Raw genomic sequence first — 144,179 nt, 5'->3', positions numbered from 1 at the left:
TGTAAAACGTTAAATAACTAATATGAAAACTACATAGTGGTTGCCAAAGGTGGGGATGGGGGTTGGGAGAAATGGGCGATGGCAGTCAAAAGATACAAACTTCCAGTCATAAGATAAATAAGTCCTGGGGATGTAATGTACAGCATGGTAACTATATTTAACAGTACTGTATTTATGCTTAAACGTTGCTGAGACTAGATCTTAAAAGTTTTCATCAGAAGAAAAAAATTTATAACTATGTGAGGTGATGGATGTTAACTAAACTTACTGTGGTAATCATTTCACAATATATACATATCAAATCATTATGTTGTACACCTTAAACTAATACAATGTTATATGTAAATTAAATTTAAATAAAACTGGAGGGGGCAGGGAATGAACAGGTAAAGTTAAAAAAAGAGCAAGCAGAACTTCTGGAATTGAAAAAATGTAATTGTTAAAAAATACTCAATGAAGTGTTATAAAACAAATAAAAATAAATAAATAAATAAAATGGTTTTAATGAAAAAAAAGAAAACTTTGTAAATATCTGATTGAAGGCCATAAAGCAAAATCGCTCTCCCATGAAGGCTGTCTTTCCTACAATGCCTCGTACCTAAAAACCACAAATAGTAAAGTAATACCTGAGATTTTTACTGAGGCAAGCCCCGTAGGTTGCATAAGATATATTACTTGTGGCTAGTTTAATAAGATGCAATGTATTTACGCCATCCATTGTCCTTTCAATAAAGCTCGGTGTATGCACGTAACTGTAAAGTTCCAATTTACAGTTACAGAAACGAAAATTACAGAGTGTATTTTCGTTTCTCAACGCTTTGCCTCCAGTACAGTACATTTCCTCATGAGAGAGCGTAAGACTGTTCTCTGCTCCTTAATGAGAAAAATTAAAGATTTGTTAAATGTGACAGCCTTGAGCCTTCAACTGGGAGCTCTTGCTTATTTCCTGAACCTGAAATAAATCTTCCTGGAGTTTAAGAACTTATCATATTCCTTATACACACCTGGTTTTAAAACATGCCTCAAACTCACAGTTCAAATTTCCTAAGTTGAGGTTTTGTTTGTGTAGGCAATAAGGAGCAAGGACTTTTGTTCTAATATTGTTTCTTGTGCATGTGTGTGTTTTTTTTAGTTATATGCAAAACGCCAGAACATGAACACACAACTCCAATGAGCGTGCTTCTGAAGCGAGTCTAACTGCTCTTCCTTAATGCACCATATGAGGCAAAGAGCTAGGTCTGGCTGGTCTATCTCACTGAAGACGGAGGTGGGCATAGAGGGAAAGTGTCTCCTATTTGGGATCTCAGTGTACTGGGTCAGGACAACTGAGGATCTTGTCTTGTGGGGGTCAGCTTTTCAAGGTCAAAGTTTGGGAAGTGAGTCCAAATTAAATTGTTGCTAAAATGGTCTAAGTGAAGACTAGTAATTGAAAAATGGTGCCAAAATGGAGTTTATAACCAGAAAAGCTTAGAATAATGGACAACAGCCTGGGTAGATTCTGATGATATAGTGCAAATGCTTGTTATGTTTCTCACCTTGTGTCCCCTCCGATGAACAAGTCGAGTTTATTTATAATATTGTTAATAATAATTGCAGTTAATGGTGGTATAGCACCTACTTTATGCCAGGCACTGTTCTCAGTGCTTTAAGTTTAACTCAAATATAATGATCACAACACTCGCTAGGTCCTGTTGGCATCATCCCCATCTCACAACTGAGGAAACTGAGGCACAGAGAGATTCAGTAATTTACTCCAGGTGACTCAGAATTGCGAGTCAAACCAGGCAGTCTGACTTCAGAGTCTATGCTCTTAACCTTCATACTCCACTGCCTATCGGCATACGGAACAGCACAATATTTCAACATTTTCCCCCACGTTGCTCTTCTTGGACTTCCTCCTTTCCATCCCTAACCTTTCCCTCACCTTCACCACCGCAGTTCAAGCTGGAAATGACTTTTGCTTTTCAAAAGCCCAAGCCTTTATGGCTACTTATAAACTTTTCCAAAGAATGTTGAAATAAATAAAAAGGATTGCAAAATGGGGGTTGGGGGCAGAATCTCTTGTCCAAAGAAATGAGGATAGCACTACTACTGCCCAATTCAAAGGTGATTCATCTCCTTGGGGTCATGGGAGAAGCAAGAAGGTTGAGGTGAGGGGCTGCATGGGCTTCCCCTTCGCCCCACTGGAAACAGAGAAGACCCCTACCATGAAACGGTTGTCCAATGTGGCCAGGTTGATAGGAGTGTAGGAATGATGTTGAGAAAATCCATGAAAAGAATTTTTAGTCAAAAATCCTGCCAGTCCCATAAGACTATGGCTAAAAATAGAAATTGAATTGAGTTGTTGAAAATAAAGGAAGTTATAGTTCTTATAAATATGAGTTTGAGGCCCAAGAGTCATGCATGTGAATCTACAACATAGATTAGATGTTTATCCTAAACTCAGAAAATTATAATCTCTATTACAATTTATGGTAATTAAGAAACCTAACATAATCCTTTCCCATAGCCTATACAGCATTTCATTGCCCTTCTTAGAAAATTTTAATCTACCACCAGCATAACACAAAAGATGACAAGTCAGATCATACCAGTCCTTACTCTGGTATTGTATGGCTAACACATACTTCATTTTGTGTACAAATAGACCTGACTCGGAGGCGCTTTGTTAAGTAAATCTTATAGTTGAAATAGACTACAAATAGAAATAACCAAATAACGTGGAAGAAGCTTTCTTCTTTGTTGTTCAACATTGGTTTTATTCCCATATCATAAAAACTGGCTGGATAAGCGCTGTTTTGGACATATAGTCTGTTCTGAAGTTGGCAGAGAAGAAAATAATGTGCAAACATGGCAGACAAAAATCCCTAAGTACTTCAAAATCATAAAATTGACATGTTACAGGTCTCAGTCAGCCAAGTTGCTAGAAGTTAAAAAAATAAAAAGTCTTTTTAATAGGATAGAAATGAGTAGAGGGCCGGCCCCGTGGCTTCGAGGTTAAGTGCACGCGCTCTGCTGCTGGCGGCCAGGGTTTGGATCCCGGGCTCGCACCGACGCACCGCTTCTCCGGCCATGCTGAGACCGCGTCCCACATACAGCAACTAGAAGGATGTGCAGCTGTGACATACAACTATCTGCTGGGGCTTTGGGGGAAAAAAATAAATAAATAAAATTACTAAAAAAAAAGAAATGAGTAGAAAGGGTATTTTTGCTTTTACGAGAAGACTCCAGAAATATGGCAATGATTAAACAGTTTTGAAAATAAACATACAGTGTGGTTGGGGCTGGAAAGATGACCCATCAACAGAATTATCAACTCTGATGTGCTTCTGTGAGGTTAAAAGAAATCATCTGAAAGCTAGCTTCCTGACTATCATACATTCAGATCGTATCAGCATGAGCTGGCGTGCTGAAAGAGGTAGACAGGCCCAGTTCATAAAATATTTTAATAAGTTAATTCTATTGTGCTCTCTGTTGACTATCTTCTCAAATGTGAATATCACAGTACATATTATGCAGTCTGTTATTGATTCGAATGGAATGCAAGGTTTTGCTCTGGTTCGCCACAATGAGCACATATCATAATGGTATCAAAGCATGAATAAATAAGAAGTGTTTAACAGAGTGCTGGAGAACAGAGAATTTATGGGGCATTGATTGCTTTATTCCAGTACCTGAATACATTTGACTTCTTAACTGGTAGGACAGCATAGGGCCCAAGTGCTCAAACTCTGGACCCAGACACTCTGAGTTTGTATCTCAGCTGTGCTAATTACTAGCTATGTGAACCCAGGTACGTTACTCCACACTCTGTGCCTCAGTGTCTCCATTAGACCAAATGGGTGTACTTATAGTACCTATCTCATAGAGTTGCCTGAGAATTAAATGAATTATATGGTATGTGTTTAGAATAGGGACTAGCAGATAACAAATTGTACGCAAGCATTAACTATGACTATTGGCAATGAGAAAAATGAACACTGTGATCCAGACTCTCCTTTTTTAAATACCATATTATAAATAATCATCCTTGTAAATATTTTAAAAATATATATATCGCTAACTGAGTTCTAACTGTTACTATGTAACAGGCCCTATTATAAGTGGTGCACATATTTTAAGTCATTTAATATACGAAGAAGATTTCTAATGAAATATTTTCTTGTTAGAACTTAGATGGAAATAGATATTTCTCTGTTCAAATTTTTTATTTTAAAAATTACTTATTTTAGCACTTATAGAGATAACCAGCTCCTGGGAGATGTGTACAAATTCCCACTAATCAATGCTGGGATAAAAAGGAACCTTTATGAAGCACAGAGATGATATTCTGAGTAACTATGCAGTATACAATTTGAAATTCCTAGTGCTCAAGACTAGAGCTAGGAAGGCTATTTTATATGCAGGCCAGACTGGATACAAGCTAATTTAGGGTCAAATTGAGCTAATTTAAACACATATACTCCAAATCTAAAAGGCATGCCTATTACCCTTTTTTCCCTTCCATACAAGAATATCTCAATCTGTTCTTATATCAGCATAATTAGCAACTTATGTCACTCTGGCTCTGAGATAAATACTAATTAAAGAACATTTTTATGCCAGTAAACACTTGTCTCTCAAACCAGCACTTTGAAATTTGTTATCACCTGGTTCCATAAAAAACTAGCTGGGTGGGGTGGCTCCCAAGACCTGCTGGGGTAAATATCTGCCATTACCGTAGTGGGTGCTTCTTTTGCATACAAACCCCTCTGTAAATATAGCTCACAATTGTCAAAGTGAAGCACAGGGAAATGAACCTCTGCAGAGAAAACAGAACTGTTTGCTTATTCCCACAGATCCGGCCATTCTGTGCCCCCCACTCATTGGCACACAGTGACAGCTGGCCATTCCAGGGTGGACAAAAACATTTCCCGCTGGCGTGTTCTCTTCACTGGCCTATGTTGAACCGAGGCCAAGTTCATTTATAGCTATTTCAAAGACAGACTTGAGATTATTTCAAGGACTCTCACAATATTTGCTTTTTTAAGGAGGCACGGCATGATACCCAATCTTGGTTGGCTCAGAAACTTAAACCTACAACATCTCTACAAGCTGGGCAAACTTTCATAATTAAAAAACACATACTCTCGCCACCCAGAAGCTTTAACAAAACAACTCAAAAACAATGTACATTTTCTCCATTTCCTTTAGTATAAACTTCCTCAGAACGCTCTCAGGTTTCTTGATAGCAGAAGGAGGTTAAGTAAATGTTGAAAACAAACTATTAGACTCGCTGGGCTGGATTTTTGAACGGCCTCCAAATTCCAGCTCGGCCACTTCTTTCTGATGTGTCCTTTATGATCTGGGATATTAAAGCAGTTGGTAAAAATTAACTCACAGATCCTCTTAAAAATCTGTCTGGGTGGTAGATGTCTGAACTCAGAAGTGGGAAAGTGTGTCGACCGGCCTTCCCTCTAGAAACCATGGCTGATACCTGGCCATATCCCATTCAGATGGGGCAGGTGCATTTCTACTTCTCACAGGGAGTTCCTGTAATTCTCTGCTGTAATGTTATAACTCAAGTGCTCGGGTCAGAGCCTGCTTCTTTGTCGATGTTCAACGTACCTTTGTTGAATGAATGAAACTCTATACATTATTAAAATGATCCTTTCTCTTGTTACTTCAGTGGTGTCACGTAAAGTCTAAATCAGGAACAAAAGTGTCCAAATTAATTAGGAAAAAAAATCTATTCTTTGAAGTCTTCTGAAGATGATGTACCTGCATTCATGGAATAAGAATTCAAATCTTAGGTCTGTAAAATCAGTTGAACAACTCCCCCCCCTCCAGCTTTAATGAGATATACAAATAAAATTGTAAGATATTTAAAGTGTACAGTGTGATGATTTGATATATGTATACATTGTGAAAGGATTCCTTCCATCAAGTTAATTAACACATCCATCATCCACTACCTCACATATTTACTTTTTTTTTTTTTGGTGAGACCATATAAGTTCTACTCTCTTAGCAAATTTCAATTATACAATACTATTTTATCAACTGTAGTCTCCACGTTATACATTAGATCCTCAGACTTTACTCATCTCATAACTGAAAGTTTGCACCCTTTTACAAACCGCTCCCTATTTCTCCCAAACCCCAGCCCCTGGCAACCAGTGCCATTTTTATACTCTGTTTCGATGAGCTGACTTTTTTTTTTTTTTTTAGATTCCACATATAAGTGATACCATGCAGTATTTGTCTTTCTCTATCCGGCTTATTTCACTTAGCGTAATGCCCTCGAGGTTCATCCACGTTGTGGCAAATGACAGGATTTCCTTCTTTTTTTAAGGCTGAAAAACAGTCCATTGTATGTGTATATATACACACACCACATCTTCTTTATCCATTTCTCCAATGACGACACTTAGGCTGTTCCCATACCTTGGCTATTGTGAATTATGTTGCTATGAACATGGGGATACAGATATCTCAGTTGAACAATTTCTAACCAGTTTCTTCTTTGTCCTCTGAATGTTCTCTTGTTACTATTTCCTCAATACTCTCTTAGAAATAAGAGACACCGGATGTAAAACTAAGAGTTCAAAATGTGTCCTGTAAAACTAGTGTGAAGCATTTTTCAATCCTTCAACCTTATAAGTTACCATGAAATAAATAAATTAAAAGAACCAAACTGTCATTACGATCTTAAAATTGTTCCTTGCATTAATGTGCAACACTGTTTTTGGAACATTGCCTTATATAACGAGTTGACAAGTGTTTTCTGTAAAGGACCAAATAGTAAACATTTTAGACTTTGTGGGTCACACAGTCTCTGTTGCAACTGTATAACTCTGCAATTGTAGCACAAAAGCAGCCATAGACAATGCTGAAGAAATGGGCATGGCTGTGTTCCAATAAAACTTTATTTACCAAAGTAGGGCACAGGTCAGATTTGGAACCCTTGGCAGTAGTTTGTCAACCCTTTTTTATTTTTACTTATTTATTTATTTATTTTTGTGAGGAAGATCGGCCCTGAGCTAACATCTGCCAAACCTTTTTTTTTTTTTTTTTTGCTGAGGGAGACTGGCCCTGGGCTAACATCCATGCCCATCTTCCTCTACTTTATATGGGACGCTGCCACAGCATGGCTTGACAAGTGGTGCATCGGTGCATGCCCAGGATCCGAACTGGCGAACCCCAGGCTGCTGCAGCGGAGCCTGCACACTCAACCGCTTGCGTCACCAGGCCGGCCCCTGCCAACCCTTTTTTATATCATGCTTCTTGGACTTTGTGATACTAAAAGAATATAATTCGTCAGGAAAACTAACTGTTAAGAGCTTTAGTCTAATAATATGTGAAACTTCCAGTACTGAGAGAAACGATCAGCCATACAATGTGAGTCTAGAATTGGTATCCTGTTACTCTGTAAGTAATCTGCATCATAGCTTCTCCTTTCTGGAACTATATTTTAAAAAGTATATAAACTACATGTATTTACCTTTTAAAAAAAATTAGGCAGAAGGGCTGGGCCGGTGGCATAGTGGTTAAGATCATGTGCTCCACTTGGGCAGCCTGGGGTTCGCGGATTTGGATCCCAGGTGCAGACCTACACACCACTCATCAAGCCATGGTGTGGTGGCATCCCACGTGCTAAATAGAGGAAGATAGGCGCAGATGTTAGCTCAGTGACAATCTTCCTCAAGCAAAAAGAGGAAGATTGGCAACAGATATTAGCTCAGGGCCAATCTTCCTCACCGAAAAAAAAAAAATAGGCAGAAGGTAGGCACACAGTAAAAATACTTCCAATCCCCGCAAATCTTCATTAAAATGGGAAAATCTCAGGTGATTTGGTAATTGGCATTCACTCTAGCTCCTGAAGAAAAATGTCAAAGCTGGGCTTCCCACTCCCTTCTAGCCCTGCTCCTTCATCCTCATCAGCTCCACAGTCAAGGTCTTTGGCTCCTAAGAGCTTCCTAAAAGGGAAGAATGCAAGGAAGGATCATGAGCCAAAGCCTGGCCTTCCCCTGATGTGAGGCCTGCAGAGGAAACTTCCAAGCAGGTGTACCAGGAAGGCAAATAGCTCCCTGTGCATCTCCTGCTCACTCCAACTCTCTGCAGTTGAAGCTGCCTCTTGAAAATATTATGTAATTGGTTTCTTCTTTGCTCTTCAAACATTTGTCTTGCTTGAAGGATCTGATGGTTTTCCACACTTAGGAATACTTAACATGGTTCCAGAAATTTTTTGTTGTTGTTACTGCCGACACCAAAGCAAACCTATGTGATTTCACCAAAGACAACCAATAATAATGTTTACATCATCACCCTAATAAATAATGCTCATAATTACAGTTGCTAATGATTACCATTCCAGCCTATCTTTCAACTAAAATTTAGTATTGTCAAAATTTTCACAAAACTTAACTCTGGTAGGACTTCACCTGTTAGTGTTAGGGCAAATATTCTCAAATCATTAATATAAATCTTTTTCTTTAACATATGAGGCATTGGTAAGATACCTCATGCCCAATAACGTTAAGATAGAGAACATATTGTCATTTAGATTTAAACTTACATAACACACATATCTGTGTGATTGACCATCTATGACAATTAACTAAGAACTTGTCTGTAAGCCTGTGTCTCTCCATCCAGGGCTCTTGTCAGAATGCTCTGGGGATATCTCAGAGCCAGGCTAAGACAAGATTGCATTTTAGGAAGCAGCAACTTAATCAATTGCACTCTACCATATTTTGGGGAAGGCTGTGTGAACTGCTACCCAGTTTACTGAGTGTTTACCAATTTGTAACTATTTATTTATTTTCATTTGTTAGCAATAGGGTGGATGACCTTTCCCCCCACAAAACCCTAACACCAACAGTTGCAGGGATAAGTGGAAAGCCTGCCTGTGTCTTCCGAGAGCAGGGGTGTGCATCACCAGGAGAAGGCTGCTCCTAGACAGACATTCAAGGTGGCATTTGGTTTTTTGGATGCACTGAGGTCCAGGGTCTGGCCCTCAAACTTGAAGGCTGATCTTTTGGCATACAGGTTGTGTGGACATTGGGGATTCATAATCACCACACTCATAGAGATTGCTGTATTAAAACTCAATGAAAGGGCTGAAATGTCTAGATCGCCAGGTCCATATATTCTTTCTTTCCTGGAAGATAAGCTACGTGGAAAGCCACATTTTCATAAGGTTTGGTGAACCGGAACCAGAATAAGAGGAATTCGTTATAAAGCAAGAAAGTTTAGCAGTGTCAGGGTATCAGAATTTTACATCTCTGTAAAAGGTCACATCTCTTGGAAGGGTAGACCTCTTCCAGGCTGGACAGGGCACTATGCACCTAAATAGTGCATTTAGTGGTTATGGGGTATTTTTTCTACCTATGGGTTAGTGGTTCCCAAGCCTGCATGTGCAGCAGAATGTCTTACTGAGCTTTGAAAATGCAAACATTCCTTTCTCTCATGCCTTCTCTACCCTAAGATCAATTGAATTATAATGGGGGTGATCCAGAAATCGTCTTGTTTAGGGGATTCTGATACAAACAGTCTTAGTATTTTGTATCTCTTGTTCTTTGAAATCAGAGAGACTTGAATCAAAATTCTGGATCTGTCACATAGAACAGTTACCTTGGAGGAGTTAAATAATCTTCCAGAGCCTCAGTTTCTTCATCTGTAAAATTGGTTTGATAATGCCTACTTTTCCAGAATGTTGGGAGAATTAAATGAGAAATTTGTAAATCCAGTGTTGGCTAAACATTCAGTAAACTAGATAGCTGTTCACTATCTTTCCTCAAATAGGTTTGATACAACTGGTTAGGTTATTACTTATTACACTACATTCCTATTGTAGTCCTGGATCCCGAAGAAATTTCCTTGTTATTGTGACTAGAGTCTAAGGTGTAGAGATACATGATTACAAACAAATTCTTGGTTGATTCTCATAAATGGTTGACCACACAGACTGGGTGAGCTTTACTAGTTTAATGTCTCAAAGGAAGTCTTATTTCCCCTATTCCCAAATTCTTGGGGGTAGATGTCTCCTCAATACCTCAAAATATAGATTAAAAATGACTTTTTGTCTAAGTTTTTATCGCAAAAGACTCAAAGCTCACGTCAGTGGGTTGACAATATTTCAACAGAAAACAAGTCTCATCAGAGTTATGTTTTGAGAAAATGCTAATATGAAACTTGTGGTTGAAAGATAGGGTGGTGATTGTTAGAAACTTTAGTTTTAAATAACGGATAAAGGGTTTATAAGATCATTTTGTATTGCTCTTTCAACACACTCACAGAACGACACAAGTTGGTGAGAGAAAACAGGATAATTGGTCTGGGAAAGAAACACACAGGGCAATGCCCTTTCTCATGCCAAAGAACTCCCACTAATAGCCTGAAGGTGTAAAAGCCACTCCCATTAGTGCCTCATTTACCAAAGGAGAGTCACTTTGATTCTGAAGAGAATCTAGTTTACCACATGACAAGATGAGTATAATCCACGCTTCCTCAGGTTCCTTAAGCCTGGAGGTTGTAAATGCTATGACACTAATAGAAATAAACCATGCCTCTATGGATGTTCCCATCCCCTCCCCTGTGACCTCCAGTCATCTCAGAGCATTATCTGGGTGTTTCTGGGAGAGCCCATGAAGCCTCTCACATGGCCAATGACAAGGCCTGCCAGTGGCCATGTGGCCCATGCCACCTCGTCAGTCTTCTCTTGCTTTAGGCCCCTTCGGTGCTATCTGTGGCATGCTGGATACATGGTTCACACACACAGAACAACACACACACACACACACACTACACACATGCACACACTCACACTCCACGCTGGTCTTTGTTATCAGGCTGGGATTATTCTCCTGATTCCCTTTACCTTAAGATCACCTCTCTAGAGGACACTTTGTCCGTAGGTAAGTAGTTTCTGCTGGCCAGCCTCATAAGTTCATTAGTTAAAGATCAAAATCCCAACAACCAACAGCTTAAACTCAAAAGCGGGACCTATTACATGAGAAAGATGGGAATAAGCGAATCAGAAAACACTAAGCTGATGAAGAGTCATTCTTTTCCATTTTAAAAACTATCCAGGAGGTGATTTTTCCAGCCAGGACTAGTCTATTCAGGTCGTTCCTTCTACATTACTGCCTGTGTGCCTGCGCACGCTAACCGTTGATTTCAGGTTGACGCTGCTGACGGCTTGTGCTGACCCTCCCCAAGTGTGCCTGAAAAGAACACCTAAGACCTGTTATCTTTTCTCAGCAGATATGTCACCCTCTGGCCTACCAGTCTCGGGAGGGTAAAAGGAGAATCCATGAGATAGGATATTGAAAATAAACCCTCCCTGCCTCAAGCCAAGCCACTGAACATGACAGGTGGATGATGACAGATATCTTACGTTCAAAACAGTCCTGATCTGCTTCCAGAGATCCAGAAAATTCCAGGCATGAACCGTGTTTTTCTTTACATCTCATGTCATCACAAGCCTGTTTTCAATTGCTCACCAATTTTCAAAGAGTAATTTTTTTATGTCACTTGGCATTTTACTCTTCTTTGAATACATCATGTATGTGTCTTTTCTCAGTCTTTTGTGATGTTTTTTGCAAGGATGCTTGTGAGCTTGTTCCAGGGAATGAAAATCTTAAACAGCATTGCATGTCTAAATGTGACGGATTGAATTAGAGGAACTGTAAAGGGTCGCATGACTCAGTGTTAACAATGAAGAATGTTTAAACTCTATTGTAAAGAAACATACTGTGAGAACTGTCAAAAAGCATTCGGGTGCAAATATTTCAATACTATTACTTCAAATAATTGCCATTTTTGAAAATTTCAAAGGAAGTTTAATTTAACTGAAGCTGAATTAGGGAGCCTTCCTTTGTTTCTGAGTAGTATGTGTTCTGCAGATGTGAATGATAAATCGAAATCCAGGGAGCTAAACCAAAGTTATATTTGCAGAAAATTTAAAACGTCTCTGTGAACCTGCTTCTAAGTCAATGTCCAGATCATGTTTAAGTTCTGTTTTGTTTGTCTAACTTTAGATTTATGGATTAATGATTATTTTTACAATGCCTTTGCTATTTATGCAACACATATGTTGTTTTAAAGTTGAAGAAAAATTCCCTTAAAAATGGAGATTTTTAAAAAAGGATAAAACATCATGTTTTGCAGTGAATTTGGGGGATGGGAGTAGTTTAGTCAGGACTGTGAACCTTACACGGTACAATTCTATTTCACATTCTGAAGATAACAGGAATGGCAGTTATGAATGTGTGAATAATGATGTATATAGCATTTTCAGCTTTTAGGGCAGCCTGGTAGACAGAAAGGTACTGGTGGTCTTGGGCCAAAGTTGGCAGAGAATCAGAAACTATTTTAATACTTACTTTCCCATTAGGATATGTACTGTATGTTGTTATCAATATTATATTTAGATATATGCATCAAAATAACATTGTCTTGTATTTATGACATAGTTGATGGTTTGTCACTTTCATATACATTCTGTCATTTGATCCATGTAAGAAAAGTATTATTATCATTTGTTGAGGAAGTTAAATTGAGTCCAGAATACTCTGAGCTAGAAGATTATGCTACAGCAGGGAATGGACAGAGAAGTCACCAATTCCTGCTCCTCAAGGTATGTCTGTCACCTGGGAACCACCCAGGGCTTGAGGGAGAGAGTAGAGGGACCCATACATCCCCTTTTTATAAGGAGGAGTCTCTTCTCTGCTTCCCTCCCCAAGACACAAACTTTGTAGTAATGCAATCCCAGAGAGTAAGCATTTGAAAGAAATTCTCATTCATGTCACCTGAAATATAAAAAAATCAGATGAGCCTTCTTTTCTGAAACCATAAGTGCTAGTACTCTTAAAACATGCAATACAAATATCTCATATTGAATGATTTTATTAAAATTCGATTACTTTATACACATCAATCTTTTTTTTCCCCATACCTCTCAGGTGGGAACTGAGGAAGAATTGTAAGCCTGTCCCTCCATCTACCTCTCCAGGGACATCCCGTGTCTGCTAAATGGGTTCAATCTCCCAGGGAAGTGATATACCACGGAAAGGGCAGAGTTTTCTCCAAAGCCCTTGGAACTGCTGCCAGTAAGAGCAGCAGCTTAGGGGAGACCCCAAGGCAAATAGGTATAGCAACTGACTGGCTGACTGTGACCCAAGAGATTTGCTCCCAGTTTAACAAGTTCTCAGGAATTCTAGAGGTCAAATCTCTGTGCCTCAATTTGACCCAACACCATGTCGTTAACAAAAGAAGAAGTATTTTATGTTGTTATGGGTATTAACCAGACTTATTGTGGTGATCATTTTGCAGTATATCAAATAATTATGTGGTACACCTGAAACTAGTATAATCTTATATGTCAATTATATCTCAATTTAAAAAAGTATAAATTTAAACAAAAATCCATCCAAGCCATTTGACTTTCTATTTCCAACACAGTAAAAAGTACCATTTATCATGAAAGGCAGAATTATTATTCATGAAACATTGTTTTTGTCCAAATTCTTTAAGGTGACTAAAGCAAAGGTGAGTCATGTACATCAAACTCTTTCTGTGAAGTGAAGTGCTATGCAAAGTTTATTATTCTTATTGACTCAACTCCATTAAAAATAAAACAGAAAATGTAACCAATGCTTTCATAAGTACAACAACACATGAGATCATGCTTCCACTCCTTATTCTGGTTAGATATGTGGAAGAGAAAGGAGGACAGAAGAGAGAGGAAGAAAGAGAGAGAAATAAGGCAACAATAAAGGAAAGTAAAGTTTCTAACAAGAGCATGAATGGGAGGTCTCATCCTACCCTCCATTTAGGCCTCAAAACTTTCATTAAGTCATCTAGTGATGAGTTAGTCGAATGCTAAATTTGAAGATATTCTTCTGTATTGTGTACTAAGAAAACTCGATTGTAGTGAAAATTATTCTCTGGGGTGGGAGAAATGAGAGAGTAGCCATGCACCTGTCAGGGGCCACGTGACATCAACAGTGTCAACTTCTTGGGCACATGACTCATGCAGTCACAAAGGGCCCACACTGGGTTTAATGCTCCATTGTCTTGGTCTTACCATTCTTTTAAGTTTTTTTTTTTTGTGAGGCAGATCAGACTTGAGCTAACATCCAATGCCGATCCTCCTCTTTTTTTTTGCTGAGGAAGGTTGGCCCTGAGCTAACAACCATGCCCATCTTCCTCCACTTTATATGGGACACCGCCACAGCACGGCTTTGACAAGCGGTGCGTCGGTGCGCGCCTGGGATCCGAACCTGCGAACCCCGGGCCACCAAAGCGGAGCGCGTACACTTAATTGCTTGCGCCACCGGGCTGGCCCCTCCGTTCTTAATAATTTGTGAACAAGGGGCCTGTATTTTCATTCTACACTGGGCCCCACAAATTATATAGTGGGTCTTGGAAACCATGTCAAGATGTGTGTGTGTGTGTATGTGCAATCCTTAAAAAGAAATAGTGTTAGGATATTTTTCAAAGGAAGTATTCTTATATTTAGAAACTATTACCTTCTTGATTTACCTGCTTTGATCTTTGAGATATTTTACACCATTTTTAATCAAAATATTTTCTCTTCATCCAGTTTTAGAGGTGAAGTGAGCATGGCATCAGAAAATAATTTAAAGAAATTTCCTGTATTTATCAAATCAATTCAGGTTTTAACTCAATATCTTTCCCCAAACCAACTTTCTCACTCCCAATTTCCATATTTACTTCTAGGTATTCCATGATTTGAGATTGTGTGTGTAATGTCAGCCACTTGCCCTGAAAATTTTTCATCATGGAAGCTTCTTCATTCCCTTACACAGCTAGTGCTAGCTGGTAGTCTGGACCCAACACCCATGTACTCAAGGTGTTGCCATCTTCTCAGAGATTAATTTTATTATTCCAAGCATTTTTTGGCTCCAAATCAAGCGTTATGTGTTGCATTGTGTCCCCTCCCCTCCAAAAAATGGTATGTTGGAGTCCTAACTCCCAGTACCTTGGACTGCGGTACTTATTTGGAGATAAGGTCTTTACAGAGGTGATCAAGTTAAAATGAGGTCATTAGGATGGGCCCTAATCCAATATGACTAGTGTCTTTATTAAAAGGGGAGATTTGTACACAAAGACAGACATGTATAGAGGGACAATGATGTGAAGAGACACGGGGAGAAGATGACCATCTATAAGCCAAGGTGAGAGGCCTGGAATAGACCCTTCCCTTGTAGCCCTCAGAGGGAACCAACCTGCCAACACGTTGATTTTGGACTTTTAGGCTCTAGAACTGTGAGACAATCAATTTCTGTTGTTTAAGCCACACAGTTTGTGGTACTTTGAACAGCAACCCTAATAAACCAAACACCAAGTATTTCAAAAATCTTCAAGGGCATACTTTCGTGGTATCCTCAGGTGGTAGTTCTCAATTACGTCATCTCAACATACTGGTGTGTGACAGCGTTTGTGGGGTTTATCATAAATCATTTTTCTAAATAATAATAGTTGAAGTAATATAATATTTTGAAATATTTTCTTGTTTTACATATAAGAATTGGTTAAAATTCTCCCTATAATAAAATCCATGACGCTTACCCATTTAAATTCTGATATGCTTCCTTGAATGTCCTAGAAATAGATGGAAATATAGCTAATGTGCTTGGAATTGCAAACCGCCCTGAGAATGCTTAGTGAAGTGTTTAGCACACGTGACAGTTGTCTGCTCTGTGAGTACAGGAAAAAAAATTTGTAACTGCTCTCCATAAGACTAATTTTTAAACTCTAACTTACAGATGCAATATACCCATTTTGAAAGAAGTTGCCTCACCTGGGATTCTGTTTTCTGAATGACTGGTATGTTGTTTTAAGACATCATTTCTCTCATCTGTATTATCTTTACAAAATTTGCACCAACATGAGCTTTATCTACATGATGTTACTAGGCTGCAGTACTCAAAAAGGGAGAAATTCACCCGCCAATACCACATAACTATATTGGATGCATTTTTACTAAATTAACAAACTTGTTCAGAAACATTAAACTGGTAATCAGATACCAGCCATCATTGCTACATCTGTAAATTCAATAAATATATTTTCCATCAAAATAATTAAAAAACATAATTTTATATATTCTCTAGGTCAATATTGAATCACTGATCATAAAATTGTTATTTTAGGGGCTACCCAGTGCCATAGTGGTTCCCATGCTTGGCAGCCCTGGAGCCACGAGTTCAGATCCCAGGTGCGGACCTACACATCGCTCATCAAGTCATGCTGTGGCAGCATCTCATATACAAATTAGAGGAAGACTGGCACAGATGTTAGCCCAGGGGCAATCTTCCTCAAGCAAAAAGAGGAACATTGGCAACAGATGTTGGGACTTATGTGATTTTGAAAAGTGCTTACCAGTGGCATTAATTAAGTAAAAACATTGCAATAGGATGACTTCTCCAAGTGACAATCTCTAATGGAACTTCATTATTTTCCTCCAATGCTAAGGGTACTCGTTAGAGTTGTTTTAAATAGTCATTTCCCAAACTTTTTTGACTTAAGAATCACATTCACAGTATCATATAATGTTCTGAACCCTTTTAGCATTTTTCAAGTCTTTTCATCATTTTTGCAGGATATTGAATAAAAAATGGTTTTAATAAAAATCTTTTACTTTAGACATAAGATTATAGATTGTGTTATTGAAAGATTGAGTTGCGCTTCAATGTAATTTTTAGTAATATTTGTATTATGTAAAAGGAATTTGCAACTTTGCACATTGACCATGTAAAGGTACACAATTTACTTTACTTGATATTAATTATTTCATAAAAGAATACATTTCAGACAAGCTTTTAAATGTTTAAATTAAACTTTTTTTAATGTTGGTTTAATGACAATGTATATACAAATGTAGGCTGAAATTTAACAGATTTTAGTAATTAAAACTAAACTAAATCTGTTTTCATAACTGCTAAGACAACAATTGAGGTTTTTTTTTTTTTATTTTGGAGGTTTATATTTGGAGGTTTTATATCTAAAATACCAGAGAGAAGGTTTTAAACTGCTATTGCAAGCATCTCTTTACAGATAGCCCATTTGGGTGTGGCTGGTCTTTATTCCCAGTAAATGAAAATTTAAATTGGATATAATAGGAACATATTTTGCTTTAAAATGTTTCTTTGGAAGTTATAAAGCCATCTTCATAGTCTACAAAAGGTTTTTAATTCTATGGCTATAACCTACAGATAAGGTAAATACCATGGAGGCAAATTTACTAATTTTTACTATTTTTATGTTTGTCCTTAACTTTTATATTCCAAGATCATAGTTCCTTGTGCTTTCTGTCTTTCCACAATGGTCAGTTATAAGCCTAAACGAAACAATTGATGTCTATCAATAAAGGGCGCTTAAAGTGTACTGCTGTAATTAGACATAGAGGTGGTTGGCTGAGTCACAGTTATACTCATCAGAGCTCTCCTGACATCTTACCCTGACTGTTCAGTGGGCTCCTGGAGGCTCTCATGCTGTTATGTCTTAAAGGGAAGTAATACTAAAATAGTAATTATTTTAAGATGGCTGTCTGGGTGTACATGCATCTATTCTCCCTCCCTCCTTGAATATCTTGAAATGAGAAAAGATATATATACTTTTTTAAAAGGAAAACTCATTAACTGAATGGTTAGAAAAGAATCCGCCTAGCAAACTAGAAGTCTTAAGAAATTGCTGAAATATAGAAACCAAATTGGATGGGAATGACAGAGACACAGGACTAGAGGGTATTATAGCTCAAATCACATACAGGGGATGATTGGCAAATTGTTTTGGGGGGATGCTCAAAATTGAAAATCAGCCAGTAAAAAAGAGCAGGAGGTTCCCAGGGGCAATGGAAAAAATCACCATTTGTGTTAGTCCTTGTAGGAGCAGTAGAATTTTTCCCTGGACTAAAATGGTGAGAATGAACAGAGAACACAGACAGGAGAGCTGTGCTCTAGGTAGTCAGTGATCCCAGGAAGAAAGGAAGCCACCACAGCCAGAGGACAGGTCCTCAGAATGTCCCAGAAGACATGCTGTGCCACCCACAGTCACCAGAGGCAAGTCCTATACTCAGCTGACATTCACAATGGATGAACACAGCTTTCGATACCCACGTGAAAGAGGTGACAGAATTATATCATCCTTAAAGCAGGAGATAATGTATAGCATCTGAAGTTGAAAACCCAAGAAACAAAGGCACAAAACTATTATTTAAAGTTATAGTAATAAGTACCAGTAAAACTAAGAACCCAGACATTTAAAAGGGAAAGGACATGACAATGGGTCTGGGCTGGAAGCAGGTAAAGCAAAAGGCTGTTGCTTTTCATGCTGTGAAGTTTGATCTTTGTTTTCGTTCTGGTTTTACAACATACATTACAATAAACTAATGAATTATTAACAATGTAATTCTAATAATATCCTTTTTCTTTGATTTGTGTGATTTTTTTTTTTTTTTGTGAGGAAGATCAGCCCTGAGCTAACATTCATGCTAATCCTCCTCTTTTTGCTGAGGAAGACCGGCTCTGAGCTAACATCTATTGCCAATTCTCCTCCCTTTTTTTTTCCCCCACATCCTTCTAGTTGCTGTATGTGGGATGCGGCCTCAGCATGGCTGGAGAAACGGTGGGTCGGTGCGCTCCTGGGATCCGAACCCGGGCCGCCAGCAGCGGAGTGCGCACACTTAACCGCTAAGCCACGGGGCCGGCCCTGTGTGATTTTTTAAACCAACATGGTGCATGAATAAAAAGAAAGAAATTCAATAAAGATATTTCCATTAAAATAGCAGCAAAACTTCAAAATACTTTGGAGAGGATTGTATAAGAAATGAGCAGACTTACCTGATGAAAACTATAATACTTAAGAGCGTAAAAGTAGAGTTGAATATATTAGGAAAAATCCACATTACTTGATGAGAATAAGCAATCATAAAGATATGTCAGTTTTGCTAAGATTAATCTAAAAAGTTAATAAAAACTCCATAAGGGTTTTTAAAAAATAAAACTCAAAAAGGTGCTTCTTGATTTCACCTGATAGAGATGTGCAAGAATATCTAGTTATCCACACAAAGGAGCACTGAAGGGAACATGCCCTACAGAGAGAAAAACATATGATAAAATTATAACAATTATAAGAGTCATAACAGCACAGAAATAGATAAATAGGTCAATGAAACAAAATAAAGTCCAGTATCAGGACTGAATATAGTTATTACTTGAATGATCAAAGTTGCATTTCCCATCAGCAGAGAAATTGGAGTAACTGGCTACCTATTATTCAAGGAAAAAAAATGTCTACCTCATGCTATATATAACAATACATTGTATATGGATTAAAGCCTACCTTTACAAATAAAACTATAAAAACATTAGAAGACAATATAAGAGAATTTTTGTTTATTATTTTTCTTTGGGTGGGAAAGGCCTTACATAATTTCAGAAATCAAAAAGGAAAACATGAAGCTATGAAACTTATGCATATATTTAAGAAAGGGAATAAGATTGGGGTAAGAAGTGAGAAATATATACTTCATGTACATTTTTACATTTTTTGAATCTTTTACAATCATCTTGAGTTCATGTATTACCTATATTCTTTACTTTTAAAAATATAGAATCAGCAACATCTCACAACTAGCAACTTCTCACAATTGCCTGTATATGAATCTCTAGATTACCTTTAGGAACGCTGACTGGGAATCACTGAGTTAAGGCAGCTAAATTCCCTCCATCAATGGCATAGCCCTGCTCCCTGGAGCAAGGTGAGTGTGGGTGAAGAAATGATCAGAAGCTGCCTAGGTTTAGTCTCATCTTGAATCTATTTATTGTGCATATGATATAGCAGTTATCAGGGATTTGCATATCCCAGAAGAAAGATAGATTTGCAAGGAAATTACCTGGTTACTAACATTATTGTTACATGGAATTTGAAAGTTAAAAAATTTATCTTTGGCTCCTTTAAACTCCTTTTTTTGGGGGTGAATCTTTTCTCATCTCCTCTAAAGCTATCTTTTTACAATTTCTGGATCCTCAATGGCCCTATATAACATTTTCACTCCGTACAGACTCCACAGGTGAGCTCAACCCAACCTTGCCTTCCTGGAAGGTTTCAACTTTCCCATTTTATTAGTTCTGTCTGTTCTTACTATTGTATTAAAATCTTTTCTAACAGAAGTAATTACCAATAAAGTGTGAAAACTGACACATCTCCCAGTGATGTTTGCATTATAAAAAAGTTGAGTCTGTTACTCATAATACAACCTATAATTAATGGGCTATATGGCCAAATCTTGTCAAACAATATTTTTCCTCATTTCTTTCCTCTTTTATCTCACAGCAACAATATTAAACCACAATGAGATATCACCTCATGCCTGGCAGAATGGCTATCATTAAAAAGACAAAAAAGAACAAGTGTTGGAGAGGATGCAGAGAAAAGGGAACACTTGTACACTGCTGTTGGGAATGTAAGTTGGTGCAGCCACTATGGAAAACAATATGGAGATTCCTCAAAAAATTAAAAATAGAAGTACCATATAATCCAGCTATTCCACTTCTCAGTATTTATCCAAAGTACATGAAAACACTAATTCAAAAAGATATACGCACCCGTATGTTCATTGCAGCATTATTCACAATAGCCAAGACTTGGAAACAACCTAAGGCCCCATCGGTGGATGAATGGATAAAGATGTGGTATAGATGTGCAATGGAATACTACTCAGCCACAAAAAAGATGAAATCTTGCCTTTTGTGATGATATGGATGGACCTTGAGGATATTACACTAAGTGAAATAAATCAGATGGAGAAAGCCAAATACTGTACGATATCATACATTCATTTATTTTCATATGTGGAAGATAAAACAACTACAACCACAAACAAACACATCGATACAGAGAACAGATTGGTGGTTATCAGAGGAGAAGGGGGAGGGGGGAGGGCAAAAGGAGTAAAGGGACATATTTGTACCATAATGGATGGCAACTAGACTTTTGGTGGTGAACATGATGTAATCTATATAGAAGTTGAAATACAATGATGTACACCTGAAGTTTATATAATGCTATAAACCAATGTTGCCTCAATAATAAAAAAAAAATTTGGTCAGTACCTTTCCTTCTGAAAGGCTCTTAACTCTTACTTAGACTCTCAACAGAGCCTGCAATCTGCATAGAAACCCTTGACTGTGTGTTTAAATATTGCTACGATGAGCTGAGCTGCATGTCGTTAGTTTTTGGTGCTTTATGAACACCTAGGTATTTGAGAAATTGATTTTTAGTGACAGTTTCATCATTCGGTCTAGCAATTTTTCAGAAACCCAAGGTATGCTGACAAATCCAGTTTCTAGAGTTGGCTTTTCTCTGATCTAAAATACCTTAATCTGATCTTTTACATGTAAAAAATGCTGTTGTTTTTTGGACCTCCAAGATAAAACTGTTTTTCTTTGAGTATTCCTATTCCATTTTCATCCATGGCAGGAAGACTTGCATCTCTAATAGTTTTCCTTTCACAGGATAGTAAGTCCTTCTAAAATGGGCATGTTTTCCTCATTCCATTAGATATTCATTGCGTCCATCTTAGCTAATCAATTGCTGAAGATTCACTTTCCCAGAACTCGGACCCTCAACCCAGATTTTACTGTATTCTGCCTTGAGTTCTGAGATGGCTAATAACAATACATGTAAAATGCTTAGCTCACTGTCTGAAACATAATAGATGCTAAAAGATTGCTGGCTATTATTGATTCTTGCTGTTCATTTGCACAGCATAATCGTCAGCAAAGCAGCTCTTATAATAATAATGTTAAACATATATCAAGTGTTTACAAAATAACACAACACTGTCCTAAACACTTTCAAGGGGATTAGCTCATGAAATAATATCATCTTATTATCCTCCTCCTACCAACAAGGAAACTGAGGCTTTGAGAAGTTATATAACACATTCACGTTTACTCAGTGGAAGAATTGGCGTGGACACTGTGCTGTCTGCCTCCATAGCATGAGCTCCTCAACATGGAATGAGACCAAGAATCCCTTTATTAGCATGAAGTTACTATGATGCAGAAGGCTCATAGAAAACATTAAAAAGGAGCTATTAGGGAACTAATTTCTCCACAGAACATGACATTCTACATCTGCCTTCTCCTATTTATTACTACTACCACTCACCATACCAGTACATCTATCTTCAGTGCATCTCCTTTTCTGTTGACAGTGTTTGGGTTAGGAATTTTCTCTGTTTTCAATAGAGTCAGAACTCAGCTTTGAGAGACATTGGGAATTAAATGAGAGAGGATTTACCGGGGTCAGCTGCAATAGATCACTCTTCAGTGTGCTTCAAAATCACTAGTCACTCCTACCAAGAATCAAAAGCAGCCTATGACCTTCCATTACTGCCCAGATTTAGTCTTATCACGCGGCTGAATTCCTTTCAAGTTCTCCACTTGAAGTCACTGGTCTCACTCAGTTCTTCAACTTGATTTCCTTCTGCTCATTCAGGCTGCTGAATAGCTGTCTGTAAAGCCATTATCAGAGGCTCTCTCTTCCCTGCCAAGGAAAGGCTTCAATAGCAAAAAGCTGCACATTGCCTCAGATTGCATGCATGTGTGACTTTCATAAGTTGAACTGAAATAATTCAGAAAAAAATGTTTGGGAGATGGTGCAGTGGTGACACAGTATCCCTATGAGGCCTATAAAGTGATACCCCAAGCAAGCTATTTATTCTTTTTACTACAACTACAGGGTAATATTTATCTGGCTTTTACAAAGTGTACCAAGTGACAGGGGGAAGCCTAAGTAAGATGCTGATAACACCTCTGCTGCATGTACTAAGCTTCCACACTTTTTCTCTGGCATTTATTTACTAAATCATGATGCTCAAAAGGAAAAGGACCTTGAAGTGTCTATTTGCCTGTCCTCTTGTCTTAAGCATTGGTCTCTCTTAAAATAATTCTGCAACCTTTCTCATTTATCTATGTCAGTATTTATAATTGGGTTCATTGCCATTTTTCATTAAGAAATATCAGGTACTGTTTCAAATATAAATACTTTAAATAGTAAACACTGCATTTCCCTTCTACCCACTACCGCAACTGATAAAGGATCAGAATCTCAGACTGTCTGGTTCTCCTGTCACTGAGAGCTCGTCAAAGAATGGTAGTATCTGGTAATTGTCCTTGAGCAGAAATTTAATTAGTACAGTCTCTACAATTGACAACAATTGGAAAATTACTTTGGGGAAGAGTATGAAGTAGGAAGAATGCTCAGTTTCTTTTTTATTGATCGAATAAATCCTGTTCTCTATTTTATAAAATAGGAACAGTTGTGGTTGTCCTACCCTGTCAGGATCCCTCCAATTTTAAGGTTATTGATGTCCATCGCTGGCAGATGGTACTGTTGCTATTAAACTAATAGGCATTGTCTACTTGGCAACTCTTCTTTAAATTATTCCTTAATGTCTATTTCATGAAAAGTAGATCTGAAGAAGCCTTTTTTTTTTTTTGAGGCAGACCACCAGGTTTCATATCTTACTGAATTGAATGTATTGCTTCTGACAACAGCTGTAAAGCTAATTAAGCCATGCTTGACATGGTCCTAGCCTCTTCGTCTGTACCGTGAAAAGGCTGACCTAGAAGCTGTCTAAATCTATGAAATCAAAAAGGGATCAAAACAGAGACACAGTTTCCTCTGAACTTGAAATGGAAATGAGTGTGTTTCCGGTATCTGTTAATCTGTCTAAAACCTAGTAAATGATCTCAGAAGAAGATTTCAGCACTCTATCAAAGTGACAGAGGTGGTGAGGTGGCAAAGTAGAAACACATTTACAACTTCTTTCTATTGACTAGATAAACAACCTTCATCACTCAATGTGATGAAACCAACCAAAAATAGAAGTAAATGTTCATGTATTGTTGGGTCACTGGTAGGTCTTGAATTCCATCGGAGGAGTAGAAACACATAAACACCGGGAAGATAACATCACAAGTCATTTAGTTAGGATTCTCTCCAGTGTTAGGTCACTCACTCCCAGATATGTTTGACTAATCTGTTATATGTCTATTTAGTTTGAATGCGAATTTTGCATGAATACACTAAATTGTCAGTATGTATGAGCCAAGTAAGGTGCTGGGAGCTTTATGCATACGATCTCCTTTAATTTGCCCAACAATATTGTGATACAGTTTTTATTATCACTATTTTAATGATAAGAAAATTGAGGGTTAATAGAGTTGAAAAAATAATTTCCCAACTATCCAGAACTAGTAAATAGGGAGTCCAGGATTCAAATCCTCATCTATCTGACCCAAAGCTCATATTCTTAATCATTACAACTTGTAAAAGAACCTTCTTAAAGCTCTATCTGTGATAATATAATCTTGGATAAGACGAGAAAACAAAGTAGGTTATAGACTGTGTGCTGTGAATTTTCTGACATAATCTGCTTATAATTTTCTCCCTTTGACAAAAAAGAATCAATCATTAGACTAATTGTGCTTTCGGCTCAGATAATGAGCATATCTTGATTTAAAATGTGCAATATACCATGAACAACTCATAGTAGACATCCCAACCTGGCCAGAGAAATCTTTCCTTATTTCTCTTAGTAGTGAGTGCCTGAGAATATGGATTTAAACCATTGAAGCTATGACTATGTTTTACTAGGATATAAAGCAAAAGGAAAGAATCCCTACTTCTGACGTAACAGCTTTGACGAAAGAGGCTAATGAGAGGCCCTAATGTAAGTGTTCTGTAACTTTTTGTGCCATGAATCCCGTCGTAATCTGAGAAAGCTTATGGACCTCTTCTCAGAATGATGTTTTTAAATGCATAAAATAATATACATAGAATTATAAAGGAAGCCAATTGTATAGAAATTTAGTTATCAAGAGATTTTTAAATGCAAAACAGTAATATAGGAACTTCCTTCTTACACATTAAGTAACAAGATCTAGTGGCAGGTCTGACAGCTACCTTACATTTGAAACAGGGGTGAATTCCAAAAAATATTGGAAGATCTGCAACAACTGTAATGTGATACGCAAAAGTATGCTATTTCTATTGGTGACAAGGTTGCAGGTACTGCTAATAATAATCATGCCTACATTCATATTTGAAAATAATGTTAATTTTTTCTTAGAGTTTAAGAAAAAAAAGATATACCTTTTTCGTGCCCAAGTTTACCAAGAGGTTCCAGGGATATTAGAGGAGAACCCCTGCTCTAAAGAAGGAGAGCTGGAGGCAAGTGGTGGGGATGGAGAGGAGGCACCATCCATCACCTCCTGTGGGTTGCTGTGCTGCATATTTTGCTTGTGCAAGTGATGTTTCAAAACCTAACTCAATCCTGATAACCTGATAACCTCTTCCGCAAAAACAAGCCTAGAAATAAAAACTAAAGGTTTATCCTAGCCAAGGAATACTTGGCTTGACCGACGAGAAGTCATGATTGTCACATCTTTGCCAGCCACATCTATTTTGAAGAAGATTTCCCAGATTTTGAAAGTTACCTTATTTAGGGAAAAAAATGGGAAATATTTGGGAGAAGATGCTTGGTGCCACTTCAATCTTTTAACATTTTTCCATATAACTCCAAAATAAGTAGGCTATCCCCCTTAAAATGCTTGACACACACAATGCCAAAATCAGATGGTGGCCAAAGAGATTTACAATAGGCTTTCTATCCACCAGCCAACAAATAATGAAAGTAATATTGTATAACTCATTGAATAAAATAAGAATACATGAGTCAAAAGTAAAAATTAAAAAAAAGGGAAAAAAGTGGAAGAGAACAAAAAGCTCTACATTACATAGATTGCCAACTAATAATATGGAAAGAATGATGCTATATAACTATAAAATCACCACTTTGCAACTAACATAGTAAATCATGGATTCAGGCAAGAATCATCAGTGGATGAGTAGTAAATAAAAGCTTAATAATCAATAGTATATTTACATGGTATCAAAGTATTGTCCCATAATTATTTATTAATTACAAACAGCAAAATTAGTAATTTTATAGTGACAAAACTTGGAAGACACTACCTTAGCCAACATCACCAATAATAGAAAAAATTAATTTTATATACCTCCTAATGTGATACAAGTAGGACTCAATGTCACTTAAAAATATTTTTAAAAATGCATAGTCTGAATCAATCATGAGAAAACGTCAGACAAACCCAAATTGAGGGACATTCTATACAAACAACTAGTCTATAGTTTTCTTTCTCCCTCCCTCCCTTCTCCCTCTCTCCCTCTCTGTCTCCTTCCTCTGCTCCTCCCCCTCTCCCCCTCCTTCTGGCCCTCCTTTCCTCTCTCCATCCTTCTCCCTCCCTCCCTCTTTCTCCCTTCCGCCCTCTCTCTCTCTATCCCATCCTCTCCCTCTCCCCCTCCCTCCCTCCTCCTCTCTCTCTCTCTCTCTCTCTTTCTTCTCTTCTCTTCTGTTCTTACTGGGCTGATCAAGTTTTCTTTATTCCTTTTCTCTCTTCTACTGTTCTGGGAGATATACATTCATTTCTATTCCTTTAAGTATTATCTGTCCATTTTAATATGCATGTTTGACTTAAAGTCTAATATTAATCAACATTTCTACCTTCCTCCCAAACAATGTAAGGGCTTTTAGAAAGCTTTAAATCTAATCACTCATCTTCTGAATTACATGATATTGTTTTCCACTATTTTCATATCACTTTCTTTCTATACCTCCCAAGCTGATTTTTATTACTTTTATGGTCTTATACAATCAATTATTATTTAGATTTGTCCACACATTTACCATTTTTTAAAATTTACCATTATTACTTACATTTCATTATTTGCTTCCTGGTTCAATTTTCTTCTTTCAGAAGTATATGTATTAGTAGTGCTCATAGAATTTTAGAGGGTCTATGAATGGTAAACACCACGAGTATTTGCCAAAAACGTGTTTGCTTCACCCTCAATATTGAAAGATACTTTAGCTGCATATAGAATTCCAGATTGAGAGTTATTTTCTTGATAGCAAACTAGAGATAGTATTCTCTTGTCATCTGGCCTTTATTGTACAAATAAAACAATAGGATGGTATGAAACAAAAAAAACCTGTTGGCATGAGAAAGCACACTTGGAAATTTAAATATTGTAGCTGGAATTTAAACATGTAATGAAGATTTGGACTAACTGCATCAATAAGCTTTCCCTCTTATATTAGTTTTCTATCATTGCTGTAACAAATTACCAAAACTTAGTGGCTTAAAACAACCCAGATTTCTTATTTTATAGTACTAGAGGTCAGTTGTCCAACAGGGTCTCACTAGGCTAAAATGAAGATGTTGTCAGCCTTCTTTCTGGAGACTTTAGGAGAGAATTGGTTTCTTTGCCTTTTCTGGGTTCTAGAAGCCATTCACATTACTTGGCTCATGGTTCCCTTCCTCCATCTTCAAAGTTAGCCATGGTGAGTTGAGTCCTTCTCACATTACATCACTCTGACCTCCTTTTCTGCCTCCCTCTTCCATATTTAAGGACACTTGTAATTACGTTGGGCCCACCCAGATAATCCAGGATAATCTCCCTATTTTAAAGTCAGTGGATTAGCAAACTTAATTCCATCTGTCACCTTTAATTTCAAAGTGTACTGCTCACAATATCTGAGGGTGTTGCCTCTGGAAATATCAAATAATTAGGAGAGGTCACTAGGAAATTAAGCATGGATGCCTCCTCAATGGCACAAATTCTTGGGAGCTCTTTGGATTTCATTAATCACCCAATAAAGTTATGTATTGAAATTAGAAGCCTTGAATACTACAACACATCATGCTGACCACTTCGAATGTCTTCATTAGCTGTCATTGTTTTGCCCAATTGGAATGTCAACTCTCTTAACCTCCCCTATCTGAATTCCACGTATCTTTCCAGGCTCAACTTTGGTCCTTCATTACCAGAAAGCCTTTTTGATTATTTCAACTCCAAGGGGTTCTTCCTTTTCCAAACTCCTATCAGACTTATTTTTACAATTTTGCTTCTAATTAGATACTCTATTCTACTGTTTAATCACTATTGTCACCATCTTTGTTCCCATTTACCAGACCCTCAGTACGGGATCAGGCTCTGTGCTAAATGCTCTATGAGCATTACCTCTCTTAATTCTCCTAACTACCTCTCAACGTAGTTATCGTCATCCTCAGTTTGCAGCAGAGGAAATGGAGACTCAGGAGATTATATTTGGGACCCAGGTTCAGACAGCCAGAAGTGGGGGAACAGGAATTTGAACCCAAATCTGCCTGACATGGGTTTGGTGCTTCTGACCCCTTTTCTACACTGCTCTAGACAATGCTTGTTTTATTCTTAGACTATGGGCTCCTCTACAGCGAGGACCCTCTTATAATTTTTCTGAAACTCCCACATCACCTAGCAGAGACTTAAGCATAAAGCAGGAGCCCAATACAAGCACTGAATGCAGATTTGGCACAAACATGCATCTGAAGCAGAGTGGTGCCATAAGCAATGCAAATGGCCCCAGCTTTGGCTATTGCAAAGGTGAAGTGATTATACAGCAAGTGGAAGAATCAATTTCAAGAGCTTTTATTTTGTGCCTTTAAGGGATGCCCAGTAGGTTAGGAAAATTTTGGGAATTCCCTTCACTGGTTTTGGAAAGGTGACTATGGTAACCTCAGTCAACCAGTCATCTAGCTAAAACAATGTAGCCAGGAGAATACAAAACAAAGCCTGTAACCACAGAATTTACATAGTTTCGACATCCAACCAGTTGTCACTAAAATAATTCCAAATAATTCCACTCAAAGGAGTGTCTGTGGTTATGTACAAATCTCTGTGGGCCTGCTCCTTTCTGCCCTCAGCCAGCCCTTTAGGGAAACTGAAGCGCTAGTTCACAGAGCCCCACCCCAGTATGAAATTCCAGAGCACTTATACTTGTGTTTAATGATAATAATTAAGGATTAAAAAGGGCTCTTCAATGCACACAGATGATGCATTTTATTAGCCATGCAGCAACATATCATTTCTTAGATCAGAGCATCTTCTAGTATAAAGTATCGCAAATCTGTGCCTCGCCCAGAGGAGCACAGATGCACCCAAACATATTTTTCAGACATTCATGTACTTTGTGTTCATGTGGTTGCAGGGGGACAGCCCAAAGCCCCCCCCTGGAATCTGTGAACTGCAGGAGAGGAACTCATTCGTGAGGCTGTCCCTTAGGTATCACTGCTTTAGGTGACTTGGCCAAGCTCCAACTTGGACAAGCAGAAGATGTTGGGAAAGAGGGAAGGTGCTGTTGCTGACAAGCAGGCCTCTGGGCCACGATAAGACTTGTAGAAAACTGCAGGCACTGAGGACAGGCACGTGGGACCATTTCCTGGCCCTACGTGTACATCCTGCTTTGCTTATGAATACGGTGCTTGGCACAGAGTAGGTGTTTGTGGGTTGGAGGAAGCTGTTTTCCGCTCACTGGCACAGGGTCTTCATATAAAATGGGCATAGAGCTAGGGCAGAAATAAGCACAATTATAAAGTTGGCAAAGCCTGGAGAGTTATTCTTATCAAACCCTAGTCTTTGCCTACTTTGTCTTTCTCTCTTCCTATCCAGCTTTCTGGGTCTGGATGTGGGCCTCTCATGTGGCAGAATCCACCTCTTTGGCCTCCCAACTGCTCTCTCCTGGAGTCCTGCCAGGGGGAGACATCACGTTGTCCCATGTCCCATGCCCCCCACCAGCCTGACACCAGAGCTTCCCAAGCCATACTCCTCTGCACACCTCACGGAGGAGGGAAGGATGGTCTGAAATGGTCATTCCTCAGCTTTGGGGACAGGCAGGGCCTGGGGCGTGGGAGCCACTCCCTCCCACACTCTCACCCTATACAGCTTCTAGGCCCAAGCAGCTTCCTCTGTTGGCCCCAGCGAGTCATATAACTTGTGTCATTTTCTGAGTGCCATGAGTAAGAAGATTCAGAAGGCACTGTTATTGCTGCCATATGATCAGTGGATGCAAATGCCTACTTGCAGCGGTTTTGAATCTTTGGTGCACATCAAATTTACTGACAGAGCTTTTTAAAAACATGACACCTGTCCCCTACCACTCAAAATTCTAATTCAGTCAGTGTGGGGCCTGAGAACCTGCATCTTAATAAACTCTGTGCTTTTTTAGGAACATTGCATTTGTCAAGATAGACCAGGTATTTCCAGCAAGTAATTCCCAAACCTGAAAGGTTTATTTCTTGCTCATGGTACATGTGTTTCCAACACAGATTGGTGTGTGTGTACAGGACGGAGGTGCGGGAATCACAGATGAGGACACGGGGGCCTCCTGAGGTGAACTGACTTTCTTAAAATCACAGAGAAAATTAGAAGGATGCAGTCCTCATTCTTCATTGGGCACTTTCCCACTATTCCACACCATATTCCTTTCAAGCTTTAACATGAGTCAAGAGAGAAGTGTTCCCTCTATGGAATTCTGACATATTAAGAAAATACATATGGGGGGAGGGGAGTCACGATTGGGATGAGGGTTGGGGAAGACACAGTCAATGTCATGGAAAAGTGCCAGGTGTGTATTATGTTACCTTTCACTAGTATATTAAAGAGTTTTTAAATTTGGGAATTAAGAATCTTAATGTAGTATAAAATAATAACTTTTGAATTTGGGAGAGATATTAAAGGTTATCAAATCTAATTCCCAGATGAGGAGAATAAGTCCCCTGAATGGATCCTAATCATGCAGAGATATGACTAAAACCCAACTCAACTAAGGTCAGTGGTCTTTCTGCTACTTTGCCTTCCTGAGTCCTTGACATTCTTTGCTGGCATGGCTTATAGGATCTCAGTAAGGGAAACTCACGCTCTTTCACTTTGAGAAAACAGTACTTTTCTGCGTAGCAAAATCATCCACTCAGCTCATATGGCTCTTCACATCCTCACAGGGGCTTCTTCTAGTGCTCTTCAAGATTCTGATAAGGGGGCAAGAGACTCTTGGCATCTGTTACATACCCATAGCTAACAATTCCTGGCACTAGTAGGTTCTCACTAAATGGTTGACAATGAGTGTAATGATGGAGAATCTGTATTTCCACGAGTTCTGTGGACTGGTCTACTGCACATTGCACAGTCAGGATAAGTTAGCCTCATGTGGCTAACAGCCCTAAAGTCTGAACTTTTTCCCATGTACTAGCGTAAACATATTGGGGGATTTTTTTTTTATCTTGGACAACTCTCTAAAGTTTAATATGCTACAATCTCTTTCAGGACCCAAACTGTGTTATTTATCTCTTCAGATCTAGAACAGAGCCTCATACATAATATATCCCAGTTGAATGGATGGAGGACTATCTTCCCCTCTCCATCTTCCTCACCATCCCCTTCCCTTTCTTCTCCACACACTTCCAGGGGCCCTTAACGGCTTCTCAGAAATCTTGCAGGTGTCATGAAGCTGAGCAGTCCAGTGGTATTTGTTCATGTATACAGGGGCTGGTACTCCACATGAGAATTCAGACAAAAGATGTGGACTCCATGTCAGGGCAGCTTGTGCTAGCAAAGCATTCCGCACCAGCATCCTCAGCATTCTGTCCTTTCGAAAAGATGATGTAGCCCCTATCGAGCTTTGCTGTGGTTCTCGCATCCTGTGTCTGCCCCACTTTCTGTTCTCCCTCCTCCTCCTCAAATCTCCTCCTCCTCCTCCCCCTATGTCACTCCTGGTGTATACGTGCGTCATTAGCAACCTCTCGCTGTGGCAGGAATGTCGCTTTCATCTATGAATAGATTTTAACAGCCTCCTTCAAGCTTCCTCTCAGGGCTGCACTGACTCAGACATGCTGGAACAGGGAGGGCTTTGACTGACAGCGAGCTTTACCATTCTAAGGTGTGATGATGGGAATGCAAGAAGATGGGTGCAGGAAGACCCAGTTTGGAGGAAGCCTTCCTAAAATAGTAAATCCTCCACAGCAACGTTTAAGAGGAAGAGTCGAAAACCAAGCCGATGGGCAGCTGGAGAGCTATTGTGGGTTGTTGTGGATGAAATGATAGTTTGGGATATGAAATTACTGATTAAAAAAAAAGACATCTTTCAGGTTTGGACTTTGATCTAAAGATTAAAAAGAAATTGCCTCCCCTGAGAAAGGATATTTAGAGAGCCAGTTTGTAAGTAGCCAAGCTGGGGGAAAAGAGAATTTCCAGAAGGCAATCTAGTCATCTGTTCACAAGTGATGGGTATGGCTCTCACACTTCTCGCAGTGTGAAATTCGCAGCTACTGCCTTTAGTTAGTGACAGGACACAGTCACCACAGCAGCCAGCTGCAAAACCTGCCTCTGCAGGCTTTCAGAGACAAGAGGGGCCATTTCTGGCTCAGGCAGATGCGGCTGCTTCACGCGTCCAGAATGTGTGGGAACAAATCCAGCTTTAGCCTTATGTAGGATGAAACCAGCCCAAGAGGTTTTTCAAGAAAGAGGTAACCTCATGGCTGTTTACTAGTAGGACAAGGGATTCACCTGACAGAAATGTTTGGCGGTGTCTGCTTAATTGTTCTCAGGCAGTTATTACTGCAATTAGGAACCTGCAACATTGCAAAACCTCGTCTAGACTAGTATTAAAAAGAACCTGTTTGTGATTGTTTTTTGTTGGAGAGAGCAGATAAACAGTTCAACTCAGAGTCTCACTCAAATGTTTACTCAGTCTCTCTCTTTCTCTTTCCCTGAACTTAGACTACGGCCTCTCCTGGCTTTTCCTGAAGGTGAGGTGTATTTTGAGAAGCAAAGGAGCACACCAAGATGCAAGTACATGCAATGTTCCCTTCACACCACTCACCCTTAGTTCCAACATGCAACACCTGTGTTAGTGAATATGTTTGGTGTTCCTATAAGCAATGACTTTTAAGGTTTGGGTTTTTATTTTCTTCATCTGGAGACTCTGCCCAGAAACAAACTAGAATGAGAGGAGAAGCTTCAGAAAGAGTCAGGTGGGGTTCAGAAACACTGTTACTGGGAAGATATACACATCCCAAAATACCACTTCCTACCGGAAACTTCACAATGAGAGCTTCGTTCCTCTTGAAATCCCCTCTGCCTGAGATTCTGAGTCTCCACTGCTGGGGGTTTCTCCTACCAAGTACAGTGTCCTTCTCTGTCTCCTCTAGCTTCATCACAACCAGGCATGTTCTTAATTCCCCCTTCTTTCTAAAGTCAGTATTAAGCGGAGAGTTAAATTCACCTTCTTAACCCCATGCTGAATTTTTTTTTTCTCTGAAAGGTCATAGCATTTTACATTTTTTCCATTTATCTGTGCACTTAGCTACGTGAATCCTTGGGTTGTTACCTAACAATGTGGTGTGTGTACATTATCTTCCCAATTATATTTAAGTGCTTGGGAACAGTGACATAATCAGGAGTCTCTGGCATTAACAACAGATTCTAACGCATAAGTGGCCTTAAGAAATACTTGTACTTTGAAGATGCTTTTTTATAATTAATAAATTTTTTTGAGAAGTTTTAGGTTTAGAAAAAAACTAAGTGCAAACTACAGAGAGTTTCCATATACCCCCCTCCCCCACCACAACTCCCACCTCTCCCAGTTTTCCCTGTTATTGACATCTTACATTAGTTGGTACATTTGTTGCAATTGAGCCGCTATTGATACATTATTATTAACTCAAGTCCATAGTTTACGTCATGGTTTACTCTTCTGGTTGTACATTTTATATGTTTTGACAATGAATAGTGTAATGAATCTACCATTACAGAATCATACAGAATAGCTGTCACTGCCCTAAAAATGTCCAGGCCTCCACCTATTCATCCCCGGTGGCACCCCTCCAACATGCCCCAAACCCAGGCAGCCCCTGATCATTTTACTGTCTCTATAGTTTTACTTCTCCCAGAATGTCATATAGTTGGAATCATACAATATGTAGCTTTTTCAGACTATCATCTTAACTTAGCAATATGCATTTAAGATTTCTTCATGTTTTTTCATTACTTGAGAGCTCATTTATTTTTATTGTTGAATAACATTCCATTGTCTGGATCTACCATGGTTTATCTATTCACCTATTGAAGGAAGTTTTGGTTGCTTCGAATTTTAGCAACTATCAATAAAGCTGTTATAAATATTCATATACAGGTTTTTGCATGGACTTACGTTTTCAGCTTATTTGGGTAAATACCAAAAAGTGCAATTGCTGCATCATATGGTTGAGTATGTTCTGTTTTATAAGAAACTGCCAAATTGTCTTCAAAGTGGCTGTCCCATTTTGCATTCCACTAGTAATGAATGAAAATTCTGATTGCTTAGATGGTCTTTTGAGATTGGCTTTTGGTAGATGGAAAATATAAAGGAGGTACATCTATGGGGTGGAATTAATTCAGAATCACCTATCCCTGCTCTTGGACTGTCCTGCAGTAAATAGTGAGGGGAAGTGGATAGTGAATGGATGTAGACACAAGCAGACCGGAGTGATAGCTTCACCCTGCAACTTGTCAGCTATATAGTCAAAACAAATTACCTAACCTGAGCTTCGTTTCCTCTTGTTTCAAGATTGGGACAATAGTGCCAACTTCCTTGGACTCCAGTAAATATGTTAAACAAGATAACACATGTGAAGAGACTAGCATAATTCTGTGCACATAATGAACACTCAACAAGATTGTTTCCATTCCAACTATAGGGACTAAGCTAATTTTCACTAGAATTTTTGTAAGGCTCAATCATAACCAGTATCTGTAGACGATAACCACATCTACTCCAAGTTCCTTTATGATAATTGTAAAGTCCTGTGACTAAACCAAGAAAATAGCCTCAGTATTCTTAATGGGAGTGGAATGTCCCAGTTTCTATTTTCACCTGGGGAAAAAATTGATGGACTAGAAATGTCATTTCAAGTCCTTTACTTATGGAGACCTCAGACTCTCGAACACAAGGCTGTACCCCTGTGAGGGCTTGCCTCACCTCGACCACATCTCAGCAAGTGAAGTCACCATGAGAACGGGGCCATGCAGGTAGCCCCACTTGATTCTCTCTCACGTGAGCCTTGCTGACCATGGCCCTTTTGTCTGAGGAATACAGTCAACAGTATCATGCAACTATGACTTAATTGCAGCCATTGAAGAGGTCCAAAGCTGCAATCGCTGTGGAATATTTTCCCTCATCTTCCTGTACTTAACATGGGAGCTATCACTGACCAGTGAGACCTTCCTGAAATGCTCATGTGGTAGGTCACACTTGCATGTTTTCCATTGCTTTTGCTGTGTATGTGTGGGCAAGTATGTGTGTGTATGTGTTGCCTGCAGCCTAATTTATTTTAAACTATTTTAAACATCTTTTAGATCCTGCTTCTCTGAACTTAAGCTAATAGTCATCTTTGGTTTATCTGTTGGGTATAATTCAAAGTGTAAAAACACCAGTTGGCCCTCAGCCCCTTGTCCCATATGACTGTCTTGTCTGCTGATTTCCAATTAAGGAACAGCTGAGAGAAATTGAATCTAATAATGGCGTTTAACTATGCAGGTGGGCAAGGTTCCTACTTTGGTTGTCACTACAGATGTGATCAGTCTGTCAATTATTGCTTAGCCATTACCATATGCATAGCATTGTGCTGGGTGGGAAGTGATGAGTGAAGACCAGGAATTAAGATTAAAGACCAGAAAGTTATATTTCTTTACTTTCATGGGCTTATTCCTATGAATAAATTATGGTTCAGTGACTGGAGGAGAAATTTATTCATTGGTCTCTATTACTGAGTAATTATTGACTTACTCTCCCCCAGCCCTCCCTTGGTCCATGCAGAGATCTAGCATTGTGATTGTCAGAGAATCTCACCACAGGTGAGCTGTGGAGGTGTAATGTTGCTTCAATAATACCATCCTTAGGAGGAGAATGTGAGTTTTTACATTGTAAAAATTCTGTATTGAGTCTACAAAGGCCAGTAAGTAGAAATTATAATTTAGGCTATGCAGTAGGGAAAGAAGACTTGTCACATTTCACCAGGAATCTGAAAGGATCCTATTGCCAGAATATTTATATACCTACCTGTCATCATTAATTTGTTAGTTGTAATTAGAAATTCTTTGATGACACTTTAAAGCAGTTTTTTTTAAAGTTTAAATTATTTATGAAAATTTATTTTTAGTGATCACTGTCTCTTTTACTAAAGTTAATCATAAAGAAAAGCTTTCCACTCAAGTTAAAAATTTCTTTCTAGGTAAAATGAGTAAAAAGACAAACAACTCAATTTTTAAAAATGGGTAAAAACCAAATGAGCTGAAAATTTATGTCCACATGAAAACCTGCACATGGATGTTTATAGCAGCTTTATTCTTAATTGCCAACATGTGGAAGCAACCAAAAGGTTCTTCAAACTGTACCACAGTTTGGATGAACAAACTGTGATATATCCATATAACGGAATATTATTCAGGGCTAAAAAGAAGTGAGCTGTCAAGCCATGAACAGACGTGGAGGAAACTTAAACGCTTATTACTTAGTGAAAGATGCCAACCTGAAATGGCTACATACTTACTGTATGATTCCAGCTACATGACATTCTGGAAAGGGCAAAGCTATGGAGACAGTAAAATGATCAGTAGTTGCCAGGGGCTTGGGGGTAGGGAGGGATGAATAGGGATTTTTAGGGCAGTGGAAATACTCTGTATGACAGCATAATTATGGATACATGTTATTCTACATTTGTCAAAAGCCATAGAACAAGGCAGAACCCACAGAACATCAAGAGTGAAAACTAATGTAAACTATGGACTTCGGTTGATACTAATATGACAATGTTGGTTCATTGATTGTAACAAAGGTACCACACTAGTGTGGGATGTTGATGGTGGGGAGGCTGTGTGTGTGTGGGGAGGGAGTATATAACAGCTTTCTGCTCTATTTTTCTGTGAACCTAAAACTTCTCTAAAAAATGAAGTCTGTATTAAAAAATTGGATAAAAGACTTGAACAGACACTTTATAATGAATGGCCCGTGAGCACATGAAAAAAATCCTCAACAATATTAGTCACTAGGGAATGCAAATTCAAACTACAATGAGATACGACTACACACCCACTAGAATGGCTAATATCAAAAGACTGTCAGTATCCACTGCTGGCAAGTATATAGAGCACCTAGAACCTTTACACATTGCTGGTGGGAGTATAAAATAGTGCAACCACTATTTCTTATAAAGTTAAAACATACACTCACCTAGCAATTCTACTCTTTGATATTAACCCATGAGAACTGGAAACATATGTTAATAAAAAGATGTGTGCACAAATGTTCATGCCAGCTTTATCCACAATAACCCGAAACTAGAACCAACCCAAATGTATAACAACTGGTGAATGAATAAACAAATTAGGGTATATTCTTACGATAAATTCTATTAAGCAGTAAAGTAAAATGAATGGTAATTCAGGCCACAAAGTAGATGAATCTCACAGTCATTATGCTGTGCAAAAGAAGCCATATACAAAACAGTACAGATTATACGATTGCATTTATATGAAATTCTATACCAGTCAAATCTATAGTGTAACCTATAGTGATGGAAAACAGATCATTTAGGGTGGATGGGAAGAAGGGGAGAGAGACTGACTGCAAAGGGGCATGAAGGACCTTTCTGGGAAGATGAAAATGTTCTATGTCTTGAATGTGTTGGTGATTATACAAAGGTACATTTGTCAAATGTAAGAGAACTATACCTTTAAAATGTATGATATATTGTATATAAATTATACCTCAATAAAGTAGATTAAAAAAAATATCCTCCTTAAAGTCAGACATCATTTCTAGAGATGGCAAAACATATCCCACGCTCATGGTACATATTGCTAATCAATTATGGTACACTTTTCAGCTTTCTAGGCATTCAAACCCAATGCTGCAGGTAGCCACTATGAACCATTAGAGTTGGTACAGGCCTTGAAACCGCTTTGCTGTTCCAGATTAAGGCCATCCCAGGCCACACCCACCAGATACACTCATGCTTCAGAGCAGGAAGCGGGATTGGCTTCACGGATGTGCCCGGCACGCAGTCACCAGAGTGCTCACGTTTACAATGGCCCCATGCTTGGTCTAATGTTCTGCTGTCACTGTTGTGAAATTATTAAAAGATTTTTAATAAGGGACCCCTCATTTTTTTGTTGCACTGGGCCCTCCAAATTACATAGCCTGTTCTGGCAGCAAGCCTGAGTCATGAAGCCCCTGAAGTCTGTTCAACTTTAATTTTTAGTCTCTATTTTTCTTAAGATACAAAGATAACACTAATGCCTTCCTTAATGCTTTTCTTTCTCAATAGCTGGCTCTCCTCTTCAAGGCCAAACAAACAGCCTGAAGAATATTTTTTGATGGGAGTAGACATATTTTCCTTTGAGTCAGAAAGTAGTAATTGCTGCTTTGAATGGATATGATTTCTAATAAGTCTTAGTTTAGATTTTTGTTTTCCCATGGGGGTTCTTGTAAAGAGGCCATGCCCTTTAACTACTTAGGAGTTTTAAAATACAGGAAAGGGTATTTTGATGGTGGACTCAGTCCGTATTCTTCCTTTTGAATCCTATTTCTTTTATATCTTTTTTTTTAATTTTTTTTTTTTTTTTTTTTTTAGTGAGGAAGATCAGCCCTGAGCTGACATCCGTGCCAATCCTCCTCTTTTTGCTGAGGAAGACTGGCCCTGAGCTAACATCCATGCCCATCTTTCTCCACTTTACGTGGGATGCCACCACAGCATGTCCTGACAAGCAGTGCGTCGGTGTGCGCCCGGGATCAGAACCCAGGCCGCCAGCAGCGGAGCTCTCGCACTTAACCGCTACGCCACGGGGCCAGCCCCTCTTTTATATCTTTAATATTTGTACTACCATAAAGTAAAATAAAAATCCCTGTGTATTACTGTTATGGGTTGAATTGTATCCCCCAAAAGATGTTGCAATCCTAACCCTCAGTACCTGTGAACGTGACCTTATTTGGAGAAGATCATGTGAAGACACAGGGGGAGCACTATCTACCAGCCAAGGGATGTCTGAGGCGACTAGAAGCTAGGAGAAGGGCATGGATCAGATTCTCCTCACAGCTCTCGGAAGGAGCCAACCCTGCTAACACCTCCTCTCAGATGTCTAGCCTCCAAGAACTCTGAGACAATAAATTCCTGTTGTTGAAGCCACCCAATCTGTGGTACTTGGTACGGCAGCTCCAGCAAACTAATATAGCTGCTGAAATAAAAGGGCAGGAATGCACTACAATCAAACTCTAAAAGAAATTACAAGGTTTTCATTTGCTTTCTCCATTATTTGCCCTTCTTAGTATACTATAGTATACTATATATATATGTATATAGTAAACTAAAGTGGTTACTGAAGAAATCTATGGCTGGATGGCCAGCACTACGTAAGGGAACAATTCACAGACAGTGACAACCTGCCTTCCCCTGGGTCTATCTCCATTCTGGAGCTAAGTATGGGAGACTCCTCCACGCCTCTCCCCACCCCTGCTCCAGAGAAAAGAGCCACTTAGTGCAAGTTCCAGCATAGATGAGAAACCCCATCGCTCTTTATCAAAAGCAGCAGAGGGATTCCTGGAACCAAAATCTTCCTATGAGAACATTCTTTTCTCATAAGCACTACTACACTATATCAAAAGGTGACTTCTTACTGTTCCAAAGCCAATAAGACCTATATTGGACAAGCTAGAAACTTCAAATCCCCAAACCATTCTTTTTATCTGTTTCCCTCTTGCTAGATTCTTCTTGTTTGGTTCATTGAGTTCACAAGATATAGAGCAAATAACTCTGCCTTAAAAGGAAGGAGATCAAACTCAAGATAGAAGGAGACAGGTATAGAAAGAAGCAGGCTATGGAATTACAAACGCTTTGTTTGGGTGGAATTTGGAAATTCCTAGCTACCCTGGAGTTCCCCGGAGAAGTTTCCACTGGGAAGTGGTTGAAACTCTTTCCTTTTATCTTGTCTGTAAGACAAAAGGCGATGCTGGAATTCCATCTCAGGGCTCGCTCCAGCATTCCTTTCTAACAAGTTCTTTGTCTTCCTGGGACCAGCTACTACTGTCTTTGGAGTCTGGTGCACTGGTGTATTTGTTGTCAGGTTAAAACCTCTGTGACTTGCCTGAGGAAGGGAAGTTTTAGAGTCTCTGTTTGAGGGATATTTATTACCATGTAATGTAAGATTTTAATTTGGCATCCCAAGGACAAAGGATCTTTTGTTGGAAACACCAAGGCCTCTTTTTTTAACCATTTTCTAACACAAAGATAACATCTCTTCTGCCCCTTTCCCTCTTTTAGATAGAAAGTCAAGGGTAAAATACAGATGACTCCAAATCTAATTTAATTTTTACCTCATCACAGCACTGATTTATTTTGGCTTGAGCAAACTGGACCATTGGGGTACTCTTGGCCACTATTCCTAGACCCCAAATCATAATATGTGGTTTTCTTTACACTTTTCTTCTTAGATTCAAATTCCCCAGTGCCTTTAATTAGCATAACGAATTTCTAATAATACCTTCAATGCACAATGTTTTCAAATGGTTGATCAGTGATGCTTTCAAAGAAAGATCTCCATCGAAAGAGGGAAATGTCAGAATTGACTATAGTGGAGCTGTTTTAAATGGAGTCAGAGCTGCCTTTCCAGAGAAACTGCTTTGCTCTCTTGAACCTTGGACTGGGCCAAAACGGCAATTGTTTTACAAGCAATTGTTTGAGAAGTCAGCAAGAGAATGGACATCCTGATTACAAAGGCTGAGGATTGTGGACTTTCTGAAGATAGAATCATTAGTCAATGTTTAGCCAAGACTCGGTCTCTGCCTCCAATGCCAATTGAATTTCTTTGTAATACAACCTCCCTTCATTGCCTTTAAAACTCCAGACTTTCACTTCCTAGTGGGACAATATTTACGTTTCTGCCTGAATCTGTGCTCCCCTAATGGCAATTCTTTGATCTTGAATAAACGCTTTGCCTCTTAAACCAGTTTCTGTTTTTGTGGGTTGACAACAGCAACAGCACAAATGACCTTGGTGCCAGGTTCTTTGTACGAGATCTCTTCAGTGCAGTGTAAGTTTCTTCTCGGCAGCCACCTATCAAGGACTGAAGTGTGAATGTGTACCGTGGCTTGTTCACTAAAGCCATAAATAAGAGTGGCCAGTGCCATTATTCCTGTTTGTTGTCTGAATATTGCTTTTGGGAAATACTTAAATAGTAGACTTTTTCTTAACAAGCAGTTTCCCATTAACCAGTTCTGGTCAATACTGACTTAGAATGAATCTTAATTCACTCTCTTGGATCTTGATGGAACAAAAAAACAATCTCAATCACCTCTCTCTTGACAAATTGAGGGCATCTTTTATATTTTTTTTTGTTAGTATCGTGGAATCAATTCCAACTCCTAGTGACCCCGTGGACAGCAGAGCAGAACCCTGCCCAGTCTTTTTGTGCCATCCTCTCACCTTCTGGTGCTATATTAGGCAATACTCCACTGCTATTCATAGGGTTTTTATGGCCAATTTTTCGGATGAGGGTGGCCAGGTCCTTCTTCCTAGTCTGTCTGAGTCTGGAAACTCTGCTGAAACCTGTCCACCATGAGTGACTCTGCTGGTATTTGAAATACCGGTGGCATAGCTTGAATCTTAACCACTAGACCACCAGGGCTGGCTATCTTTTATATTACCTAAACCTATTTAATTAATGTGGCAGAAATCAAAACAGAGTAGTTTCTTGCCATTTTTGAAAATGTTTTATTTTCTAGATTCTAGAATCACATATCCCTATTTTATTTTACTTTATTTATGAAGCTTTACCAGCTATTGCAATTGTCTGCCTTTCTGTTGCTGTTGACACTCATATTTTAACTGAATTTACTAAAGTCGAATCTTGTCTCACACTTTGGAGACTTTCTAAATGTTCTCATTTATAATTCAAAAAAAGACTTCCTATGCCTTAAACTTCATCATTTCTGTAAGATACCCTGGGTCAACTGAGATGGCATTTAACACTTCTGATATTGTAGAATAGTATCAATATAAAGTGAAATATTTATATTTTCATTTGTAAAGTAATCAATATTTTAGCTTTAAAATTATGTCCAATATAATTAATCCAAAATATATAGTTTTGTACTCTTTTCTCTTATACTACCTGGAATTTTACAAATAAATAAATATTCAATTAACAATGAATTCAGAATTAAAATCACAGAGGATACTTCATATATAACTTGAAATTGATAACATCATAAAAGAAGTTGTGGCCTTCACATAGATCTTTCACTTTTAAAATAAATTATATTCTGGAAAAAAATTATTAGGTCTCTTTATAATCAATACATTACGAATGTATGAGGTTATGGCAAAGAAAAAAGTATATAATTGGTGAATACTTATGTTGCATTTTAATTATTTCCTAAGAGTGCTGATTATATTGGGTTTGCTTAAGTCTTGTATTTCATTTTTCAATTTTGCAATCTATTTTATTGAGGTATAATTGACATATAAAATTATATTAGTTTCTGGTGTACAACATAATGATTTCATATTTGTATACATTGCAAAATGGTTACCATGATAAGTCTTAGTTAACATCTATCACCATTCATAGTTACAAGATTTTTTCTCTTGTGATAAGGACTTTTAAGATTTACTCTCTTGGCAACGTTCAAATATGCAATACAGTATTATTAACTATAGTCACCACAGTATACATTACATCCCCATGACTGACTTATTTTATAACAGGAAGTTTGTACTTTTTGAACTCCTTCATCCATTTTACCTACGCCTCACCCTCTCTGCCTCTGGCAACCAACAATATGATCTCTATATCTATGAGCTTGGCTTTTTTGTTTGTTTTGTTTTATTTTTCAGATTCCCCATATAAGAGAGATCATACAGTATTTGTCTTTCTCTGTCTGACTTATTTCACTTAGCATAATAACTTTACCTTCCGTCCATATTGTAGCAAATGGCAAGATTTCGTTCCTTTTTATGGCTGAACAGTATCCCAATTTTAATATTTTTATATGTAAATCAATTTTACATAGGGTGGATTTTGTTCAAAGCACCATGATTTATAAAAACACATGCCTGTTATGTAGCAGTCACAAAGTATTCCATTTTAAGTTGTATTCTATATTTTTCTAGAGACATTCTGTGTTTAATTTAAAGTGGTATTCTATATTTTTCTAGAAACATTCTGGATGTGTTGGACAGTAACTGCATAGAAAGAATTATCCTTAGAATTACATAATTTTTTAATTTTATTTTTTACTTATGTTTGCCCAACATAAATTCTGCAAAACTTCTCTCTTTCTTTCTCTGAAGACAAAATTCTATAAATCTGTCTGGTCTATGGATCATCTGTCTTTGAGTTGCAGTCTGTTCTCCAGAATCTTCTCATGAAAACAAAGCTCTTCTGCACCAAGGAGTGAAGTCAGGATGGTATCCATTTGCCACAGAGAAAAAGGATCTTGGTTTCCTGGCTGGATTAGGTGGAAGGACACCCAAACAGTCTTCTTGCTGGGAAAAGAACATACTGAGAAACAATGCTATTTTCCTCTACAATCTTCTCTTTCACAGATAAAGACAGCTCCTGTTACAGATCAACTTTGTTGATGAATCATATACAATGAACTCTCTTGACCTTGCCAAGAAGTGGCAAAAATTTAACCACCTACAGAATTTTATCAATCTGTCTGGTCTCATAGGAATATGTGAAAAAAAAGTGATAAAGAAATTCTGCTTTCTTATTCATGACAAGTCTTGATTGAATCTTAATAACGGACAAGTGGCTATTTTCACAGTTACTCTTTAGGACAAAAGAGCTAATCCTATAAGTCTTGGAATCTGTTTTTAGTCCTATCCCATCCAGAACCTCAGACTCAAAAAGTCTGATCCTAAACTCATATCTTCTTCCCTATTTGGCCCTTCGTCTTTTAACTGCTACCTAGCTACCTGAGCAAGACATCTGGGTTCATCTTTAACTCCTTCCTGTTTAAATTTAACACATCTTCAAATTTAACACATCTATGCATCAACATTCCCTGCCAATTTTACCTTTTAATTAGTTCTCCTATCCATTTGCTTCTTTCCATATGAACAGCCATCAACCTAATTGGGACTCTTATCTCTCCACCGGACTATTGTAGTCATGTTTGAATTGGTTTTCCTCTTTCAGCCTTAGTACCCTGACATTCATCTTCAACGCAGCCAACAGATTGAAAAGTCTAAAATTGGATATTAGACATTGTGTCTGGAGAACGCAGCAATGTTCTCTTGCCATCCATTATATGATAAACTCCAAGCTGTTTGATATTCCTTAAAAGATATTCTTGGAATAGCATTTACCTTCTTTTCCAGGCTGTAAAACTTTGTGTATTTTATTAATCATTCTGGTTGTTCATTTTCCTGTCTCTACTCCTACTAGTCCTAGCCATGATCCTTTTATATAACTAATTCCTAAGCATGCCCTTTAAGCCTCAACTCAGATGTAACCTTTTTTAGGCAGCTTTCTCTTATTCTCACTTCTACTTCTGGGCTAATGTAAGTATCCTTCTCTGAGTTTCCAAAATATTCCTTGAATATCTCTAATATTGTACTCACTACATTGAATTATAATTTCTGTTTATATATTTGTATCACTCATTAGAAGGCTGGGCTAAGACATTTATCCTTGTTCTTACAGAATAACTGGCACAAGGTAAATGCTCACTGAGTGTTGGTTAATTGCTCACTGGTTGGTTAAATGCTCACTGAATTTGGGCTTGAACAAGATATGAAGCTTAACCAGAACATAAGATCTTGGGATGTGTTATACAGGGAGACCATGGAATTACCTATTTCATCAATAAACCAGGTGATAGTAATTTCTGAATTTCAGAGCTGCTGTGAGGATTACGTAAAGTAAAATAGAAGATGAAGTACACCTTTCATTTTAAAAATCTGTCCTTCTTCAGTGCTTACCATCTCAGGAAAGGGACCCTCCATCCATCTTTCTTCTATGAGAATTTTGATGTCATCCTTTATGATCTCCCTCTTCCTCACTCTCACATTGAGAATCACGTTGATTCTACCTCAAAAATATATCTAGAATCCTTCACCTCTTTGTGTTACCACTACCACCATCTTTGTCCAGGACATCATCCTTGTTTGAACAACTTGACAGCATCTAACCTGCTATTCCTACTTTCATTCTTGTCCCTTTTCAACCTTTTTTTATTGTAACAGCCAGAATATCTCTTAAAAATAAACATCTTATAACTTCCCATTGCTCTAAACCTTATACAGACTTTCCATTTTCCGGAACGACACCCCTCATCTGGCTGACTCATACTGAACTTTCTCAAGTTCAGTGTCACACCTTCAAGAACATCTTGCCTGACCCCCAAGTCCTAATTGGGTTCCTATTATATTGCATCATAGCACATTAAATATTTTCTTCTTAATATTTATCACAACTGTGATGTTTCTTTTTGTATCTACATATTCATAATTTGATTCCTTCGTTAGACTATATGTTCCATGGAAACAGATATTATCTGTCTTTCCTGCTCTAACCACAGTGCCTAGTACAATGCCTGGGATATACTGGGCACTCAATACATATTTGTTAAATAAATGTCTTAACATTCATAGCACAAAGAAATCACATAATTGATATACAAAAATTGGCTTTTTCGCCCTTTCTTCCATAAAAGACATTAAAGATAAACAGCATTTTCGGTGGATGGATTTGAGTGTATTGGTGGTTACATATAGGGTAAAAAAGAAATTCATTCCATGTCTTTTCTGTCTCTGGAATCCCATGATTTATCAAAAGTTAAACAACGTTATAACACTATAACTTTTTTCACTAAAAGGGATATAATAAAACATATAGTTATTGTTCACCAACCACCCAATTAAGAGGCTTAAAGTTCATGTATATTAGTTTTCTAAGGCTGTCCTAGAAAGTATCACAAACTAGGTGGCTTAAACAAAAAAAATGATTGCCTAACAGTTCTAGAGGCTAAAAGTCTGAGATCAAGATGTGGGTAGGGTTTGTTCTTTCTGCGAGCTGTGAGGAAGACTGTGTTCCATGCCTCTCCCCTAGCTTCTGGTGGTTTGCTGGTGATATTTGGCATTCCTTGGCTTGTAGAAGCATCACTCTGATCTCTGCCTCAATGTTCACCCGATGTTCTCCCTTTATGCATGTCTGCCTCCAAACTTCCCCTTTTTTATGAAGACACCAGTCACATTGGATTTATGCCCACCCTAAAGACCTTATTTTAATGTGATTACTCTGTAAAGACTCTATCTCCAAATAAGATCACATTCTGAGGCACCAGGGTTAGGACTTCAGCATATGAATTTAGAGGGACACAATTCAACCCAAACACCATGTAACATAATAATAGCAAAAACATGTGTTTATTTGTTATTACTTCGTCAATTTAAAAGTATTCATTGAGCAAAACACCATGCTAGGGATACAGTGGTAAATTACTTTCTAATAGGAGATCAAGACATTAAACAAACAATTATAAAATTAATAGCCTAGTATATTTATATAAAGAAAAAGTAGACAGTGGCTTATATATCAAAGAGTGGTGATCTAGTCTGAAGAGGCAAAGAAGTTTCTTTATTATAAGTATTATTGGTATTGGGCGCTCATCTAATCTCCACTGATAGACTATAAAGCATTGAAGGGTAAAGCCTGTGTTTTAAATGTCTGTTGTGCCTACAAAGCCAGCTATCACCTTGCACAGAGATAATTGCATAGAGAAATCAGGAATTCGCTTGCTATCACCCCACAAAATGCCCATATTATGACCAGTTTCTCAATGAGTAGGTCTTTGGCATTTATGCTGAGAAAACTATCTTACATGTATACATGTGGATGGAGAAAATTACCATAAAGGAACTCACCTGTCTCCTATGTGCAAAACACAGCCAAGTTGAAGAACCAATTTTCTTGTATTATTTGTGGATTAATTCTCTTTATAATAATAATAATATGTAGTTATTGAGTTACTGACTGTAGTCATGACTACAAGCTGTAACTGAATAGTTTTTAGAGGATTTCTTGTAAATTAATTAAAAAAAGATAAAGTGTTATCACCAAGGAGTGACACCATAGTTCTAGGATCCATTGACAAGAGGAAACCGCTACCCAGGAGAGGAGGCTGAGAGATATTTGGTTCAGTAGGCCAGAAGAAGTCTGTTACTCAAATACGTAGTACAGGTAAAGTCTCATGGACAGTTGTTTCAGGAGTTTAAGAGAAATAGAGTCCAAGAGTAATTTAGCTACAGGAGCTTCTGAAGAAAGAACAGGCAAAGATTCGAGGTAGAGAATACAAAGGTCTAAAGAACCCAGAGGCAAGGATATCTGGATCAGGAAAAGGCTGACCTAGAGAAGCTGAACAGATGGATCTGGAATTTCCAGAACTTAATTATGTTTGATTTTGGCATGAGGGTGGAGGATAGGATGGGAAGTGGAGTGCTATAATACATCTCCATCATTCTATCCCAAATTCTGAACCAATATAGAAGGAGACAGGGTCAGACAGAGACAAAAAATATCACTTTTAATAGTGATAGAGTTTACTGGAGAATAAGAACAAGATATGAATCTGGTCAAATGGGCTTGCTAATTCTTTCTCCCAAACTTTAAAAGCTGCCTACTGTATGTGCACGAGACAAATAAGTGCATTCTAGGAATAGGCCACTTTTAAAAAGACTCCAGAACTGGCTAAGCCACATGTGCTAGGTTCCTTCTCCCCATCTCACCAATCAGACAGACCATTTCTCCTAAGGGAGAAGTTTGGGGAGAGGACTAGAGCTTCTAATAATTATCTCCCCAAAAGAGAAAGCTAATTTTCTTCTTGGCTCAAGTAGGAAAATAGGGAGGAGGAGAGAATACTGGTAGAACATATTTCTTATGTTGACCTCCCATGTAATCCCTGTACCTGTTATTTGCCTATCAGTATTCACTCTGCCCTCATGGTCATTCCCTAAAATAGAGTAGGCATTATTTTCATAAGGAACGAAGCTTTCTCAAGTTACCTGCTCTTTCATCATGATTATCCTAGTTCTAATAAATTGTTTCAATATCAACATTAATTAATGCAAGAGTTATTTTCACTCAAAGCCTTAATAAGCTTAGAGTTATTATGTTCTAGGGTATTCCTCTGGTTATCGAGTTTGGATAGTTGTATTAATCTCTTATAAGGATACTCTTCTACACTGTATCAACTTTAATTTGTTGTGATAAAAACTAAACTATAGGTGATGCTTATTTAATAAGGGAAATTCTGTTAGTCTAGGTACCATACACCTAAGGTATATATTCATTACAATATATAATGCCCTTAAATATGGTATAATTTATAGTTACAGGACAGTTTTTCAATGTGTATATTAACTTGAAATCCAGAGAGTGGCCTCGCCTGTCATCTCTTGCTTTTTCCTGAGATCTGATTGTCCTGTTCTAGTGTTTTGAACTTCAACTGTGTCGATATGACGTCAACCAATGAAGTCAGTAAAAACTCATCAGTCCTGTTGCTAGTATCTTGTAGAACCAGCAGTAGGTTGCTGGAGACTGTAGTGCTGGTTGTCAGCTGATTCTGATCACGGCATATGGTTTTATCCAACTGTCTTCCATAGTTTATAATGTTCACCTATCAAAAAAATCTTAAGTGGTGTGGAGTAAGAAGTTCATTTTTAAAGAACATTAAGCAAAGGAAGTAGGCAATCTGCTTGCACTAAAACATGCCCTACTGTTACACAAAGTTCAGTGATGACATTAGTCAATAAAACTTTTGTAGATTTGGGTCCCCCAAGTGAATTAATTTTCTTGACTTGTAAAAGATGAAATCAGTGGTTTCTAAGCCATATGTGATTTTATGGCTGAATTGGGGACAGGATATTCAGTGTCCACTAGAAGTTCTCTGCTTGCCTACCATTCTTATGATCAGAATAAAAACATAAATTTAAATATCAAAGAGAGAGCCCATATTTAGATGGAATGCTAATTCATCATTTTGTATTTTATTTTTTTCTTTTGCTACAGTAACGTCTATGGTAGCATCTATAAAATCAATTATTCCAAATGGATAAGTCCTATTGAGTCAAGGTGGTCGCATAGCCAATGTTTAGCTTCATTTACGTATAGGAACCATCTTCAGGATTTGATTGGTAACTGATAACCTGGTCTAGTAAATTTGTTATTTAAGCTCTCCGAAGTTGTTAGCTCTAAATCAATTCAGTGCTATCAGTTTCTCCTTAAACAAACAAACATAAAGTCTAACAAAAACAAAAAAATGTCTCATGACAAAATTGCCCAAATGCCTCAAAGACTACAAACTGATATTTTGAAGGGAATTAGGTAAATGTACTCTCAGTATTTCACACTTCAATCCTACCAAATGTCTTCCTCAGAGAGAAATTATAGTAGCTTATTTTACAGAACTAAAAATGTAACAGTATGTGGTATATAAATAGGGGTTTTGGAACAACAGTGTTCATAAGAATCTCTTGGGTAGTAATGAAGAACACAGCTCCTTGTCCCCATCTGCAGAGATTCGGATTCAGCAACAGGTATTTTTAAAAATCTTTCCCAAGTGGTTCTGATGAAGGTGGTCCAGGAACACCTTTTTGACAATACTATTATAAGCAGCTAATAAAAACATTGCAGCTGTTCTTATATATGTGCCTAGTAATGAGCCCTAGGTTTGCTTTGGTCTCTCAGCAGTGGAATTCTAATATTCCAAATACCAACTGGTGGATATGTGGCCCTCCTCTTTCACTTTGCTGGGTCCAAAGAAAGAACAAGCTGGCTATGGAGCTAATATCACAGTTTTGTTTTGTTTTATACTTGATACACTAGAGGGCCTTCCTACTTTTTGTTGTTGTTACTGAGGAAGATTTGCCCTGAGCTAACATCCATTGCCAATCTTCTTCTTTTCCCTGGAGGAAGATTCACCCTGAGCTAACATCTGTGCCAATTTTCCTCTATTTTGTATGTGGGTCGCTGCCACAGCATGGCTGCTGACGAGTGGTATAGGTCCTTGCCCAGGAACCTAACCCGGGGCTGCCGGAGCGGAGCAGGCTGAACTTAACCACTAGGACACAGGACCAGCCCCTTACACTTATTTAATTTTGAAGATTTAAGTTGTTATTGTTTCCATCAACTTTTGCCATCTTCACTCAGAACAAGTGACACAAAATTTCACACTAATGACTTATCATTTAAAATGAGTATAATAAAACTATAAATAACTAAACCTCTAAATAATGTGCTTTATGTTAGTAGCATTTATACTTCTGAAGTTAGAAAAGCTTCAAAAAGACTTATGGGACATGCTGTACATACACACACACACACATTCACAAACATACACATACATACAAACGTTTTCACAGACCAATTCAGTATCTTCAAACCTGAGAATTAAGCATTTTCTCATTTTAAAATTATTTATATGTTTTCTTGACCCTATTTTTCTTGACTCTGCCTAAATAGATAGTCTTCACTCTCCAGAAAGACTAAGACTAGACTGAGTAGAAGCTTGGAATATTTAGTCCCACCCCCCACATTCTCTTGAGAAGGGCTGAAAATAGAGTTAATATTGATCATGCCTACATAAGGAAGCCTCCACAAAATCTCAAAAGTACAGGGTTCAGGGAACTTCCACGTGGGTAAACACAACCATGTTCCAGGAGGGTGGCGTACCCCAACACCATGGGAAACAGAAGCGCCTGTGTTTGGGACTCTCCCAGACCTGGCCCTATGTATGTCTTCATCTGGAGGTTTATCTGTATCCTTTACCACATCCTTTAATAAACTGGTAAATGTAAGTGTTTCCCTGAATTCTGTGAGCCACTATAGCAAATTAATAGAACCTGAGGAGTGTGTCGTGGGAATCTCTGATTTGCAGCGAAGTCAGATGGAAGTTGTGGGTGACCTGGGGACCTACTATTTGTGATTTGCATCTGAAGTGGGGTGGGAGCAGTCTTGTGAGACTAGCCCTGAACGTGTGGGATCTGACACTATAGTGCCAGAATCGAGTTAATCTGTAGGACACCCAGCTAGTGTCTTGCAGAATTGCTTGGTGTGGGGAAAAAACCCACATTTGGTGACCATGTCAGAAGTAAAGTGTTCTGTGTAAAAGTAAAGGAGAAACACACAGGAGGTGGAGAACTGAGGTTTTCCCTACTCAGGAGGGAAAGACCGCGTTTTTCTAACACAAACTCCCACCAGGCAGCTGCCATGCCGGGAGGTGAGATCTGTGTGAGAGAACAGGAACTAGAGAGCAGAGAGAGCTGGCCACATTAGCTCCACAGTTAGGTAAAAGATTTCTTTGAGGACCCATGCCTCTTCTAAACCTGCGCTCCCTTTTCTGGAGAACCAAGAGGACCATGTGGTTCTGGTGGGGTTCCCTGAGACACTGGTTTTCTGTGTGTGTGTTTTCATCAATACGCGTCTCCATCACAGACTTGACTCTGCTGACACAGATCTTAACTGCTGTCCATGCAACTGCTCATCCTGTGTGTCCACTACAAAGACAGTGCATCTTCCCTGGGTCAGCCCCTCCCCCGCTGGTGCTGCAGATGAAATGGACACTTTCCCACACTGCTGGGCCCATCAGAGCTCCCTGGGGGCTGTTACAGGCTGTGACACCCTCTTTGGGAGAGCTCTGCATCTCATCCTGGGTGGGCAGACCTGGGTGCCTTTTGGCTTCTTCTCTCTTGTCACTCCAGATTTTACTGTAATTCATTGCTAATCCTCATGGTGCCAGGAAGACGCTTCTTGCTACATTTAACAAGCCCCTGGTCCCCGGGCATCTCAAGGGTCTTGGAAATTTTCCTGGGCTCTGGTATAGGCTTGAGTCAAAGCTTTGCTGTCTCACATATTTCCATTGTGGGGAAGGAGAAAATGAAAAACAGCCTCAGAAAAGGAGAGGGAAATTCTATTGGGCAGTGCAGCTTTTTTTTCTTGTGTTCTTTGATCAGCCTCAAGTATATAAAATAAACAAATATAGCAACACAGACATTTCACATTATGAAGTTGAAGTTCCGGCAAATAACCCTCACATTGCATACACAAGAAATTCACAGAACCTCAGTAGCAGAGCCTTCTCAGAGTAAATGTGTGTCTGTCTCATGAGAGACCTTGAGTTACAGTTCATAGTACATTTTGGTTGTCAGCTGTTATGAACCCACTGCCCATCCTTCCTTCCCAATTTCTGTGGAAGGAAGGTAAGTGGGATCATGTGGGCTGATGGGAGAGTGCTGGGAGCATGGAGTCAGTGGGCAAGAAAGGAGCCATCACTGTGCGTGGCTCCTCCTTCGGACTTCATCATCTAGAAATCCAGCAGAAGAACAGAGCCATCATTTCCTGACTATAAATCATTGATTCTATGAACTCTTTGGTACACATGAGTGCTTAGATCTCCAATTTCATAGTTATTACACAATTATACATACACACACCTATGGAAAGATAATCTTTTACTTGGTAAAAAGATCATCATAGTTATACCAAAAGAGAGATTGTGTAAATTGTTATTTTTACCTTAAGCTGATAAATATACTTCCAGTTTATGAATATGTTTGATCAGAGAATAGTTTGCTGCAGAGTGAACTCTCTTAGCAGTTACCACAATGGTCTTTAATGTCTTTCTCAACAGAAAAAACAACTTTATTCTTCACAAGTCAAATAAATACTTATTTCTGGAGCTGGGGCTGAAATTCAAGTCAGCTACTTTATTGCCTCCAATCATCAAATGATGTAGGAACAAATATAGAGACACCTAGATGCATATCAAGAAAGGGAGCGGGCATACTGGGAAGTTATTTTATTTACTTTACATTTAAAAATGCTTATATAGCACTTAGGAAGTGTCAAGCATGGTTCCACTTAAAATACTGACCATTGAATAGTTTATAGTTCAAGTTTGGTGGAAATAATATATATCCGTAAGATCTGATACAAAAAGGAGCGTTGCAAACATGTCTGAACATGAATTACTGTGAGCAATGGGTCAACTCATGTCTCTGCATCTGTCCAGGCATTCTTACCAGCACCTTTCCAGTGTATCACTTCTCACCAATACAGTTTGTGCACTCACCACTTCTGAAGATGCTATGCATTTCAACCCTACTTTGCTGTTCTGATCAAGGTTTTCTTTCCCTCTGCACCTTCCTAACAATTCTGTAACATCTTAACCATGACTCAAAGTCCATTCCGTAAAAGCCTCCCTTAAGAGAATTTCAGAGAACCCTGCAAAGTCAATTTCTCCACCTGCATCACTCCACTTCTATTAAACCACTTTTAGCATTTGCTTGGTAGCAGAATTGTCTATGGATATGTTTGTCTGACTTTTCTCCTGGATAGCAAATTTTTGGAGAGCAGGAACTATTTTGGACAGGTTTAAGCAACATGGAGGAACTTTGAGATTCCGTGGGCTCAGGCATACCTCTCCCAGGCAAGGCCTAGGTAGGGTTTGAGCCAGGTGACTTCCTTGCCCATGGTCATATGTCTAGTTTGTGGCAGAGGTATGCCTACCACACAGTCCCTTGACTCTCAGTCCTGTGTTCTTGACACCACACAGCTCAACACAGTTTTGACCTGATTGTCCTTATATCATAAGGATGGCCTTCCAATAAGCCGATAAGTAGGTATTGGGCACTCAAATATGCCTAGCATAGCAACATAGGACTAAGGAGGAAATAACAGAAAACTGAAAGAACCATTACTTATTTATTAATAGGCCACCAAATAGAAATTTTTAGCCTTCATCCTTATAATAAAGAACCATGTTCAGAAATATCCTACTGCTTTTCCTCATTTATGAACTGCAAATGGTACGGATTGTCATTGGATCTGAACACAACATATGTGTTCACTTCAGTATCACAAATGTTCTCATCTTCACTGTGCTATACTTTGCTTGGGATTTGTTGATGAGTTGTGCTTCTATGTTCATGGAGGAGGTTGTGGCTTTTCTTGAAAAGTAAGGTTCCTGGTCTCATTAACAGCTATGCCATGACCTCCACCACAGTCTTCCAGTTTGCCCATTTCTTTGGTCCCAGCATTCTCTGCTGGGAAGTGCAATGCTGATGTCTGCATTGTAATGTGTGGTCAATTCCAGCAAGGTGGAAGGAGTGAAAGGGGATGAGAGAAATCCACCAGTGCTACAGACAAAGAAATGACAATTCTTGGGGAAATGCAAACGGACACACAAGCCTTTAAGAGAGTTTGGTTCATGTTCCCTGAATCTGCTGGCCTCCTACATCAGAGAAAGTATGATGAGGGCATCTGTTTTAAAATGTAAATCCAGAAGAATACTCTTCCAGAAAACCTATCCAACTAGAACAATGAGTAAAGTAGAGAGGAACCCCTGGCACTAAATAAAGACCCCCTCCCCCTCAAATTTAGCAATAAGACATTGGATTATTTCCCTAACATGTATGATGATTTCTATCTCTGTAATAACAGAAGACATAAGTACAGGGAGCGCCTGCTGCTCAGATATTAAGAAAAGGTTCAGACTCTCTTTTCTCTTCTATTGAATATTCCTTATTTCAGTAGGATCTGGAGAAGGAATAGGAAGACCATGAATACATGGCACATTTTATGGCTTTCCTTTCCAATTCTAGTGATTCTGGTATCATTTAATCCAGCAATCGTGTGCTAATATTCAATAGAGAAACTTAAGTTCTCTGTTCTCTGACAAATAATTTGGGTCCTCAGCAACCATCAGTTTCTTATTAATTCAAGTGGATGCCAGGTCATCTGGTTCATTCAGGTGACCTGCTCCATAGGGGTGCATCTCTTTCTAATGAAGGTTCTCTGGAGAGGAAGAGGAAAAGAGCCGTTGACAGTTTAACTGTCATTGGTCCCCTGTCGGAATTCATTTCGATAGTGTTTTCTCACATGTGACGGTGTAGTTCCAGACCACTTGGTCAGCATCTATCTAGGGCATTAGGTAAAGGATTTTTCCTCAGGAAATTGCTCAAATCTATGCTACGGGATTAGGTTTACTCTCTCTCACCTGTTTCAACCTTTAAACCTCTTCGAGTCCTAAATGCATGTTGTATTTCTTTCTAAGAGCCTGGGAGGTGTGCCCATTTTCAAACCTTCATTTTTCATTGCCACTGACAATGACTGTAGAGAAATAAGAATTTATGCTCACACAAAAACCTGCTCATGAAGTTCATAGCAGCTTTATCTGTAAAGCTAAAATCTGTAAAAACCAAACAACGTCCTTCAATAGGTAAATGGTTAAACTGTGGTGCCACATTGCCTCCTTCCCCCACGTCCCACCCTAGGTGCAGAGTGTCCCACTATCAGATGGTGACCCCCACACAGTCGTGCCCCTGCTCCAATCCCCAGAAGGGGAGGCAGATGCAGGTGAGCAGGGCCCTTCCCTCCTCTGGAGCAGAGGTGGACAGGCCCTCAGCAGCCTCCGTGCTCCCCACATGCACACCCTCAGAGCTGGGAGCATCTTCCTCCTCCTCGCGCCTGCTCCAGACTGTGACAAGGGCAGACCCTGACCCCTTCCCTTCCCCTCAGCAGGGCACAGACAGAGGTCACAACCTGTCATGAGAAAAAAACATGTATTTTGGGAAAATTGTGGTAGGAAGATGCCCTTAGTCACAGAGGATGGGCTAACGAGAAAAAACAGGTTTCCTCTGTGTCTACGTCACTGTTTTTTGCAGAAAACTTTTCCGACGAGGAAAGGTGTGAAAGGCACCCTCTGGTGGACCACAGGAGACACCTTTTGAATCCAGCATGGCGGGTAATGGTGGGCTGAGGCACCTGTCACCCCTGGCCCATGCTGGCAGGCTTTGGCTGGGGACGGCAGCTCCCTGGGTGGCAAAGTCCACTTGCCATCCCCATCTCTGGTCCACTCTTTCTTGTTAGGACAGCTGTGGCCCCTGGGGGTGGCTTGGGGACTGTCATCGGTCATCACTCTTGTCTGCACTGGGGAGGAGGGAACCCCATGGTGTCAGGAAGGCCCAGCTACCCCGGCCTGCAGTCGTTCTTTGTGCTGCTTCTACTGGGAGGCACGAAGTCCTCAGCAAAGCCCCGATTTCTCTCCCAGGGCCCTTCCAAAAGATGTCACCATCGACTGACCTTTGACAGCCCCACTGTCCCTAACTGGTCTGCTCTTCTCCGGTCCCTGGCTCCGGTGGTGGCTGACGCAGGCTGCCTTTGGGAAGGGATCTTCTGGTGCTTTGTCTTCTCTATGGGGCTTCAGACATGGCAGCAAGTGTCTCATCCTTTTTCGGAGTCGCCTGTCTGAAAAAACCTGTTTCTTCTCCGGCAGGAGCTGGAGGGATTTGTTCCCAAGCGTTTCTCCTATTACCCTGACCTGGGGAGGGTGGCTCATCCCAATGGCTTGGGAAGCCCTCAGTCCGGCAAATCTTTCTTCAGACTCTCCTGGTCCCGGACTCATATACTCCTTGCTCTCATCTATTGTGGGAAGCATTTGCCTCTGACTCTTCTGTGGGGACTTACGTTTTGGTACCCTGGGCTTCTGCTGCCGCTGGCTGCTCCCTCCACTTGATTGGAGGTCATATGGCATCTGGCAAGCTGGTGTGTCTCCACTGGTGTGTTCCCTCTGGGAACTGGACAGTGACCAGCGAGAAGCCAAGATGTGTGGAGCATGGAGCACACGGGGGTGAGAGTCTTGAAGGAGTGTAATGGCAGCACAGCCTTGAGGCTGCGTCTCTGACGCTGCCTTCCCTCGCAGCTCAACTTTCCTAGTAAGCTTTTTTCCAAGGCACAGTGCCTTTGGATCTTGGGCAACTGAATTTATAGGTGGTCAGGGGCTTTTCCTGGACCCTGGAGACTCTGGACTCCTCACATGCACGTGAACGGTCTGGGAGTTGGCCAGCACTCTGGGTCTCAACATGACTTCCCAAAGAGGGGCCTCCTCGGCCTCCACAACCTCCCAGGCCTCTTCAGCCCTCGAAGACTGGGACCCCAAGTTCACCTCCAGTGTTGCTACCCCATGGCAGGGGTCTTCACCCCCACTCTCCTCCCGTGGCTCACTCCTGGCTATTGCCGACCCTGGACTCAAGTCTACGCTGCCTTGCTCGGCCCCCTCGACAGTCCCGCCCTGCCAGCTTCTGCCAGTCAGGCTGAGTGTGAAGGTCTGAGAAGGCAGCCTGCCCTCCTGTCCCTCCTGTGCAGTGAGGGGCCTCTGAGCACCACGGCCACCACCAGGGAGGGTCCCTCCCAGGGCCTTCTGGATTTCCTCACACGCTGGTGAGGGAGCAGGGAGGGGACGGGCCAGGGTGGGAACTGACTCTTGTTATCAAACTCTTAAGTTTCTCTCCCAGAGAGGGCAAAAGAGGTTTTCCCAAGGATGTGGGAAAGTTGGCTCTCGAGCGGGCCCCAGATTCACAGGTGCTTGAGGGGGGAAAAGTGGACCCTAGTAGAGGTGGAGGGTGCTCGGCCAGAGGAGCCGGGGAAACAGTGGAGACATGGCGAGAGCTGCATCTTCCACAGGCTCTGCGCATGGCTGGTGGGCTCTGTTGGATGCTGTTTGGCAATCTCACCAGGGGAGTCTCCACATGACAGCCGATGAAACCCACCCTTGTGAGAGAGCCTCCCCGGGGGGCTGTGGGAGACAGGAGGCACAGGCTGCAGCCAGGAGCAGATGGGCCCAGGAGAGCGGGGCAGGCTGGGCAAGAGTGGCCACTTGAGGTCCAAGGCCCTCCATGGCCCCCACCCTCAGTTCACAAAATTCTGCTGCTGTCCCTCACCCCAGGCCTTGAGCCACACCCTGTCCCCAGGGCCCCCTCCCAGCTCAGCCCCAAGCTGCCTGCAGCTGGGGACCACATCACAGGCTCTGGAGGGAAGGAGGACCCAGGAGAGAAGGGGAAGAGTCTTTACCTTTGCCCAAGAGAAACCAGGCCCCGCACTTCTCCCCGTCTTTTCCACCAATCTCTGTAAGCAGGAAATCAGGAGACTGGGTCACAGTGCTGAAGGCAGGGGCCTAGGGGTCTTACAGGAGGCTGCGTGCAATGTCCCTTTAGGGGAGACTGTTGGGAGGTCAGACTCTGGAGCCCAGGCATCAGTGTCCCTGACAGGGACAGCAAGGCTCAGGACGCGTTGAGATTTGTCATTGACAAGGTGCTTCCCCCTCCACTACAGCCCACACGCCCTGCCAGGCAGCACCCATTTCCAGGCCCCTGCCGGCTTGGGGCTTGGTTCCCAGCACAGACTCGGGCAAGGATCCGGGTCCTCGTCTCCCTCCCGGGAGCCTCCCCGAGGGCTCTGTCTCCTGACGGACGGGCTCTGCCGCGGGCATCCTCGGAGCCCGTGGAGCTGGCGCCCAGGGGCAGGAGAGGGGGAGGCGAGCTCTCGGGCACAGGGCGGAACGGCAGCAGCTTCCCTTCCAAAGCTCCACGTTTCTTCCTCCTCCTGCTGCTCCCCCTCGGCTCCGCTTGACGCAGACACGTGAGGAAAAGCAAACAACTCCGGGGCCGGGACCCAGCGCCCCCTCTCCTCCAGACCAGCTGCGGCCGCTCAGCGTCCACGAGCAAGATGACTTTCCATGAGCCCCCGGACCCTGCGGTGTTGCTTTCCTTGCACGCATTTTTAAAGTGGAAAACTGAACACAAAATGGGTTTTTTCCGTCTTCCTTCTTTGAAGAACGTGAAGGATTTTCTATGTGAGACCCACCGTGGATTTCTCCCGCCTCTGTTTCTCTGCTCAGGAAACGTCCACATTCTCAGCCCTGCCGGTGCTCCTGAGCTTCCTCAGGTGGGACTCTGCTTCCCGAGGCCAGAGCCGCACTCCAGCCCCCACTCCAGCCCCCCACTCCAGCCCTGCTCAGAGGCTCTGGGGGCTCAGCACTGCCCTCAGATCAGCCCCGACACAGCAAAGGCTCGCCCGAGACACCTGGCGTGGGAAGGCGGCTGGGGCATCGGTGCTCTGGGCCTGTCCTCCCACACAGATCCAACTCAGTATCCAGGCCTCGCCCGCTGCTCACTGCCATGGGGACTTTGCCCTGGAGCCCTCTACGACGCCTGGACTCCTGCTCCCAGATCTTCGGATGGAAATCCTTGTGTCCCCTCTAACCCCTGCCTGCCCGGCCTGGCTTGTCCCTAGAAGGACGATGTTCTGTTCTTTCCCATCCCGGGAGACCCTCTAGTTGATTCACAAAAGTGGAAATCATAGTAGAAAAAGAAGAGAGAATCATCTTCTGGTGGGTCTCGGCCAAGGGTTTCTTACCTTCCTGGTGTTTCTCGGTTTCCCAGGTGGTCATAAGCATGGATTACTCTGGAGGTAGGGAAGGAACACAAGGAAGAGCCCCAGTCCACGCAGGAAGGCGAGAATGGTACCAATCGCCCAGGAAGTGGAGCTGAAGATCTCCTAGGTAGCAATAATGCTTTTTCAGAAACACGATTGTCCATGTGTGAAATACAGTGCTGCCCTCAGGCAACTGAGCTCTGGGAATGGCTTGGAGATTATTACCCTAGGCCCCCATCATGGATCTGTGGGCTCCTGAGGGCTCTGGAGGGGACAGAAGGGGAGCTGGCCGGAGCACGGCCCCTCCCCCACCATCCAGCCTACAACTCCATTCCTCCACCCTCCGGGACCTTCTGGGCTTTAGTCCATTTTCTATTCCTTCCACCTGGAAGCCTGGTGTGACCTGGTTCCTTGTATCTCATGGAGATCTTGGTTTGAACCCACTAATTTCATAGCCTCTGAAAGTCTAAAGTTCTCCCCGGAATTTGGGCTATTTCCCAGGGATTTATACTCTCATAGTCTCCTCTGTCCTCAACTCCAGTTGTTTTTTCACTTCACATATATACTCTTGTGTGTATGAGAACAAGACAAAGACATGAGTAGAAGCTTGGAACTTTTAGGCCCACCCCTATTCTCTTGACAAGGGAAAAGGGCTGAAAATGAGGTTAATATTGAACATGCCTACATAAGGAAGCCTCCATAAAATCTCAAAAGTACAGAGGTCAGGGAGCTTCCAGGTGGGTGACAACATCCACGTTACAGGAGCATGACACACCCCAACATCATGGGAGACAGAAGCTTCTGTGCTTGGGACCATCCCAGACCTGGCCCTTTGAAACTCTTCATCTGGATGTTCTTCTGTATCCTTTATCACATCCTTTAATAAACTGGTAAATGTAAGTAAGTGTTTCCCTGAATTCTGTTGAGCTGCTCTAGCAAATTAATGGAACCCGAGGAGTGGTCGTGGGAACCTCTGGTTTGTAACGAAGTCAGACAGAAGTTGTGGGTAACCTACTATTTGTGATTTGCATCTGAAGTGGGGTGGGAGCAGTCTTGTGAGACTGAGCCCTTAACCTGTGGGATCTGACACTATAGTGCCAGAATCGAGTTAAACTGTAGGACACCCAGCTAGTGTCGTGCAGAATTGCTTGGTGTGGGGAAAACACCCCACACATTTGGTGACCATGTCAGAAGGAAGTATTCTGTGTAAAAGTAAAGGAGAAACACACAGGAGGTGGAGAACTGAGGTTTTCCCTACTCAGGAGGGAAAGACTGCATTTTTCTAACACTGACTCCCACCAGGCAGCTGCTATGCCAGGAGGTGAGCTCTGTGTGAGAGAACAGGAACTAGAGAGCAGAGAGAGCAGGCCACATTAGCTCCACAGTTAGGTAAAAGATTTCTTTGAGGACCTGTGCCTCTTCTAAACCTGTGCTCCCTTTTCTGGAGAACCAAGAGGACCGCGTGGTTCTGGTGGGGTTCCCTGAGACACTGGTTTTCTGTGTGTGTGTTTTCATCAATACACGTCTCCATCACAGACTTGACTCTGCTGACACAGATCTTAACTGCTGTCCATGCAACTGCTCATCCTGTGTGTCCACTACAAAGACAGTGCATCTTCTCTGGGTCAGCCCCTCCCCCATTGGTGCTGCAGATGAAATGGACACTTTCCCACACTGCTGGGCCCATCAGAGCTCCCTGGGGGCTGTTACAGGCTGTGACACCCTCTTTGGGAGAGCTCTGCATCTCATCCTGGGTGGGCAGACCTGGGTGCCTTTTGGCTTCTTCTCTCTTGTCACTCCAGATTTTACTGTAATTCATTGCTAATCCTCATGGTGCCAGGAAGACGCTCCTTGCTGCATTTAACAAGCCCCTGGTCCTTGGGCATCTCTAGGGTCTTGGATATTTTCCTGGGCTCTGGTATAGGCTTGAGTCAAAGCTTTGCTGTCTCACATATTTCCATTGCGGGGAAGGAGAAAAAGAAAAACAGCCTCAGAGAAGGAGAGGGAATTTCTATTGGGCAGTGCAGCTTTTTTTTCTTGTGTTCTTTGATCAGCCTCAAGTATATAAAATAAAAAAATATACCCACACAGACATTTCACATTATGTGTTTAAGTTCCTACAAATAACCCTCACATTGCGTGCACAAGAAATTCACACACCATCGGTAGCTCAGCCTTCTCAGAGTAAATATGTGTCTGTCTCATGAGAGACCTTGAGTTACAGTTCATAGTACATTTTGGTTGTCAGTCTTTATGAACCCGCTGCCCATCGTCCTGTCCTAATTTCTGTGGAAGGAAGGTAAGTGGGATCATGTGGGCTGATGAGAGCGTGCCGGGAGCATGGAGTCAGTGGGCAAGAAAGGAGCCATCACTATGCGTGGCTCCTCCACCGGACTTCATCATCTAGAAATCCAGCAGAAGAACAGAGCCATCATTTCCTGACTACAAATTACTGATTCTGTGAACCCTTTGGTACACACGAGTGCTTAGATCTCCAATTTCATAGTTATTACACAATTATACATACACACACCTATGGAAAGATAATCTTTTACTTGATAAAAAGATCATCTTAGTTATACCAAAAGAGGTATTGTGTAAGTTGTTCTTATTAACTTAAGCTGATAAATGTACTTCCAATTTATGAATATGTTTGATCAGAGAATAATTTGCTGTAGAGTGAACTCTCTTAGCAGTCACCACAATGGTCTTTAATGTCATTATCAACAGAAAAAACAACTTTATTCATCACAAGTCAAACAAATCCTTTTTTCTGGAGCTGGGGCTGAAATTCAAGTCAGCTACTTTATTGTCTCCAATCATCAAATCAAGTAGAGATGAATTAAGAGACACCTAGAAGCATATCAAGAAAGGCACTGGGCGTACTGGGAAGTTGTTTTATTTACTTTGTGTTTAAAAAGACTTATATAGCACTTATGAAGGGTCAGGCATGGTTCCACTTAAAATACTGACCATTGAATAGTTGAATATTTCAAGTGTGGCAGAAATAATATATAACTGACCTGATTGTCCTTACATCATAAGGATGGCCTTCCAATAAGCCAATAAGTAGAATTTGGGCACTCAAATATGCCTAGTTAGCAATACAAGACTAAGGAGGAAGGGAGGGAAAACTAAAAATAACCATCACATATTAATAGGCCACCAAATAGAAATTTTTAGCCTTCATCCTTATAATAAAGTACCATTTTAAGAACTATCCTACTATTTTTCCTCATTTATGAACTGCAAACGATACAAGTTGTTATTGGATCTGAACACAATGTATGTATTCAGTTTAGTATCACAAATCTTCTCATCTTCACTGTGCTATATTTTGCTTAGGATTTGTTGATGAGTTGTGCTTCTATGTTCATGCAGGAGATTGTGGCTTTTCTTGAAAGTAAGGTTTCCGGTCTTGTTAACAGCTATGCCATGACCTCCATCAGTTTGCCCATTTCTTTGGTCCCAACATTCTCTGCTGGGAAGCGCAATGCTGATGTCTGCATTGCAGTGTGTTGTAAATTCCAGTAAGTTGGAAGCAGTGAAGGAGGATGAGAGAAATCCACCAGTGCTACAGACAAAGAAATGCAAATTCTTGGGTAAATGCAAATAGACACAAAAACATTTAAGAGAGTTAGTTCATGAAGGCAAGGTCGTTTTCACATTCAAAAAAATTAATCATTATTGTGTATCACATTTGCAGAATGAAGAAGAAAAATCCAATGATCACCTTAGTCAATGAACAAAAGTAGGTGCAATTCAATATCTTAAATGACTTATTTTCCTGCTGCATCATATGCTTGACAATCCTAATTTGGCTTTCTTTTATTTCACTGACTTTAAACCTAATCTTGTTCAGTACTTGTTCTAGACCTCCATGTCCATTTGTTGTGAAGACCTTAGACCTCTTTTTAAAGACACCCCGTAATAGATTCCTTGAAGATTCTAGTGGTGGCTACATAGAAGTCACTCTTTTCCAGGGAAGGGTTTAAGGAAATGGGGCTTCAAGTCAGGGCATTACCGGGGATGCCAGCTGCTGGAATGTTTCTCAGATGCAGCGTGGGACCTCATGTCACTGCTAAGGAAGCAGAAACAAAAGGAATACCACTCTGGGGGCCGGCAGCTGCTCACAGGAAGGGTTAGCTCTCCTGACTGCCTGGTAGGCTCATCCCACAGGCCTGGAGCTGCATCCAAAGAAGTGGCTGCCTCCTGGGATTCGCAGACCAGAGTGGGAGCCATTCCTCCAAATGGGGACCCAGGGTAGGACCGATGACTGTGCTCAGAGTCCGGTTTCAGGCTCTCCCACACAAGAGTTCTGGGCCTGTCAGGTCCTCCTCATGGCCAGCTTGTCAGAGCAGCGACTGACGTGACTCAGGCCCCATGCATGTTCCCTGAATCGGCTGTCCTCCTACCTCAGACAAAGTATGATGAGGGCATCTGTTTTAAGATGTAAATCAATAAGAAAACTCTTCCAGAAAACCTAATCCAACTAGAACAGCATGTGTTTGGCAGAGAGGAACCCCTGGTTTTAAATAAAGACCCCCTCCCCTCAAAATTTAGCAATATGACATTGGATTATTTCCCTGATGTACATGATGATTTCTGTAATAACAGAAGACATAGTACAGAAAGCGCCTGCTGCTCAGATGTTTAGACAAGTCTCAGAAAGATTCCTTATTTCAGTAGGATCTGGAGAAGCAAAAGGAGGCAATGAATACACTGTACATTATATTGCTTCCCTTTCCAATTCTAGTGATTCTGGTATCATTTAATCCAGCAATCGTGTGCTAATATTCAATAGAGAAACTTAAGTTCTCTGTTCTCCGACAAATAATTTGGGTCCTCAGCAACCATCAGTTTCTTATTAATTCAAGTGGATGCCAGGTCATCTGGTTCAATCAGGTGACCTGCTCCATAGGTGTGCATCTCTTTCTAATGAAGGTTCTCTGGAGAGGAAGAGGAAAAGAGCCGTTGACAGTTTAACTGTTGTTGGTCCCCTGTTGGAATTCATTTCGATAGTGTTTTCTCACACGTGACGGTGCAGTTCCAGACCACCTGGTCAGCATCTATCTAGGGCATTAGGTAAAGGATTTTTCCTCAGGAAATTGCTCAAATCTATGCTATGGGATTAGGTTTACTCTCTCTCACCTGTTTCAACCTTTAAACCTCTTCGAGTCCTAAATGCATGTTGCATTTCTTTCTAAGAGCCTGGGAGGTGTGCCCATTTTCAAACCTTCATTTTTCATTGCCACTGACAATGACTGTAGAGAAATAAGAATTTATGCTCACACAAAAACCTGCTCATGAAGTTATAGCAGCTTTATCTGTAAAGCCAAAATCTGTAAAAACCAAACAACATCCTTCAATAGGTAAATGGTTAAACTGTGGTGCCACGTTGCCTCCTTCCCCCACGTCCCACCCTAGGTGCAGAGTGTACCACCATCAGATGCCGACTCCCACACAGTCGTGCCCCTGCTCCAATCCCCAGAAGGGGAGGCAGGTTAGGTGAGCAGGGCCCTTCCCTCCTCTGGAGCAGAGGCGGACAGGCCCTCAGCAGCCTCCGTGCTCCCTACATGCACACCCTCAGAGCTAGAAGCGCCTTCCTCCTCCTTGTGCCTGCTCCAGACTGTGACGAGGGCAGACCCTGACCCCTTCCCTTCCCCCCAGCAGGGCACAGACAGAGGCCACAACCTCTCATGAGAAAAAAACATGTATTTTGGGAAAATTGTGTAAAAAGAAGACGTAACCACACAGTGGATGAGGTAACAAAAAAAAACAGGTTTTCTCTGCATCCACGTCACTGTTCTTTGCAGAAAACTTTTCCTACAAGGGTGTGAGAGGCACCCTCTGGTTGACCACAGGAGATACCTTTTTGAATCCAGCATGGCGGGTAATGGTGGGCTGAGGCACCAGCTCATAGAGTTCGGCTGGGGACCGCGGCTCCCTGGGTAAGGTCCACTTGCCATCCCTGTCTCTGGTCCACTCTCTTGTTAGGACAGCTGTGGCCCCTGGGTGTGGCTTGGGGACTGTCATCTGTCATCACTCTTGTCTGCGCTGGGGAGGAGGGAACCCCGAGGTGGCAGGAAGGCCCAGCTACCCCGGCCTGAAGTCGTTCTTTGCGCTGCTTTAACTGGGAGGCACAAAGTCCTCGGCGAAGCCCTGATTTCTCTCCCAGGGCCCATCCAAAAGATGTTACCATCGACTGACCTTTGACAGCCCCACTGTCCCTAACTGGTCTGCTCTTCCGTGGTCCCTGGCTCGGGGCGGTGGCTGATGCAGGCTGCCTTTGGGAAGGGATCTTCTGGTGCTTTGTCTTCTCTGTTGGGCTTCAGACATGGCAGCAAGTGTCTCATCCTTTTTCGGAATGGGCTGTCTGAACAAACCTCTTCCTCCTCCGGCAGGAGCTGGAGGGATTTGCTCCCAAGCGTGTCTCCTATGACCCTGACCTGGGGAGGGTGGCTCATCCCAATGGCTTTGGAAGCCCTCAGTCCGGCAAATCTTTCTTCAGACTCTCCTGGTCCCGGACTCATATACTCCTTGCTCTCATCTATTGTGGGAAGCATTTGCCTCTGACTCTTCTGTGGGGACTTACGTTTTGGTACCCTGGGCTTCTGCTGCCGCTGGCTGCTCCCTCCACTTGACTGGAGGTCATATGGCATCTGGCAAGCTGGTGTGTCTCCACTGGTGTGTTTCCTCTGGGAACTGGACAGTGACCAGCGAGAAGCCAAGATGTGTGGAGCATGGAGCACACGGGGGTGAGAGTCTTGAAGGAGAATGCCCGCAGAGACGCAGCCTTCCCTCGCAGCTCGAGCTTCCTAGCAAGCTTGGTTTTAAGGTCCTTTGGATCTTGGCAACTGACATGGCAGGTGGTCAGGGGCTTTTCCCGGACCCTGGAGACCCTGGACTCCTCACGTGCACATTGACGGTCTGGGAGTTGGCCAGCACTCTGGATCCCAACATGACTTCCCAAAGAGGGGCCTCCTCGGCCTCCACAACCTCCCAGGCCTCTTCAGCCCTCGAAGACTGGGACCCCGAGTTCACCTCCAGTGTTGCTACCCCATGGCAAGAGTCTTGTGAGGCCCCCATCCCCACTCTCCTCCCTTGGCTCACTCCTGGCCATTGCTGACCCTGGACTCAAGTCTACACTGCCTTGCTCGGCCCCCTCGACAGTCCCGCCCTGCCAGCTTCTGCCCATGAGGCTGAGTGTGAAGGTCTGAGAAGGCAGCCTGCCTTCCTCTCCAATCAGAGAGGCCTCTGAGGGCCCATAGCCATCAGCAGGGAGGGTCCCTCCCAGGGCCTTCTGGATTTCCTCACACGCAGGTGAGGAAGCAGGGAGGGGACCGGCCAGATTGGGAACTGTCTTTTGTTATCAAACTCTTAAGTTTCCCTCCTGGAATTGACTGAGGAGGTTTTCCCAAATTCTTGGCAAAGTTGGCTTTCCAGTGGGCCCCAGATTCACTGATGGCTGAGAGAGAAAAGTGAACTGTGGAAGGGCCAAAGGTTGAGCCTCACAAACATGAAGATCTCCAGGCTCCAAGGTCAAGATGGGTAGGCCCCACCTAAACCCCAGCCCAGACGTGATACTGTGTGCCTCGAGCATCTGTTAAGTGCATTGATTATCTTTTTCTTCCTTTTCCCAGACCTTCCTTTCTACTCCTTTGGTGATTAGTGTCTCCACCAGCTTCTGGACATCAGGGTTGGCAACTGAGGGGCTATCCGTCTCTCCCTGCCTGTTTGTAGGGCTGCCCCAGAATGAGGCCACTGGGGCATTGCAGGACAGGTGTCCTTGGTGGGACTCAAAGTGTGATGAAGTGGGGAAGAACAAGACCTTGGTCATCTTCCACCAGGGGAGAAAGGAAATGCAACAGCTTGCAGGGCCGAGGCCTGAGTTGGGAGATGCCAAACAGGAGTTACCTGGAGCTGAACTCATGGCAACCGTGCCCAGTGGGATTCTGGTCAAGTCAGATCGGTCTTCTGGAAGTTCTGCTGACAGGCTGGAGGCCAGAGTGAGAGGGTGCTTGGTCAGAGGAGCCGGGGAAACAGTGGAGACATGGCGAGAGCTGCACCTTCCACAGGCTCTGCGCATGGCTGGTGGGCTTCGTCAGACCCCGTTTGGCAACCTCACCAGGGGAGTCTCGACATGCCAGCTGATGAAACCCACCCTTGTGAGAGAGCCTCCCCGGGTGGCTGCGGGAGACAGGAGGCACAGGCTGCGGCCAGGAGCACATGGGCCCAGGAGGGCGGGGCAGGCCGGGTAAGAGTGGCCACTTGAGGCCCAGGGCCCTCCACGGCCCCCACCCTCACTTCACAAAATTCTCCTGCTGTCCCTCACCCCAGGCCTTGAGCCACACCCTGTCCCCAGGGCCCCCTCCCAGCTCAGCCCCAAGCTGCCTGCAGCTGGGGACCACATCACAGGCTCTGGGAGGAAGAAGGACCCAGGAGAGAAGAGGAAGAGTCTTTACCTTTGCTGAAGAGAAATCAGGCCCCGCACTTCTCTCCGTCTTTTCTGCCAGTCTCTGTAAGCTAGAAATCAGGAGACTGGGTTACGGTGCAGAAAGCAGGGGCTTAGGGGTCTTACAGGAGGCTGCGTGCAACGTCCCTTTAGGGGAGACTGTTGGGAGGTCAGACTCTGGAGCCCAGGCATCAGTGTCCATGGCCACGTGATCCCTGACGGGGACAGCAAGGCTCAGGACGCGTTGAGATGTGTCATTGACAAGGTGCTTCCCCCTCCACTACAGCCCACACGCCCTGCCAGGCAGCACCCATTTCCAGGCCCCTGCCGGCTTGGGGCTTGGTTCCCAGCACAGACTCGGGCAAGGATCCGGGTCCTCGTCTCCCTCCCGGGAGCCTCCCCGAGGGCTCTGTCTCCTGACGGACGGGCTCTGCCGCGGGCATCCTCGGAGCCCGTGGAGCTGGCGCCCAGGGGCAGGAGAGGGGGAGGCGAGCTCTCGGGCACAGGGCGGAACGGCAGCAGCTTCCCTTCCAAAGCTCCACGTTTCTTCCTCCTCCTGCTGCTCCCCCTCGGCTCCGCTTGACGCAGACACGTGAGGAAAAGCAAACAACTCCGGGGCCGGGACCCAGCGCCCCCCTCCCCTCCAGACCAGCTGCGGCCGCTCAGCGTCCACGAGCAAGATGACTTTCCATGAGCCCCCGGACCCTGCGGTGTTGCTTTCCTTGCACGCATTTTTAAAGTGGAAAACTGAACACAAAATGGGTATTTTCCGTCTTCCTTCTTTGAAGAACGTGAAGGATTTTCTACGTGAGACCCACCGTGGATTTCTACCGCCTCTGTTTCTCTGCTCAGGAAACGTCCACATTCTCAGCCCTGCCGGTGCTCCTGAGCTTCCTCAGGTGGGACTCTGCTTCCCGAGGCCAGAGCCCCACTCCAGCCCCCCACTCCAGCCCTGCTCAGAGGCTCTGGGGGCTCAGCACTGCCCTCAGATCAGCCCCCACACAGCAAAGGCTCGCCCGAGACACCTGCCACGGAGAGGCGGCTGGGGAATCGATGCTCTGGGCCTGTCCTCCCACACAGATCCAACTCAGTACCCAGGCCTCGACCCCTGCTCACTGCCATGAGGACTTTGCCCTGGAGCCCTCTACCACGCCTGGACTCCTGCTCCCAGATCTTCGGATGGAAATCCTGTGCCCCCTCTAACCCCTGCCAGCCCGGCCTGGCTTGTCCCTAGAAGGACGATGTTCTGTTCTTTCCCATCCCGGGAGACCCTCTAGTTGATTCACAAAAGTGGAAATCATAGCAGAAAAGAAGGGAGAATCATCTTCTGGTGGGTCTCTGCCAAGGGTTTCTTACCTTCCTGGTGTTTCTCCGTTTCCCAGGTGGTCATAAGGATGGATTACTCTGGAGGTAGGGAAGGAACACAAGGAAGAGCCCCAGTCCACGCAGCATGGCAAGGATGGTACCAATCGCCCAGGAAGTGGAGCTGAAGCTCTCCTAGGTAGCAATAACGCTTTTCAGGAACAGGATTCTCCATGTGTGAAATGCAGTGCTGCCCTCAGGCAGCTGAGCTCTGGGAGTGACTTGGAGATTATTACCCCAGGCCCAGATCATGGATCTGTGGCCTCCTGAGGGCTGGGGAGGGGACAGAAGGGGAGCAGGCCAGAGCACGGCCCCTCCCCCACCATCCAGCCTACAACTCCATCCCGCCGCCCTCCTGGGTCTTCTAGACCTTAGTCAGTTTTCTATTCCTTCCACCTGGAAGCCAGTTGTCACCTGGTTCCTTGTATCTCTTGGAGATCTTGGTTTGAACCCATCCATTTCATAGCCTTTGAAAGTCTGAAGTTCTCCCAGGAATTTGGCCATTTCCCAGGGATTCATACTCTCACAATCCACTCTGTCCTCCTCTCCAATTGTTTTTTTACCTCACATATTACTTTTTGTGTATGTATGAGAACATTTAAGTGCTACTCTCTTAGCCAATTTCAATTAGACAATTCAGTCTTGTCAACTCTAGTCACCATGTCATACATTAGATCGTCAGATCTTCTTCCTCCAACAGCTGAATGTTTGTACCCTTTTACCAGCCTCTCCCTATTTCCCTCACCCCCAGCCCCTGGCAACCACTTTTCTACTCTCTGTTTCTATGACTTTGACCTTTTTTTTGTTGTTTTTAGATTTCACATTTAAGTGATACCATGCAGTATTTGTCTTTCTCTGTCTGGCTTATTTCATCGAGCATAATGCCCTCCAGCTTCATCCATGTTGTGCAAATCTCAGCTCCATTTTTCCACATAATTAGTTTTTTACTTTCGTAAATCCTGAAGTAGAGCTTCATTTTATATAGCAGCCGCTGACGAGTGATGTAGGTCTGCGCCCAGGAATCGAATCCAGGCTGCTGCAGTGGAGCGCACTGAACTTAACCACTAGGCCACAGGGCCAGCCCCATTTCCTATCTTTTTTTAACTTTAGAAAAAGGGCCATTTTCACCCTGCTTTTCCTCAGGAAGCCGGTGTCTAGCAAGCCAGGTTGACAGCACCTGGCATGGCAGCACCACTCTCTCCCCTTTAAGGAGGGGCCGATCTAGGGGAAGAGGGCTTTTCTAGAACTTGACCAGAAAAATCCCTACCACTTAAACCTCTCCTTAAAAGACAAATATCTTCTGGCCTCACAAATACTGATCGTCTAAAAGACATCACTTGTCACTAAAAATGAGGCCAAGAAAGGTAAACTAAAGAGATTTCCTCCTGGCTCTACCATAAGAGATGTTGTTTTCGACTAAATGATAATGAGAAGTCAGCAAGTGGCTCATCTACAAAATGCTGAAATCTTTTTCCAGGGAAGCCTAAGTTTCCATTTTAGAGAAATATAACTATTTGCATTTCTTTATCTATAATCTCTAAGCAAACTTCCTTGGGAGCCAAATTTCTTATTTAGTTTGTACCAGGGAGAAAGGTTTTTTTCATGGTAATTAGAGAGAAAAGAGGAGGGGGGGCAGGCAGGTCAACTGGAAACAGGATTTGCCCCAGGAGGAAAAGCCATTTATTTTGAGAAGCAGGGATCCGCAGGATATTCTCGGATATAAAATGTAAAACAGAGAACTTCGGCTGATCTGTCCTGGTGTTGTCTAGAAAATAATTAGCTTAATCTCTGATGCACGCTATGCTTTTCCTGATCCTTTGAGACACAGAGCAGGAAATGCAATGCAAAATTAGCCTTGCATTGCCCCAGATGGGGGGAAATGTGAGAAGAGAGAACAAATCACACCATTTGCTTCATTCTGCGTCTGGAAAATGCTCACATGACTCTTTAACACAAAATTGCCTGTAGTCCAAATATCTGATCTTTAACGCCACAGATTCATAGACGAGGCCTTCAGATCCAGCCTTCCTAGGAGCACAATCAGATGCCACATACCGGCTAACCAGCACTTGTGTCTATTCAGCCACTAACTTCCGCCATCACGTAACCCTGCGTTCCTCGGGAGTTGCGGTATGTGACTGCCAATAGCACAAAGGACTGGCCCTTGCCCCTTCCCCTTGGTGTCCAGCCTCCAGCTGAGTTGTAGTTTCTGTGTATTTGTTTGGGATCTGCCTGTGGCTGTGAAGACTTTTTATAAGGCAGCTTGAATAAATGCTATCTGTTTGTCCCTAGTGATGCCTCAGGAGTGGGGAGGCAGGGGCAGCCAACTGCTATTCAATTAACTACTTAGGCCAGGTATTAATTTCCAGGTCAAGCTGGGACCATTGAAACACTGACACTATTAAGCAAACAGTTAAATCTAAAACTCCCCATCTGAGTCACTGAAAAAACCTGATGCAACTAAGTGAATAACTTTAAGTGCCTGAAAAATAGAAAACTATTTTTATTATTATAACCTTTGAAAAAGAATACAAACTTTTTTTAATGTAAAAGGCTGTTTAGTAATGCAGACTATTTATGGATTGTGCCCACACTCGATGTGTATGTATTTCCTTGTGTAAAACAATACAGCCAGGAAACTAAGTTGATCTGAATGCTGTCTAAGACGCAGGGTAAAGATCTGGCAAATAAACTGGTGATAAGTACTGTGTCTGTCCACTCTGCCCCCTCACCATTGAAATCACCTGGAACTGGAGATGAACAAGTATCAGCTATTTTAGGCTCTGAATATGAAGGATTCCAGAGAGAAAATATTTTACATTTTTGCTTGGGCACTTTTCAGATATGCAGTTGTGCAATTTCAGCTCAGCATTTAGAATATTTTTTAATTCATGATCGATTAAACACCTGCTATGTGCCAGGTCTGGAATAGACTTTGGAATTGGAAAGTCACAGTGGAAAACCCTACGTCTCCTTGGGGATCTTATAATTTAGTGGGAGGTTTAGAGATGAATACTGATCATTTCATTATAAGATTTGCAAGTTAACTGAGAGGTAAGAGCTGGTACTGCAGGAGCCCTTAGAGAGCTTGAGGAGGACAGTTGGGAAGGCCTCTGGTATGAGATAACTATAAAGTGAGAATTCACCAGGTAATATGTGGAAAAAAGGGAAGATAATTTTGGCTGAAGGAGGAGCATGGCAGAGGTGCTGAGGAGAACCTGGACCAGGTAAGGAGTTGCAAATACTATAGTTTAGTTAGACTAAGCAAGAGAATAATATGAGCTGCAGGCAGGAAAATAGGCAGGGACTAGATCCTGCTAAGGAGTTTAGATTTTATCTTGAGGGCAATGGCAGCCATTGAAGGATTCTAATTGGCAGTGACATGATCAGATTGGCAGTTTAGAAAATTCATTCTGACAGCCTTATGGAGGATAAATTGGAGGGAAATAATCTTGGAGGCAGAACAAGATAATTAGGAGGCAGTTACAGCTGGAAGAAGAAACATGAAAAGGAACCGAATAAATTTGGGTCAGCAAAGCAACATCAGCACATACACGATTGTGTGTGCAATCATAGAGCATGAACAACATGTGTGCACAGTGCAACAAGAGCTTGCACAAGTTATGTCCGTACACTTTTTGGGGAGATGTGTCTATACTAATAGATATAATTTATTCATTTCCATGTATCTTTTAAACACACTCCTAAACACAGGTGTTATTGTATAGTTCTATGCAGGGCTTTATAATAAATTGCTAGTTCATAAATTTCCATAAAATTGGGTTTGGGGAAAAGAGAATAATGAGGGTCTTCCTTTACTTACTTGTCTACTCAAAACCTAGTTTATGAGCTGAGTGGGTAAACAGACATGAGGAAACCCTGAAATAATGCTTGCTGTCCCATTCAGACTTTATTTTTACCACCTTTGCTTGAAACCATGCCAACTAAGTAAACACCACAAAAATGGCAGGAGCTACATAGAGAGGTCGTGAGTCATATTGGGATTAAGTGCATTTGTCAATGATTTACAAAATATTGATGCAACTCTAAAAGTATTTCAGGTATGTCAGAACTTTTGGGGATTCCCTCATTTATTAACGATTTGGTAAGGCTAATAAAATCAGTAGTGGGAAACAAGAAGATATAAATGCAAATACTGACTAAAATATTTGGATCAGTGGATTCCAGAATAAGAAATACACTTCTGCATAAAACCTGATCTACTCTGTCCCACAATTTGCGAAGACTGAATAAACAAAATACTTTGAGCACCTTCTATGTGTCAAGCACTGTGCAATGTATATATGTGTGTATATATTTGTATTTACCTCAAGGTGAAGCAGCCTCTAAAAGTTAGGGTCAGGGTTCGTCCCCAGATGTTCTGGCATCAAGTGTTATGCCCTTTCCTCTATCCTGTTCTTTCTAGCATGCCTGCTGTCTCTGGGAAAGGCATCCATTTCCTCCTTTCAGGAAAGAGGAATATTTCCATGCTGTGTGTAGCCTTTCAGTCATTTAGCCAATATTGTGGCTCAGTACTCAAGGAAATTTTCATCCTAACTGGTCTGAATATGTCAAGAAGTTTTGGTTGTCAGTCACAGATGTATGGGAGAAAGCAAAGTTATAATTCCCTCAATTATGTGGAAGTAACAACTAACAACATAAATTTTGAGCTGAGCTATTAATATGTGCTAAATTTTCTGCTAAGCATGTTACATATTTAGTTTAATCTTTACCCCAATATCTATGAGACAAGTCTACCCCAATTTCCCCGTTAAGGAAATTGAATTGAAGATGTTGAGCAGTTCATTCAAGGTCATTTGATTACGGAGTTGCTAGGCCAGGATTCAAACTCAGGTTTGCCTGCCTACAGAACCCAAGATTTTCAGCATCACACTAGAGTGTCTGCACTTAAAAATGTACTAGAGCAGTGCCATTCAATATAGCCAGTCTGTAAATGGTTACTGGTCCCTAAGGAGGTAAAAGAACTTGTCCCAGAATGTAAATTCACACACAGCTTTCTTTGTTGGAAAAGTTATGCTATTTAAAAAAAAAGTGTCAGCTTACTGGTATAGTTGGCTTACATTCTGGTCAAGTTCTGATTATGTTTGCAGCCCAGGAACAAAGAGTGACAGACAAGAGCACTGGTTCATGGATCACATTTGACTAGCAAGTCCCCAGATCCTTGTGGGGCTGCCAAATTCATCTGATGAAAATATTTCAAGGATATCCATCAGTAAGTAAACATTCCAGGAGCCCATAAATGCATCATAGATAACAAATATTTCACTAAGGAATAAAGAAGTTTTCATAGACATGTTTGAAATTTTTGAGTGAGACATAAATCTTCTTTTTAAAGTTTTTCAACGTGTTGTATTCCAAAATGAAGTTAACTTTTTATTTTGAGTTCTAAAGTAGATTGCATTCTACAATTATACTCTGATTTTGAATACTATACTTATAGAAGTTATGATGACTACATTATTCAATGATTTGGGCACATGATATATTTAGTTCATATTAACAATGTTTTTCATATAACCTTTAAAAGTCTGAATAAGGTGCCTCCTAGAAATTCTATAGAATTATTTACATATGTATTGAATTAAAATAATAGAAAAGAGAGAATTAAATGAACAATTACTCAATTCTTTATAACTAACATTTTTAATAAGGCTTTCATACGATGTTATGAAGCTATTTTGAAAAGCATAATTCCCAAGTGTAATACAGTTCTGAGGTCAACGGTGTTTTTGTCAAAGTCTTTGCTTGATACAAGGACATTTACCAATATGGGGGAAACATCATTTTCAACATCCCTGGATGTTTTCTTTTTCTCTTTCCTTCTTTAATCTCTCTCTCTCTCACTAAGAAAACTGGTCTATCCAAAGCAAAGTCCAGCACCTTTCTAAATTCTAAGAAGGCAAGGAACCCATTATTTAATTTAATATTTGTTGTTTAGCTAGGAGCAATTTCAAACTCAGCATAGACACAGCTTTTAATTCTGTGTCTGCACTTCACAGTACATTGAGATTCTTTGCATAATTTTTAAAACTACAGCATGTTGATGTTCATCGGTCTTAGAACATAATTTTGCAGTTTTGAATGATGTAAAATAAAGGCTTATAGTTATGTATTTTTGCCTATTACCCACTGGATGCTTGGTCAGAAATACAACATGAACCTGTCTAATGAAGCAGGAACTATTTACACAGGGTTAAGCTTTTAATCTAAAAATGTTTACCGAGCACCAATTACGTACAAGTAATTAGGAAAAGTCTTGGCCCTGTTTCAGAAAGGTGCTAATGGAAAAACAATGTCATTTTTCCATTTAGGCTATAATTCTGTTCAAAAATTAAAGAGCAAATGTTGTGAATCTGACTTTTTTTTTTTTTTTTTGCCTTCTTAAAAATCAATAGGCAGTTACACTGACCCAGGAAGCAAAATAAATTCACGCTAATATGTGAGATTACCATTCAGCAGACAACACAACATTTTACATGCCCCTTTAAACATGTGCTGCTACAGTCATTTCTGAACTCATGGGAAGGATTTCTTCATATATCAAAAAAATATATATATTACCCTTACCTAGCAGACTGAAGGATTTTAAGTGTTCAAATAATCCTTTCAAAAGATGATAAATTATTTTAAATTTTTCTTTCAGGGGATAATATTGTGGTTCAGTGGAAAAAAATATTTTTGGCATTTGGCACCTGAAATAATCTTAGCATCACATCTTTAGTGATATTTCTTGAGCCATACTCTGTTTCATTACACAGATAGCAATGCACGTTGGTTAAGCAGCTTAATAATATTCTTTACATTTGGATAGCCTTTTCCAATTCCAATGCAGGTTATTCTTATTTCACTACTGAGAAAACTGAAGCTAAGAGGGCTAAAAAGCTATGAAGCACAGGCTTGGAGCTATCCGAGTTCAAATCCCAGATTCACAGCTTGCCAAATATGTGATTTGGGGCAAGTTACTTAACTTCTTTTGCTTCAGTTTCTCCGTCAGAGGAATAATCACACCTACCTTACTGGGTTGTTGTGACAACTTGAGTTAGTTAACGTATGTTAGATCCTTAGAACAGTGCCTGGCACATAGTAATGCTACGTCCACATCACAATTGGACTCAGATTTCCGGCTGCGTGTCTAGTGTTCCTTTCACTACAGTAATGTTTCATTTGCACCTTGTCTCACCACTCCCTGTGGTGGCTGATGGGGTACTGGACTGGAAGGGACAGTACTAGCACAGAAGCGTGATCTTTTGTTATAACTTCTACAACATCTTGAAGTAAAAACAATCTACACAATAATGTCAATGTAGACAGTTTATTTAGTAAGCCCTCCTATGGACCAGGCTCAGTACCAGGTATGGACGTGTATTTTTCTACTGAATCTTCACAACAGACCTATTTATCCCCATTTTAGAAATAAGGAAATAGAGGCACCAAGAGGTGGTTGTACAACTAATCAGAGGACAGTGATATGTATCAAAAGGGAGCTTCACATCTGACCTAATAATGGTATCTGTGGAATGAAACAGGAATGTGCTTGATGATATCAAGTGATCTGATACTCAAAGCTTGTCTTCACCAAAGGCCACTGGCCTAGCGGTTATAGTACCCTGCAAAACTGAAATCACAGCTAAAAGTCTTATGAATTTTTAATCTAAAAACAGCTATTTTTCAGTGGTGGATGGATACCCAGTGTAGGTTCCAATAAGTTGAAAATTGAAAGTGAGGAGAAAGTAAGTTAACAGACTCATTAAACTGTCCACATATGTCCTGCATAAATCTTTCTTTTTCCCTACTGTTGTGGACTGAATGTGTGCGTCTAATTCCCAGTATGATGGTGTTTGGAGGTGGGGCCTTTAGGAGGTGATTAGGTCATGAGGGTGGAGCCTTCATGAACAAGATTGGTGCCCTTCTAAGAAGAGGCTAGAGAGCTGCCTGGCTCCTTTTCTTTCATGTGAAGACAAAATGAGAAGTCAACCATCTGCAACCCGGAAGAGGGCTCTCACCAGAACCCAACTGTGCCGGCACCGTGGTATCAGACTTCCAACCTCCAGCACTGTGAGAAATAAATTTCTGTGTTGACAAACCACCCAATTTATGGTATTTTATTATAGTAGGCTGAGCTGACTAAGACACACACTTACAATTATTCTTTAAGGATTTCATTTAATTTACTATTTAAATTACTTTTAATATTTATTGTTTAAGAACTGAATTACATACAAATTTTCTTTTCCCTAATCCAAGGTTAAAATAAATCACCTTGTAATAACAATTGTATGGAATATGGAAACATGATGCTCATATTTTCAGTGCCTTAGGACACTTGGAATCTGGAGATTCTCGCACTGCTACGTCACTCTTTGTATACATGGACGTGGCTCAGCCACCTCAGAGGACAAGAGCTACAAGTAGCCCCAAAACAAAATCATCAGAAGAACAAAAGGGAAGTAGGAATTGGGATTTTAAACAATTTAATCCAAAATATTTGTTTCGTATTGTTCTTGCTTCAGAGTGTCACTTTTGGTCTCATCTAATTTTGGAGTATACAGCACTGGTTTTGTACAGGAATTCTTGGAATCCTGTTGAGCACTCTCTCAGCATAAACCAAACCCAACTGATAATCCAAAACCCGCTTTTTATAGATGCTAACCCCTGATATAATCAAACACAAAATATAAACTCAAGAAATGGAATGCCCAGTCATATAACATGATGTGAGTTTACGTACATTTCACATCTCCTTATATATTAAAAGGAGCCATATTTTTGCCAATGTATAAATCCTGGCTGTCCTGGAAGGCCAGCACTTTCACAGTAATCATTCTGGGGAAACAAGAGGAGAAGAAAAGGAAACTTCAGGAGTAATTAGTTTTTCTGACACTATGGAGCTTCCAACTCCTTTTGGACTGGGTAAGTATAGAGCATTCTTCATCCCTGTAGACTTGCAAGAAAATGCCTCTCCTTCCTTTTCTTATTTTTTTAATTTTTTTGTGAGGAAGATCAGCCCTGAGCTAACATCCATGCTAATCCTCCTCTTTTTGCTGAGGAAGACCGGCTCTGAGCTAACATCTATTGCCAATCCTCCTCCTTTTTTTTACCCCCAAAGCACCAGTAGATAGCTGTATGTCATAGTTGCACATCCTTCTAGTTGCTGTATGTGGGACGCAGCCTCAGCATGGCCGGAGAAGCAGTGCGTCGGTGCGCGCCCGGGATCCGAACCCGGGCCGCCAGTAGCGGAGCGCGCGCACTTAACCGCTAAGCCATGGGCCCGGCCACTGTCCTTCCTTTTCTGCTTTCAAATCACACCAAGCGCTGGCAGAGGCAGAGCTAACAGGAGGGAGAGAATTGGATCCCTGTCCCTTCCTCCCAGATATTCTGATGTAGCTCAACTCTGACAGGAGGAGGTCAAGGTGTGGAGTTTCTGTTAAGTAATAATTTCCAATTTCATTTTTCTAGAATTTTATAGATATTATTTTAAGTTATTATTCTAAAGAAATAAATAGCTAGCATATTTTGAAGCATCTTTAATTAATAGATGTGTTATTTTAAATTGCTGATAAACCACTAAGCTTTAAATAGTAAATATCAAATCATTAACAAATTTAATTGAAATAATCAAGATTTAATGTAAATAAAAAAAGCATGACTAGAAGGGCATTCTGGACTATTCCTCCCTCCCTCCCCAAATCACATTGGGTAAATATGATCATAGATGAATAAGGCCACATACTAACGTGCTTATTTGCTACGTCAACATGCAGCTTAATGTGATTTTAAGCTGACAATCACCCAATTTGGATAACAAAATTCCTAGATTCTACCTGAACTCCTCTGATATGTATGCTAAGATGAACAATGCTTTCATAAGCACGGTATAGACTCAACAAAACAGAGACTACAAAAGGTACAGAAGGATAATATTGTCAGTTCTTCATAGGAGAGAGTTTCTTGTCCAGATAATTGTTTTCCTCCATCTTAATATTGGTTGCTAATCATGAGAACAGTTTTCCTATTCACATTGTCTTACAATTAATGTTCAATGCATTTTTACATGTATTTTAAGACATTTTTGTCAAAACCAAAGAGCAAATAATCCAAATGAGATACTAAAACTGAAAAGTGGTGTTTTCTTTGCCCCAGACATACGTTATATCTCCTCTCTCTCTGGTGCTTGCAAAGGGATTCTGTTCATGGAAACATATGATGATAAAATATGGAGGCAGATTTTTAAAGAACAGCTGAGAACTCTTCCCACCCTGGGTGTTGTCCACCTCAAAGTAGACTAGTATTCTCTACTCCTCTTTGTTTCTTCTCTTTGGTGATAATGGTTTTTCCTTGTACTGAATTGATAAAACTTATGAAATTAAAATTTGTCCTTTAGGATAAACATACACAGACTTTTTCATCTGTTTTAGTTCTGGGTCAATAGGACTGAATTAGCCTTGGAAAATGGTTCCTTGACTCAGTCTTGTTAAGTAATCAAGTGTTCCTTTGCCTGCATTTGCTCCTGTGCCTGCATCTCCATCGGGTTTCTCTCAGAAAGAAGAGGCCAATCAATCCCAGGGTCAGGGGCTGAGGGTGCCATGACACGCCATCTAATGCTCCTTCCGTGAATATATATTGGCACTGTGTTTTGGCAGGACCTTTGCTACCGGGATCTCGTTTTGTGTCTCTTTCCTCTATTCTCCTGAGTCCATGGCCCCCAATCACTCTGGGCCCTCCCATGAGTTTCAAAGGTATCATGATGCTTTACTTCTTTGACATTATTGTTCCCTCTGTTGAATATATTTCTTCTTTTGTAGCATTTTATCATGATTTGCAATCACATACTTAGTTTGTGATTGTTTAATGTTTGTTTCACTCATCAGGCTAAGCTCCATGTAGCAAGGCCTTCATCTGTATTGCTTATCTTTGTCACACCAGTGCCTTGCATAGGTCAGGCACATGATAGACTCTCAGTATTCTGTCAAGGAATGAAAGGTTGTTCAGAATTCTTTACTAATCGCCAAACATTTCCAGTATAACCCACTTTGCATTTATGTATAACATTTAATCAGATTACCATTCATCCTATGTTGGTTATATTTCAGAATGAAATCTCCTAAATGAAAATTTGGGGAGATTTCTCTAGGCTTATTGGTGAGTTCTGGTTGCCAAACTTAACAACTACATTATAATCATTATAGGAAGCACACGGCCTAGGAAGATTGTGAGAAATAAATAATATGATTAGTTTTATGTTGATTCAGTGGATTCTGTTTCAGAGATTAATGTTCTCCTTGTCTTAAAATCTGAAGCTTCATTCATTTATTCATTGATTTATTCAATAAATATTTATTGGGTGCTTTTATATGCCTAGCATTGTCTGAGGTCCTGAGGATTAGGCAGTGAACCAGACATGGCCAAGAGTCTTCTATCGTACAACCACAAATCATTCCCTAAGTTACACACTTCTCTCACCTACCAGCGCAGGTAATCCATTCATCTCATAATGAGCTCTGGACTTTTTAACAGAATAGAAGTAGAAGGACCACTGCTTTTGAAAAAGTAAAGATCTTTGAAAATTTCTTGAGATATACAGAATGTGATAAATACAGATTTGACAAGAAATTGAAGTTAGAAATAACAGACCAGCATAATTAAAGAAAAAATTAAATTTGAAATATGATAAAAGTATCGTAGAGCAGTGATTCTCATCTAGGGGTTACTGTTTGGAATATATCATAATCACCTGAAATGCTCGTTTTTTTTTTTATTTCTTTCTCCAAATGCAACCCCACAAGGTCACACGTGCTCCAATTCTAGAGCAGATTGCCCTACACAGTGATGTATTTTGGGTGATAACCCTTCTGTACTTATTAAACAAAGGATCAGAACTTCTGTTCTCATGAATTATGAAGTTATTGATTCTTAATCACATATCTATATCGCTTTATAATTTTTTTCAATTCTAGAATACATGGGCATTATCCTGTGGGGAGAGATGAGAATATGTTTCATTCATGAGGCAATCAGTTAAAGAATGTTTTTTATAAAGCTCTTTGTCAAATCCATAGCAGAGGATGCTCAAGAAGCAAATATTTTTCGCAGTGATATGAGCAGTGCAATTAATTCATTTCACTTTCTACTCTCGGTATAATCAATAAATCATTACCTCTTTTTCACCAGGAATTTATTTTGGTTATTGTTTTCAACTGTATTTTTGGCTTCCTAATAGAGTCATCTGTTAACATAAATTTGAAAGTTGCAAAGTGTTAGTTAAAATAAAAGAAGAGAGTATTTAGATTTAATCAACTGATTTTACTTTCATTAAACTCCAGTAAGGGAAGAACTGCTCATCGTTTTTGTTGTTGTTTTTACTGAATACTTTGGCTCTCTAAGTTGGCATTCTTAATTAGATATACTAAAACAGGTGTTTGGTATTAACCAAACAACAAATAACAATTAAATAGTTGTATGGTGGATTTAAAGTGTGCATGTTAAGAAAATAAAATAGACTCAAATAAAATTGAAATAAATCAATGGAACTGTAGTTCACTTTTTAGAGGAGCCTTTATAATTGTCCTATGTTACCAACTGGTCACTTGCAAAATGAAGATCACAATATTAACTTCTGTATTAACTGAAACAGTAAGTCTTATTCTCTGCAAAATACATTTTAATATGCGTAAAAATCTCATTTCTTTAGTGATATTTGATGTGTCAAAATATACCTACTGAGTTTACAAGCCAATTCAAACTACTGTAATATTAGATATGCTTATCATGATACCCAATGCTGCCTTGCTTTCCCTCCCAGATATTCTGATATTCCTCTAGGAGAGTGACTTATTCCCTTCATCTTGCCACCAATCATCTGTCTGAGCCCTATTAAGAATGCAAAAATTTTATTTTTAAAACCACTACTTTCTTTTCTGTTTCCTCCAATTTGCCTTGGAGGGAGATGCTCACTGTCTACCAGACCTGGTCAGTTCCCTCCCAGATTGCCTGTGCTCTCTGTCTGGAATGTCCCACAATGACTTTTCAGGTAAGATTTTTCTGGGTAAGACAGCACCTGAGCCATTCTCATTGTGATTCTAAAAATTCATAAAACTTCATCAATCCTTAAATAGTAATAATTTCTGCCTGAGAAAGAGTATCATTTAATTCAATAACTTCAACTGAAGGTTGCATTTTTTTCTTCTGTACAAATTTTGTGTATCAAAGTATATTTATTAAGAAAATTAAGCATCTTGTTTTTATTTACTCTGTTTCCAAGTCTTTAAAAAATATCATTTAGTGATTAGAGACTACTATAGAAATTAAGCAATATTTGGGATAAATGTCTATATAGACACAGGCATGATTCATTTTCATGGAGTTCGCTAATTCATTCAGCAAACAAGGACTTTTAAAAGACTTTTTGTAATATGTTCAAGAAGAAAAGATGAATATAAGAGAATAAAGAACAGAGAATTTCTCCAGAGAATTGAAAGAAAGAAAGAAAGAAAGAAAGGAGGGAGGGAGGAAGGAAGAGAGAAAAAAAAGGAAGGAAAAAAGGAAGGAAAAGGAAGAAAGAGTCAAACGGATGGTATAGAATGGGAAAAATATAATATCTGGAATTGAAAAATCAATGGATGTGTTTAACAGATCATTAGACATGAAAAAACCAGAATTAGTGAAGTGAAAGTTCAATTGAAAAATACACAGAATAAAAGAGAAAGAGAAAAATAATGGGGAAAAAAAAAAAACAGGTGAGAGTATAAGATACTTGTAGAACTCACTTACAAAGGCAAACATCCCTATAACTGAAGTTCTAGTTTGAGAGAAAAGAGAGAATTTTCCAAAAACTGACTTTGAAAAATACACATTATCTTCAAAGAAACAAAAATAAGACTGATAGCTGATGCCTGAAAGAAATGATGGAAACCAGAAGGCATCTGCAAGTGCTAAAGAAAGGAACTGCCGGGAGAGAATTCCATAACAAGCAAAATATCCTTTTCAAATGAAGATGAAAAAAAACACCTTCAGATGAACGAAAACTGAGAGAATTCACTGCCAGTAGATAAATAGGGTAAGAAGCACTTAGGGGAATTCTTCAGGCAAGAGAAAAGTGATCCCAAGATGGAACCATGGAAATGCCAGAATGAATGAAGAAAGGGTAAATATAAACGAAAATTGAATTTTAAAAGTAGCTGTGATGTCTTGTCGAATTTAAAATACGTGTTGAACCAAAATGCATGACAACAGTGACACAAAAACAGAAGGCAGATAAATTGGATTAAATAGTTAAGTTCTAGCAGTATGAAATGACAGCACGGGAGGAAGCAGGAGAAATTTAAAAAGTAGTTCTAATAACTTAAAATCACTCCAGTCCGGGACATTTCAGAGAAGGGAAGGTGGTCCTACACACCTCAATAGCCCCTCAAGGCATCCCTGTCTGCAGCCACACATGTTCCTAACGATGGCAGAATTTCTTTAAGAGAATGTGAGAGTCTACCTTGTATTGACCTTTTTGGAAAGTTTTCACCCCAAAACAGTAAATAACAACAGTTTGAGTACTTAACAGAGTAACTCCAGTTATCTGGAATATTTCTATACTTTTAACAACACACTTTACTTTAAATCTAACCCTTGGAACAAAAGGAATGCCTGAATTAGGAAGTTTGGTGAGCCTAAGAGTTCAGTGTGACTAATAATATAGATAAAAGAACAAGATTTTAGGAATTTTTTGAACATTTCTTTTCTTTGTCTCAACAACATCAATATATTGAGCAGCTCATGTTCAGTGTTCTTCTTTGAAAACCATTGACCTCTTCTCAGGCCATCACCTTTAAAGACATTGGAAATTTGTTTATTAGATGTAATACCCTCTATTATGCACTTTTTTCTCCTTTGCCCAATTGAGTTATTCCAATGTGATTACAGCTGCTGGTCCTTTTCAGCCTGGCATAATGAGGTTCTTTACCATCAAGGTCAAGTTGTGTTTTGCTATGGACGGATGTGGGAAGTCAGTGACTGAAGGCTGGACACGAGGCAGGGTGGAATCAAGGTTGGATCAGTTTTCCTGCTCCTTAAATATTAGTGCTTGCAGTCTTCATTAAGTGTCATCAAAAGATACCCTACAATAAACAAGATATAAACAGAAGGTGTGGATTCTATTCCTGAAATTGATTAACTTTGGACAAGCCACAATCCCTGCACTGTGAGTGCATTCCTTTTCAAGTAGAATTATATAATACAGTTCTCTTCCTGTCACTAGGGATGTGGTGAAGATAAATGAGGGGATCTATGCAGAATGTGCTAAAGTCCTTGAAAGACGCTGTATCAACTGGGTGTGATTTTCTGTTTGTCGTCGCTGTCATCTCCCGTGCCCTTCTCCATTAGCAATCATTACTGTGCTCTGATGGATTGGTGCAGCAGTGAAGCTGAGACAGTGAGATTTAAACAAGAAATTAAGAAGCAACAGGATTTGATAAACCAATTCAGCATTAGAAATCAGAAACAGGGGAGCTTCTTTCTGAGGAGGAGATCAGCCAATTATGAGCAGGTCTTAGAAGGCAATATTAAGAGAATGTTAATATTCCCTTTACCTACTCCCACCAGCATCCTCCCTTCCCTTTCACCTTTCAGGTCAGGGGACAGCAGTGAGGAGCCTCGGGTAAATTCAGAGGCAGGGAGGGGTGAGGAGTTTGAGGCTATATCGACTTTGTGAGTGGGCACAACATTAGCCAGCACTAGCCGCCCTGGGTTGGAGTCAGCAGCTTCCCATGCTAGGATGAGATGTGACGAGGCATACAAGTTCTCTCAACCACACCCACAGAGCGTGAAAGTATATTTTATAGTCACTCTTAGAGAGACATAAAGCCATATTTCCAGGAAGTCTATGAGTATCTAAACTCATTACGTTAAATGACATATGTGGATGATGAACATGAGACCCTTCCCTTGTCCTTCTCTGTCAGCAGTAACTATTGTGTCTGCTGGACTGATGCATTGGGACAAGGGGACAAGAACTCAAGGGTGGAATAAAAAGTCTGGAGACTCAGGCAGTGCAGAAGGCAGTGAAGAAGACTCCCCGAGGAGTCACTATGTGGGGGCCCTTGGCCTTCAGGAGAGCTGCATGGGAACCTCAGGGGACCCAGAGCTTCGGGACCTGAGAATTCGAATGTGGGCAATCCTCAGATGGTGCCATCATGTGCTTCTAGAGAAGGATCAGTGCCTTCCAGGAATCCAGTCCTTCAGTGCCTTTGAGGCCAGGGGAAGATAAAAAGAGAATTGATTAGTTAAAATGTCAAGGTTTTGATGCAATGAATTGATTAAGGTGTACTTGTATATTTGGGGCCTTGGATAACAAAATGTCTCAAATTTTTATGTCTCTGGGGAGAGGAAAAGTGGGAGACTTCATCATAAATTCATAGGAACAGATTCTTATTGCACAACTAAATTGGCAAACAATTTCTGACAAATCTCTGCCAAAGGTAGCACTTAGCATTTCTATATAGATGCTGGAAATATATCACTGACAACTTGGCACTGCTTACTCTGAAACTTGTGTATCTTCCACTCTGCAAGTGTGCAGAGCAGAATACGCACGCCTGTGACCTCTGGGATGGAGATTCAGCCATTACAGAGTGAGCACCTACTTTGAGTTTAATGTCTGTTCTTCTATTACATATGGTATCTTGTTATTTCCCACACCAACCCTATGAAGTAGGGATTATTACCATCCATTCACAGATGAGGAAAATGAAGCTCAAAGAATTTTGAATGACGTATTTAACATCCCACATGAAAATGTGGCAAAGACAGTCTAGGAACCAGGATCACCTATCCCCAAGTTTGTTTTCTATATAGGAGCCATTTCCATTGACTGTTTTTTAAAAGATTCAACATATTGTCATGCTCAGCAGACAAAGACAGAAAAACAAAAAGCGGTATTAAAAATTCATGCATATCAGGATTTTGAATTTTGGAGTTATAGCAGCCAGGGCATTTCCTGCAACCATGGAAAACAGAAAAAAGAAAAAGAAGCAAAAATAGAGAAATGGGGCAACCTAGTATTGGGACACCTCCCTCATATTATCTACTTAACACATTCAGCAGATGCAACTGAAAATGTGAGTGATTTTCAGTTTTAGTTGTTTTTGGAAACAACCTAACTTGCTTCACACTGGCCCTCATCCTCTTATCCATTGTGTTGGCTGTGGTTTCCACTTATCCGTCCAAAGGCGCTCTTAGCTCACATGAGCTACAGAGCACAAGGGAAGGAGGAGAAAACACAGCTGCACATGTGAAATGCTCCATTTTTTTGTCAGGAAGAGAGGTCACTGAAATTACATATAAGAGAAGACCCCAAAAGCTAGAATGATGATCCAGGACTACCCCTCATTATTTTATAGTCATATTTTTTACAGAACTTCAAGGAAAATATAAAGCCTCTCTCTTTTTTAGGTGAGAAAACAGATGCTCAAAAATGACCAGAAACTTACAGGGGAGGAAATTATGGGAAAGGTGGTTATAGGTTACCTAAGTTGACGCAATAAAACCACTATAATATTATTAAATTAAATAAAATATTCAAACTCCGCCAATAAAAATGTATATCTTTCCCTCTATCTTCAAGAAAAGAATTAAAATGGGTAGTAAATAACTTCTGCTCCAGTAAAATCATTTTTGCCACTTTTGTCTTTTTATCCATCTCCATAGTTTTGAATTCTATTTAAAGTTGTGAATTCCAATCTATCTATTTTTTCATTGGGGAAGCTGGGTCAAGACAGTTTATGTGAGTTACCCAAGGGCAGAGTCATTAATGTGTTATAGCTAAGCTGAAAATCCTGGTCTCTTTTTTTCTAGATTTCTCCTTTCCTCCTTGCCAATCTACTTTATCACTTCTGTCAAATTTGGGTTCAATTCTGTTCAAGGAAGTCTTTCCTAATTAATCCTGATCCTTGATCACTGTCTTGTCCAATACTGCTTTAAACATTTAGTTATTATGGTTATATTATAAATTCTAAAAACAGATGTTAAACAAATCCATTTCACTAAGTAGCTCTGCTTTTTAAAAGCATAAATGTTGTTCCTTGTAAACATAAAATATTTTTGACTATAAGCACTTTGTAATAATAGTTTGATTTTATTTGACAAAAGGGCATGCTAACAGAATTCTATACAGTAAGTGGGAAAATGGAAATTTGCTATTGGGAAAATGGAAATTTGCTATTGGAAAATTTTTCCAAGTATAGGATATAAAAACTTACCCATATTTTTCCTACGATTTAGGGTGACTGATAACTCTGTTGATATTAGGATTTTGTTATATTTCCCTGCCCTGATAGTTGATCACATGTTAGGCTTATGTCTACAGGTATTTCTGTTTGAATAAATAAGGATTTGCAACCTAACTGGAACATTATTTCATGGTAAATTAAGGGAATCCAAAGCATTAATCTTATGGACAAATTATGCAGAAATAACAGTCTCTATGTGTAGTATAAGAGTCAGGCAAAATATTTGACAATTTAATAAGAATAAACAGTTTTTCTATTTATCTGTTACAGTAGAGAATGGCAAGATGGGTTAACAAAGCCAGATTGTCTTTTGCTTTAGGTATAATAGAAGAGAATTGAGCCAAGGATGCTCAAGTGTGTTTAATGGTGATCCACAGGAAGTGTCATGGTGCTATTTTATTCATTCTATCTGCCAAGGAACAAAATCTAAACGTAACCAGTGAGAAAGAACATAGCAGGCAAAGAAAGTACAGTATTTATGCTACTGTGATGTTCAAGTTCAAGAAAAGATAAAAATGCCATTCTCAAGGTAAGCAAGTAGGGAAAGATGCAGTAGTTTGCAGACTATGTTGAAGGTAAGCATAGTCTCTATAAAAAACTATTTACAAAAAGTACTTGGAGCATGTGCTGCACTAAAGACTAAAAGCTATCTGCAAATAGTATTAGGGGCTTTGAAATGAGCCAGATGCATTTCATCATAGAATCACATCAGACAAGAAACCTCCATGGCTCGCCCAGAGGAAGGTCAACAGAGCTGGATAGGACACCAGACTCAATTAGGGAGAATTACCAGATCCTTACTGAAAGTTTATCTTGTGATCTCCAATATTTAAATATATAAATGTGTAAGTTAATGCACTGTGAAAACAATTCCCTGCCAGAGATCAATAGCTTAGCACCAACAAGAGGGGAATTTAAATGTATTATAGGGTCTGCTCTGCTACCTTCTCTGTGCAGGGGGTTATAAAATAATGATGTGCATGTTTCATCTATAATAAGGTAGTGGAATATTAATGTTTTTCTTAAATCAATAACCAGCCTCTCCAATTATAAATCGTAAAGTTTCACCCTAAAAGGAGAGGCCATATGCTATAGACTGAATGTTTGCGTCCCTCCCCAAATTCATATGTTAAATCCTAATGCCCAATGTGACGGTGTTTGAAGGTAGGGCCTTTGGGAGGAGATTAGGTCATGAGGATGGAGCCCTCGTGAATGAGATTAGCGCCCTTTTAAAAGAGACCCCAAGAGGGGGCCGGCCCTGTGGCTTAGTGGTTAAGTGTGTGTGCTCTGCTACTGGCGGCCTGGGTTCTGATCCTGGGCGCGCACCACTTGTCCGGCCATGCTGAGACGGCATCCCACGTATAGCAACTAGAAGGATGTGCAACTATGACATACAACTATCTACTGGGGCTTTGGGGGGGAAAGGGGAAAAAAAGGAGGAGGATTGGCAATAGATGTTAGCTCAGGGCCAGTCTTCCTCAGCAAAAGAGGAGGATTGGCGTGGATGTTAGCTCAGGGCTGATCTTCCGCACACGCAAAAAAATAAAAGAAACCCCAAGAGCTTCCTTGCCTTTTCTGACATGTGAGACTGCAACAAAAAGACAGCTGTCTATGAACCATGAGGCAGGCTCTCACCAGGCACCAAATTTGCTGGCACCTTGATCTTGGGCTTCCCAGCCTCCAGAACTGTAAAAAATAAATTTCTGTTGTTTATAAGCCACCCAGTCTATGGCATTCTGTTATAGCAGCCTGAACTGACTAAGACAGCATGTCTAGGATTTTTGGACCCCTGGAGTCCCACCAAAATCTACATTAGTTTCCTAGGGTTCCCTCAACAGAGTACCACAAACTGGGCGGCTTATAACAACAGAAATTTATTCTCTCACATTTCTGGAGGCTTGATGTCCAAAATCAAATGTTGGCAGGGCCATGCTTTCTCTGAAGGCCTTAGGGAAGGATCCTTCCTTGTCTCTTCTAGCTTCCGGTGGTTGCCGTCAATCCTTGACATGTTACCTTCTAATAATCTTGACTCAAACTGGCTAACTGTACTAGATTAGTTCCTTCCAGTTCTCCAGTGAGGCCACCATGTATTTTTTTAATCCAAAACTTTTCCATAAAATAGATTCCCCAAAGCAAAAGTATACTAATATATTTATTTAATAGAAATTTCCAGTTAACCCTCCAAAAATTTTGTAGCAATTCACTTCCCCATCAACAGTGTATCAGCGTACCCATTTCTTTATCGCATTGTCACCACTGGATATTATTAATTTTTAGCTTTTTGTAAAGCAGAGGGTAAAAAATGGTCTCCATTCATTTTTGCAAAACTATTTTGAGTTTTAGCACAAGAGTGACCCCATAGCAAATCCTTGTTTTACAGTCTGGAAAAAAAATTGTATGTGTATGTGTGTGTGTTTGTATGCTTTCCAAAAGACAAAAGAAATTACAGTGTTGGAAGGTAAAGGAGATGAACCGATGTTTAAACCTAAGAAAAGCAACCTGGGTGATGACAGAGCTTTCATCTCTAGACACCTTCTCTCAACGAACAGCCAGAGGTCGGCACTGGATCCTTGGCTATGAAGTCAGGGAAAGAATACCTGACTCTTAGCTACTAAAAGGAGAGTAGGAAGATCAATGAGCTCATATCTTTAGCACATTTGGACATCCCTGGGAAAAGATGCTTTCAAAATGCAAGATGTTTTAGCTTTGTTCCATAGATTACATAACACAATTTCAAAATATGCAGCACTTATTTTCTAAGGAACTGCAAAAATTTCACTTTGTACATGAAAAGAATCTCATTAAAAAATTCATTGCACTTATTATGTAAGATGCATATCATAACTGGATACTTTTCAGCTTTATTCTCTTTGCAAGGGGCATCTGACATCCTCCATCTTAATCATTTCCAATTCTACTGATGTTCTTTAGGAGATATTGCATTCTAGAGTCCTTGAGAGGAAAAAAAAAAAGATGAGAGATGATTAAAAAGAGGTCAAAGATATGCAAATGTGGGTTTCCTATGGGGATGTGGAACTGTCCAGTTTGGTGTAAAAATTCCCCTCAGGTAAGGCTGGTCAACCAGAGTATTTGTAATTGCACTGAAGAATTTTGAACAATTCTGAGCAAGCTAGCTGAAATGTTGTTACTTTCATGTAAAAGTCCCTGGAATTGGTTTCTACATAAGGAGTAAACATTTTTTCACTGGGAGCAATTATGAAATATGTCACTTCAAATATTCGGCGTGGGCTGAGATGCTTATAAGAGGACTGGCCTGAGAGCAGATTACTTAGGCTGGTCTCCACAATGCCTTCCAATTGGTTCAGTGAAAATGACTCTCAGGTAAGTTGTTTGGTTTTCTAGAGACCTGCTTAAATCATGCTTACCACTTACCATTTAATGAGTATTTTAAGAAAAAACAAACAAGTAATACCACAAATGTAATGTAATTGCAGGTGATGCCTCTCGAGCTCTGTTTTCCAATTTCTCTCATTGTATTTATGAGTATCCTGATATAGCAAAGAAAATGTATATTTACACCTGTAGGTCTGAGCATAGTTTGTAGCCAGAAAATTATCTCATCAAATTGCATTTGGTTGATGGTTCTAAGAGAATGGAATAGTCTCTAGAAAGATGAAAGTGGGCTGGTTTTCCTCCACTTTATGGAATCCTACAGCCAGGATCAACAAGAAGAGGATGGATTTTGGAGGCAGACAGATTTGAATCAGACCCTGAGGTCATTGCCTCCTCCCCGGGCCTGGAACTCTCCTTCTGCAAGTATCCACATAGCTAATTCCTTCACCTCATTTAAGTCTTTGCTCAAATGCCACCTTCTCAATGAGGCCTACTCTGCCCATCTTATTTAAATTGCAACCCATACCCTACCTGGAACTCTGGATTTTCCTGTTCTTTTTATTTTTACATATTAGGTGTAATCTTCTAAGATACTTTATCATGTATTTATCTTACTTTAATATTAATCATCTATTTTTTTCTCCCAGACACAATCTCCTCAATGGCAGGAAATTGTAGTATATTTCATTGCTGATATATCTCCATACCTACAACTGTGACCTGAAAATAGTGAGTGCTCAAAAAAATACCTGGTGAATAAATAAATAAAACACCTGCTAGAGTTTTTGGTACATAATAGGCTCTCAAACATATACTTCCCTTCCCTTCTTTCCCCTTCAAGCAGTTAAAGCTAAATATAGATTCTTGCTCAAGCTTTTCTTGCTATTATAATGTCATGTGTATAAATTCAGTGACTAATGCCATTGAGTTCTGAATCCTTCTGCTATTTTCTTTAAGAGGTACCATCATCTGTAAGACTGTAAAAAAATAAAAATAACACTATCTATAATAAGGATTTTGAAAATGACAACTATCTTAATGGAATACATAATCTATTCTTTTAAAAAATGCCTAGAGAAAGAAATTCCACCATCCTCCTCAAGATTTATTCAATGTCTAACCGACCCTCCAGTATCTATTTACCATTTATTTTATGCATCCAATTTTCTTCTTATCTTGTTTTCATTGATTATATTTTTGCCTGATTGATTTCTCATGATATTGTTGGAGGAGTTTTTGTGTTGTCTAGTCCTACTGTACAAAGGATCTTTTCAGTCCAACTTTCCTGTTGATCCATGCAAGGTAGATTCTTCTTTGGTTTAAGTCCAGAGGTTGACATTTTCCAAATCTCTCTTTAGAATTAGGTATTTGTCATAGGTTGGGTTCTTCAGGAAGCGGACACCGAGATGGAGTTAAGTCAGCAATAGGTTTACTAGGCAGTAACACGATTGGGAAAGGAAAAGAGCACAAAGCATGATTGGGCAGAGGGAGCTGCCAGGCTGGAATGAACCTAAGAAAGTTTCTACCATGGGGGACTGTGGAGCAAGGATTACCCATTAGAGGAGCCCCACTTTGGGCAGAATGGACAGGCCCTGTACCACTGCCTACCTCAGTCATTAGCAGGGGTCACCCCAAGGAGAGCAGTACCTCGGCTCTAAACCTGAGGACGATCCAGCAGGCACTGAGAGCAGGAGGCTGCCAGCTCTCTTGTCTTGAAGGAGGATCTGAGCAGTGCATCTCCCTGTCTGCACAGCACTGTAGCCCACGCTGTCATCGCCCTGCCCAGATCTCCTTGGCACTCCCCCTCCCCGTGCATGCTGATGACTTCCTTGTGCAGGCACCTGTGACATGTCACAGCAGGAGTTCTCTGACGCTTGCCCTGTGTGCACAGCAGGTCAGAGGTGCTGGGGAGTTGTTGTCTCAAGAACAGCCCTCATCCAAGGAAAGAAGGGAATTGGAGGAAAATATAACCCACCATTCTCCTCCTTAGATGGGACAACTCTGACACTTGTTCTACACAGTCTCCCAGAGGTCACCAGAGGGATTGAGCCCCAGCCATCTGCAGCATTAACCTGCTCATTAATGCACTCTGTATTGACTTTTCCCCCTTCCCTGTCTCATTTCTCTATCCCCCTATCAGCACTTCTGGGGATCGCCTCCCAAGTGAATTTAGACTCAAGTCTTTGTCTCAGTGTCTGCTTTCTTGGGGAATCCAGCCGAAGACAGATATCTAGCTCTGTATGTGGTGTATAGCACTCTGCCCACTGACTGAGGTGAGACTGGGAGTCAGGAATCCCAGAGGATATTGAGTAATCGGTCCTAATAACCCCAAGGAGGTCAAATAACTTGACAAAGTTTACTCAATGAATTAATGGGAGAGCCAGAAGTAAAGCCCAAGAGTTCATTGATTGATTTTGGGTTAGTTGAATTCTAATCATATATAAGGGGGCTAATGAACATTTAAAGTAGACAGGAGATGTTGTTCTTTACATATATATCCTGTGGTTTCCTCTAAATAGGATACATCACTTTCTACTGAGATGTTACAATAACACTACTTAATGCTCTTATGCCTTTGAGTTTTAGTAATACTTTCATTTATTTAATCCCATTTTTTTCACAGTCACCTGGTCATACAGCTAGAGATTTAGGGCTTCACTTCATTATGAATAAACTCAGGTTTAGAGAAATTAAATGTCTTCATTTGCCTATGGTTAAATTGTTAGTAACTGGAAGAGATAGGACTCATGCCTGTATTTTCTTACTCCAATATAATCACCTTGGCATTTTATCTTCATTTTTTCAAATCCACACACAGGCACAGCAATTATTTTCCCTTTTTTCCCCTTTTAGCATCATCAAGATATTTGTTCCATATACGTACATTTTTATACTGCCATATTTGCATTCTGCTGATCTCTAGGTGGAATTAACACAATAATAAACAGAAAGAAGAAAACTCCCAAGTGATACAAATATCTGAATTTAGTTATTAGTTTTGCTATTTTCTATCAAAATTTTCTACAATGCTGCTGACAGAAAAATGAGTGGCTTATTTCCTCTGCTACTTGTATTAGCTTTACCTTCTGACTAAGATAGGGTTCAAGAAAAAAGAAATGAAAAAATAAATCTAATAAGAGGAGTGAAGAAAAGTCACTTGAATAATCTACTTGAAAAGAAATCTTTGAAAAGTTTTCCTACTTTAGACCTACATGTAGAAAAGCCATAATTACTCAGTGTGTACAATACACCCTGATATGAATTTTGAAGAGTTCTCTACAAGCCATCTTTTCACCTCATCTCCAACTGTAATCATTTAATCATATAGAATGCAGTGCCTACCATGTATGCAAACTTGGAGGGCAAAAACAAATATTAAATTATATTTTGAAAGGGAAATATTTAATTTCAAGTTTTAGTAGTGGAAATTAAGGCTGGTTGTTTTCTTCAGAACAAACTGAAATATGAGCAGAAATGAGTGGTGCAAATATGAATATAAAATGAGGGACTCTGATGAAATAAGTCAATCACTTGCATCCTAATTAGCAGGACAATTATACCTGACTGTGGAAATTGTTTGTCAGGATCCTTATGGTCCCGACTCTAGCCAGAGCTATGCAGTTGGTGCCTGGGCATGGAAGTTGAGGTCACAGCTAAGAAGTCTCCTTTGACTACCCATACTCCCTACCCTGGGAATTGACATCCCCAAAACTAAAACCTAAAGTCCTTCCAGAGAATATATTCTTTCTCTTGGATACAGACCAAGGAAACCTGCAGGAAGGAGAATATTCCATAGCCCTTAGGAAAATCAGGTCTGCATTAGCTGATCTCAATCATTTAAGACCAGCAGTAGTGCTCAGGAAAATGACCAAAAGATCACGTCTAAGGTGATCAAGATAAAACAGACCAGTTCTCTTTCAAAGAATTCCTTGTGTCCTGGTTGGCCCTGTTGAAAACTTATCCTGAGTTTCTGCCTGAATTCCAAATTGCTGATTTTGGATCTCTGACCTATAGCCATGTCTCTGTGATAAATCCGAAATAGAGCAGACCCCAGGCCATCTCTAGCCCCTCTCACCTGGTATCTGCCTACCATTGCCCCATTACCTAATGGCTTAGGAAGTCCTTCCATGCTCCTAGGGGGATTTCAGAATCTGACACAAAAAGAAACCATGCTCAAAGTCCCAAAGAATCACTCACCTTACTAGATAAAGAAGGCTCATATTTCTCCTCATCTCAAGTGCACCATTCAGTTGTGCAGGCTGTAGATGATAGTCTTTGAGCTGGTCTGGCCAGAGAGGATATAAAGATTTTCCAGTGTAAGAAATATCAGTCCAGATCCTGCTCTGTGAACAAGCTCCTCTTTGGTAAGCAATATTTGTGGGAGACAGACTTCTGCATGGAAAAGTCAGTGCATCTGTCAAAGGCTAAGTCTATGCCCAAAGCTGTCTCTACTCACTTGGCAGCAAAAAACGATTCTAAAACTTGACCATAGCTTTCAGGAGAATCAGGATTTATTGGAACAAGTATCCAAATAACAACAATCTAGAAATATCAGCCATGTCAATGGCATCACCGTAGATCTTATCACTGGCGTGTAGCTATGGCCCAAGTCAGTCTTCTCTTTCAGTATAGCTTTAGTTTTAAATGATAATACCTTATATTTGTATAGAACCTGAGAGGCCTCTAAGTGCTCTCACAATGCATTACTTCTATTTTATTAGGGAGGCATGCCAAAAACAACTTTCACTATTTTAAAGATAAACAAAGTAAAGATCATATTAGTTAAATAACTTACTCCCAAATGACAGTTATTAGATGGCAACGCTAGGATTTAAACCAACATTTGACTAACTTCAAAATACACTTTATAGAAAACTGAGGTCCAAGTTTCCAAAACTAACTCACAGGAGAGCCCAGTCAAGAAACAAGGATTTCCAATCCTTAAGGATTATTTGTATTACTCAGCAGACTCTGAGTATATTTCTGTATATTTGAGTTTGCAGACATACAAAGTTTTGAGTCTCCATAGATGAGAAACTAATTATCAATGTAGTGTTTACAGAATTCACTCAAACCATGAAGAGAAATACAACACTAAAAAGTCTTCAGGTGACATAATCATGCAATTTCAATGTGATAACCATTGAGATATTTCCCTAACATGGAGAAGGGTAACTTATTGGTGTATCACAGTTTGATGAAACTATCCTCAAAGATAATCAAATCTTTGGCCATGAAAGTTATTGCTCATAAAGCAACCTGCTCTTATCAAATAGGTTTTCCAGGGCTTCTATGTAGAAAAGAAAATACTAAAGGATAACTACATAATATTCTCTTTTCTCTGCACGTTTTTATTTTTTCTGTTTACAATTTTCTGTAAGGAATTCTTTACGTGCACAAAATCTTATAAACCAAAGACATAGCCTCCACAAGGGAATTCATCCACATAGAATAAAATTCCCATGATGGGAAGGTGGTTACAAAAGAAACTGAACGTGTGAAATAGTATGATTTTGTTTCTGTCAAGTCTTCCCCAGATAAAAATTGTCTGATAAATTCTCTTCAGATCCGTGGAGACATTATAAATCTTCTAAAGCAGGCCAGCCCCACCTTCCTTCTCCTAGCTGGGAATGGTTTTTATTTTCAACATCTAAACAATGTTTCCTAGTGTTTTTAGAATCACACTAGTTGATATTGCTGCTGTTCTGTTTTGAATGAGAATCCATTAACTGTTGACTTCATCTGGCAGTGAAAATGTTCCGAGAGACTAAAACAATTTGTGATAAATTTTCTTTTATAGCAGAGTAAATGACGGTGGAAACTAAACTGCCAAACTACCAGAGAAAAGAGTTTTTAACTGCCTAACTCTAGTTCTAACACGTTATAGGAAACTTTGAAGAATCAGCAGAAGCTTTATTTAGCTCAACAGGAAAAAACACTAATATTTGGACTTCTTGTTGTATTCAATTTTAGTTTCCTAACACGTGGACAGTTTTGCTTTATTTCTCAACTCTCAGCAAAGAGAGAAGCAATTACCTTAGTCCAAAGTTGTTTTTGTAAAAGGTTATTTTGATGATCATGGTGAAACCATTAAAAATAGTCTTGCTTTCAGGACTGGAAAAGGAAAAGGACTTTATCAAACTTAGAAAACAGTGGCATTACTGAATGGGAATTTCAACACAATGTTAGACCTTTGGAAGTTCTAGATAAAAATTCTGCTTGAAATAGAAAAGACAAACAAAAAACACCCCAAAATGAACAATAAACATATACTCTTCATGAAGTTAAGGAAGAAAGATATCAGCTAACCACATTTTTTATTAAGCTTTCCTATTTAAAATGTCCGTGAATTTAACAGGTGTTTTTATATTATTGGAGTCTCTGTAGGGCTGTCACTAATATGATTGAAATCCTCTTACTTAGTTCACTTCTTTGACTACTGAGGTTTCTTCTCTTCCAACTGAAGTATAAGTCACAAATATGGGATCCTACAGAAATGAAATAAAACTTATGTTCACACAAAAACTTGTACACAAATGTTTATAACAGCTCTATCCACAAATGTGCTTGAACAAGTGACTAGATAAATAAACTGTGGTACATGGAATATTCAGCAATAACAAGGAACAAAATATAGCTACACGCAGCATCATGGACGAATCTCAAAGTCATTAAGATGAGTGAGAGCAGTTGATCTGAAAAGATGACAATATACGATTCCACTTATATCACATTCTCAAAAAGTCAAAACTATTATGATAGAAAACAGCTTAGTGGTTGTCAGGGGTGAGAGATGGTTTAGTTGCAAAGGAGAAGCATAGGAGGAATTGTTTGTGTTGATATAACCGTTCTCTCTTCTAAATGTAGTGGTGGTTGTACAAACCTCTACATGTATTAATACTATACATTCATAAAACTGTATAACAAAAGAAAAAAGCCAATTTTACTCTACGATAATTTTGAAAATACAATTTATTATAAAAAATAATAAAAAAATATTTTTAAAAAATTATTTCACTACCTTTCCTCCTTCTGGAATCCCGTAGGAAGAATTCTCCTACTATTGGCAGCTGACAAAAAATTTTTTTTCTGTAATTTCTTGGACCTTCTCATATTAAAACTAGCTTATCCTTCTTAAGGTAAAATCTGGTGATGCTCGTGTTAGTGACGCCACTATCAACTATTCGATCGGTGCTAGGCATTATTCTAAGTACTTCACATGCAGTTCTGCATTGCATATTCATAATAACCCTGAGGAAGTAAGACTCATTAGGATCTCCATTGTATAGTGAAGAAAACTGAAGCATGAAAATGTTAAATAATTTGCCCAAGATCACTCAGCTAGGAAGTGGTTGACTTCATGTTCAAATTGAGGCAGTCTGGCTATAGAGTTTTTGCCCTTAACCATGACACTATACCACTTCTTTCTAATGTGTGCTGGGTAGACCTTACGAATAAAGAGACTGTTCAAACCACTTGGCTAGACTTTCTATCTCCAAACTTTTGCAAAGGCAGTATAGACATGAGATCCACCAAGTCTTTTCTTCTCCTCTTCAGCCCCACCTCCTATTCCTCCTTTTCCTGAAGGCGTATTACCAGAACTCAAATATTTTAATAGTTTGTTAACTACTTGAGTACAGTGTCTGAATCTAAAAGGGAGACCACCTGCCACCTTCCTGTTGCTGACATACGTTAGATCTTAAAGCACCTGGTTCTAGGGACACGCAAACATTTTGCTTTTAGTGTCACATTGTCTTGTGAGGGAATGACACATATCATTGTCAGAGGTTCATATAAATGGAACTTGTTCCAAGCAGGCAAAATTAACTAATATTGTCTCTTTACCATTTGGATAAACACAAGACAACTCAGTTTTGGATCTGTTTGATTTCTATCAACCCATTATTACCACTGAGTATTAACCTGAAGTAGGATGTTTAATATCTGAAGAGAAAACACTGCATCATAGAAAAATTATCATTCATTTTAGATATTGAACTTCTCTCCCCCAATTTTTTGTTGATACTTAAATTATTTGAATCTTATCATTATTCAATGGGCCAAACACAACTATTCTCACCTTGCTTACCACTCCAAAAATAATAAAGAGGAGTACAAAGAATAAAGTCATTACCAAGAATAAATCTGTCATTCTATCTCAGACACAAAAAATTTATGGTTGCACGTGTCCACCACAATGACGTATAGCTGGGGTCTCACTTTGGGCCAGAAAAAACGGAGCCAAGCAGCTCATCTGAAATAATATAGAAAAGCTCAAGCAATGATAGGAATTTGAGCTTCAGGATATAGTAGTAAACCATGAGGACAGGAAGAAATCAAAGGAAAGAGCGTCACAGAAATGAACAATAGGAAAAGGCAGGAGAATAGATTGTGGCATCTGAATGACAAATTGGCAAAGCCAGACAAGAATGCCTCAGAACAGGCTCTGGAATTGGAGGGTCCACTTGGTGATATTAGTGGTGGGATTCCCTCCATCTCCCACCTTGTAACTAGAGAAAGAACAGAATGCCTATAACCCATTTGATCAACCTACATAAACTACATATCTAGTTTACTAGTATCAACTAAGCTGGAAAGTTAAGGAAAGTTCTAAGAGGTCTGGTTGCCTCATGTATACTGGGCTGATGGAAGTGGGAGTCACTCACTATTTCCACCAGCCCAGAAGAAAGGGACAGTAGAGACACATTTGAGAAAACACACATGTCACTCCCCTGCTGCAACCCTCCAATAAGACCCAAGTAAAACAGGTCAGTCCAGCCGGGCAAGATCAGAAATGAAATAACCGATTGTATAAAGGCATTTCTAGAAAGACAAGAAACAGAATGTAGAAACAATTGCCTTTGACGAGCCTACTTCTAACTGATTTCCAACCCAGCAATGTGGTATTATGGGATAGTTTAAATGATGAATTTTACTGAAGTATTTAAATGATTAGCCTACTACATGAATTTGATTTTATAATGTTTACTCATCGGGATTCTCAAAGAAGGATGAAAAATTTTCAACTAAATGCTTTTACTAACAGCTCCCAGATTTTGTCATTTTGTCAGAAATATATTTCTGCCAACAATTTAATACATTTCCATTTCTTTTTTTTAATGTAGCCTTTTGAATTTATATATATTTTTTCCTAGAGCATTGACAAGGAGTGTTGGCAGAATAAAGAATCTCGTTCCTGTGGATTTATGCCCTTATTTTGCAGACTATCACAGAGTACTTCTCTAAAGTCCTTAAAGCATGCGGCAGAGGAAGGAGTTCTCATTCCCCTTGGCCCTCTCATACAGCTTTTGACTGTTGAAACCCACTGTGCGGGAAGGGGATTATTTTCTCATGCTGAGTTTTACAAACACTATGGGACTCCTCCACTTCCTCCTGGATCCACATCAAACTGTAGCGAAGCCTTTTTCAAGCTGTAAACATTTGCCATACAGTATTAGCATGCCACACATGGCCCAAAACACGGCCTGCTCCCCACAAACACGTAGGCAGGAAGGAAGGTTCACATTTGTGATACAAAGACGGCCACAGAATAGTCCCAACTTCTCTGAGCCTTTTTTTTCCTTCTCAAATCTACACTAACTCCATAGAGTTTATCTTCTGTCATGAGCCAACAGAAATAAATGCATAACGCTGTGAAGGCTGAATCAAAAAAGAAGCCTTCCGCACTCATCAACTATTGGTGGAAGGATAAAGTGATATATACTTTCTTGGGGGCAATTTTGTAGCATGCATCAAAAACCCTTAAAAATAGCATATTTTTACCAGAAAGTCCCACTTCCAGGAATACATCTGAAGGTGATAATCAGAAAATTGAAAAGATGGATCTTTCGGGACTTTTATTCCAAGGTTATTTATAATAACATAAAATAGAAATAGTCAACTAAATGCCCAACAATAAGATACTTCTTAAATAAATGGTGGTGTATTCCTGCAAAAAATACTCTGTAGCCAACAAACTGTTGATGCAGATCTATTTTTCTTGACATGTACAGATGCTCATAATATACCATTGAACTTTTTAAAAAATTATTAAATAGAAATAATAGTCTGTTGCCTTTAAAGATTTTTAATTATATAGACATAATGTAATTGCATAGGAAAAGTTTAAAAGCGTTATATGTACCAAAATGTTATGTGTAGCAAAATATGGTTATTGTTGGTTAGTAAGATTATAGGCTTTTTTTTGTCTTTTTCTTGATTTTTATAATGAATATTTTTATGTTCTATGATGAGAAAAATGGCAGCTCTCCTCTATTTTGAAGAAACATAACTGGGGGAAAAATAGGAGAGATTTTTCTCTTCACTTTCAAACCTCTGATTCATAATGAGAGCAGTCCCCTTCTTAGCAGCTGAGACATAAATAGACCACCACCTTCTGTTATTTCATGTCAATAGATGGCTCCGGGAAGCATTGCGAATGGTCAGGCCACGGCTGAAAGACCCAAGTGATATGGAGTTGGGGCAAGTCTGGATTAGTAAATGGCATCTCAGGGGCTTGGATGACTTATGCCTATTCCAAAAGCTGTTGCTTAGAGCCAGAGGTAGTTAGAGTGTGTAGGGTGGTACGGGAGTGGAGAGCTTCCTGAGTGAATGAATGCCACCACAGAGGGCTTCTGTGGAAGGCTGAGCACTGGTGAGCCATCAGGCCCTCCAGAGCACGTGCTTTTTTATCCCACCAGTTCCTCAGAGATCCTTAAGGAACAGCTTCCTCACATGAGACTTCACAGCCCCCCCGGTGTGTGCTACTGCACACTATACATACACCCAAGCACACTCACATGGCATTTCAGTGGCCAATTGTGTATAACACCAAAAGGAGGTGATAATGACACTTTCTCTGTGTCTATATTAAATATGGGATTATAAAATAGACTAATAATTTTTGTTGCATAAAAGTCCTTTGCATGCATCCAAACAGATTAGTGATTATTTTAAAGACACTTAATCAGATTAAGGCTAAAATAAGTAATTTTTTAGCTATTTAACTTTTCCTGATGTATTTTACTCTAATATTCTTTCAGACACACCTCTGCAAAATTTTAAGCAGGAAAATTAGTAATATTCCTATAAAAGCCATTTGTTAACTTTCAAGACATTTGAGGAGGCATCTCATGAAGTCCACTCTAGTCATTTTATAGGGGTCAAGTTGAACCTAGAAATATCTATCTTGTTTTTTCTTTTCTGATAGTAAAGTTCATGAAAAATAAATCTGTTCCAAAAAATATTAACTTGGCAGTTATTTTTGCCCTCGGAGATATAAAACATAATGTTCTTAAGTATGGAAGTATTTTTATAGCATTATATAGCTTAAGATTAAATTACGCTTACCCACCATTCCCCACTCTCACCACAAACCCTAAGACCAATATATTAGGTTGTAACATAAAAATGCCAATATTCAACTAAAATAACTGGTAAAATCGTAACTTTCTGGCAGAATAAGTCAGTTTGTCTTAAAAAGGTCTTTGAAGGGACACATAACATAGAATTACTTCTGGTGAGAATACTATACTTTATTCACATCCTGTCTTTTTTTTTTTTTTTTGGTGAGGAAGATTAGCCCTGAGCTAACGTCTGTTGCGAATCCTCCTCTTTTTGCTGAGGAAGATTGGCCCTGGGCTAACATCCATTCCCATCTTCCTCCACTTTATATGTGGGATGCCTGCCACAGTATGGCTTGCTAAGCAGTGTGTAGGACCGCGCCCAGGATCAGAACCTGCAAACCCCAGGCCACCGAAGCGGAGCACACGAACTTAACACTACGCCACTAGGCTGGCCCCCATATCCTGTCTTTTTAACCACTTCTACCCCCCAAAGAATCCAATCTATTTCTGTGATACCTCAAACTCAAGTGTGAGTATTTTGGGGGTGGGGGCGAGAGTGGTGACATGGCTGGTCCTATAGGTGAGATTATTTCTGTATTAACTAGAAGGCAGAATAACGCCTACTATTATAGGAAAGACGTGTGAACGTGACTTTACAGCCACAATCGGCATTTCCAAATGACATCCATTTTGCCTACAAGAGTAAAGAGAACCATGTCTAGGAAAGTGTGACCTGGGGCAGATTCTTCCGTTAGGCTTTCACAGCCTGTCCTTGAATGAGCAGTAACAGCATTCTCCCCAAATCCTTACCCACACACATGCACACCCACACATCACAGAGTAATAGACTGGGCCTTCATGCAATCCATCAGTTACAGTTCCGAATAGGAAGAAAAACTTAGGTTGTACTGTCAATCTACTCATCAACAGACGTTCTTTATGATAAAGTTTGTTCCTACTCTGTATATTCTGACTAAAACTGTATATTCTGTACTATAATTCTGTATCTCACTGTTCTGTCCTTATCTGTAATGCAATTTCAGAATAGCTCACAGATAATTGAATATATTATATAGTGTGAAATAATGTCATTGGAACCAAGAAACTAGACAACAAACCAGCTTTCAGCTTCAACTCTCTAAATCTTCTGGCTTTCAAATTTTTTTATAAAGCATTTAACATTATTCTAACATCAGGTTTTCTTGGAGTTCAATGAGAATCCAGTTCAAAGAGACTTCGGGTCAGCTCTGGATAAGGACATCAGCTGTAATGGCTACTTGTAGCTGTTTATCTGTTTATCTTTAACAGATAACGAGCCCCTTGTTCTATGGCTCATCTTCTGGTTGGTGCAGAAGGAAGATGATCCAGACCCCGCAGGTCTTTCATAGTAGCTGCCATCACAGTATGCTAGGCCACAAGTGACAGACTTGTCACCATTTCCAGAAACAAATTTATTATGGAGACTCTGGGAATTCAGCACAGCTCCCCCAGGGAGCAAATATCACCATGATTGCACTTCACACCCTTACACAGCGGATCCTCCAGGTCTGATAGGAGGATTCTCATCAAACACATGAAAGAACAAAGATCTGAAGTCTCCAAATCACTTTGCTATTTTACAAATCTCAACGTTGCATAAGCCTAGCCCAGTCATTCATGGAAATTTGGGAGAAAAGGCAATATTCACAAAATATTGCTCAAATATATTTTTTAAATATCTGCTCAAATCTTTGCCCTTGCTCAAAATTCTCCGTTAGTTTCCCATCACATTCAAAATAAACTCCTTACATGACCAAACTTGTTTCTAGTCTGGGCTTGTCCCTGCTATGGGTCCCTCTGCTGGGAGCATTTATTGAGCACCCTTCCACATGCAGTGCTTCCTCACTTTAATCAAATTTGCTTAAATGTCTCCTCCTCAGAAAGGCCTTCCATGACTTCCACAATTGCCTGATTTAAAACTTACCCATTAATTCATCCCCTTTTACTTCATTACCGTATCATCAGTGCCTGGAACAGTGCCTGGAACATAAGCAATACTCAATAACTGTGTGCTGAATGAATGACCTATAGCCCACAGTTAGGTATATGAATATTACTTTGCTATATTCAGACATGTGAATGTTTGGTCTTTGTTTTCTCAGACTTTATGGACAAACGATAATATTTCTAACACTGAATGGAGAACACTGAATGGTGAGTTAGTTAATGCTTAGATTTCCAAAGTACTTCTCACCATCAAGAGGAGATCAAAATCTATTAAATTTAAGAGTATACTGAAGTTTGGTTCTACTACTAGAATAATAATTAATTGAAAGTTTCAAGTGAATATTCTAATTGACCAGAAACCTTTATTAATTTCTTGCTGTTAAAAATCATTCTAGTCTATTGGGTAATTGAAAGAATAATGATTCAGGAACTTGAGACTGGTGATCTGGTTCTGGGTGAACTGAAGCAATGCATCCGACAGCTATGTGTCTTAGTCTCTCATCTATAAAACAGGAGATGCAACTACGTGATCTACATGATATTGCTGGAACACATGGAATTCGACAGAAACGTTTCCTCGTTCTCAGACAACGCAGGATGTGGCTAGGACTTCAGAGCCACTCATGAATATTCATGGTTATGGTCTATTTCTAGAAATTGGGCTGAATGTACACCAATAACAGGAAATAACCCATAGGATTTTTTTACTTTGCTTTAGTGAAGCTAGAATAGTTATTTAATTTTATAGCTTTCTCTATGAATGTCCATTAATTATTATGATTTTAATTATGTGATCTAAATCAGTGGTTCTCAGCCAAAGGCTATTTTGGCCCCCAAGGGACATTTGACAAACCTAGAGGCATTTTTGATTGTCACAACTAGGGGAAGGGGGTAGGGTTGCTACTGGCATCTAGTTAGTAGAGTCCAGGGATGCTGTTGAACATCCTACAACGCATAGGACGGCCCCCTCGCCCAGCCCAGAGCAATGCATTAACCAGCCCAAAATGTTAATAGCACTGAGGTAGAGAAATTGGACTAAAGAAACTATGATATTTGTGTTCTTGTCATTTGCACTTTTCCTAAACGTAGAGTGTCAGATAATTTCCAGGTACCTAAGGGATGCATTTAAATGAAACTAAAAAATAATTTTGTAGAAACAAATAATCAATAATGACTAAAAATCAACAAGCAAACAAACAAAACAAGAGAAACTATCAAATCTGGATAAACTCTTTCAAGCCAGTTGACACTGTACAGAGAAATGGAGGTAAAATTCTGCTTTCCCTGTTAGGCTGCCAGTTCTTTCTATAAAATGTCCCTTCAACAACTTTGTGTCACATCATGAAAACCAGCCTAAATTTTCTCACAGTGTCTGTGGTTAGTAAATATTTAGTAAGGAAGTATGAACACCTGAGCTGTGAAAACCAGACCTTTCAGCACACAAATCCAATGGAAACAATTAAAGAACACATTTTTATTGATAATTTTTTAAAATGATTTCTTGTATCTCTGCAGCTGTGTCACCAGGAATAAATGAAATATTTGTAAACTGGGCTGCACGTAGCTCTGTCTCTCTCAGGCTCAGCCCAGGACTTCTCAGCAATCCTTTCACAACCACCCTACTTGTGGGCGGGTATTTCCTCGAACTTCCTCATACTTGTCCCTGCTATTCTGACATAAATTCATCTTTGTCAGTGTCAGCTGAAATATGCAAACCTCTTGCTGATGTCATCTGGCGGATAGATGACCTTGTGGCTAAATATATACTGCGAGGCTTTGCAAACTGTCAATCTTCAGATTTAGAACTTAGTCTTTGGTGTGTTGGGCTTGTCAGTTTCACAATTTAAAAAGGAAATGTTTCCAGGACAACAACCCCGTCTTCTGACGACCACGTGTTATTTTCTCCATTTCAGTAAGACTTGACTTCATTTTATATATTTGAAAATTCATGAATAACAAAACACAGAAATCGGCCACTATTTTGCTACTTTTCAGATCAGCTTTTTCCCTTTCCTGTTTTAAGCATAGATAATTGTTTTAAGTAGATTCAGATAGATAATCGCTTAATTGTCTTATCTTCAGGAAAATTCAAATTTGTGTGAAAATGTGGGTAAAAGTGTGTAAATCAGGGCTGGCCCAGTGGCGTAGTGGTTAAGTTTTCATGCTCCAATTCGGTGGTCTGGGGTTTACAGGTTCATATCCCAGGCACGGACATATGCACTGCTTATCAAGCCATGATGTGGCAGGTGTCCACGTATAAAGTAAAGGAAGATGGGCACAGATGTTAGCCCAGGGCGAATCTTCCTCAGCAAAAAGAGAAGAATTGGCAATAGATGTTAGTTCAGGGCTAATCTTCCTCACCAAAAAAAAAAGTTGTGTAAGTCAAAACTGAATATATTTCTTCATCATGTAGGATTACTTTCTAAAGTTGGAGTCAATGTCATATTTTTTTCTTTGTAGTTTTTTGCCTTAATTTTCCTCTTATTGTTTTCTACCTTAGTTCTAACTAAACTTTCTAAGTTCTTAAATTTTTTTACTTCAGGGAACGTGGCAATATAGGCTTTCCAAAATGTCACAGATGTTGCCCTATTCAATGTTAAAATGTGTTAAAATGCAATGGTGGTCAAAACTGAACTCTACTAATTTAAAGAGCAAACTTTACTGATGGAATAAACTTTGATGAAATAGATTCAGTATATTAGAAGAATTTACTAACTGACAGCCCAGAATTAGCACAACACTGGGGAGGGTACATGTATTTAAAAGAGGTTGTTGAGACAACTTGATGTTAATATGTAAAACGTGTTGGAAGTTAAAAGAAGTTAGGATACCATGGTATGCTCCCTTGGAAATTGTCTTTTAATCAAGAAATTCTTATTGGGTATCTATGATGGGCTAACAGTATGCTAATCACTGGAGACAGAGGAATGAATCAGGCATTGTCCCTACCTTCTGAGAGCTTCTCAAAGTGGACATGCAACATGGAGATGCCTGAGGACTAGAGGTGATGAGCTGGAAGCATGTATTGTGTTCAATGTGATCAAAGAAGCAGTTAATTCTTCTCCTAGGTGCTCAAATACTAGAAAAAATGTGACTAGTAAGCATTTTAAAATATATAGGAAGTCATTTCATGTATGAAAATGTAAAAAGTAAATATATGCATATTAATTATAACTATGGAAAATACATTTATGTTTATGGACAGAGTTCTGAGTTTTATTTGGTCACTTTTTTCCTTGTACAGTTGCCTGCATTTACTGTGGGAGGTGAACCCTGAGAATCTGGAAAACTTGCAAGAGTTTAGCTTTACAGGTTCCTTTAACAGGGGTGGAGCAACAGGTTGTGATCAGCGAGTGACATGCATTGTTTCCTGAACGTGAAGGTGTTTACTCTGATTCCTTCCCTGGGGGTCCTGTTCCAGGGTTATCAACTGAGAAAATCATCTTCAACTGTTGTGCTCTTGTTGTTTGGGGGATTCCCCCCCCACCCCTCCACCCCCCGACCCCCACCCCCACCCCCGCCACTAGGCTAACTCTTCTAAAAACACCTGCTCAGTAATATGGGAGGGAAGGTCATGAGAAAGTCAACAATGTGACAGCCATTTCCGAGCCATCCTGATCTTATCCTTGAAGACAGATCACGTTCTCCAGCTGAAACAGTTATAAATAGCAGTTAGCAGTAGCTGGGTGGTACTAACAAGACTTTGAAGACAGCATAGGCTCTGCCTAGAAGCTGATTCCTATTTTGGGCATTAGTGGATTCACATACTATTGCATATCCCCTACCATCTCCATCCTTAGTCTGTCTTTTGCTTCTCCCAACCAGCCAAGATCCTTTTAAGCTTGACTTTCTGTAGTTTGTAGCGCGGAAAGTAATAGATTAAATAGCTATTTTATTTAAAATAATTTTTCAAATTATACTCAACTTTATTTGACATAGCTCCCAAATAGTGAGCATCCTTCATCAACTGGCCCCACGGCTTTGAGACTCACTGGCTCAGAGGTTTTACACTGGCCTCAAGGCTATAATTTCTTCATTCTGTAGAAGATCCAAGGGCCAAGTTTATTTAAGAGAACTGTTTCCATCCCAGGTTCAGCATAAAAGGATCTGAATGAAGATTCAGGGTACAAAGCAAACCCATATGCAGACTTCTCTGGTCATCCTAACGTTTTCTGTAAATGCAAGAGACCACCAGCCATTACAAAAGCACGACAAAGCCCACAAAAGTTAGAAAAGACCAGAAGTTTCTATCTGAAAAATCCACTGGGTATTCCAGAAAATGCTGAAAGATTGTTTTTAAAGTAGTATTTGGTAGTGATATTGTAGACATGGTTTGTTTCTTCCTTCAATAATGTGCTTTAAGAACATCTGTAATGTTTAGCTAATAGAAGCATTAGAATTTTGCAGGAATTCAAAATGCATGGCTAAATCTCACTAGACAAGAGTTTTTGAACACATAACACGTGCTGGGTACTGTTCAGAAGACCAAAATGTCTTCCTTTCATAGAGATTCAGTCTAGTGGAAAACTTCTTAACTGAGGAAAGTAATAATGGACCAAGAAGAATTCTGAGGTTCTTACTGACAATATTTTCAAAGGTAAAAGCAATACTGAGGTTATAGGAATCTTTGATTTTATTGGAAATAGATATAAATTTACTGGAAAGAACTTCATTTATATCAAAATCCTATTAGAGCCTTAGTACCTGGCAAAATATCTCTGGGCCTTAGTTTCATCATCTATAAAAATAAGGAGTTAGATGAACTCGCAGCTTCCTTCCAGCTCTACTATTCTACATCCATTATTATATATTTCCAAAATTTATAGACAAAAGTGCATTATTTGACAAGAAAGTATTTGTTATTCCTCTAAAAGTTACATGTACGTGCATATCATGATAATATATTTTAGTCAGGGGAGTTGTAGTTGCAAAGATAACACTTTATTCTTGTTCCTGTTATAAGGATTTTAAGGGAGGTCAGTGTAATTGTCAACAATAAATATATGTTGAGCACCCACTGTGTATATGGCACTTAAGTAGATGCAGATTCAAATGATGGTATTAAGGAGGGCAGAAGGTGTCCCTGCATCCGAGACCTTCCAACACTGCTGCTCTGCCGTAGAAGAGCAAGGTTTGCCCCGAGCCCCGCTCTGCCTGGCCAGTGCAGGATGGTGAGGGAGACCCACCCTCTGACCTTATCAGCTGCCCTCGACCTCGGAGAATGGTTAGTCCCAGTCCCATTGTTTAGCACTTCCTGATCCTACTTGCTCCCTCTGACTCACCAAACATGAAATCATAGCTCAGAAAGCTTCAAAGGGACCATGGAAAGCCCTAGATACACACAGTTTAAACGATAAAATGGTGTCGACCATAACAAGACTATTAATAAAATCATGAGTTTATCAAGACAGCTACACTACGTAAAGACCTTACCCCCAAATAAGGCTGGGGTCCCTTAGGCTGCTTCCCAACGCCTTCTCAATCTAGATCCACCCATTTCTTCAATCTGCACAAGTATTAGGCTCCAACAATAATGCATTCCTCAGGGCCGGCCCCATGGCTTAGCGGTTAAGTGCGCGCGCTCCGCTACTGTCGGCTCGGGTTCGGATCCCGGGCGCGCACCGACGCACCGCTTGTCCCGCCATGCTGAGGCCGTGTCCCACATACAGCAACTAGAAGGATGTGCAGCTATGACATACAACTATCTACTGGGGCTTTGGGGAAGAAAAAAAGGAGGAGGACTGGCAATAGATTTTAGCTCAGAGCCGGTCTTCCTCAGCAAAAAGAGGAGGATTAGCATGGATGTTAGCTCAGGGCTGATCTCCCTCACACACACAAAAAATAAAATAATGCATTCCTCATAGTTCTCTGTATGTGACATGCTTGCTTCTAACCTTTTCCTTTGAATTTACAGTATCATACATACAGTGCCTAGCGTGCCTTCGTCATCTCCCTACTCCACCTGACGAAGCCTTCTCCTGTGAAACCAGACGAAATGCCATGTGCTCTATGAAGCCTTCAGGATAACCCTGGATAGAGTCAGTCAGGCCCTCTCTCTTACTAGCTGTTCATATTTTCATCAAAACCCTTCTTGTAATTTTCAGTTGACATGTCTTTCTCTGTCACCAGATTTCAGGCTCCTTAAGGGAATAACCTTCGTTTTATTTATCTCTGGATCCCTAGAGCTTTTGGGTCCTTGAGGCTCAAAGTTTGTTTAATAAGTGAACAAACTCTGGCTTCTGCCTCATAGCAGAGATGTCTTGAGTAAAAGTGTGTGTAATGGGAAGGAGGGGCAGGGTAGTGAGCTTGAGTGGTCACCTAGAGCCAAACTAGAGAGGTTCAGGGAGCCCCCCCAAACTGCACCCAGTTAGTGAGAGAAGCCAAGAAGCAAATCCCAATTCATTGCTCTTTCCACTAATTGTGCTCATAAAAATTGAATAATATGGAAGGAGTTGAAGTTGGATATCTTCAGACGATGTGTTTTGTTTCTCTCCTAAATGTTGGAGGAAGAATGGGGGTGCTAGAATGATCAGATAAGCTGAGGAGTCGCCCGGGCCCACTTCAAAGGACATAGGTTTGTAATCTTTCAATAGGTGACACTGAGATCAAAAATTAAACAAAACAAAGCAAAACAAAAAACCTAGGCCTTCTTCATCTACCTAGTCCAGTTCCAGGGTAAGAAAAAGTGTATTATTTAAGGTAATAAACACTGGTTGCTGTAACTAGCACCTCCTAAATCTCAATGGCTTAACAAGGTCAGATTGCTGTTTTCCCTCACATCAAGCAGAGAAAAGTGGGGAGCTCTGCTCCCAGTCGGTGGCCAGCTAGCAGCACACAACTGATCATGGGAAGGTGTTCAGAGTACAGGCCTGGAAATGTTGCAGATCAATTCCTTCACATTCCATTGTCCAGAGAGCAATAAAAAGGCCATGTCTATCAGCAAAGGGGCTGGTTAACACAGTTTACTTGTTTCCAAAAAGAGGAGAAACCAAAATTCTCCCACAGAGAGAAAGTAAAAAGTCAGGAAGGAAAAAGGAGAAGCCCAGAAAGCACTCAGAAGTTTTCACTCTCTGGGTCTCTCTTACGTAAATATCCCTTAGATTATCACACAGCTGAAGAACGGAATGCATATAAATATGGAACTTATACATATAGATGTATACACATATACATATAAGTTCCATTCTTCAGCTGTGTGTGAGTGTGTGTATGTGTGTGTGTATACATGGCAGAGATGGGGCCCAGAGTGTGAAAAGGGACATGAGATATTTAAAAGTGTATATTAAAATATATTTATATCAGTTATATGTTTTCCTTTTAGCAAACTCTAGTTTCTCGTCATATTCAAATTATTTGGGCCTTTCACTGTATACAGGGGACTTACAAAATGTCCCCATACAGGACATTTTCTTTCATGGCTCTTTAGTTTGGGGCACATACTGTTTCTTCTGTCTATTCCGGTTAGAAAAAATAGTGATTAATTCTAATCGGTTCTCATCCCACCCCTCTACCTTCATCTCCTTATTTTCCAGCACTTGCTACTATTTTTTTTAAGATCTAGGCAAGTTCTCTCAGTAACTTGTACTTATTTCTGCACTTATTGAATGGTGATTATTTTGTTTGTGTGCTTGTTTACGTGCTAAACTGTGAGTTTCCTGAAGACCAGCTCTTCTCGGATGCCCAGTGCCTCACAGAGCTCCAAGCATGTAAGAGTTAGCACGACCATGTAAAGTATTGACCAAACAGAGAAATTTTTGAGTGAAATGGTGAAGTACTAATAATTACGTGAGACAGCAGGAGTAAACCAAAGCTATTCCTGGAAATTAGGGACATAGATGCTCTGTAAATATGTGTTGAATGAGAATACAAGCCCTATTCTGGCCATCTTTTTTTCATCTGATATTGCTTTATCTCGCATCTCCATTACTTAGAACAGTACCTGGTGCATAGTCAGTGTGCAATAAAGATTTGTTGCACAGTTGAAGGACTAGGAGAAAACAAAATACCTGGCAGTTCTACAAGGTTCTAGTCTTGCTCAAGGAAAGAGCCTTGTCTAGAACCCTTTCATCAGTTGTCCTCTCACTTTTCCATCCAATATGTTCTTTCAACAGCTTTGCCTAACACAGTGGACCTCCCATACTGTCTTTCCATAGCACTGCTAGAACTTGACGCTTCCCTTCCGATGCAACATGACACATAAATCCATGATCCTTCAAAACAGGAAACTTGCTACAGAGACCACTATTTTGATTCAGGGATTTCATTAGTGATTCAGGTATCCCCATGTTAGGTTCAGTCCCCAGCCCCTGAGCCTTCTTTAAACCATCCTGACATATTTCCCTTCCTAGACTTGGACACAGAGTTGAGTAGCAGGAGCAGTGGGAGGCAGAATAATTCTCTCTGTCCCATTTTGACTGCTGTCACCCAGAAGCAGCCGTTGCTAGAGAGGAATGACAAAGTAAGGGATGTTTGAGGCTGTTACAATCAGAGGAAGAAGGGAGGGGCTGATGGAGTTGGGAAAGACTGTGTTGAATTCAACTGAGTCATCACCCAAAAGAATTGAATGTCAGAAATGAGAGACTGTGTGTTTGGGGAAAGACGTGATGGTGATGGTGAAGGCATGCTGTCTTAGAGTCTTTTGGAAGCATCGTGGAGGAATTTGGGGAAGCAACTCTAGAACTGTGGAATGGATGATTTCTGAAGTCAAGGTCAGTAAGATCCCAGAACCCGAGGCTGCTGGCCCCAGCAGGAAACCCCTCCTGAGAAGCCCACATCCTCCAATTTCTGGGCAGGTTGTGATGCGGAAGCACAATCTTCCATACCCTAATTAGCGCTCTTGGTTTGACAAGGGTGGCTCCCATTCCAAGGTTTCCTTTCTGTGTTGTTTTATAGAAGATTTCATGGGCAAGGACCACCAACTCAGTTCCTCTTCAAGTTCATTGAAGAATGTCAGCAAATTACAATTGTTCAGAATCAAAATTTCATAAACTTGGCTGCAGAATATTTATGATGCAAAAACAATCGCAAAGGCTTTGCTGTACAGCTTTATTGACACAGCCTTCCTGTCCCCACATCTTGCTTCCTCTCAGGAAAGTGGGACGTGTTGGATGATTTCCCAGCTTCTATTTGGAGAGGAAGTCGACAGGTTTTCCACCATTTAGCCCCCACCAATCTCGCTCGCCTCGGAACACCTGCAACCAAAGGCTATGCTCATTCTCTTTTGTGCATTTGCAGCTATCAAAATAAATGAGCCATCTTGGATGGGAAAATGACATCTCTTTTCAGAGTAACCTCACTCTCCACATGTGCACAAGGACGCATACGCCCTGATGTTATGCACATTGCCTATGACTAGAATTACAATTCAGGCATTTTGCATTCAAAACCAATGTCAATAATTGTCTCAAAAGAAAGAGCTTCTAAGAGACCTCATGTACTGGCAGCTTTTCTCTGGTATTGCCCATCTATTTTACACACAGTAAATTCTTAAACCCACATGTTAATGGAAGACAAGGGAACTGTCTGCCTTCTCTGCCCAGATATATCACTAATCCAATACTAATAATCCTGTTGAGTGCAAGTCCTTTTCCCACCTACTCCTTCACTCCCATCCTGAACATCTGTCTCAGCAACCAATATTCTACAGAGAAACGATAGTCGCTGGGCTCCTCGCCCACCTGCCAGTCCTCCCTGGACTCTAAAGTTGGCTCAGACACCCTGGGAGGTTACGATGGTTTGAGGCTCAGCCTAAGGCTTGACACAGGGATAGAGAGCATGCTCTTTGCTCAGATGGATGGTCATCTATTGCTTATTATCCGTAACCCTGGCTTCGAGAATGGGAATTGTCATTTGAAATTCGTTTGATAGAAAAACAACAAAACTCCACAAATCCACAGGCAAAAAAACCCGATCACTAGATTCAAGGAGCCCTCATGCCTCACTGGCACTCTAATGTGTCTGTGATTGGGGCATCCATTGCTGTGGTGGTGATGGTGGCATGAGAGGAGTAAGTGTGAGTATAAATAGGTCTGCATACATGAAGATAGATTGCTCAATGTTACAGAACTCAACTCTGCTCTGGAATTTCCTCAGCCTATATGGCTGGGTTTGATGAGAACCAGGAATGTAGTACATGACCATCCTTTCACAAACTTCTTGACACACTAAAATGGGCCCAAAACCAAAAGTGACCATATCCTGTTTCATCAAGCACTCTCCAGGAACTAGTCACTTCCTTTAATGTGACTCAGTGTCAGGAGATGAAAACTTTCAGATAACGTCATTTCTAAGTGTCCTTTTCTGCTCAAATGGACTTCATACAAATGTCCACCCCAATGTCTGTCCCCTCCAAATCCCTCTGAAGCTTTTATTCTTGCAAAATACTCATGCCTTCACTATAGTTTTTCAGATTATTCTAAGAGCGTTCTATTCAGAAAACGCCACATCTTTTCCTTACATTGATTTTTGCCGTCTGTCCCAAGCTTACCTTCTTTTCTGTTTATTTGCAGCCTACCAATTCTTCAAAGTCCCAGCAGAAGTCCTTCTTCAAGAAGGAAGTCCACACTAATTTTCCTCTCCACATAATACCAGGAGTACTTACTGCCTGCTGAACTCACTTGGCAGTGGTCATATTCTGCCTTTCATTGTCAGTCATATTTTATATGTACATATCAGCAATATCTTGATATCAGCAAGATTGGAAATTTCCTTAAGAGTCAACAATTTATCTTGCAAAAATCAGTATTTCCAACAGAGTCTAACACGTGCTAAGTTCTCTGTTAGGGCATCTTGAATGATAGAGCAATAGAATATTGATGGCTGACCAGTGAATTTACCTTCTATATCAGTTAAAAAGATTTCTGGCCATTAGGCATGACCTCCTTCAACATTGTTTCCCTTCTGTCACACCTATAAACACCAACAACCACTCCCTTCTTTTTTCCTCTTTTCTTAATTATAAGAACATGAAGTATCTCCTGCACAAAGCTGATCCCTCTATATGTTTCACTAATTCTATTCTCCCACCCTCCTGCCACGGATCATTCACTTTCTCCTGTGATTCCTTATTTCTCTTTAGTCTGTAAAACATCCCTCCCTTGACCTCAAATCCAGCTTATTCGGTTACTTCACTTCACACCCCCTTCAGCTTCTCCAAAGACTAGTCTGTACCTATTTGCTATTTCCCTTTCTTTATCTTTTTATTCTCAACTCTCTGCCACCTGGTTTCAGCGCTGCCACTCTCCTAAACTTGCTTTAAGTTCATCGACCATCTCCTTCTTGTACAATACAATCAGCATTTGTGTATTGCTGTCTTACTGGCCTCTCTGCTCTATTGGATATTGTTGATCACTTTCTTCTTGAAGTTTTCTACTCACTTGGGTTCTTTATATTGAACCCCTCTGGCTTTTCTCTTACTTCTCTAATATTTTTCTTCTTCAAATCTCGCATGGTCTTTTCCTCTTTGAAACCCCTTAAATGTTGATTTTTCCCAACATTCTATGCACAAACAACTTCTCCTCATACACATTCCTGGGCAACCAATTCACTCTGGACACATGAGATTAATTATTACTGCAATGATAATAATAATAATTAGCAATATTTCTGGAGCACTTTGTACCATATGTTGTTCTAAGTACTTTTACATGTATTAACTCAATGAATCCTCATTCACACTGTATTTTACAACAAACGCTTTATAAATGAAAAACAAACAAACAGAGAGGTTAAATACCTGGCCCATAGTCAAAAGAAGTAGCAAAGTCTGGCTACAGAGCCTGTGCTCAAGTGTAAGTTCTGGGTTACATACAGAGATTTGGGGATTCGTTTGTCTTGAACAATTGGTGACACCATCCTCTAACCATCATTCAAGCCAGAAATCATTGAATCATTCTTAACTCTTCCTCCTCCCTCACCTCTCACAGCACATCACTTATTGAATCCCGATGATGTCAGTTGCTACATATGTCTCCGATCTGTGTTCCCTATTTCCACAGCCCTTTCACCATCAGGCCATCACTATATTTTGACCGGACTACTAAAATAGCCTTTTAACTGATCTCCTTGCTTCCAGTGTTGTCTTCCTCAAACCTATAGTCACCGTATGGCAACAGAGCATTTTAAATAAAAGATAAATCTGACATGTCACTTCTCTGCTTTAAAACCTTCTAATGGCTCCTGATTCTCTAGGATTCAAAGTCTACCTTCTGTAGAATGGCATATAAAGCACTTAGTCTTGTTGACCCCTTCATCTTCATCTATTACATAAAATTACCTGTAATTCCCTGTACATAGGACTTCTGTCCTTTATTGATACTGTTCCCTCAGCCTATCCTGTCTGCCTGGCTAACTCCTATATGCCTTTAAATCTCATCTAGGGCTAGACATCCTGCCCTTGCATTTAACGACATTGCATTTTTTACAAAGTATTAATAATCTGTGTATCATCTCTCTTCTCCGCTAGGTTATCAGCTCTTAAACATGAAGACTTTGTCCTATTTTTCTTCAAATTTGCAATGTTTTGTATGGTTCCTGGTACAAAATAGGCACTTTTTAAATGTTTGTTTTAATGAATATATTAATAAACAAATGAATGAATATAAACTATTGTTTTTCTTTTACCATGAGTTATTTTTCAATAGAGCACACACATAAAAAAACTTAAATAAGAGAACATTTTTGTTTATACTGCTGGACATTTTATAGCAATAAGTATTAATTGTAACATATTTATTTTCCTTAAAGCAAGACAAATGTTATAGGAAAACACTACTAATTCCATAGCACTGCCCTCATTTGTTTTTCTATCTTCCCTTACCAAAATTTCCATCTATATTGTCCCAATGCAAAATGTAAAATGTCTATTCAGTCACTGTATGTGCTCACCAGTAGTTGTATGATTTATATTAGGATTAGCTGCATGCTATAGAAAAACCCAAGATAACAGTGGCTTAAGCACAATAGAAGTGTTTTTTCATCTCACATTAAAGAACTCCTAAGGAGACAGACCAAGACCGATATGGCAGTTCCAAGGTCATGAGGAATTCAGGTTCCTCCTACCTTGCTGCTTCTTGATGCATTGCCTCATAGTCTACGATGGCTTTTGGAAACTTAGCTGTCTTATCTGCATTCCAGAGAGCAGGAAGAAGGAAGACCAGAGGAAGGGTTTGCCCCTCCCTTTTAAGAATACTTCCTGGAAATCGCATACAAAGTGTCCATTTACATCCCACACTAGCAGTCAGGACAATTGCAAAATATAGTTTTTGTTTGTTTGTGGCTTTTTTTAGCGGGTGGTAGCGTGAGCAGAAAAAGTTCAGATTTTGTTCTTAAGGAGAAGGGGGAGTAGATGTTGATGTAGTCAACCAATAGTCTCTACCACAGGTTAGTCTGAATATATGGAACATACAGAAGTCTCAGAAGTATTATACAGGTGAACAACCTGCGATCCGCTGAAGGATGAACTGGAGGTGATCGTTATCTAGGTGGTGAGCCTGTCAATAAAACCAAGAGCAAATAAACAGAGTGAAGCTGCACAGCTGGCTTCACAGAACTGAAGGTTGAGAGTTGTGAATTCACTTCACTGAACCAAGAAAATGAATTGTGGTCTTTCTGCCACTGTTTAAATTCACTGTAACAAATATTAATTAAGCAGACAATATACGTGGTCGGGTTATACGTAGTCCAATGAAATGTTGGGATTATAAAGAAAATGAGATTTCTTTACATGGTGAACGTGTTTAGACTGGCCCATTATTCTAGGCTAGTGCTTCTGAAACTTAACTGTGCACAGGAATTACCTGATATCTTGCTAAAATGCAGATTCTAATTCAGTAAGTCTCAGGTAAAGTCAAAGTTCTGTTGCACTTTGAGTAGCAAGGCTTTGAGAGCCTCAGCACATGTCAATCCATGAGTTAGTTCCGGTTTCCCGTGAAGTTGATGTCAAGTTGGTAGAGATATGCAAGAGATTTATAGAAGAGCCTGTGGAGGACAGAAGGGAGAGAGCCAGGGAAGGTGGGAGAGCCCTCAGATTTCAATGAAAGTCTAACCTGGATAGGAGAGAGAAAAGGAAGGAAGAGTATGTTGGAGTATCATTCTACAGAGAGACCAGCGGAGAAACCTGAACCAAGATGCCCATCAGAGTCCTACAGTTCACAAGAATGGGCTTGCACTGGTACTGCAGCCATGCTCAATCGTTGGCTGGGAGCATCTCTCGGGAAGCACAGCCTTGGCGCTCACAGAGTAGTGGATCCAGAGGGGCAGCAGCTTGGGACATTAGACAATTACACTTCATGCCATAGGAGATCTGAGTGGTGCCTTCTAATAGTTGCCACAATCCATATTTCTTGTCCTCATATGTACAGTACACTGAATATAATTTAATGTTTATTTGAGGTCCTTGCAGTACCTGAGAATATTTATTACAAATACTAATTTTTCAACATGGATTTACAGCACATGGCCTAGAGCACCTTCAGTAAATATTTGTTATTAAATAAACAAAATTGAAGATTAAGGAATTACAGCAATAAAGAATGAATTGGAATAGGTTCCAAGACACACCATGGAATTTGCATGGGTGGGGAGGATAAATTATTTCCAACCTATAGTCTTGGTATTCTCTTCTTTCTCATAAAAGCTGATTGCAGCAAACATTATCCAATTTTAGGTTTCAGTTAGTTGGTGTTTGGTTGTAATTAGGATAACAACTTGGATTCATTTCCTCTAAAGAAACTATGGAAAAAATAATTTAATGAAAACAAATTAACCATCTTAGAATTTACATAACTTACCCATATGCACTTTGAACATGAATGTAATTACATAATAATTTTGATTCAAAATTACATCATTTGGCACACTTTTGTTGAATGAAATTAGCCAAGTCCAATTTAATTTGTGTAAGGCACCAACATTTTCCACTTTTGGAAATAAAAGGTCTTGGGAGATAATAATTCAATTGGAACTATTATATTTTCATTTTTATAGATTCATTTTTAATATGTTACAGGTCATAAATTTATAAGTCAAAAATGACTATTTCCGAATGTATAAAATGTACAAACTTTGACAGGAAAGGTCATTATGTCCTTTTATGAATTTGGGGTTCAAATTTTCTCTAGTTTCTTCTTATCAGAGTCATAAGTTGAATGACTTATATCTTTATTATCATATACCAACTGATATAACTTGGTACTTCTTATCTACAAGCCATTGGAAGAATTCACAGAAAAATCTACCATATATTACAGAAGAAAATGTTGCACTGATAAAATTTAGGGGCAAGAGGTTTCCTCTCCACACCAAAATAGAATAAACAATCTATTGATCATGTCCTTTTCATCATCATGACTCTACATCTGAAAGCATCATTCATTTATTCAATAAATCATTATTGAGTAGGGTAAGGACAAATCACTGTGGTAAATTCTATCAGGAATTCAATAATGAATTAGGCCTGCAATATACCCTCAAAATACTTTGGAACATATAAAAGCTAGGAGCATTTGGATAAGCTACCCCATGGCAGTTTCTCTGTGACCCTTGGAAGCAGGCTTACCATCCCAAGTAAGTATAAAGGTGGGGCTATGGAAGTTCTATGGGAATAAGATCTCTGTTTTGCTCTATGATATTTTGAGTTCAGACGAGAGAGTGGTAGTTTTCTTATTGGGATAATCAAGCTTCTCAAAGAGGTTTCATTTGACTTGGGAGTGGAAGGGTGGTTAGCATTTCAATGAATGAAAATGACAGAATGGGCATCTAAGACTAAGGGAATGGCAAGATCAAAGACCCAAAGAAGAAAAAACAGCCAGTATTCTAGAAACAATGAGTACTCTGGATGTTTTAGAATGCAGGGAAGTAGTAAACAGAAGGAATAAAAAGATTTAGATCAAGCTTAAGAGGGCTTTGAATAACATGCTGAGGAATCTGAACAGAAATCCCACAAGCAATGAGGAAACGTTTCAAGTTTCTAAAGAGGGTGCTGATGTCATTCTTCAGATAAGTTGATTGGGTAATATGTGATATTTATTAGATGAGGTAGAGAGTGTGAATTTGTTGCTTTTTGGAAAATAAAGTTTTTCAGTGTCTATTGTAGGGAATCAATGAGGTAACCCACAAGAGACGACAGGAAAGATTTCTAGGTAGTAGAGGGCAAATAGCTAATTACTAAATATTCAGTAGACTGGATCTGCATGTTTTGTATGTTTCTCAATAAAATTGGAAGTGGGCATTGAAAAACAAGAAAGTTGGGGATTATAGGTCAAGATGGCGGCGTAAGCAGACTCGGAACTCACCTCCTCCCGTGGACACAGCCAATTTACAACTACTCGTGGAAAAATTACCCCTGAGACAGAACTGAAAACTGGATAAGAGGAACTCCTACAACAACGGACAATCCTAACTGAGGTGGAAGAGGCAGAGACTCCCTTCTGGAGAGGAAAAACGCCGCCTTCACAAGCCACCAGCTTCATGGCCGCCAGGAGCAGTTCACAGGTCCGCAGCCCTCCCTGGAGGCGCGGGGCCCTGAGCCAGGGAGCGCCCCCGCTGTGGGCATTTTGTGGACCCAGCACAATCGAGACCAGCGGCATAATATCTGACTTTGCCTGCTACTAAAGCATTGGGGAGTACCCCCAGAAAACCCGGTTCACAAAGAAACTAAAACTGGCTCTTAAAGGACCCGCGCGCAAACTCACCCATTTCAGAAAGCATCCTAAAATCACCACAAAGAAAGGTGCACAGTGCTTTGGTGACAAGAGACTCACCTAATGGGCCCTGAGTGCATCTCGGTAAGGGGTGAGACCTCTCCAGGGACTGGGACATTGGCGGCGGCCATTATTGTGGCCCGGTGTGGGCGTGCTGACACAGACGCCATTGGAGTTCTCCCTGGGGCCTGCTAGCCCAGGGTCTGCCCCACCCGCTAGAGCACCGATTTAATCCAGCTCAGCCAGGGCAGGCAGCCCACCCTAGAGACTGGACCCACCCAACAACAAGCCCTCAGGCAACTTGTGGGCCTGCATAGATTGGTGACTGGATTCTCTGCAGCCTGGCAACTGAGCCGACTTGAGCGGGGCAGGGTGTGCACAAGGAGCGGGTGGAGAGTGTGGGGCAGTGGTGGAGTGTGTGGGGCTCCTGCCGTGGAGAGACTGGGTCCGCTTGGAGAAGTTGGGGCACTCACACGGGGCAGGACTGTGTTGACTGTGTGTGTGGACCTGTGGGCGGCAGGGCTTGTCAGCTGCAGAAGACTTGTGCTTCTCAAAGACCCACATAGGAGGTTTGCCCCACCTTCCAAAGCCTGAAACAATTGGGTGCTCCTGTGCCTGAGGCCAGCCCCACCCAGCTGCAATCCTCAGAGAGCTGACAAGAGACCTAATAGGCTAGAGGCTTACAGCAATTGTAAGGCCCTGAGCCTAACAACCTGCCATGCTGGGGGCCTACTCACTTACAAGAAATACTGCAACACAAATGTGGTATTAGAACTTGCAGCCAACTGTGCTGGGGCTCCCCACACCTCATAAAGAGACTGAAGGGCCCACAACAACTACAAGCAGCTGAGCATTACAACAGCTGGCCAGGAGCATAACTCAGCCTCCCTGGGTGCCTACGGGGAGAGCAAACAGGCCACAACAGAAGGACACAGGTAGCCCACATAGGGGTCACCCCTGGAACATTGAGAACTGAGGGAAGCACACTGGAAGCCTCCTAAGGCATCACTTACATAAGGTCACCTATCCAAGAGCAGGAGACGTAGCTGACCTACCTAATACGTAGACACAAGCACAGGGAAAGAGGCAAAATGAGGAGGCAAAAGAATACATTCCAAGTAAGGGAACAGGACAAAACCCCAGAAAAGGAACTAAGTGAAACAGAAATGAGCAACCTACCCGACAGAGAGTTCAAACTAAGAGTGTTAAGGATGCTCACTGATGTGGGGAGAGGAATAGATGAACTCAGTGAGAATGTCAACAAAGAAATGGAAGATATAAAAAAGAACCAATCAGAAATGAAGAATAGGATACTGGAAATGAAAAATTCATTAGAGGGACTCAAAAGCAGAGTAGAGGATACAGAAGAACGGATCTGTGAGCTGGACGAAAGACTAGAAGAAATTACCCAAGGTGAACGGGTAAAAGAGAAAAGAATTAAAAAGAGTGAGGACAGTCTAAGGGACCTCTGGGACAACATCAAGCACACTAACATCCGTGTTATAGGTGTCCCGGAAGGAGAAGAGCGAGACAAGGGGGCAGAGAATCTATTTCAAGAAATGATAGATGAAAACTTCCCTAGCCTAAGGAAGGAAACAGACATCCAGGTACAGGAAGCACAGAGAGCCCCAAACAGGATAAACCCAAAGAGGCCCACACCAAGACACATCATAATCAAAATGTCCAGAATTAAAGATAAAGAGAGAATCCTAAAAGCCGCAAGAGAAAGTCAAGTTACATAAAAAGGAAACCCCATAAGGCTATCAGCTGACTTCTCAGCAGAAACCTTACAGGCTAGAAGAGAATGGCATGATATATTTAAAGTGCTAAAAGGAAAAAACTTACAGCCAAGAATACTCTACCCAGCAAGGTTATCATTCAAAATGGAAGGAGAGATCAAAATTTTCCCAGATAAGCAAAAATTAAAGGAGTTTGTCACCAAGAAACCAGTGCTACAAGAAATGTTAAAGGGACTGATTTAAGGGGAAAAGAGAAGACCACAAATAGGAAAAATTATCTATTTCCATGATAAGAGGGCAATGGATACAAATGCACAAAAAAGAGGTTAGATATGATATCAAAAACATAAAATGACGGAGGAGGGGAGTTAAAGAGTACGGCTTTCAGACAGAGGTCAAACTAAAGTGACCATCAATTCTGTATAGAAGAAGAAAGGAACAGAGAAGGACTACTAAAACACTGAGAAAAAAAAAAAGTTAAAAAATGGCAGTAAATACATACTTATCAATAGCTACTTTAAATGTCAATGGATTAAATGCTCCAATTAAAAGGCATAGGGTGGCTGACTGGATAAAAAAACAAGACCCATATATATGCTGCATACAAGAGACACACTTCAGACCTAAAGACACTCACAAACTGAAAGTGAAGGGTTGGAAAAAGATACTCCACGCAAATGGCAATGAAAAGAAAGCTGGGGTAGCAGTACTCATATAAGACAAAATAGACTTTAAAACAAAAACTGTAAAAAGAGACAAAGAAGGGCATTACATAATGATCAAGGGAACAATCCAACAAGAGGATAGAACACTTGTAAATATCTATGCACCCAATGTAGGTGCACCTAAATATATAAAGCAATTATTAACAGACATAAAAACAGAAATAGACAGTAACACAATAATAGTAGGGGACTTTAACACTCGACTTACACCAACGGATAGATCATCCAAACAGAAGATCAATAAGGAAACATTGGTCTTAAATGACACACTAGAACAGATGGACCTAGTGGATATATACAGACATTCCATCCAAAAACCGAAGAATACATGTTCTTTTCAAATGCACATGGAACATTCTCCAGGATTGATCACATATTAGGCCACAAAACAAGTCTCCATAAATTTAAGAAGATTGAAATAATACCAAGCATCTTTTCGGACCACAACGGTATGAAACTAGAAATCAACTATAGGAAGAAAATCAGAAAAGCCACAAATATGTGGAGATTAAACAAAATGCTACTGAACAACGACTGGGTTAACGAAGAAATCAAAGAAGAAATCAAAAAATACCTGGAGACAAATGAAAATGAAAATACGACATGCCAGAATTTATGGGATACAGCAAAAGCGGTTCTAAGAGGGAAGTTTATAGCGATACAGGCCTATCTCAACAAACAAGAAAAATCTCAAATAAACAATCTAACAATGCACCTAAAGGAACTGGAAAAAGAAGAACAAACAAAGCCCAAAATCAGTAGAAGAAGGGAAATCATAAAAATCAGAGCAGAAATAAATGAAATAGAGACCAAAAAAACAATAGAAAAAATTAATAAAACCAAGAGCTGTTTCTTTGAAAAGATCAACAAAATTCACAAATCTTTAGCTAGACTCACCAAGAAAAAAAGAGAGAAGGCACAAATAAGTAAAATCAGAAATGAAAGAGGAGAGGTTACAACAGACACCTCAGAAATACAAAAGATTATAAGAGAATGTTATGAAAAGCTATATGCCAACCAATTTGACAATCTGGAAGAAATGGATAAATTCTTAGAATCATACAACCTTCCAAAACTGGATCAAGAAGAAGTAGAGAATTTGAATAGACCAATCACCAGTAAGGAGATCGAAACAGTAATCACAAAACTCCCCAAAAATAAAAGTCCAGGACCAGATGGCTTCCCTGGTGAATTCTACCAAACATTCAAAGAAGACTTAATACCTATCCTTCTCAAACTCTTCCAAAAAATTGAGGAGGGGGGGAAGCTCCCTAACTCATTCTATGAAGCTGACATTACCCTGATACCAAAACCAGACAAGGACAACACAAAAAAAGAAAACTACAGGCCAATATCACTGATGAACATCGATGCAAAAATCCTCAACAAAATACTAGCAAATCGCATACAACAATACCTTAAAAAGATTATACACCATGATCAAGTGGGATTTATTCCAGGTATGCAGGGATGGTTTAACATTCGCAAATCAATCAACGTAATACACCACATTAATAAAATGAAGAATAAAAATCACATGATCATCTCAATAGATGCAGAGAAAGCATTTGACAAGATACAGCATCCATTTATGATAAAAACTCTGAATAAAATGGGAATAGAAGGAAAGTACCTCAACATAATAAAGACCATATATGAGAAACGCACAGCTAATATCATCCTCAATGGTGAAAAACTGAAAGCCATCCCTCTAAGAACAGGAACCAAACAAGGATGCCCACTGTCACCACTCCTATTTAACATAGTACTGGAAGTTCTAGCCAGAGCAATCAGGCAAGAGAAAGAAATAAAAGGGATCCAAATTGGAAAGGAAGAAGTGAAACTGTCACTATTTGCAGATGACATGATTTTATATATAGAAAACCGTAAGGAATCCACCAGAAAACTTTTAGAAGTAATAAACGAATATGGTAAAGTAGCAGGATACGAAATCAACATACAAAAATCAGTTGCATTTCTATACACTAACAACGAAGTAGCAGAAAGAGAAATTAAGAATACCATCCCATTTACAATTGCAACAAAAAGAATAAAATACCTAGGAATAAACTTAACCAAAGAGGTGAAAGAGCTGTACACGGAAAACTATAAAACATTGCTGAAAGAAATTGAAGAAGACACAAAGAAATGGAAAGATATTCCGTGCTCTTGGATTGGAAGAATTAACATAGTTAAGATGTCCATACTTCCTAAAGCCATCTAGAGATTCAATGCAATCCCTATCAAAGTTCCAATAACGTTTTTCACAGAAATAGAACAAAGAATCCTAAAATTTACATGGAACAACAAAGGACCCTGACTAGCTAAAGGAATCCTGAGAAAAAAGAACAAAGCTGGAGGTATCACACTCCCTGATTTCAAAATATACTACAAAGTTATAGTAACCAAAACAGCATGGTACTGGCACAAAAACAGACACACAGATCAATGGAATAGAATCGAAATCCCAGAAATCAACCCACACATCTATGGACAGCTAATCTTTGACAAAGGAGCCAAGAACATACAATGGGGGAAAGGAAAGTCTCTTCAACAAATGGTGTTGGGAAAACTGGATAGCCACATGCAAAAAAATGAAAGTGGACACTTAGCTTACACCATACACAAAAATTAACTCCCAATGGATTAAAGACTTGAATGTAAGACCTGAAACTGTGAAACTTCTAGAAGAAAACATAGGCAGTACGCTCTTCGACATCGGTCTTAGCAACATCTTTTCAAACACCACGTCTGACTGGGCAAGAGAAACAATAGAAAAAATAAACAAATGGGACTACATCAAACTAAAAAGCTTCTGCACAGCAAAGGAAACCATCAACAAAACGAAAAGACAACCTAACAATTGGGAGAAGATATTTGCAAACCATACTTCTGATAAGGGCTTAATCTCCAAAATATATAAAGAACTCATGCATCTCAACAACAAAAAAACACCAACCCAATTAAAAAATGAGCAAAAGACCTGAACAGACATTTCTCCAAAGAAGATATACAGATGGCCAACAGACACATGAAAAGATGTTCAAAATCACTATCAGGGAAATGCAAATCAAAACTACAATGAGATATCACCTCACGCCCTTCAGAATGGCTATAATTAACAAGACAGGAAACAACATGTGTTGGAGAGGATGTGGAGAGAAGGGAACTCTCATACACTGCTGGTGGGAGTGCAAACTGGTGCAGCCACTATGGGAAACAGTATGGAGATTCCTCAAAAAATCAAAGATAGAACTACCATATGATCCAGCTATTCCACTGTTGGGTATTTATCCAAAGAACTTGAAAACACCAATTTGTAAAGGTACATGCACCCCTGTGTTCATTGCAGCGTTATTCACAATAGCCAAGACTTGGAGGCAACCTAAGTGCCCTTCAAGGGACGAATGGATAAGGAAGATGTGGTGTATATACACAATGGAATACTACTCAGCCATAAGAAACGATGAAATCCAGCCATTTGTGACAACATGGATGGACACTGAGGGTATAATGCAAAGTGAAATAAGTCAGAGGGAGAAGGTCAAATACCGTATGATTTCCTTCATTAAGTAGTAGATAATAACAACAATAAACAAACACATAGGGACAGAGATTGGATTGGTGGTTACCAGAGGGGAAGGGGGGGGGAGGAGGGTGAAACGGATAATTCGGCACATGTGTGTGGTGATGGGTTGTAATTAGTATTTTGGTGGTGAACATGATGTAATCTATGCAGAAATAGAAGTACAATGATGTACACCTGAAATTTATACAAAGTTATAAACCAATGTTACTGCAATAAAGAAACAAACAAAAAAAAACTTTATATAATTCTGTTATATTAAAATATTAAATAATTAAAAAAAAAAAAAGAAAAACAGGAAAGTTGGGGTGAGACCAGATTGGAAGGTGGCATGGCAGACATGGAGAGAGCCAAAGCAAGGAAGTCTGGAATCCGTGTTGTTAATGAAGAGAGCGTGGACGTGGCTGACTGCCTCTGGAACCGTCCTCTCTGCCTTGTCTTTTTCAATCCTTTTCTCTCTCTTTCCCTAAATCTACAGACTTATTGTACAGTTTGTGCAGTGTTTAGGAGCAGTCTTACCTGGACTTGAGTCCCAGCTCTGTCACTTAGTCACTAGTTATGTTATCTTGGGCAAGATATTTTTACCCCTCTGATCCTCAGTTCCATGATAAGAAACATGGAGGCAACAAAAATAATCTGCTTCATAGAATTATGAGACTTGAGTAAATGCACATATCGCATTTATAAGAATGTCTGCTATGTTCTAAGTACCCAGTTGTTTATTATTATTATTCTCAGATAAACTAAGCTTTAATCTTTTCTCATCCATCCCTTTCCAGTATCAAAATCTTGAAAATAGTCTCATTTTATTCTTCCAGCTACTGGCACTTAGTCCTCAAAACACAGCTCTATCTCAACACTTACTGGAACTATTGTTTCAAAGGTAACTAGTGGTAACCAGAGGCAGTGACCTATGCTCTGTCCTCAATTCTTTGATCTCAATCTTTCTCCTTTGATCACCCTCCATATCAAAACTCCCTCTGTGGCATACTTTGTAGGTTCTACTCATCTCCCTGGCTGCCTTTCACCTCACTTTTTTCTGTCTTCTCTTTCAGGTCAACAGTGTAGGTGTTTTCCAAGCTCTGCCCTTGGCTCCTACTCTTTCTCCCTGATCACATCTTCTCCCAAGGCTTAAGCAATCCTTTCTACCTGATGCTTCCAAAATCTGAACCTCTGGTCTTGATTAACATCCTAAGTTCCACTACTACATTTCAACACCCCTGTCTAGATAGCCTGCATCACTATAAACTCAACAAGTTCAAATCCAAATCCAATTTGTACCTAAATACAAGCTTTCAACCTTCTCATTTCCCCTGGCAACACATTGTTTAACTAGGCAGCCAGAGGAAAAACCTGAAAATAATCTTATAAACTCCCTCAGCTTTATCCCCCTCACTCCAATTTAGGTAGTTGCCATGTAATAGGAGTTATGCCTCTTCACTATCTCTCACAGCCATTTCCAAGAACTACCCATCTATTTCAGGTCTCAATTACCCCGCACCTAGATTACTATTTAATAAAAGCTAGTTATATCCCTGCCTCCATTTTTTGGCCCTTCCCAACATTTGTCACAACTGTTGTCACATCACGTCCCGAACACGGCTCTGGGAAGACATCCTTACTTCTTCAGCACTGTTGCCTTCCTTGGGCTAAAACTATACTTCATTAATAACTCTGCCATTAATAGTATACACTGACATATTAACTATATGTATGCTGCCTTGTCTCTTCACTAAAATTGAGCTTGTTAAAGTCAAATGTCATGTTATAGAGTTGTATCCTCTCATACTAGGGACAGTACCTTAAACATAGCAGGCACATGATAAGTACTTACTGAATGAATTTTGTACTGAGAATGGTATTCTCCTGCTCAAACATTTTCAATCGTTCCACATTTCCTACCAAGTGAGATAAAAATTCTTTAGCCTTAACTTTACTACTTTCCACAATTTAACCCCAATTTACCTTTCCCTCTTCTCCAGTTTATTTCCTTTTTTTACCATGCTGCTATGGACTGAATTGTATTCCCCCTCCCCAAATTCACATGTTTGTGAATTCATAACCTACAAGATGATGGTATTTGGAGATGAGGCCTTTGGGAGGTATTAGGGTTAGATGAAGTCATGAGGATGGGGTCCTTGTGATGGGATTAGTGACTTTATAAAAAGAGGAAGAGAGAGGGCACTCTCTCTCTGCTATGTGAAGACATCACAAGAAGGCAGCCATCTGCAAGCCCGGAACAGGATCCTCACCAGGAACTGAATTGGCTGACACCTTGATCTTGGACTTCCCAGCCTCCAGAACTGTGAGTAAACAAATTTCTGTTGTTTAAGCCACCTAGTCTATGGTAATTTGTTATGGCAGCCTGAGTAGACTAATACACATGGATTCCAGCAAAGCTGGAATACCTGTGTCCTGTATATTCCTTATTTTTCTAGCTTTCCCCATGATACTCCTTCAGTTTAGAATATCCTTTTGCCTCTCTTTCCAGGATTATATAGTACCTAACTCAAAAACTACCTTCACATTTGAGGCTTCCTTGATCTTTCCCTCTTTAAAGTAATTTCTTTATCCTCTGAAATTTCTCACCATTTATCCCTCTCTTCTGGCACTCAACATACTCTACGCGTAAGATAGTTACTTATGTACTTATCTGTCTACTTGACTGTGAACTTGCTAAACACAAGGACTGTGTCAGATTCATCTTGTATCCCATCATACTGAGCACAGAGCCTGGACTATTGAAGGAACATAATTCTTGTCATGGTGTTCTGGCTGAATAGACATCCAAGTACAATCAGAGATCTTTAACAGCCAGGATGAAGCACTTGAAAGAGCAGAATCTGCAGTGGCGTGAATGGAGAGTGGAGAGGCAATGGGTGAGAAATTTTTTAAAAGGACTAAAGAGGAAGAGCAGTGAAGTTGAAAAGGAATTCCCAAAAGATCTCAACATGCAGACACAACAACAAGATACGGGATGGAACGCACACGTGGGATTTCTGTATGGCAGTCCTGAAGGAAGTTGGAGACAGATCCTGGAAAGAGGTATACAGCAGAAGAGAGTTTTGGAAATGAAGAGTCATAAAGCTATACAAATAGGGCTGACAGACCTCAGATGAAAAGCTTTCGGGTGATCACTGTATTTCAACGGTCTGAAAGAACAACGAGGAGTGAGAAGCAGATGAACCCATGTTCTGCCTTGATACAGGAAATGGGGAGGACTCTGTAGCATAAGTGATAAGACAATTTTTCCTATTAAGACACCTAAGTGAGAAAAATAAAGCCCATAATTAGGAGAATAGAATAGACCAGTTAAGGACTGGACATGGCAGAGGCAGATGCACAGTGGATGGGGAAAGAGAGAAGGCTGAATTAGGCTCGGATCAAAAAGACGACTGAGGAGGCATGGGTTTGTGCTGAGAGTAGCAGAAGTTGAGAATCAAAATGAAATAAGCGAGAGAAACATTTGGAGTGTAGCTCTGAGTAGGTACCATCTTGCACCTAGATGAGAGGAAAAGCAGGCAGGCAGGACGCGCTGCAAGGAGAGATGACGCTCATCCTTAGCGCTTCAGGCTGTGTTCTGTGTGGTAATGGTGCCCTTCTCAGCCTTGCCCATCCCTTCCTACTCACGGGGCTAAATCTGTATCTCCGACTCCCTCTGAGCGCCAGCCATGGACTTCTAACTGCCCTCTGGATTTGGCCGCTTGGATGTTTTGCCAACACTTCAGACCCAGTACACCCCAAACCAACCTCCTCCATTTCTGTCTCTGCTCCAATCACGTGTCTGGTCTCATGTTTTTTTTTTCTTTAGAGCCACTCTTCTTCTGGTCACACAGCCCCGGAAACCTTTGACTTTTTTCTGCAGTGTGGTAAACTGAAAACCGGCCAACTGTTGACACCTTGATTTCAGCCAAGTGATACTGATTCCTGACTTCTGGCCTCCAGAACCCTGAGAGAAGAAATTGCTGTTGTTTTAAGACACCGAGTTGGTGGTAATTTGTTAGAGTGGCCATCGGAAACAAGTACAAATGGCCTCCCTCCTCCCACAAGGTTACTGAGTTCTACCTGCCAGGAAGCCTTGTAAAGTACTGGTTACTCTGGTTCCACCACTTACCAGCCATGGCATTTGAGCAAGTTACTTAATCTTTTAAAAGTTCATTTTCCCCATCTGTAATATAATAAGATTTTGGAGAATATTTTGGGAACTGAAATAATCCACATAAAGCATTTATTGCAGTGTCTGTCTATACTAAATGATCAATAAATATTAGATACTTTTATCATCATTGTCTATGAAAAGATCTTTGTTCTTTTAGTTACTTGTTCTTCTAATCCTTTCTTCCTAACACTCCATATTATTCATGCCAGAATAGCGTTGTGATGGGGAAATCCCCTCCTCAACCTCTTTTAACAGCCCGCTAGAGCTCGGTAAGGAAAATCCCAAACTTCTCAGCGTGGCATTCGAGTCCCTCCATAGTGGACATCATTGGAGTCCCACCCCAATCCCCTTTATAAGGGCATGTGCCCTTCCTCAGCTACTGAGAGTATTGTCTGCTGACTGTTGACAGCTACCCCCTTCTCTGGAGAATTGCTTCCAGATAAATGTGAGCCCCACAAGTGAGCTCCCCACTCGTCAGTGCAGCCCACACCCAAAGGAGTACAGAGAGACAAAGGCTACTGCCATTGCTTCAAGGTGGGACCAACTCTCTGGTGCTGTTCAGGCTCCGAGCTCCCCCTGGCATCCAGCTGTAGCCAGACTCCAGCTGAAACCACATTGGTGCTGAGCACCTCCATTTGCTAAATCCTACTGCCCCTGCTCCCTTTCTCCTGACAGCACAGCCACAATAAAACACACGGACCTGAATCTCTGCTTCAGATTTTGCTTCCAGAAACCCAACCTAATTTGTCCTCTGAACGTGTCCCCAAACTGCCTTACTAGACTTATCTTCCATTTTTTTCCCCTATATAAACCCAAATCCCTGGTCACTAGAGTCCAAATGTTTCTTTTGATCTCTCTAACACATCTTTTATGAAACACCCCTTCCTTGCCCTCTGCTAGTCCAAATGATACACACATTTCAAGCTCCACCATGAGACCATCCTGGCCAACCCTATTCCACTGATTTTTCCTTCCCTCTGAACTTCTGTAGTGTGTATTTTCTGTACATTTATTTGGCAACGATTCAAATGCTTTCATTCTTCCACCAAAAAAGGAGATAATATCTATCCTGCAGGCTTATTGTGAGGATTTAAATAAGATTTATGTAAAACTCATAGCATAGTGCCTGGTTCAGAGAAGGCTCATAATAAGCAACTGTTATGGTGTTTGACCTCTAGAAAACATCTCTGCCCCTCTCGCTCCAACCTCTTTGTTCCTTCCCAAGAATAGGCCAGAAACTGGAACACTAGTTTGGATCTATCTGCCTATGGGAGAAACATCGGCCCCTGTGGTTTATCTCCCTTCTCTTCCTCGCGTGACATACGGCAGTGCACCCTCCATATAGGTGTCCGGCTAAATATACGATTTGAGTGGGAGTTGGACAAAGAAAAGCAAACTCCCTCAAAGTCCAGCTTACTAAAAGCTTCTCTGTTGAGGCATGGAGGTATCTCAGCTATCAAACAAAAGGTACTTTATGTCCCATTTGTCAAGATGACCTGGCATTCAATATAGGCAATAAATATGGCTGAGAAAAAAATGATAATGGGCCTAAAACAGCCACATTAAATTTCCACTGAGATCCACCTCATTCAAAAGATAAAGGGAAATACATTTTTGGCTAAACGCCCAGTCCAAGATTTTTGTAAAGTAGAATAAAGTGTTTAGACAAGCTCTGAAAGAGCATCAACTTCTTCTATTTGACTTAAGACGGAAAGTCCCATAATTCATTTCTTGTCAGCACTCTTTTTAAAAATTACTCTTAAATTGTGAGTTTTACTTCTATTTAAAGAAAAATTTTAAGATCATATCAACAACTTGAGTTCTGTGAAAATCAAGTAAACAGAAGGAGCAGACAAAAGATGGGGGAGTTAATCTTTTTCGTATCATACTGATATGTTTTGTTTTGTATTTTTAGTTAGCCATTTCAAAGAAGGTGCCTGTTTAATATGTTTGAAGTTTTTTCAAAGACCTGATTTAATAATTTTGCATTAAGGCAAGTGGTATGTTATTTAAGGATAGAATTGAGAAGAATGTAAAAAATTCAAACATTATCCTAAGCAAACCAACCAACACATACATACCATTTAAAAAATATCCTTTATGTTTTTACTCAAAGTAAATTAAAAGAAGCATACTCTGTTTTTTAAGATCCTATTAGTCCATGCTATATTTTAATGTCTTTGCTTATGTCTTTCGTCTGCCAGGAATGTCTTTCCCCACCATCACAACTGAGAGTCCACCCACCCTTACAGCCTGGTTCACATGTCACCTCCTTTATTGAGACTCCTCTGATTCTCTCCAGCCCTAAACCACCTCCTTCCTCTGAGCCCCCATAGGGCTTGACCAATTCCTAATCTGAGGTGCCTTCCCAGATCTGCTGAGTGACTTTCATGGGCTTTCAGCACTTTTGCCTTGTAAGCTTCTTTCTCCATAATAAAATATTAAAAATTACATATTTTTAACTTCATTGGTATAAAGAAAAATGTAATTAAGGCTGGACTCATTATTATATATCTGTTATTATGATGATACTCATTTTTTAATTCTAATTTTTTAAAAATTAAGTTTCAACATTTTCCTGGGGCCCTCAATGTATCGTGGCACTGTGCGTCCTGTTAGTAATGGGGTCAGTTGGCCCCGTACCTTCTGCTCAGACTTGCCTTGTAATTATTTTTGTATATACTATCTTCCCTCCCAGGGAATGAGTTTTAGGATGAACTTTAGGTCAGAAGCTTGAAAACCCCTTTACAGGAAGTATCAGAAAACATACAATTTTCTAGGGTCTCCAGAGAAAGAACACTCGAGAATCTACTTAGTCCTATATTTACTGAGGCAGGGTGGCTACCTCTCTTTGGTATGACTAACTATGATTCCTACATTTTTCCAATGATAAAGCTACATTATTATTGTTAGACCTAAATGTTCCTATTTTTAATGAAGTATTAAGGGAACAAAGTTAGAATAAACTAGAAATCGAGAACCCTGGAGAATTGTTTCCATTTTCAAAGTTTCCTTTGTTGATTAGTACTTTGTTTTTAGAAAAGGGTGTGTGTGTGTGTGCACTCACAGGTGTAAAAAACAGTCTGAAAGAAATCTGGAAAATAAGGCTTTTCTTTACCTCAATCTGGTACATTAGATTAACCAACTTAAAACTAGGCTACCACCTAAAATGTGTAAACCCATGCCCATAATTGGCTATAAACCTAAAGTAGTGTGCATATTAGTAAAATCTATATTTCTAGTGTTCAAGTCATCACACTGCTCTGCCCCTAAAATTCTCAGTCTGAGTGACTTGAAAATGAAAATTGTAAAAGTTTATGCTATTAACAATGATCTTGACCTACACAGGTTTTGACGTGAGCCATTTCTCAGACTAAGTTACTCTCTCTATAGCTATTCTCACAATCAAGGTTGCAACCGGCATAAATCACTCAGACTCCTGTTCTTGGAGGAGCAGGCATATACCCTGATCACTTCTAAGATATGTTTTTCCTGCCATGGCAGATATCTGGCAGAAAGCACTTAATTCTGAGCACATTGTTACAGGGCTCAACAAATAAAATTCCCTCAGCGCACAAGAGCCCCTGCAATTTCCCCGAGTTTTGAAACAAGTGATTTGTGTTGCAGTGTCATAGAAAGTTTCTCCCGGACAAATCCCCCTATTTTGAACTCTCCTAATAGTTTTTGCAGCAAACATTTGGAGAAGTATTGTTGTGGGGACTAGAGGGGCGATTTGGAATGCTTTTTATTAGGGAGAGCTGCTGAATGTATTGTGGTTACTTTATTTCCTCTCAGTGGGGGCCTCAAGGGCTGGCTTTGTGGAAGTGTGGGGGCCTGTCATCATTATGCTCCATCAGGACCTCACTCAATGCTGCCTCAAATTAAAAAATATAATAAAACTCTTCACAGGGACAATTGTCATTTTCTCACACATATACAGTATGCATAAAAGCATCTTTAGAAACTTTGCTCTTTTTATTACTCTGTAACAATTGAGCTAAATAAGAACAATATCTTTGCCACACGTAGGTAGCTCCAAATCTGGCCCCCGGGCACCACTCTGACAGGTGGCTCCCTGGACACAACCCCTCTCTCCAATATGAAGATACGGTGCCTTCACTGCTCCTGGCTGTTTTCCCAAAAACCAAGGGTTACTGACACCTACTTTCATTTGGAGAGGAAAATCCAACACAACTAGAAAAATCACACGCAAAAACACAAATCTTCTGTTGTGGTTTGTACTTTCATTCAGAGAAGAAAAACAATATGCAAAATAAAACAAAATCACAAGCTTCAGAGAGTAATACAATTTGCCTAGAAGTTAATCAGAAACGGTAACAGCTAGTTTACCCCGTGTTCAGATGAAAAGTGTCATGCTCCTTCACAGGGACTTTCCCAAATTCAGATGGAATTCACACTCAGCTTTAAGTAATTCCCTTGGAATGCAGCAGGTTTTGGTGACCCAAGGAGCTGTGCAGGCTACTTTCCAAGGGCTTTTCCAGCTCTCCTTCCTTCTCTCTGAGAGAGTGACAGAGTACATTCTTGCCTAATCATCTGTCCTGTGGTCTACGGAGAGTAATGAAGTGCAAGCCTAGCATGAGTCAGCAATATCAGCTGCTAAAAAGGAAACTGACTCGATGCTGGGGTATGAAGTATGAAGAAGTAGAAAGCTAAGAACAGCAAGATCATTCCCGGTGCACCCCGCCTGGCCCACACTCTTTCTGGATGACTCCCCCAGTGTTAGGTTCCAAGTAAGGTCTAGGTAGCCTTGCCATAAAAACACAGAACACCCAGCCACATTTGAATTTCAGAGAAACAACAAACAATAATCAGTGAGATGTTAAGACATCTACCTTTCCAACATCCCTTCCTCTCTGAAGCCTCCCGGTATCCTTTTCCTCTAGGTTCAAGGGCATCAGTAATAATAGCAACAACCAGCATTTATAAAGAGTTTCCCGCTTTCCAAAGCACTTTTCACATTCATTCATTTACTTTTTAGTTTATCTTTACTATGTTCCTGAAGGTTGATATTATTATGGCCAATTGATTGAGAAAACTTGAGGCTTACCGGAGATTAAGTCATTTACTCATTCAAGTAAATGTGGGGTTAGGATTTACAACTCTGATATCAACTCCTCTACCTCCCCAAAGCACTTTGTAGCCGCATTTTTTATAATAGAGTTTTAAAAATTCTCACAGATACTCCACTATCTATCTTGCTTTTACCTAGATTTTGAGTTTTGGGAGAATGGAGATTGGTTATTTTTTAATTTTGCTAACCTCACAGTGCCCTGATGGTCAGCAAAAGTCTATGGATTGAATTGAATCACGGACACCTTTTTTTTTTCAGGTTAGCCAATCACTTTCAGTCCATTTTGTTCACCACATCTCTGCAAGGTAGAAGACAATCTTAGTTAGGTTCTACATATTTGCTCAAAGGAATGCAGCGAATTATTGCAAGCAATGAGAACCGAATCCAGGGCTCCTTTTTCTCAGTCCGTTGTGCTAGTCCATCATCCTCAAATGCTTTTTGTGGTTTTATTATTGTTATCTATGAGGACGCCTCAGGACTCTCCATCTTCTAGAGAGAGTATGTGTTGATGAGACAAGGTATGTGCAACATACTGAAGAATGTCTGAAAAAAAAGGTGGTTTCAAAGCATAAATGTTACTGTCTCAGCCTAGGTTGCTGAAACTGGTGACGTGTGCAGTTACTAAGTCTCTTAAAAGGCACGTGAAAAAATGCAGTAAATACGAATGAAATTGCCCTTGATGCCTTTTATGTTACTGGATCTTGGTGCCCAACAGTTAAACGCCAAATCTCCATCAGCATGTGCCACGTGAGATTGGTCAGAGTGGGCAGAAATTAAAAGATGCCCCTCTTACAGATGATGGAGTAGCTGGCTCTCCCTGGCAGGCACTAATATAATTTGCCTAAAAAGTGGCTGCACTCCAGGTCAACATGGTAGTAAAAGGAAGCATGCTTTACCCAGCTGGAAATGTATACTGGGCAGGCTGAGTTCCTGGCTCTTCATCTTGCGTTAGCTCCATGCTCTCAATTCAAGACTGGGATTTCCTCTTTCAAGGAGCCACAATGCCAAAATTCTGGCAGGGTGCTTTTCTTTCTGCGTCATTGTGTAACCACAGGTCCAGAGAGAGAGGAGCTCTTTTGAAACTGTTGCAGATTTTATATTATGTCCTTTTGACAAAAGCCCAATTTACTAAACAATGTAGCAGAATGATTAAATAAAGGCGTGGGTTTTGGAGACAGGCCAAATTAGTTTCAAATCCTGCCTCCACCCTGTGAGACCTTGGACAAGTTACTTCACTCCTCAAATCTTCAATTTTCTCTTCTGTACAGTAAATCTAATGATCTTGACCTCATATGATTTTGGTGAAGATTAAAGAAAATGCCGTTGATTCAATCATGTAGCATAATGCCTAATATATAGAATATCCTCAACAAGTATGTATGGCTATTATTCTTAAATAGTTGAAGCATTAAAACATATCCCTATAGGGTCTGCCTCAGTTTATGCATCCATGATAGAGATATATTCTAATATCTGGAGTCAGGACCTAGGCATTACTCATTTCTAAAAGCTCCCTAGATGATTCTAATATGAAGACGGAGTTGAGAACTACAGCTCTGGGACAGGAGTGATATAAAAAATACTTAGGTGACTGAGAGGCACCGACCAATCAGAAAGAAAACTTGATGGCTCAGGAAGAATCATGGCAGTAAACAACCAGCACAGCCATGCAGTAGGCCAACACGCCAGCATGAAAATATGCTCCCAAGTAAGGTAAGCTTGGGAAATGCTTCTTACTAAAGATTCCACAGGATTGTTAAAGGCTCTGAAAGGTCATGCAATTAAAAACAAATAAACACCAGTTTACAAATTTTCCAACTAATCAGTGCACGGAAAGTTTTTTTAACATCAAGTAGCATCTCAAGAGACACGTTTAATGGAGATGCTGAGGGAAAGGGAAACACCTCGGTCTGAAAAGATTTTGATTGTAATCAGCACCTGGATTTCGATTCTACTGACTTATTTATTTCTCTGTATACCCTCAGCAATTCTGACTTTTATTAGAAATTGTAAAGTCTTAGGCAGGATTCTAAGATGGTCCCCAAGAGCCTCACACCTGGTGTGCATGCCGTGTATAATTCTCTTTAGTGGGGGCAAGACCTATGAATATAATGAGACATCATTCCCATGATTGTTAGGTTATATGGCAAAAGGGAAAATATCTAAGGTGGGCCTGACCTAATCAGTTGAACTCTTAAAATTCAAGAATTTTCTCTGGCTGGTGGTAGAGGAAGAAGTCAAAAGGATGTGCTTCTAGTGGCCTGGAATTCCACAACAGCTATGTTATGAACTGCCTATAGTGAGGAGTGGCCCCTAGGAGCTGAGAGCAGTCCCCAGGCAACAGTTGGCAAGAAAACAGCGACCTTAGTCCTACAACACAAGGAACTGAATTCTGCCAGTAATTTGAATGAACTTGAAGAGGACTCCAAGCCTCAGAGAGTACACAGGTTTCGTTTGCAATATCGTAACTGTTCCATCCCAAAATACAAAATGAAGGACACTGGTTTGCAATATCAGAACTATTTGTTCCAAAAAGTTTAAAATTTTTTGGGAAGAGGATGTCAACTAGGCTTGGAATGAATAGGAAAACATGATATCATTAGATCTTGTAAAGACAGGGTAGCATTCAGAAAGAACAAGCAATCTGTGAAGCTCCATAAAATTATTAACTCTGTAAATGCATGATTACTCTTTATATTTGCAAGCAAAAAGTTATATTGTGAGCAAAATATTAAAGAGGTAAGAGCAAAATAAAAGGACAATGAGAGGCAGCTTATTATAGTGAGAAAGCACTAGAAAGAAAAGAATCTTCAGCTTCTCTTTCCAGCTTTGCTGCTAAATAGTCATATTACATAGCCACTCAGTGACTCAACTAACGCAATCGTTTAATCTTTCAGTCATAATTTATTGAGCATATTCTGCACCTCAGCACTATCCTGCAGTTAGAGAGTCAGTGATGGATACGGTATGCAGAGTCCCTGCCCTCACGGAGTTTACATTACAGTGTGGTGAGAGGGATTCAGCCAGTCGACACGCAGTGCAGTTTCAGATGGTGAAGAGTTTCACAGAGAAACACAAGTCCTAGTGAAGAGAGAGAATGGGTTGGGGGATGGGAGGCAGGGATGGCATCTTAAAAGGCGGCATTCATGTTTTGGACTGAAACATGAATTTAGACTGGCTGATGAATTGGATGTCAGGCTGAGAGGGAAACATAAGTCATGAATGGCCTCAGGATTTTTGGCCTGAGCGACTGGGTACATGCTCATGACATTTATTTGATTGGAAACACTGTGGGAGCAGCAGGTTTGGGGGAATCTAAGAGTTCATTCTGAGACATGCTATGTTGGACTTGCCTATGATCAAAGAGGAGATGTGAAGGAGGCCATTACATCTGAGGCCGGAGCTCTTTGTCTCCGCTGTAAAACGTGTGTGTTGAATTGGATCATCGACGACACCCTTCCAGTTCCAATATTCTGTGATTCTATGAACTAGAAATCAACACAAATGAAGGGAATTGTAGACTAAAAAAGAAAATAGGAAAGAAAACCAGACCAATTTTCGATGGAGATGGACAAAATGTTCATTTGGGAGGGAGGCAAAGGTAATTGGCCAAGATGGGACGAGAAACCAATTAAAATGGAATAAGAACAGAATAGTTCCCATCTGATATGTACACCTTTTGTTTCCATGAAAGATAAAACAATTTCTCAAAGTGACTGCTTGGTAGCCAATTTCTGGTTGTCAAATGACATTAAAGATAATGATCCCCTGTACAAGAACAGTTTTCAAAGTGCTTTAATTTACAAAGAGTGTTTATTGAATGAAATATTCCTAAGACAGCTCTGTATTTCAGGAGTAAGTAGCTCAACAAACACATACCTATTAGATATGTTTTCTGCAGTTCTTCAACATTTTCGTGGAAATCACAACCTGAATTTATTTCTGAATATGACACCTTCCCCTTAGTAGCCTCAAGGCAGCGTAGGACGTTAATAATTCATAAAACACACTATTGTCCATTTAAAAAATGAAGCAGGAAGTTGATAAAAATTAAAAAATCTCAACGATTTTCATTTTAAATGTCTAATAAAGCATATTTCAGTTATCAGTGATCAAGAGACTGACAGGTATGAGTGATGGGAAAGATGCCCTCAAGTGAATAGACTTATATTTCTGCCTTCCAGAGTTTCCATGGCTACAAGCCCATCTGAATTGTATTAGTCACACATGGCACTAAGAAAGAACAAAAGGAAATGGAAGAAGAAACGGCATCAGAATGTCATAGGAAGGGAAAAGCGATCACAGATTGTTTTTTTTAAAGGAACACAATTTCTCATCTCAAGAACTCACAAATTTGGAGTCCACCTCCTTCAGTAGAGATGTTTCCAGTCAGGTCTGGAAATTTTTATAAGTAGCCCAAGATATCAAAAATGAAATTGGAGAAGATTATCCTGTGTTACAAACAAATCAATTTATTGGTGGCTATGTGGTAAGTAGGGCATTCAGAACATTCTGACATATTCACAGAAATGCAAACTTAGAGTGTCTAAAGGGGAGGAAAAAAGTCATGCCTCAATATGAACTGATCTTGCTGGTTTTATTCAAGTTTTTTTATTGTATCGGAGTTATTAACTTGGACTGCTGGCTTTTATTAAAAATATGTAAATAAATGGTACTATTTTAAGTATTAAGATATATTCTTCTGCCTATCTATAAATAAGTACTTTTCTGAAAATTAAAATAAAAATGAAGTAAAAGTTGAGGGTAGTTCCTAAGCAAAACTTGCCATCTTCTGATAAAATGCAGACACAGGAATATAAGAATCAACCTGATCGCCAAATTGAGGCCAAGATTCCCTTGTAGATGCTTCTCGAGTTAGTAATTATTTGATTAAATGCTGTGTCTCCTACAAACTGTGAACTTTATGAGCAACTCTGCCTAGATTTCCACTCATTGAATTCTCAAGGTCTTACATAGTGAACTGAGATAGTTGATGAATGAATGACTGAATGAATGAATGATTGAAGGTAAATGTAAGCTTGACAATCACTTCATTTCTCTTATCCTTCATTTTACTTACTGAAACCACCAAAATAAAAATAACAGTAATAAAAGACATACCATGATTTGAGATTCTCAAGTAAAATAAACCTTCTATACACATCAATGTCAATTAGTGTTACGTGGTTTTTTTTTTTTCTTTCTTTCTTTTTTTTTTTGTGAGGAGATCAGCCCTGTGCTAACATCTGCTAATCCTCCTCTTGTTTTTGCTGAGGAAGACTGGCCCTGGGCTAACATCCGTGCCCATCTTCCTCCACTTTATATGGGACGCCACCACAGCATGGCTTGACAAGCAGTGTGTCAGTGCGCGCCCGGGATCCGAACCAGCGAACCCCGGGCCACCACAGCAGAGCGCGTACACTTAACTGCTTGCGCCACCGGGCCGGCCCCAGTGTTACGTGTTTTTTAAATGCAAAAATGAAAGCGTGGAACTTGTAGCAATCATTGCTGGCCGAGATTTCGTAAAGGTATGTGTCATTTGGGTTGAACCGTGCTAATCACAATGACTATTCGCTTGAGCATACTGGTCGGCACAACGTCCGTGGAAAATGTTCTTCCCTTGGCAGTGTCTCTGGCCTTCTGTGAGAATTCAGTTTCCACATAAATCTCTGCCATTTAGGTTAGTGATGCTTCCAAGATTTTTAACTTTAAAGGAATCTTGAAATCACAGTGTTCTCAATCATGAAGGTACCTATTTCACATTTTACAGATGCCCAGGGAGGTTAAAATGCCACTTTTATCTCTGATAGCTTCACATTAAGTTGTTCTTGACACCAATTTTCTTAATAAACTCAGTCAGAATGTGTCTTCATGACCTTTCTCCAGCTCCCCTTCCTGTCGACTCTTCAGTCACCTACCTCTCCCTCCTCCTTTCTCTGGGTTCTCCCAGTCCCAAAGAAAGCAAATCTGGTAAATCACACACATTATTATTTGCATTTCAAATTAGCACTCTAGGCCATGGAATTGGGAAATACAAGTTTATAGGGCAGCCTGATAGTAAAATGTCCTCACTTGCATACTGTTTTAGAGGGTGGATTTGGGCCTTCTTTACATGTCTGAAATTATACTTCATAGCAGAAAGCTATGCTAGTCACTAGAAAAAAATCAAAAGTATTGTTGGCTTGACTTCAATTTCTCCTGGACCAACACTCTACTATTCTTAGCCTATCAGGGCGGGTGAGGATTCTATTCATTAAGGGCAATTTCAATCTGGAAAGTAGAATCACTTTGTAAGGGCCCCTCAAGGGCTTGAAACTCAATCTCGATGGTGTTGGCCATTCGTTCTGCAGCTCTGTGTCAAGTCAGGGAGCTGAGCAGCCCCACCAGGCTTCCCCTGCGTCACTCCTGCAGCCTGTTTCCTGCTCACCTCCGCCTCTGCGGGAACGCAGTTCAGCATCTGGCGACTCTCCATCTTTGTGGATGAGGATGTCTCATAACAACTTCCGCCCTCTCCTCCCCACCCACCCACGCGGGGAGCAAAGGTGCAAAGATGACCTCTGATTTTCCCATTGGGATTTAGGTACATATAGACTGAATCTGGCATAGGCTTTAATTGGTTTTCCATGAATACTACAGGTCTAAACTAAGAAGTTAAAGGACACTTTTCTGACCATTGTTTAACAATTGCATGCACTGAAAACAATACAGAATAATTAGTTATGCCCCTTGATCTAATGCTTTCACAGTTTCTGATACTTGGAAGCCACTTGGTAAGAATCCGTTGAGTGGATTTGAGTGAATAAATATCTAAGACTGGGACTATGGGATTTGAAAAGTGTGGGATGACAGGAAAGAGAGAGAAAAGGGAATAATAGAATACTGGAATACCAAATAAAGCAAGAGATATTTAAGAGGTAAATAAAATACACTTTCTTTTTCCATAGTAGATCTTTTGAATGCCACTAAATATTTGAGGGTTTATCTGCCTGTAAAACAGCATTTTTGGGCAAAAACTACCTTACTGAGTGCCCAACATGGGATAACACAGAAACATATGACACAGACTTTTGTTACAAGGAATTTATAATCCAGGTAAAAGAGAAAATTAATCAAATGAAGTAATTAGAAGTAAACTGCACTCCAAAATGCATGGTTCTGAATTAAGAGCTAGAAGAGTCAAGCAACAATGATGAAAGAAAGATATGCTGACGGGAAACATATAACTGTAATTAAAAAGTAATTCAGGGGGGAGAGGGAGTTGGAGGAAGGTGGTCAAAAGGTACAAACTTCCAGTTATAAGATAAATAAGTACTGGGGATGTGATATACGACATAATGACTATAGCTAACACTGCTGTGTGATGTATAGGAAAGTTGTTAAGAGAGTAAAACCTGAGTTCTCTTCACAAGGAAAAAAAATTCTTTTCCTTTTTTCCATTTTCTTTTTATTGTTTCTATATGAGAAGATGCATGTTACTTGAACTTATTGTGGTAATCATTTCACAATATATATAAATCAAACCATCATGCTGTAAACCTTAAACTTACATAGTGATGTATGTCAATTATTTTTCAATAAAACTAGGAAAAATAAAAAAAGGAAGAAAAGAAAAAAAAGTAATTCAGTGGACTGCCATTATACACACTTGACTTACACAAACTCCGTTTACACACTAAGAGAAAATTATTTTTGAAATAACGAAATAATTTAAACATTGTGGCACATTCAGTCGACCATTCCACCCAATGAACACCTGAGGGATGATGCTCTCCTCCTGTGGGGAGTCTCATTCCCTCTTGCTTCATAGTGTGAGCACCTCTCTTCCTTTAATGTAATTTCAGTGCTTACAACTTTTCTATGGTTTATTTCAGGGAATTTCCAAGGGTAGTTTGAATATATATGATTATCACCTTTAAAATCATACATCAGACATTCCCCAGCCGTACTTTTACTATTTAGGCTATTCTAATAGTCTAAACATTGCATTTTCTCCTTTTTAATCAACTAACTGTCCAAAAAAATAAAAAAGAAATGATTGGTACAGCAATTCATTGATTGTTATTTAATTGATCGGTTCTTTCATTCATTCTTATTCACGTGAAGGTCAACACTTGTCAAGTTTCTCCTTTGGCCAGGCACTCTAGGCTTCGTACAGGTGTT

General features: G+C 40.1%; 1 long non-coding RNA gene across 4 annotated transcripts; it reads right to left on the bottom strand.

The window, feature by feature from the left end:
* Nucleotides 1-68,900: 68,900 nt before the first annotated feature.
* On the bottom strand, nucleotides 68,901-120,840 carry LOC131419165 (uncharacterized). Of its 4 annotated transcripts, none has more exons than XR_009223158.1 (4): nucleotides 120,779-120,829; nucleotides 103,996-104,051; nucleotides 94,885-94,972; nucleotides 68,901-69,178 (listed from the first exon to the last, which is right to left on the bottom strand). It is a non-coding gene; the product is annotated as an uncharacterized LOC131419165 (long non-coding RNA). The 4 variants fall into 4 exon arrangements; XR_009223159.1 differs by lacking the exon at nucleotides 68,901-69,178 and adding an exon at nucleotides 90,113-90,285; XR_009223161.1 differs by lacking the exon at nucleotides 103,996-104,051 and having other exon boundaries at nucleotides 120,779-120,840.
* Between the last annotated feature and the right edge of the window lie 23,339 nt (nucleotides 120,841-144,179).

This window comes from Diceros bicornis, chromosome 20 (assembly GCF_020826845.1).
Source record: "Diceros bicornis minor isolate mBicDic1 chromosome 20, mDicBic1.mat.cur, whole genome shotgun sequence".
Lineage (NCBI taxonomy): Eukaryota > Metazoa > Chordata > Mammalia > Perissodactyla > Rhinocerotidae > Diceros > Diceros bicornis.
Note: the sequence above shows the minus strand (reverse complement) of the source record. Positions and strands in the feature narration are given on the sequence as shown.